General features: G+C 40.3%; 3 protein-coding genes across 8 annotated transcripts; 2 read left to right on the forward strand and 1 right to left on the reverse strand.

Annotated features, from left to right (window-relative positions):
• The first annotated feature begins 11126 nt into the window (after positions 1 to 11126).
• Positions 11127 to 48905, forward strand: itgb2 (integrin, beta 2). 2 transcript variants are annotated; one of them, XM_047371432.1, is made up of 16 exons: positions 11127 to 11231; positions 12110 to 12161; positions 12605 to 12702; positions 17153 to 17354; positions 17578 to 17748; positions 18854 to 19095; positions 26847 to 27005; positions 27206 to 27301; positions 27396 to 27485; positions 27601 to 27738; positions 40741 to 40931; positions 42029 to 42261; positions 43601 to 43820; positions 43900 to 44114; positions 47239 to 47405; positions 47924 to 48905. In XM_047371432.1, exons 2-16 carry the CDS (start codon positions 12113 to 12115, stop codon positions 47987 to 47989), a joined length of 2337 nt encoding a protein of 778 aa, XP_047227388.1. In that variant the 5' UTR covers positions 11127 to 11231; positions 12110 to 12112; the 3' UTR covers positions 47990 to 48905. The 2 variants fall into 2 exon arrangements, with proteins under 2 accessions (XP_047227388.1, XP_047227389.1); XM_047371433.1 differs by having other exon boundaries at positions 11195 to 11210.
• On the reverse strand, positions 48906 to 84957 carry ubxn4 (UBX domain protein 4). Of its 2 annotated transcripts, none has more exons than XM_047371434.1 (13): positions 84781 to 84956; positions 81571 to 81673; positions 79105 to 79133; positions 78896 to 79014; positions 74549 to 74714; positions 71501 to 71621; positions 67970 to 68024; positions 60792 to 60956; positions 60572 to 60699; positions 57158 to 57260; positions 54840 to 54971; positions 51563 to 51768; positions 48906 to 49662 (listed from the first exon to the last, which is right to left on the reverse strand). In XM_047371434.1, the coding sequence occupies exons 1-13, from the start codon at positions 84896 to 84898 to the stop codon at positions 49521 to 49523; spliced, it is 1587 nt and encodes a 528-aa protein (XP_047227390.1). In that variant the 5' UTR covers positions 84899 to 84956; the 3' UTR covers positions 48906 to 49520. The 2 variants fall into 2 exon arrangements, with proteins under 2 accessions (XP_047227390.1, XP_047227391.1); XM_047371435.1 differs by having other exon boundaries at positions 49526 to 49662; positions 51563 to 51635; positions 84781 to 84957.
• Positions 84958 to 113266: 28309 nt separating this feature from the next.
• c7h2orf76 (chromosome 7 C2orf76 homolog) lies at positions 113267 to 142117 on the forward strand. 4 transcript variants are annotated; one of them, XM_047371505.1, is made up of 6 exons: positions 113267 to 113336; positions 113436 to 113629; positions 114210 to 114260; positions 118290 to 118327; positions 126016 to 126097; positions 141808 to 142117. In XM_047371505.1, the coding sequence occupies exons 2-6, from the start codon at positions 113500 to 113502 to the stop codon at positions 141882 to 141884; spliced, it is 378 nt and encodes a 125-aa protein (XP_047227461.1). In that variant the 5' UTR covers positions 113267 to 113336; positions 113436 to 113499; the 3' UTR covers positions 141885 to 142117. The 4 variants fall into 4 exon arrangements, with proteins under 4 accessions (XP_047227461.1, XP_047227462.1, XP_047227460.1 ...); XM_047371506.1 differs by having other exon boundaries at positions 113331 to 113358; XM_047371504.1 differs by lacking the exon at positions 113267 to 113336 and having other exon boundaries at positions 113365 to 113629.
• The last annotated feature ends 2062 nt before the right edge of the window (positions 142118 to 144179 follow it).

Consider the following 144179-nt stretch of genomic DNA (forward strand, 5'->3'; position numbering starts at 1 on the left):
CTGATTACATCACAGCGCGGCGCGTAAGGTCTGTCAGATGCTGCCGACAAATGTGTCCTTCTTTTGCCCGATTTGAAGGATGCGTTGTGTGTATCCTTCGAGGTCCATCTTTTCCCATGATTCATTGCGGATCGAAGCGGTTTGGTCAAACAGGGGCAGCCATGGCGGACCACAGTGGCAAAAGCTGTGAGTAAACTGAAAAATTACACTTTTTGTGACACAAATGAACTTTTACAATGTTTTTAGTGCGGGAATATAACTGTGTAGACGTGAAAAATCTGCTTGATTTATCTAGACATCGCTTAATTTCAAACGTGCTCCGACATGTTCGGAGTTTTCCGCTCCCACCGTAGTAACTGCCGGCTTGCTTCACCAGCCCTACCGGCAGTGAGGCGAGCTAGACCCGGTAGAGATCTGACCGGACTATCGGCACTGAGCTCCTGCTGCCAGTCATCACAGTGAACGTTAAACACAAGTGATTTCTAACAGTTTATGTTAGTATTATTTTAATTTATTGTGTCATTTGTTCATGTAAGTCGATTTGACATTACAGGTGATATTAAAGTTAACCTGAATGAATGGACGATTTTATGTAATCTTACTGTATCGCTGGAGAGTGTGATTGAGAATAAATAAGCTTTTAAATATTCATTTTTGATGAAGAAATGTGCTATATGTGTTTTTAAAAGTATATTTATAATTCAGCTAGCATTATAATTCATGATTCCAGGTACAGCTGAAGAGAAATACACTTTCAAATGCAAGCAAATCTCAGTAAAGAAGTGAAAAGTTTGAAAGAGCTTGTTTTAGACATTTGCATAGAAATATTTTAATATGTTCTGCAAATTAAGACAAATGTAAAATTAAAAAAGGCTTTTTTTACACTGATATTAAGCAAGATGGTTTTTTGTTGTTTAGGTACAAAGAAGCAGTCGGGTCAGTTTATTAAGCTCAGGGGTGAGAACCACCACCTTTTTACTGGAGCTAAAAACTCAGCCACCGTGGCTTAGAGGTACAATAACAACATTCTTTGCAGTCAATTTCTGTCCAGTTTTAATAACTCCTATCTTTCTAACTTTCATAAATATCCATCCAGTGATTAACATACTTCTTTTGGTTTTCCCTCTTTCCTTTTGCTTGTTTAGGACAATTCTGGAGAAGATGGGCCAACAGGGGAAGGTCACCCCCTTGTAGGCCCAAAACAAAAAGTGGGACAATATTAAAAAGAAATATAAAGTATGTTCAGAAGTTCTCATGTCACACAAATAAAAACCATTTCTAAAAGTCTTTTTGGTTTCTCTGTTTAGTCAACTCTTCTTTTCTTCCTTCTAACTTTAGGATTGTAAGTATCCAGGGTCAGGAGAAGGAGTCAGTGAAAAGCCCACTGCTGCTACTTGGCCCTGGTTTGTCCTTATGGATGAGGTGTTGGGTCAGAGGTCTTCCACAACACCTCCTGTCCTAATTGCCTCCATCCCTGAGAACACTCCAGGGCCAAGCAGAGCGGTGGTCAACCAGATGGAGAAGGAAGACAGTGAGCCAGCAGGAAGGGGTCAGAAAAGAAAGAGGGACATATATGAGGAGATTGGATTTGATCAGGGAGGACATGAGGCTACAGAGAATGGACAGACTGTTTTCCAAAGAATGGCAGCAAAATAAGGTGCTACATAAGAAATAAATGTATATATATATATATATATAATAAATAGAATCCCAGTGCCAATGCCCACAGTTTTCAGCGGAGATCCAATCTCCTATATTGAATGGAAGGCTTCATTCACCTCATTTGTAGACTGCAAAGGCATATCATCTGCTGATAAACTTCACCTATTGAAAAAGTACGTCGCAGGCCCAGCAAAAGGATGTCTTGAGGGCACATTTTATTGCAGTGATGACGAGGCATATAAGGATGCATGGCAAAAGCTTGATCAACGTCATGGACAACCCGTTGTTGTCCAAAGAGATTTCAGAGACAAATTGTCTAAATGGCCTAAAATAAGCTCAAAGGATGCTGAAGGTTTAAGGACATTTTCAGATTTCTTAAATGCATGTCTTCAAGCCACACCACATGTAAAAGGCTTAGAGATACTAAGTGACTGCGAGGAGAATCAAAAATTGTTGCAAAAGGTTCCAGATTGGTTGGCTGCCCATTGGAATTGCCAGGTCACAATCACTCATGGACGGCAAGGACTTTCCCCCTTTCAAGAATTTTGCACAATTTGTGGCAGTGGAGGCAGAGATTGCATGCAACCCAGTAACTTCTTCATATGCTCTTCACTCATGTGGCTCATCCTATGAGAAACGGTCAAAAGAAGTTAAATCAAACAGATCCACTCAAGTCTTTACAACTCAAACCACTGTGCAAAACAACAAGGTAAGGACAGACAGCACGACATTAAAGATACCTTGCATGTTTTGCAAAGATGAGAAACACCAGCTGTCAAAATGCTCAGACTTTTCAGCTAAGCCCTTAGAAGAAAAGCGCACATATGTTAAGGATAATAAACTGTGTTTTGAATGCTTAATAGTGGGCCATAATGCTAGAGACTGTCGCCATCGCCACACCTGTGACATTTGTAAAGGAAGGCATCCCAGCTGTCTACACAATGAAAATCACAACATGAAAGAAAGATCTCCAAGCCTTATTGACACAGCTCCAGGCTTTCCAAATGAAACTACAGCAGCTACGGCTCTCAATGTGACTAGGGTAGGTCAATCAAGTAACGCATCAATGATTGTTCCTGTATGGGTGTCCACGGTTCAGAGCCCCTCTAAAGAGCAATTAGTGTATGCACTATTAGACACACAAAGTGACAGCACATTTGTCAGTGAAGAAGTAAGCAACCAGTTAAAATCAGATACACATCCTGTAAAGCTAAAGCTAACAACCATGCTTGGTGTAAACTCTACTATCAAGAGTCACAGAGTATCAGGATTGTGTGTGAGAGGTTATAACTCAGGTATTCGCATTAACCTTCCACCTTCATACACTAAGGAATGCATACCAGTTAACTATGACAATATACCCACCAGTGACACAGCAAAACAATGGCCCCACTTGATGGAAATTGCTGATGAGATACCACCTCTCCTGAGCTGTGATGTAGGACTGACTGCTCATTGGATTTAACTGTCCCAGAACTTTAGCACCAAGACAAGTGGTACTAGGACGAGATTATGAGCCATATGCAATCCTCACATATCTAGGGTGGAGTGTCGTTGGAGGCTCAACACCACCTTTCAGTGTAACAGAATCAAGTTTGTGTCATAGAGTCACAGTAAAGGAATTGCCTCCTGTGACTCCCATGGATGTGATTAATATGCTAGAGTCAGATTTTAAGGATACTAAAGTAAGTGACAAAATGGTCTCACAAGAGGATCTCATTTTTTTGGACATGCTTAAGGAAGGAATAAGGAAAACTGAACAAGGTCATCTTGAGATTCCTCTACCATTCAAAATAAGGCCACACTTACCTGACAAGAGAAGGGTTGCTGAAATCAGACTTGAACACTTAAAATGGAAGTTCAACATGGACGAAAACTACAAAAGAGACTATATAACTTACATGAAAGACATTATTGAAAGAGGTGATGTCGAGCAGGTACACAATGAGAGAAAGCAAGGGGAACAATGGTACATCCCTCACCATAGGATTTATCACCCCAAAAAGCCCACTAAACTACGTGTTGTGTTTAATTGCTCTGTCAAATATGAAGGCACAAGCCTAAATGATCATCTTCTCCAAGGACTAGACCTAATCAATAATCTAACAGGCATCCTCCTGCGGTTCAGGCAACATCCCATTGCTCTAATGTGTGATATAGAGAAGATGTACCACCAGTTTGATGTCCAGCCGTGCGACCGAGATTACCTGCGTTTTCTGTGGTGGAAAAATGGCAACACAGAGACTCAGCCGCAAGTCTACAGGATGAAGGTACATCTTTTTGGGGCGGCATCATCCCCAGGGTGTGCAAATTATGGACTAAAGTACTTAGCAAAGGAGCATTGTCAGTCACACCTTGCGGGATCAGAGTTTATGGAGAGGAACATTTATGTGGACGATGGAGTCACAAGCACAGACACTGTTAAAAAGGCAATACAGCTTGCACAAGAGGCCGCAGAGATTTGCAGGCAAGGAGGGATCCGCCTGCACAAATTTGTCTCAAATAGTCATGCTGTTCTACAAAGCATCCCACCATCGGAATGTGCAATGGACACAACAACAAAAGACTTAACATTTGAAAACACTCTACAAGAAAGGGCTTTAGGCATTCAATTGAATATTAAAAGAGACTGTTTTATATTTGATAACACCTTAAAGGAGCAACCATCAACACGCCGAGGCATCTTGTCTGCTGTTGCAGCCATCTATGAGCCCCTGGGCTTCCTGGCGCCATATGTGCTAAAAGGAAAAGGAATCCTACAGGAAATGTGCCACCAGGGTATCAACTGGGATGACCCCCTGCCGGAAGCACTAAAGCCAAGGTGGGAAAGCTGGCAACGTGATTTTGCCAACTTAGACAAGGTAAACATAACCCGCTGTTACATTCCAGCTAGTTTTGGGGAGCCTAAGGAAATAGCATTGCATCATTTTTCTGATGCAAGTACTAGTGGTTATGCACCTATGTAAGAGCAATAAACGTAAAAGATGAAATCCACTGTTCATTAGTAATGGCCAAAGTTCGGGTTTCTCCTATCAAGCTGACTGCAATACCTAGACTCGAGCTAACAGCAGCTGTGGTCTCAGTCACAGTTAGTAACATGCTAAGAGAGGAACTAGGTTATGCTAATGTCAAAGAGTATTACTGGACTGATTCAAAGGTAGTTTTGGGCTACATAAACAACGATGCACGTCGTTTCCATATCTTTGTAGCAAATAGAGTCCAAAAGATTCGCCAGAGTACCAGCCCTCAGCAATGGCTTTATGTGCCATCAGAAGAGAACCCAGCTGATAGTGCATCTAGGGGAAGATCTGTCTCTGAGCTTCTCTCATCTGACTGGTTCACTGGTCCCTCTTTTCTCTGGAAAAAATACCTGCCCACAACACAGAGGGTAGAGCAGGATCTGTCTATTGGAGATCCAGAAGTCAGAAAGACCCAAACAATGTTAACCAATGTCACAGAGACATTCAACCTTGCAGAACGTTTGTCAAAGTTCTCGTCATGGTCCAACTCAGTCAAAGCTGTAGCCCGTCTCATAAGGTGGGCTAAGAAAGTCAAATCCGTTGCACCTGCTACAGTGAGTGAACAAGAAACGGCAGTAACCCTCATCATTCAGAATTTACAAAGACAAATGTATGGAAAGGAGATTAAATTATTGAACAAAGGCAGCCAGCTACCACATCACAACAAACTTCATCACCTGGACGTTTTCATGAACACGGATGGTCTTCTCAAGGTGGGAGGGAGACTTTCATCTGTCAAAGACTCTTTCAAACACCCTATTGTTATTCCAAAGGAGCATCATGTGACCAAGCTCATAATAGCTCACTGTCATGACAAAGTGAAACATCAAGGAAAGGGCTTCACAATAAATGAAATAAGATCAAGTGGCTACTGGATCCCTGGGATGAGCAGAACTGTTGCTTCATTCATCCGGCAATGTGTCATTTGTCGCAGACTACGCAGAGCTCCAGAGGGCCAGAGAATGAGCGATCTACCTGCTGAACGTTTAGAGCCACCCCTTCACATTCTGCGGTATGGACTGCTTTGGCCCCTATGTTACTACAGAGGGAAGAAAACAACATAAACGCTATGGACTTTTATTCACTTGCTTTTGCTCTTGTGCCATTCATTTGGAGCTTTTAGAGGACTTATCCACTGACACATTAATTAACGCATTAAGGTGTTTTATTGCTATCAGAGGTGCAGTCCGCCAAATTCATTGTGATCAAGGGACAAACTTTGTTGGCGCACAAAATTAGTTTAAAGATGCTTTAAACAAATTAGACACCCAGAGACTGAGCATTTATCTGTCCCAAAAACAGTGTGACTTTTTGATGAATGCACCTCACTCCAGTCATGCAGGCGGAGTGTGGGAACGTCAAATAAAGACAGAAGTGTGTTAAATACTACTCTGTCACTTGCACATGGCAGACTTAATGATGCTTCATTAAGAACTTTACTCTACGAAGCTATGACCATAGTCAATAGTCGCCCTTTGACTGTGGACAACCTTAACAACCCTGACAGCTTAGAACCACTTACCCCTAACCACTTGCTCCACATGAAATCCAGCCCTTCACTGCCTCCACCTGGTGTCTTTCTGAAGGAGGACCTCTATGGAACAAAGAGATGGCGTCGTCTGCAGTTTTTGGCGGAGCAGTTCTGGTGCAGGTGGAGGCGGGAGTATCTGCACAATCTTATTGCCAGGCAGCACTGGCACTCACCCAAAAGAAATATTAAAGTAGGTGATGTTGTGTTGGACATTGATGAACCTTTACCCAGATGTGAGTGGAGACTTGCCAGAGTCCTGGAGACTGTTGTTAGCAAGGACGGACTCGTAAGAAGAGTAAAAATCTCTTTTGGAGATAAGAGACTGAATAACAAAGGTCAGAGCTCTAGTAGGCGTTCCATTGTGGAGCGTCCATTGCAAAAGCTTATTTTGATACTAGAATATGTATAAGCAAATGATAAGAAGTGGTTATTTCTTGGTGAAAATTGTTTTGTTGTCCTGATGAACACAAACACTCATAATTTGGTGGGAGTGTAAATAACCATAAGCTTATTTGGGAAAGCAAATTAGAAAGTGTTCCATTTTTTGTTTGCAGTTTCTGAATGAGGTCGTTGACTTCCTGTTTTTGAACTGCATGCTTTTATTTTGAATTTACACTTCCTGTGTAACGTAGTTGTACGGAAGGTAGCATGTGTTCCACAAGTATGGCATAAGTTTTTACATGGAGCCACAGTGAATATTATTTTATACTGGCAGCCCTCTGAAGAGGCAAAAGGTGTGTTGATTTAAGCATTTAAAATTCATTAGTAGTTGTCTGTTGATATGTTTGCATAAATTGAAGACAGCATGTAAAATGGAATGATGTAAACTTAGTTACACATATCTATATGTGTTGCAGCTGTGGAAATATAAATGTATTATCATTAGTAGCTAAAGCTAAGATATATTTGGGATTTGCTGCTTATAGATTGATTATTATTAGGAGTTTTTAGTTATGCTTTTGAGAGATAGAAAAATCCTTAAACAGTAGCTTCTAGTGTGATCACACAATGAGTGTTTATTATTCAAGGTTAAAGCTTGCAGGTGTTTTCTGTCTGTATCGTGAGAAGCCGGCAGTGGATTAGGGAGGCATGGTACTCCTGAGGACATGTGGGAAACAATTCTTTAATTAAATGATGAAATGTATCTCTGTTTATTTGACACTGTTGCTGGGGAGACATCCACAGACAGAATGATTGTGTATGTGTACTGCTTTGCAGCGTGGGGTATAAAATGTAATGTAACGCAGCCCCCAGTGAGACAACACACAGACGTTTTCAGGTAGCAGTGTAAGTGTGTGTCCCATCTCTGAATTCAAATTGGTTTTAATAAATGTGTGGAAACTACAACTGATCTCTGACTGAGGATTGTCCTTTGGGGTGCCAAATTAAAAGAGTCAGGGAGAGGTGAGAAGTAATGTACGGCCAGTAAAGTTTTCCTACCTCAACACAGCTCTTACGGTGGTGTTATGGTGATTATCAGAATGGAACAAGGTATAAGGAAAGGAAAGGAATAAAATCTCACAAAACCATCAGTAAAGTCTCATCCTTGTGCGAGAGGGCATGCTACAGAGTCTGTCCTGTCTTCATCCATCTCAGTGTGGTTTGGATCATCCACAAAACAGGACAGGTCCAGACTGTAACGAATAATCAGGACTGCAGAGAGAATAATCAGGGCTGACCTTCCCTCCTTCCCTCCATCCAGGACATATACAGGTCTAGGGTCAGAAAAAGAGCTGCTGACCCCACACACCCTGCACATAAACTGCTTAGAGTTTTACCTTCAGGCTACCTGGTTAGACACAGAACCCTTCAGTCTCACAAACTGTGGTCTGTTTGTCAGGTAGTCTTTGATCCAGGAGATTGTTGAGGCCTCCACCTGAGTCTTCTGGAGATTCTGACAAAGCAAATCAGGTTGGATTGTATTAAATGCACTGGAGAAATCAAAGAACATGATCCTCACAGTGCTGCTGGCTTTGTCCAGATGACAGTGGGTTTGTTGAAGCAGGTGTATGATGGCATCTTCAACTCCAACTCCACAGTGATAAGCAAACAAATGGGGGTACTGATAGTTTACTGTTTGCTTACTAATGTAGGCCAACAGGAATCAACAGGAGCAATTTATACAGACTGGTGTGAGGCACATCCAGCAGGTGGTTGGACTACAGTTTTCAGTGTGTCCTCATGAAGGGATAAACCCACTAGCCTTACAGAACGAAGCATATGCAAAATACAACAAGAAACATTGAGAATGTAATATGTGAAAAGCAATTTGAAACAAACGCAAAACTCTTAAAGTTGTCTGTAAAACCACAATATCTTTTATTGTGTCAGGTTTGCTATTTTCTTTGTTAAAAAAAAAAAGTCCTCTTACTTTTGAGACATACTCAAGTTTTTGGTGTATTTATTTTTTATTACTGAAATTATTTAATGACGTAATATAGTACAGGAAGCAAAATAAATATAGCTTTTTAATGCATAATTTAAACCATATATTTCTTTCAAATTTTAATTAGATTCTCCAATTTAAATACATAATTGAGTAATAAATAGAGACGATTAAAATAGATTATTAAAATAGATATTTATTTGATATTACAATTTTATTAAATTATCAAATGCAGTGCACTTGTATAGTGCTCTATCAAGTCTGAAAACCCCAAAGCGCTTTACAATGCAATTAGTCATTCACTCATTCATACACTGATAATGGTAGACTACATTGTAGCCACTGCTGACAGAAAGAAGCATATAGTTGGTGCCACCGGGCCCTCTGACCACCATCAGCAGGCAAGGCAGGTGAAGTGTCTTTCCCAAAGACAAAACTAATATGACTGACAGAGCAGGGGTTCAAACTGGCAACCCACTGGTTACAGGACAAACTCTTATAACCTGAGCCAAAGTCACCAAATATACTTCAGGCCTTTATGGGAATAATATCTAGATCCTGCACCAAGGCAGAAAACTAAAATATTTAAAGTATGGCATGGGAGGGTATTGGATGGGTGCAAAAACTTGTTATCACTCATGTAAAAACCTTGGGTTGCAAGGCACCTGCACTATGCCTTCCTCCCTGTGTGTGTGAGATTATTGTTATCTCTGTGTGAACCAGCCTCCTTTCCGTCTCACACACACACACACCCTGTCTGAACTGTCTGTTGAACTGTACATATAAATAAAGAGATAGGGTGTCAAAAACTTTGTAGTTTCACTGCAAAGTGGGCTACCCTTGTCACAAGTAACTCTGACTGTATCGTTCTTACCTCTGAGTTGACTAAATAATACCTAACAGAGGGTGAAGAGGAGAGTAAGGGAGGAGATAGAAGAAGTTAGAATGCAGTATCAATTATGTATTGAAATGGTAAATATTACTTAATTTTCTACTAGTTACAGAATGCCATCTAAGATTATCTTGTCTGGGCCCAGACTGTCAGCTGGCCTGGTTGTGATTGTGTGTCACAGTAATCACACCCCCAAAAATATATATGCTGCTCTAAATAGGTCTCTTCAGGACACAAATGACATAAATAACTGGGATTTTTATCACTAAACTGCACATAGTAACTGCGTTTAATCATATTTTCAAATGCAATATGCATTGATGCTCTCATTAAACATACAGTGCAGAAAATAGTAAAAATAACTGTTTCAACAATGCTGGGAAATTTTGGTGTTTCAAGCCTTATTAATTTGAATTAATTTTTGTCACAATAAATCCAATTTTGTAAGAAAACTTTCATGTTAACAATAAACAATCCATGGAGAGATAAAAAATAAAATCCTTATCAGACTTTGTTGAGGTGGTCTCAAAAAAATCTGTTGTATAATTATTATTCTGTGTTCAGTGTTTCATTGGTGACTTTTGTAGAAACCAGGTTTGAACACTTCAGGACTCCCTTCTTTGCTCAAGAGTGGAGATAAAATTCTGCCTATGGTAAAGTATTCTTTATTATTGTGACGGAGCAGTTCTGTTCCTTCCGGTGATAGAACGCACACACCTGTTCACACCCACACATTGCAATGCATGTACCTACACACCCATTCAATTACATGTCCCTCGCAGTATATGACAGCTACCGCCAGATCGCTTTACACATTCATCTTTCCTTCTTGTAGTCCATGGTGACCAAGGGAGCACACTTGGAGGCGCACGTAGAAATCGGTACTCATACATTCACATTTAAACATAATGATATAAGTTTGTAGTCACTCATGTAGCGTTGTCCGGGTGCCTGTGGCAGCTTGAGTAAAAGTGGGCGTAACGCTTTGTACTCTTCTGCCAGAACATTTAATGGTAGATAATTTTTAACTAAAGAAAACCAAGAGTTTCATAATAAAAGCAAGAAGTTAATATTGATTGTTTTTGGGGTCATTAATGTTTTGGTTTTTCTACGTAGTAAAATAAATGATTAATTTTTGGCTGATCTGATTGTGGGGTGGGGCTTAGGGTTTATAAGAAGAGTTTCAGTCTGGCCTGGTTACAGAGGAGGTCATGTTGATGGGCAGCACTAAGAGAAAGATAAGGAGTTGTAAATATCATGTATATATCAAGTTTTTCCTCTCATCTTTTCTGCTACTCTGCACTTCAGTTTTTGGGAGGTGTGTAAATAAAAACCTCAACCTTCAGATGCTGACATGCCCTCCGTGATTTTTTCCACTTTTTGGAGTCAACTTGATGGTGTCCAGACCCACCACATGGGCAACTAGAAGGAACCCATGACAATTATCCCCTCATGACTAAGAGGTTTCTTACAGATAATCAGCCCATGCTATTTATGACTATATTAAAAAAAACTAATGAATACATACTCTTAATATAATACGGTAACTTTTACTTTCTCAGAGGCATGTTTTACATTAACAGTAACAGTTTGAGGAAAATGAGGAACTTAAGGTCTTAGTTCTGCTAAACGTCCTGCCTTGTGGGCAGTGCTTCCCCAGCTAAATGTAGCTCAGCGCCACTGTCAGCCTCCACGCAGAAAAGCACCATCTGGTTTGCAGTAAGTTTGCTTTCAAAAGCTGTAAGTAACTGCTTTTATTGTCCCATTTGATGCTTCATTTTCAATGCTGATAGTTTTCTCTGTTTCTACATGAAATTCTGGTAATGTAGATATTATTAGATACATTAGAGAAGAACAGCAAGTGAAGAGAGTGACATATGATGAAAAAACTATATATGTTTTCAAACTAATTTACCATACAGAATAAGTCAGTGCTCTGCCATGTAACTTTATCAAAATTATAAAAGGTTTAATGTGCTACAGCAAACATAATGCCAAATGAAGAAGCTGAGTTAACTATGACACAAAAATATAGAACTGTGCTTTTTATTTTGGTTTCTGAATCTCAAAGGGTGTATCATGAGAGCTTCATTTGAAAGTTAAAAATATTTTCACTTTTTAATGTTGTCTTAATTGAAATCTTCAAGTGTGGAAACAGGAAAATAAATATACCGGATGTCACACGGGATGAACGTTCAATCACCCAAGAACAAAAGTTATCAACCTAAAGATTCAAAGTTTTACAAAAAAACTGTATCAGTCAAATAAAATGTTCATATGTAATAATTCTAAAGCAAATGCATTTTACAGAAGATATGTGTATTTTGCTGATAAAGGAGCAATTTGTTGGGCTGAATTAGAAAAAGGAAGTACACCGACGAGCTGACACTACTGTTAGCTTTTTCCTTTTATGGTGTGAAGTGTTAACTACTTGCAACATGATCTCTCTGAGTTTCTTATATGTCAGTTTTACAGAGACCTTTGATGTAATGTTGTTGCAAGAACCATTATATTTTACACAAACATTGTAGCTTTAGTTTTTCTGTTGTTTAAGTAATTTTACAGGTTTGTTAAGTATACTGTTTTTGAATTAAGTTTAGTCTGTTTTCTGCCATCAGAGTATGGATTGGTGCGTGCTTTCACTTCTGCTCCTTATGCTGGGCAAAGACGGTAAGCTTGAACAAAATTAAAAAATAACTGCATGAATAACATTTAAATGAAACTTTTCCAGCAAGAGAAATTAATTAATTTAAAAGTAGAAAGATCTCAGTGTGAAAAATTGTTTTTTATTGTTATAACAGCAACCGATATAATTTAGTTTTGCTTGCAATAGGGCAGGAAGCTTCATTGTTTGCAAAAGATATGAAGTGTTGTCTCCAAATACAAAACATGCTACTTATAAATAATACTAATAAGAAAGTAAAAATGAAATACCTTGTATTCTATGGGAATTCACCTGCATTTCACCACTAGGTATAGTGAATGGCTCTAGGAGGAAGGAACCAAACTATTAAAAGCACATTTGAAGTGTTTTGGGAACAACAGCGCTTTATTTTTCTCATGGTAAACCCTTTCTGAGAATGTCTTGCATTTACTTTGTGGTTTCTTCGCAGGGTTGTGTCAGCAAGAGGAAGTTTGCTCTAAGTCAGTGATCAACTCCTGTGATGACTGCATCAGATCTGGGCCATACTGTGCATGGTGTCAGCAACTGGTGAGAAACAAAGTTTTTGTATCATTACTTAAAGTATATAGATGGATAAACACTACTGATATGCATTTTGGATTCATCTATATACTGAAAATGCAATCAGTACTACATGAGTCATTCTATATTTCATTATTCATCAGTGTCTAAATATATAAATGAGTTCCTGACATATTGACTTTCGAATGACATTTACCCCAGTATCCAGTACCTATACCAGTTGTGATATAAATATTTATAACTATATTTTTGTAAATTTTTAAAAGGTAGCGCAAAACGGCTTTTTTGTTTTTAACGCCTCCTGTCGCTATGTTTCAGACATACAATATGGTAACATGCATAAGCCTCTGCAGTTTTACTCTACAAAAAGGATATCTCAAGCCAGTATCCTAATTGTGTGATTAATTTAACTAATTCCAGATTCAATCCAGCATCAAAGTAGACAGGCCACATTAATGTTATAGAAATCTTTGTATGATTTTCGACCATTTTGAGCAATCGTGTCTTGGTGCGTGGGTGTGTGTATGTGTTTGTGGGTAGGTGATAAAATATGTAGAAATAAGTGTGTATGTGCTGAGTGGGTGTGTGTGAGTACAAGTTTGTCACCTGGAAATGTACATTTGTGAATGTGGCAAGAACGAAAGAAGGCCTGTAATCTACAGCACCAGCAAAATGACCCGGCTCTGGAAGGCCACAGCTAGTCATAAAGCCTCGCCCCAGGGCAGCCATATGCCCAGCACAGAAGTATGTCACCAGCAAGCCACCGGAGTAGCAAACGTGAGGCCAAAGAGGCACAGAGAGAGAGACAGGACACCAAGCACCGCCCAAATCAGCTACACCGCTAACCCCAGCTTCACACACCAGGCCAGGGAACTGGTCCTCCTAGGACTCCAGGGCTCACACCAACGTCCGGCACCAAGGCCACCCAGCACCAAGCAGGGGAGATCCTCCAGAGCCCCCAACACAGGCAAGTACAAGCTCCCCACAGCAGTCGGAACCTGGAGGGATCAAGGTAGGAAAGGGCACATTGTATTTCATCCTGGGGAACCAGTCGCTGAGAGGTCTAGAGGGAGGATACCCACCAGAACCCTGCACAGACCCTCAACCAGCCCAATACACATTCAGGAGCCATAGGCCACCAGACTCTCTGACATTGCCTGGGCACTCACAGAAACGTGTGGCACTGTCAGAGACCTCTGGGTGCTGTCAGAGATCCCCAAGCCATCCCCACACCCTTGGTTTCTTCCGAAATGGCACAGACTCCATGGTGGGAGACACCCTCCCAGATCCCCCTCCAGGGTTTTTGTGTGTGTCTGTGGTAATGTGAAGTGTTGTGATAAATGCAAATGTGTATGTCTAAAGTGCATCAAAAACTGGGGTTGTGGCTGGGGTGTACGAGACCCCACTGCTTGTTGACAACAAATCCCCCACACGCCAACCCCTAAGCCTAAAGTGTCTCATTAAAGTCAAGATGAAGGATGGGGCCAAATATAACAGAGTGGGGACACTGCATAACACTCCCCCCCAAGCATAAATCCCCCAGCTACCCAACTGGCGCCCTCTAATCCCACCAGAACCCACACCAGCCCAGCGCCGACCAAGGTTTGAGATACTCCTGAGATCCCCAAAGACACCATGAGAGAGCCCCCACAGAGCAGCCACCCCTCCCAGCGGAAGCCGTCAGGGAGAACCTGCGCCAGCCAAGAGAAGCAAGCCCCCCACTGGCAGCCCAGGACCTAGAGATCCACCAGACCAGCATGGATCGCAGGCACCACACAGGTCCTAGCAGGTGCTCCAAACCTCCAGACCCCTACTTTTTAGCGCATAACTGATTCAGAGCAACCCTTCCAAGGTTTTAAAATACCATACATTTAGTTTGTGAGCACCACAGAAGTTTCCATATGTCATAACGCTCCACTCATCAACACATAAAAATTGCCATTTGCAAAGGAAGTTACATGTTTTACTGGCGAATGTCCCGCTTTAGTTTTAAATATATCAACTTCAAACTGAGTCACATAAGAAGTTGATGTTGCCTAATCTTAGAGAACAAGAACTCTATTTTAGATTGTCTTCATCACCAATTCTTCGTCACCAAACAGAAGATTGGTGCAACTCTCAAAGGCGAGGCCTGATATTACCCAACCTTTTTCCTGTTTCACAATAGACCATGGTTTAATGCAACTGCCTGTAATCTTCTAAGGCTTCCTGCGCCACTATGCACAAAAGGGCCAGCATTACAGTGACAGTATTGTAGTGGTAGTGCTCAGATCCTCTAGTTATTTATCCAGGTTGGACACCACTAAATTACATATTTTTGACACAGAAAGCTAGGTACTTAACCTTATTTTCCTAAACGGATGATTCTATTAGTTACTTGTTCTTCTGTAATTTGTTTAATTATTCATAATGTCAAAAACATTTGGGGTAATATACATTGATACTTTGCTCACATAACAAAATAATTACATTGAATAACATCAACCAAAAATATGCATTTACTAAAAGTTTAAATTAATTTTCACGTTATTGAGCAAAAAAAGTATTTGATTCTTTCATAAAACATGACAGAGCTTTAAGGAAAAACCTTTGCTGTCCAGGGGGAAAGTAGTTTTAAATTCTTGCCGGTACCTAGGGGCGGAGCTAGAGGTGGGGCTGGGGAGGCACTGGGGGCATATATGCATGCATATATATATATATATATATAATTTGTCTGTGTGATAATTGTTACTCTCATCGGTGCCCCCCTCGAGATCTCTCTCAGCAAAGTCCAAACTCAAACTAATTAAAATGTATCAATACTTTATTTTAGTGAAGGCTGTCTGTATAAGGCAGAAATTAGAATCACTCGACAATATGAAACAATGATAAACCCTTTTCTGATGCATAACTTTTCTTTAGTTTCCGTCTTTTCTTTTGAACAAAGAAGTTATTGTTCTCTGCATTGTGGTCAAGTTTTGATTCCATTTAAGTTAAAAATTTGACAGTTCAGTTGTTTTCGAGGAGGTTTTTTTTTTAAGTCCGTAGATTGTTAGTCCTGTCATAATGCAAGCGGCGTTTTTTTATGTCTGTGCACCACCTGTGTAAAATCTCCCAGTCCATTAAATCAAACACACCAATCTCCTTGGCAATCGTTCTGTTTTGGAAGTAAGCGCGCATGTGCTCTCGTGTAATGTATGTGAAATCTCTGGTTATAAGCGGTGTTTTCGAGCTGTACTGTGTTGTAATTCAGCTAAATAAGATGAAACGCAACTAGTTTCTCTCCCTTTGCTTTTAACTGGGGTATTTAGCTGCGAGCGGACAGACATTAAACGTAGCGGTGCTCGTTTTAACGGCTGGCCATTCACAAAAACCTTGAGCTCCGAGGGGAAAGAAGCAAAGCAAGAGCATTGAGACTCCAGCATAGCAGAACAGTTCAGAAACTATTTGGAATGAGGGGAAAATAACTATATTTATAAACAGATTAAGTCGTGTTTTAGACTGCCTATTGGTAGCGGATCTGATCTTTGTGTGCTCATGAGTTTTTGCAGCCAGAACTGGTTCTGGATGACGGCTTCATAACACACAGCCGTTGTTCCCTCTTCCCGGTACTGCGTAACGGCGCAGAATCTTTTAGTGGTACGCAGTACCGGACCGTACCGGCTCACTTTCAGCCCCTGCCTATATATATATATATATATATAGTCAGTCAGTCAGTCATTTTCTACCGCTTATTCCATAGTGGGTCACGGGGGAGCTGGTGCCTATCTCCAGCAGTCTATGGGCGAGAGGCGGGGTACACCCTGGACAGGTCGCCAGTCCATCGCAGGGCAACACACAAACAACCATGCACACATTCATTCATACACCTAAGGGCAATTTAGATTGACCAATTAACCTAACAGGCATGTTTTTGGACTGTGGGAGGAAGCCGGAGTACCTGGTGAGAACCCACGCATGCACGGGGAGAACATGCAGACTCCATGCAGAAAGACCCCAGGCTGGGAATTGAACCCAGGACCTTCTTGCTGCAAGGCAACATTACTACCAACTGTTCCACCGTGCATATACAGATATATATATATATCTGTATATATATATATATATATATATATATCTGTATATATATATATATATATATATATATATATATACAAATATATATATATATATATATCTGTATATATATATATATATATATATATCTGTATATATATCTGTATATATGTATATCTGTATATATATATATATACAGATATACAGATATCTGTATATCTGTATATATATATATAAATATATATATATATATATATATATATATTTATATATATATATACAGATATACAGATATCTGTATATATATATATTTATATATATATACAGATATACAGATGGTAAAAACAACCCCCCAAAAAACAAAGCTAAAACATCTACAAATTGTGACATAATTTTTTGTTTCTTCTTTGCTTTCATATAGAATTTTACCAAAACTGGTGAGCAGGAAGCCGTCCGCTGTGACACTCAAGCAAAGCTGATAGCAAGAGGCTGCGAGACAATAGACATAATTTCCCCCCAAAACATGGAGATGATTACCCAGCAAGACCCTCTGTCCAGCTCATTTGACACTGAAGAACCTGTCCAAATGAGTCCTCAAAAAATCAAGCTGAAACTGAGACCTGGTCAGTACAACCCTAGTCTAGTATACTGTCTATTACCAAATATAATTTATTTACTTTCTATATTCTAGCAAATTTATAAAATGTTTCTTGTAAAATACACAATTTTCTTTTATTTTACAGGTTGCACTAATTGTCACTGTACAGTATTTTGGAATTTATTTGTAATGGGTCCATGCATATAATAGCGCTGTAGTATAACAGATTTCATCCTGTCTGTTTACAGGGCTTCCACACAAATTCACTGTTTCCTTTAAGAGGGCTGAAGGTTACCCAGTGGATCTGTACTACCTGATGGATCTCTCTTACTCCATGAAGGATGATCTGGAAAATGTCAAAGGCCTGGGAAAAGATCTTTTTGCTGCTTTGAATAAAATTACTAAACATGCTAAAATAGGTAATGACACTAGAATTAAAATCTAAATATTCTGGTTGATATAGAATGCAAATTATATTCTTAGAGCATTTCAGAACATACACTAAAATGATTTTGCTTGTCAGTACCAGTAAGCAAAGTCACAAACCAATGAGTAGGATTTTAGGTGTATAATTTATCTACTGAATTTAATCTTGTAGAATTATCAGGTGACAATCAAATAGCATATTTAGAAAACAATGACAATAGTTTTTTTAGGAAATACAGAGACAAGAAAGATTACCTCAATAATTTACATCTAGAAGAGGAAATTCAGTGAGTGTAATACATGCAATGTAATATAGAAACTTATTGCTGAATTCCGCATTTAAAAATATATGAAAATGCTCTGCAGCAGCCTTTTACCTTATGTTACCCTAAATAATCTCTGAAACTGATCTACTGATCCAGTACCAGGGGATTCTGGTTGTTTTTATTTTGGGCCACAGATTTTTACTGTAAATTCTGTGGCACATTTAATCATTTAATATACATCAAGCTTTCTGCTGCTCTCTGTAGCCACAGAATGTTGAATGTAGAAGTGAATTTTAGCATGAGTCACTGAAAATGTATTACTGTTGCTCTTTTCAACAGTTTAGATTGATCTAGGCTTTAGACTGTAACTAATGTGAAAGAATATAAAAATGACTTACTTGTTAGTAAACAATACCTGTTGTTCCTTTTAAAGTTGGTCTTTTATAAAAGTGAACAAAATTCACACTTAACTGAAGATTGAAATAAAATAATAATAATAAAATAAAAACTTTCACAAAGGTTTGATAAAATGCCATGCAATAAAATGAAATTATGTTTTATGTGAAATCATGAAAACATCAAAACTGTCAATCTGTTCCTGTCAGAAGTATGTGTCCTTCAATATGACATGCACATACAAAGATTTACAAATTCACAAGCTGAAATGAAACTAGAACCACAACAGGATCTTGTGTTGCTCTTCTTCTTTGCTTCAAATAACATTCTTTCTGAAGCTTCTTGCAAGTTTGGCTGATAAATTGCTCAAGACAGCAGGTTGTTTTTAGAAATAAGTTTGGTTTTGTTCGTTTTTTTAACATCTGTGTAATTACAGGGTTTGGTGCCTTTGTTGATAAAACAGTCCTTCCTTACACCAACACCAACAAGGAGAAACTGGAGAAGCCATGTGATGAAAATGATCAGTTTTGTCAGGCTGCCTTTGGCTACAGACATGTGCTTAATATGACATCAAGCCAGGACGAGTTCCAAAAAAAGGTGGCCGGACAGTTTATTTCTGGGAACTTGGACTCTCCTGAAGGAAGTCTTGATGCTATGATGCAGGCTGCTGTATGTGGGGTAAGGACTCTACCAAATAGATGCCTTTTAGCAACAATCTGAAAATCAATGAAACTGTGTAGGTAAAATGGTTGAGATTTGGTTCCATGTAAGTGAAAATACTTAGAGATTCAAATATAATGTGGTAGCACCTCTACAAGATTTAAGCCAGAAAGTTTTGAAGATCCGAAAATATTGTTTTCAGTGTTATATTTTCTTTCCATGGGCTGCACGGTACCACAGTTGGTAGCACTGCTGGCTGCCCTTTCTGCATGGAGTTTGCTTGTTCTTCCCGTCCGTGCTTTAGTTATGTCCGGGTACTCTGGTTTCGTCCCACAGTCCAGAAAGATTATTCTAAATTGCCCTTAGGTATAGGTATATGTATGTGTGTGCAGGCTATTTTTGTCCTGTGTGCCATTGGGTTGGGCTGTGATGGACTGCCAATCTGTCCAGGATGTACCCTGTCTCTTGTTCAATGACTGCTGGAGATAGGCACCAAACAACCCTGCACTGACAAGCAGGTGTAGACAATTAATGAATGAATATATTTCTTATCGCTTAAAGGAGCAATGTCTTTTTGGTCCAAACGTCTTTAGAGCATTTTATAATGTACGTGTCATAATAGCAGCAACAATCATAGTGGTAAGGTGCATTCGTCACTTCCTGTTTTCACTGTTGCAGTCAGTGGATCGTTTGGTGTGTGAAGCTCTCTCGTTTGATCTGATTTCTCTCTACTGTGATATCTCTTACTTGTTCTAATACAGGTCCTTCTCAAAATATTAGCATATTGTGATAAAGTTCATTATTTTCCATAATGTCATGATGAAAATTTAACATTCATATATTTTAGATTCATTGCACACTAACTGAAATATTTCAGGTCTTTTATTGTCTTAATATGGATGATTTTGGCATACAGCTCATGAAAACCCAAAATTCCTATCTCACAAAATTAGCATATCATTAAAAGGGTCTCTAAACGAGCTATGAACCTAATCATCTGAATCAACGAGTTAACTCTAAACACCTGCAAAAGATTCCTGAAGCCTTTAAAACTCCCAGCCTGGTTCATCACTCAAAACCCCAATCATGGGTAAGACTGCCGACCTGACTGCTGTCCAGAAGGCCACTATTGACACCCTCAAGCAAGAGGGTAAGACACAGAAATACATTTCTGAACGAATAGGCTGTTCCCAGAGTGCTGTATCAAGGCACCTCAGTGGGAAGTCTGTGGGAAGGAAAAAGTGTGTCAGAAAACGCTGCACAACGAGAAGAGGTGACCGGACCCTGAGGAAGATTGTGGAGAAGGGCCAATTCCAGACCTTGGGGGACCTGCGGAAGCAGTGGACTGAGTCTGGAGTAGAAACATCCAGAGCCACCGTGCACAGGCGTGTGCAGGAAATGGGCTACAGGTGCCGCATTCCCCAGGTCAAGCCACTTTTGAAGCAGAAACAGCGGCAGAAGCGCCTGACCTGGGTTACAGAGAAGCAGCACTGGACTGTTGCTCAGTGGTCCAAAGTACTTTTTTCTGATGAAAGCAAATTCTGCATGTCATTCAGAAATCAAGGTGCCAGAGTCTGGAGGAAGACTGGGGAGAAGGAAATGCCAAAATGCCAGAAGTCCAGTGTCAAGTACCCACAGTCAGTGATGGTCTGGGGTGCCGTGTCAGCTGCTGGTGTTGGTCCACTGTGTTTTATCAAGGGCAGGGTCAATGCAGCTAGCTATCAGGAGATTTTGGAGCACTTCATGCTTCCATCTGCTGAAAAGCTTTATGGAGTTGAAGATTTCATTTTTCAGCACGACCTGGCACCTGCTCACAGTGCCAAAACCACTGGTAAATGGTTTACTGACCATGGTATCACTGTGCTCAATTGGCCTGCCAACTCTCCTGACCTGAACCCCATAGAGAATCTGTGGGATATTGTGAAGAGAACGTTGAGAGACTCAAGACCCAACACTCTGGATGAGCTAAAGGCCGCTATTGAAGCATCCTGGGCCTCCATAAGACCTCAGCAGTGTCACAGGCTGATTGCCTCCATGCCACGCCGCATTGAAGCAGTCATTTCTGCAAAAGGATTCCCGACCAAGTATTGAGTGCATAACTGTACATGATTATTTGAAGGTTGACGTTTTTTGTATTAAAAACACTTTTCTTTTATTGGTTGGATGAAATATGCTAATTTTGTGAGATAGGAATTTTGGGTTTTCATGAGCTGTATGCCAAAATCATCCGTATTAAGACAATAAAAGACCTGAAATATTTAATTCAGTGTGCAATGAATCTAAAATATATGAATGTTAAATTTTCATCATTACATTATGGAAAATAAGGAACTTTATCACAATATGCTAATATTTTGAGAAGGACCTGTACATAAGCACGTTAAAACACATATTTTCTGTTGCTGCATTTAACGTTTGGGGACTCTCCGTGTTTTACATGATTTTTCTAGTAGTGGTAAGGGTAGGGTTGCCAACTCCTTGATAAATAAATAAGGGACACCTCCTGGTAGGACTATCCAACCCCCCTGACTGCACCTCTACCGGCCTGGTGATTTTTTTCACCCTTTTTTTTTGTGTGAAATAACTTTGGAAACATTGGACTCGAACCCAAGTTTAATTCGATGCATGTTTTTGACTGATGCAAATATCCATGGAAAAAAAATAATTCAGCAATTTATAAAATAATTTATTCTTTTTGCAAAATAAAATTACTAGACCAAAACAAATATTCTTCTAAAATAAATAAACCACTATTGAAAAGACCTCCGTCCTGCTTAACTTAAAACAATATAAAAAAGCCTAACAGTATAATGCAAAACATTTTTGTAATAGTGCATTTAGTGCAAACAAAAAGTCTGTAGAAAAGTTGTAAACATAAATACTTGTACCTTAAAGGCCATGACTGTACAGGTGTAGTGAAAAAAATATTGAACTAGTGAACTAAAAACTGCAGTGCTGAATTATGTGGAAACAACCTATTTTTTCCATTTATATTTTATTTGAGCTCTTTCTGCTGCAAGGAGTTGTTTGCTTTTCAAGACTACCGAGTAAAACTCTGAGTAGGACATTTCATTAATTAGACTGACAATTAGCTCCCTTCTCATTAATTCTGTAGAACATTTGTTCCTCACATCAGTCCACTTATTTTTCATGATGGAGAAAATATTTTCCACAAACCCACTAGAAGAAGGGATGCTGAGGACAAAGGGTACAATAGCCTGGATGTTGGGGATGTCAGCTGCTGAAGAACTTGCATCCACCTCTCTGCTGTTCCACTGGACTGACACTTCGCCTTTTCCCGAGAGACTGTAGTGAGGCACTCTATCTATCTATCTATCTATCTATCTATCTATCTATCTATCTATCTATCTATCTATCTATCTATCTATCTATCTATCTATCTATCTATCTATCTATCTATCTATCTATCTATCTATCTATCTATCTATCTATCTATCTATCTATCTATCTATCTATCTATCTATCTATCTATCTATCTATCTATCTATCTATCTATCTATCTATCTATCTATCTATCTATCTATCTATCTATCTATCTATCTATCTATCTATCTATCTATCTATCTATCTATCTATCTATCTATCTATCTATCTGTCTATCTATCTATCTATCTATCTATCTATCTATCTATCTATCTATCTATCTATCTATCTATCTATCTATCTATCTATCTATTCCGTTTTTCAAGGGACGGTTGGCAACTCTAGGTAAGGGGTCGTTAGCTTAGCTTTAGCTCCACCATGACTACCCGTTCTGCTGTTTCTCTCTCTGAGTCTTCTCCTCTCTCCTGCTGTCTGTGTCAGATGTTCAGTTAGTTCTCTGCCTCCTTTAGTGATAATGGGACGTGTAATAAATGTAACCTTTTTATAGTTTTGGAGACGAGGGTGTCGGAATTGGAGGCCCGGCTCCACACTGTTGAAAAACCAGCAGATAGCTAAGGCCCCTTAGTCAGCGCGGAGCCACCGAGGGTAGCTCCCCGTAGCAGTCGTTCAGCAGAGCCCGCGCAGCCGGGGCCTCAGGCCGGCTGGGTGACGGTACGTAGAAAGCATAGTCCTAGATCCCAGCCCACAGGTCACCACCAACCCGTCTGCGTTTCTAACAGATTTTCCCCGCTCAGTGACACACCTGCTGAGAAGCCAACTCTGGTAACTGGCAGCTCCATAGTCAGAAACCTGGCACTAGAGACACCAGTGACCATAGTCAAATGTCTGCCAGGGGCCATAACGGGCAACATCAAATCATACCTGAAACTGCTCACTAAGGATCAGCGTAAATACAGTAAGATTGTTATTCACGCTGGCGGTAATGACACTCGGTTACGTCAATCGGAGGTCACCAAAATTAGTGTTGCTTCAGTGTGTAAGTTTGCCAAAACAATGTCGGACTTTGTAATTTTCTCTGGTCCCCTCCCTGATCTGACCAGTGACAACATGTTTAGCCGCATGCTGTCATTCAACCGCTGGCTGTCTAGGTGGTGTCCAGAAAACAATGTGGGCTACATTGATAACTGGCGAACATTTTGAGGAAAACTTGGTCTGATCCAGAGAGACGGCATCCATCCCACTTTGGATGGAGCAGCTCTTCTTTCTAGGAATCTGGCCGAATTTATTAGTTCTCCAAAACTCTGACAACCCAGGGTTCAGACCAGGAAGCAGGGTCGTAGTTTAACACTCCTCTCTGCAGCTTCTGTACTGCTACCCACCCATTACCCTATTAAGACAGTGTCTCACCCACGGCCAAAATTGAATAGATTAAAAAATAATCTAAAAGGAGGAAATCAGGAAAATCTAATAAAAATAAATACATCACAGACTAAAAAGAAAAATAAAACAATTAAATGTGGCTTACCGAACATAAGATCTCTCTCTTCAAAGACTTTGCTAGTTAGTGACCTGATTTGTGACAATCAGATTGATTTATTTTGCCTCACAGAAACCTGGCTGCAGCAAGAGGATTATGTTACTATAAATGAGTCAACTACTACTTATTTAAATTTTCACATTCCTCGAAATACCAGGCGAGGAGGAGGAGTAGAAACCATCTTTCAGTCCAATTTATTGATTAGTCCCAGACCAATCAATAGCTACAACTCTTTTGAATATTTAATCCTTAGTTTTCCTCATCCAAATTGCAAAGCACTAAAACCTCTTCTGTTTGCTGTTTTGTATCATCCACCAGGCCCTTACTCTCAATTTTTAGATCAGTTTTCAGACCTTTTATCTGATTTAGTTTTAAATACAGATAAAGTTATTATAGTGGGGGGTTTTAACATTCATGTTGACACTGAAAGTGATAGCTTAAAAATAGCGTTTAATGCTATCTTAGACTCAATCGGCTTTGCTCAAAACATTAACAAACCTACCCACCTTTGTCTTCATTCTCTGGACCTTGTGCTGACATATGGCATTGAGTGTAAAGACATAACAATATTCTCTCATAACCCTGTCCTGTCTGACCATTTCTTAATAACCTTTGAGTTTAATTTAACCGAGTACTCCACACCTGAAAGAAAATTTCATTATAGTAAATCATTATCAGACAATGCTGTAACAACCTTTAAAGAATCTGTTCCACGTCTGATTTCCTCATTATCACTGAAAAACACAGTGGAGGGCAATAATTTAGTTTCTTCCCTTTCACAAATTGATTCTTTTGTTCATAGTGTTACTTCAGACAATGCAGCCCCCTTGAAAAAGAAGGTAATTATTCATAGGAGGCTAGCTCCCTGGTTTAATTCAGAGCTGCGTACCTTAAAGCCCAATGTTAGAAAATTGGAGAGAAAATGGCGCTCTACACACCTAGAGGATTCCTACTTAATCTGGAAAAATAGCCTACTGTTGTATAAAAAGACACTTCACCAAGCTAGAGCAGCTTATTTCTCATCATTAATAAAAGAGAACAAGAATAATCCTAAGTTTCTCTTTAGTACAGTTGCTAAACTTACACAGAGTCATAGCTCTGTTGAGCCATCCATTCCCTTAGCTCTTAGCAGCCATGACTTTATGGGATTCTTCTTAAATAAAATTGATTCTATTAAAAATAAAATCTTTGACATACTCCCAAAGATGATTACTTCATCCTCAGCAAGTGAGACAACATACTCCTCACATATAAAGCCCTTAATGATTTAGCTCCATCATCCATCAGAGATCTGATTGGTCCATATGTTCCTAACAGAGCACTTTGTTCTCAGACTGCAGGTTTACTGGTGGTTCCTGGAGTCTCTAGAAGTAGAATGGGAGGCAGGTCCTTTAGTTATTGAGCTCCTCCCCTGTGGAACCAGCTCCCAGTTTTAGTCTGTGAGGCAGACACCCTGTCTACTTTTAAGGCTAGGCTTAAAACTTTCCTTTTTGATAAAGCTTATAGTTAGAGTGGCTTAGGTTATCAGGGAGGGAGCCTTCCTCCCTCCCTGTTGGATGGAGTAAGGGGGAGTCGGGTTTAGCCTAAACCGGCTCAGTTATGGTTGAGGTGCAAACACACCCTCCATTTCTGCTACCTGTATGACCCCTTCTCTTTTCCAATGGTTATAATCAGTCTGACTGAGAGAGGTATCCCAATCGTTGTGGTTTTTAGTATAACAATAACCATCAGTGGTCTCTAGATGGACAAACTGTGTACTTTTAAGGCTAGGCTTAAAACTTTCCTTTTTAGTAAAGCTTATAGTTAGAGTGGCTTAGGTTATCCTGAGCTATCTCTGTAGTTATGCTGCTATAGGCTTAGGCTGCTGGAGGACCTAATGACCACTTTCACCCTCTTCGCTACATTCTCACACTACTCTCCAATTTTGCATTATTTGCTGTTATTTCAGCTTTTAACTTTATGTTCTCTCTTTTTTCTTCCTAGAAGCTACACCTGGCCTGACTCTGTGTCTACCTGTGACACCTTTCTGGAGGGGGGCATCGTCCAAGCTTCTGCTACCAACAACTTAATGCTCACCTTCTACTGATGATCCACATGGCCCTGTCTTTTAGTGTTTAACCCTTTCTCTCTCCAAGACATGGCTACTGACTGAGCTTGTACTGTAACTAATTCTATGTGCTCTCTTTCAGACTCTAATCTTGAAAACTGGCTCAGAGTTTATCTGTTCTTTCTTTCTAGGTGAAATGACTAAAGGAGCTACATCCATTAACATTTACTTTTCCTTCCCATAGAAAGTACTCCTGGATCAGTGCTTCTTTGTTCTCTTTGTGTCTCTGCTCTGTTCTCTCAAACCTCCAGTCGGTCGTGGCAGAGGGCCGCTCACACTGAGCCTGGTTCTGCTGGAGGTTTCTTCCTGTTAAAAGGGAGTTTTTCCTCTCCACTGTCGCTACATGCATGCTCAGTGTGAGGGATTGCTGCAAAGTCAATGCCAGTGACTGTCCACTGTCTCTACATGCTCATACAGGAGGAGTGAATGCTGCAAGTCACTGACTGGATGCAATCTGCTGGGTTTCCTTAGATAGAAAAACGTTTTACCCAATTTTAATAAATAACTTAATCTGACTGAACTGTTCAATGGTTAGGATTAATTGGAATGCATAAACCTGACTTTTGTGAAGTGCCTTGAGACGACATGTGTTGTGAATTGGCGCTATAGAAATAAACTGAATTGAATTGAATTGGTTCACTAACTGATGGCATCATTAGTTGCATTCAGTTTTATTGAATGTGTACTATGGACTGTAGTTTTAAAATTTCCAATAAAGATGGATGTTTATGTTTGTGAGGAAATCTGACCTTTTACACCTTTCGGACACACACTTCACAGGATAAAATAGGCTGGAGGAACAGCAGCACTCGGTTAATTGTGCTGGCCACGGATGATGGATTCCACATGGCTGGGGATGGAAAACTGGCTGGAATTCTAGAACCCAATGATGAACTCTGCCACATGGAAAACAACCTTTATGTCAAAAGTAGTGAGTTGGTATGTATAGATTTGTGTTTCTTTTACTGGCAACAATTTGAGACAGAGCTTGACAAGTGAGTTTAAACATTTTATTAAGAGAAGCCTGACATAATCCAAGTGTTTGTAACTGGGTTAATGACAAAAATCAAATAGTAAAATACCTGCTTTTGAAATTTTTTCTTACAATCTTAAAAGATTGCTCCATGTATTCTGTGCAGGACTACCCATCTGTTGGACAATTAGCTTTGCAGCTGGAACAAAACAATATTCAGCCAATATTTGCAGTAACAGAAAACATGAAGGACGTTTACATGGTAAACATAAACATTTCATTTAATGCTACTAGCTTTAATAATATCGGAAAAATGTAAAAGGAATCTAAAATCAGTTAATTTCATGCTTTTGTAGGAACTCACCAAAATGATTCCAAAGTCAGAGGTGGGAGTTTTGTCATCAGATTCCAAAAATGTTGTTCAGCTGATTGAAGGGGCGTACAATGTAAGTCTGCTGTTTATTATCTTGTACTGTTCTGTTGAATGTGCTCATTTCAAAAAGAGATTGTATGTTGGATTTGTACACATTTTCCAAAATGCTAATTAGTATATTGTTACAGAAATTATCATCTAAAGTGACAGTGACTCATGACATTCTTCCTGACAACGTAAGAGTTGAGTACATGCCAGTGTGTGCTCATCCAAAACAAGAGGGCCCCAATAAAGGGGTCTGTGATGAAGTGCAAGTGGGACATGAGGTAAGTGTTTTGAGTTTATTTTTTAATCCATCCCTTATTCTGTCGTAATCAAGTAAAAATTATGCTTTTCAGATCTTTGAATTAGGTAAATGGCATGTCAGATATAATAACACTTGGTAAATCTAATAAAATTTATGCCAGTAGCCTACTTTGCTACAAAAAATCACATGAGTGTATTAGGAGTCATCATGTTGCTCTATGTTGGATGGGTGCAAAAAATTGTTATCACTCATGTAAAAACCTTGGGTTGCAAGGCACCTGCACTATGCCTTCCTCCCTGTGTGTGTGAGATCATTGTTATCTCTGTGTGAACCAGCCTCCTTTCCGTCTCACACACACACACCCTGTCTGAACTGTCTGTTGAATTGTGTATATAAATAAAGAGGTAGGGTGTCAAAACTTTGTAGTTTCACTGCAAAGTGGGCTACCCTTGTCACAAGTAACTCTGACTGTATCGTTCTTACCTCTGAGTTGACTAAATAATACCTAACATTTATGTCCCTCCTTTTATCACAAGTAAAAACATTTAATATAAAAACGAGTAAGAAAAATACTCTGTATGAGCGAAAACCCACGGACGGTAAACAGATTATATTTTGTGGGAAATACTCATACGGCCCCGCCGCCCTCGGCGACCATGAAAAGTTAAATGTTGATTAATACTTGAAATCATAAAAATAAAAGAATAATACTTGAAATCATTAAAATAAAAGAATAATACTTGAAATAAAAGAATAATACTTGAAATCATAAAAATAAAAGAATAATACTTGAAATCATAAAAATAAAAGAATAATACTTGAAATCATAAAAATAAAAGAATAATACTTGAAATCATAAAAACAAAAGAATAATACTTGAAATAAAAATAAAAGAATAATACTTGAAATCATAAAAACAAAAGAATAATACTTAATTAATGAAAACAGTGAAACATAATAAAGGAATTTAAAAATCTGCCCTGTTTATGTCATCATTGTACTTTTTCTCATTTCACTTAAGCAACAACTTCTTTCGATTTTCTGCTGTAAGGTCATTTTATGAAATACAATGTATGAGTACATTCAGGCTTTTGATGTGATTTATTTACAACATGTCATCATAATCGTCCCCTTCATTTTCGTGCATTTCTACCTGGTTCAGTGTTGCATATGCCACCATGACTGACTGAGTTACTATTCTTTGTACCATGCATTTGCAACATGGGATAATACATATTGACAGGAGACACAGAAGGCCCATGCATGCTATTACTGCAACTAAGAGAACCTTAAACAGATTTATCCATCCCCCTGTGAGCATCCAATCTAACCAAGAAGAGGTAGGATCTGGGAGGTCATGTGTCATGACATTTTGCAGATTCTGTAGGTTGTTTAATGCTCCCGTTATGTTTGCAGAGTGTATATTATCTGGGATATATGTGCAACAGGTGTTATTCAATAGAACACAAACGCCCCCGTTGATGCTGTTAGAATATCCAAAGCCATGCGGTTCTGAATTATCATGGCTCGCATAGCGCTCATTTCTGTGTTTTGACCCTCTTCTACTATTATGGAGTTATTTAGAAACAATCCAAATCGATAACTTAAAGTTTCCACGCGCAGCATTAATTTGCCCACACCTAACCAGGGTAAGAGAGATAATAATGTTTTATCATCTTTAGACCAAAGTTTAAATTCATCTGGGACATTTGTTCCCCAAATGGGGTCATGTGGTTTAACATCTATCTCCCTTTTTGATCTCCTATGTGGTATAACTATAGTCTGCTTACTAAGTACCACAGTGTGATCTGATGTAAAAACTGGGGCACATACACCATACCAGCTGGGTGGAAGTACATAAGCGTTATTATCACATAACCATGCCACCCCTTCTATCCAGTATGTGCCGTTTCCGGGATTATTCCTGTAAGTGTAGAAGTAGTTACATTTTGTAGTATTCCCTACAAAATGAGTATGATTCCCTGTAATATTTTGTCTTATTCAGTGTCGATGGTTTCCGGGGTCTGTTACATATGCTTTGAATGGTTCTGATTTCCCTGTAATGTTGAGAGGTTGCCATTGTTTTCTGTCGCAAGTGCAGTTTTCTGGGTCACAGCTATAATTTAATCTCTGGTCACTGCGCAGTGTATAATTCACAACGATCTGATTTTTATCTGTCCACATTCCAGAAGTGTTAAATATGAAAGATTGGTTTGGCATAAGAAAGAACTGTTTATCTGTGTATCCTATCAGGCCCATTGATATGGCGCAACTTGTCTCGGTGAGGTTCATAGCTTTGACATATATGGTGGGGCCTTGGGAATGCACGGGCATTATAGAACACACAAAACAATCAGTTTTATTTTGAGTTTTGGCTGTGTCATACACATAACGATACCAGTAATTTTGCAGAAATGGGTGTGTGTCATGTCCTTCCGTCAGTGGTCTGAGATGGGTCCCGTCTGATGTCCATCTCTTCTGGTTCGGTATCCCCTCCTGTGGATCCTGCTTTAGATAGAGAAAGAGTCCTGCTACCAGAATTAAGCTCAGGCTTATCAGTCCTGTCCACATGTTACAGAGAGCCATTTTATAATTGGGCGCAGATCAGCTGTTTTCTTCACCGGTTTGAGACGCTGGGCCATATGGGTCCTCCAACCCCTTTGAATCCGGACTTCCTTCTGCTTACCCCGTCGGTTGGTTTGGCTCCTGTAACGGCAAAACTGGCTTACAGTGGCTTTTATGGATCCAGGAAGGCCTCTCTGCTATTTTCAGAGCTGTGGGCGTTGTCAGGAGTACTTGAAACGGCCCTTTCCAGCAGGGGGTGCTCCAATCCTTCCTGTGGAGTGTCTTAATCAGGACCAGGTCTCCAGGCCTCAGGTCGTTCTGTGGAATAGGAGCAGAGATTATCGGCAGACCACTGGACATTTGTGCTTCTTTTGTCTGCAACATTTTGTTCATCCACTCAGCTAATGAAGTTTCCTGCTGTGCTTTCTCTATTTCATTCATATCAGAAGGCAGAGGAAACGGTCTGCCATGTACTATTTCAAATGGAGTGAGCCCAGATTGATTTGGAGTTATTCTCATCCATAGTTTGACCAGAGACAGACAGTCTGGCCACGGTCTGCCTGTCTCCTCAACTGTTTTTCTCAGTCTGTTTTTTATTGTCCCATTTGTTCGTTCAACCAGCCCAGCAGATTGTGGGTGGTAAGAACAATGATTTTTTAACTGAAACCCTAATGCTTTAGAGCACAGTTCTATTACATTATTTACAAAATGAGTCCCATTATCTGATCTTATGATTTTTGGGATACCATATGTAGGGAAGAAATGTGTCACTAAACTTTTTGCCACCGTGAGCGCATCACAGTGTTTCGCAGGATACATCTCAACCCACTTTGAAAATGCATCTATAACCACTAAACAATATTTCTTTCCCCCTGACCATGATAACTCTATGAAATCCATGTGTATCGTGTGAAAGGGATGGATTGCTGCTGGGAACTGGCCTCTTTTGGGTCTCATGTTCCCCTGTGGATTATGTTTGCAGCAGATAATACATGATCTACAAAAATTCTTTGCATAGTCAGAAAAATTTAAAGCATAGAATTGATGTTTCACCAGATGTGACATATTTCTCTGTGACACGTGGCATTTACCATGAGTCACCACCGCCGCCGTTTTATATAGATTTTTTGGTAAAACGGGTTTGTTTTCTATGTGGTATATATCATCTTTTTTCTCAGCTCTTCTTTTCAGCCAGGCCTTTATTTCAGTACTGGTTGCTGTCTGTTGCGCATCTTTCAGTACTGACATGTCTATAAATAGCAGGTCAGTCATTTTTAGTGTTAGGGGTTCTGTTGCAGCTTTCTTTGCAGTTATGTCAGCAAAAGTATTCCCCTTTGTTTCCATGCTAGAATCTGTTTGGTGAGCCTTACATTTACAGAGTGCTATTTTACCAGGTAGCTGTATTGCTGATAATAATCTTTTCAAAAGATTAAAATGTGTTAACTCTGTTCCTGATGATGTTTTAAAACCTCTATTCTGCCAGATTTTAGCATGGTGGTGTACTGATCCAAAAACGTATTGGCTGTCTGTGTATATAGTAAGTATCTGTCCCTCATGTAGTTCACATGCTCTCACTACAGCATACAACTCTGCAGTCTGGGCTGAGCATGTTTTGGGCAAGGATTTAGCTTCTATTATGCTGTCAATGGTTGTCACTGCGTAACCAACTCTATTTTTCCCATATTCATCTTTTGATGCTGACCCATCTACAAACACAGTTTGTGAGTTAGGCAGTGGCGTTTGGGAAATGTCCTGTCTGGGTTTGGTGTCCTCTTCTACTTTTGCTTTACATGAATGTGGCTGTCCGTCCTCTGCCGTAGGTATTAAGGTACTTGGATTTAACGGGCCACGTCTTTGCAAGGTAATATTTGGTTGTGAGAGTAGTAGAGAAGTTAATGCAATATGTCTTGCATGTGTCAAAAAAGGAAGTGAGGTCTGTAGTAAAACAAGTGAAACAGAATGGGGAACTTTTAACGTCAGCGGGTGGCATAGAACTATTTCAGCTGTTTGCTTCACTGCTTCAGCGGCAGCTGAGCATGCTTGCAAACACGCAGGAAAACCCCCGGCCACCGCGTCAAGTTTCTTTGAGTAAAAGGCTAGGGGTCTATCTTTAGACCCAAAGGGTTGTGTCAGTACAGCTTTCATATAGCCCTGACATGAGTCCACGCACAGCGTGAATGGTTGGCTGTAGTCTGGTAAGGCTAATGTAACTGTGGTTTGCAGTAAGTTCTTTAAGTTAATAAATGCTTTTTCCCCCTCTTCTGTCCAAATAATTTTGTCCCTTAATGTCATGTTTGTTCCATAAATCATAGATTGTAATGGTTGCACTATGGCTGCATAGTCGGGCAGCCACTCTCTGCAGAAATTACAAAGTCTTAAAAAGGACATCATTTGCTGCTTTGTTATTGGTTTTGGGGCTTCATGTATGGCTGTTTTTCTGCTATTCAGCAGGGAGCGTCCATTCTGTGACAGTGTGTGCCCTAAATAAACTACTTCATTTTTACAAAACTGCAGCTTATCTCTTGACGCCTTGTGGCCTGTTTGGTGTAGGTGCTTTAACACAGTAATTGTGGCCTCTTCACAGTGTTTTTCTGTGTCTGATGCTACTAAAATGTCATCCACATATAGCAGAACTTGACTGTGTTCTGGTATTATGCAGGTGCTCATTGAGTACCTTAATGCTTGTGTATATACATGTGGGCTTTCACTGAAACCTTGTGGAAGCCTAGTATAGGTGTATTTCTTTCCTTTAAACTGAAAACCAAACAAATGCTGTGATTCTTCATGCAGTGGTACTGTGAAGAAAGCATTACTAAGATCTATTACTGAGAAATACTTTTTATCTGGGGTCAGTGAATGCAGCAATGTGTGCAGATTTGAAACATCTGGAGCTGCATGCTGTACAATATCATTTATTTGTCGGAGATCTTGAACCATTCTCCACTTTCCTGTGCTGGCTTTCTGCACTGGAAAAATAGGTGTGTTACACGTAGCTTCAGGGGCTTCTCTTAATATTCCTGATTTTAGCATGTCCTGTATTACTGGCTTAATACCTTCCTCGGCTTCTGGCTTTAAGGGGTATTGACGGACTAATGGCCTTTTTTCAGATATTAGTTTAACCTTGTATGGTGGGAACCCCTTTATTAGTCCTACATCAGTTGATGATTGGGACCACAGTTCAGGTGGGACAGCTTTCAAGGCAGAGTGTTTTAGATTTTGTTTTTCTTCAGCCAGACACTGTAGCTTTCAGTCAGCTTCATCCATATGCGTTTTTGGATGTACTTTGATCACCCACCCTAGAGTGAGTCTCCAGATCCCTATATTATGATCTATTTTCCAGTCAGAGTTTGTTTATGCCTCATATCTCCCTCTCTCAGCTCTTTGTAGAAAATGTTCTGAATTCTTCCATTGACCCCCTACAGGTTTAGTCAGTGATAGATGAGGGGTGTGGTCTTTAAACAGTTGTAGTTGTTTTTCCGACAGTAGGACTGAGGCAGAGGATTTCCCTGTTTTGGGGTCAACATACAGATGCTGTATGGTAACGGTTTGATTATTCTCTCTATGAAAAACAGTGTCATATTGATAATCTGGCCCTGCAGTGTTTTTGTATCTCATAGTCACATGGAGTTCACTGTCTGGCATGTACTGAGTTTGTTGAAAAATTTGTTTTTCTCTTGTTTTTCTTAGCAGCTCTCTAGCTGTTGGAGATGGTCCTAGATCTAGAGACCAGTAATAGTGTGGTTGTGAGGACCCGTGTACGACTAGGGCTCCCTCCTCAACAATAGCTTTCATGCCTGTTTCTGTAGACACGATGTTTATGTGTAACTTCTGCATAATGTCTCTCCCTAGCAGATTTACTGGACATTTCTGACTAATTAGAACGGGAGCCTGGCATGTGGATCCTGTTTCAGGCTCTTTTATGATCACCGGTGTGCTTAGATAATGGACCTCTGATGTACCGGCTGCAGATCTAACATGTACTGCAGTGTTAGAATATTTTACTCCAGGTGGGGGTTCAGTTAATACTGTCCTACATGCCCCCGTGTCACACAAGCAGTTGTACACTTTTTCATTTATTATTATGTTCTTGTAGAATAAATCTTGTGATTTGCTTAACGCTATCAGTTCTAAGGCTGCTTGTATGTCAACTTCCTCCATATCAGAGTTATCTTCTTCCCCTGCAGAGGGCTGAGGCGGTAATTGTCAATTTTGGTTGGAGTTGGGGTTGTATACCGGTTTCTCCTGACAATCTCTTGCAAAATGTCCTTGCTTGTTGCAAAGCCAACAGTTCTCATCTCTTGCTCTGGAGCTTTGTAAGTTTACTTTGCATCCTCTTGCGTAATGCCCTGTTTTGCCACACCTCCGACACACAATGCTTTGTGTGTTTTTGAATTCTCCCCCTCCTCTGCTCCCACCGCCTCTAAATCTTCCCCTCCCCCTTGATGAGTGTGCTGACACTTGTTGCAATGTTATTAAACCATCTTGCATTGTGAATGTGTCTGTTTTCCTGTGTTGGTGCGTTTTGTGTGCATGTTCTGCATATTCCAACGCCTGGGTGACAGTGCCTGTATTCTGGTGTACCCAATGTTTATCTATGTACCGTCTGAGCTCAGGTTTTAATCCTTGCAAAAACGCTCTCTTCAGCTGCTGTTGATATGCCCCGCCTTCTACCTCATTGTATGGTATAGCAGAGTTTGCTCTGAAAACACGTCTCATTCTATCCAAAAAATCTTGTGGGTCTTCCTCATCTTTCTGTTTACATTGTGAGATTTTGCCGTAATCTGCTGTCTGTGTGTATTCTGTTCTGATTCGATCATAAAGGATGCGTAAGGCATCTCTTAAATCAGCTGAATTGTGCGCCATTGAATTTCCCTGGGCATCATTTCCAGTGAAATCTCCGGCTACTCTACACCAGCGATGGCCAAAGAGCTGAGAAAGACACTGGTGCATTTCTCTGCCATTAAGATGGAAACTTCCTCTGAGTTCTGTGATAGCTGCTAAAAATTCCGGTACACCTTCCTGTATGTTTGGGATACCTTTTAAAGCAGCAGTTCTGTCTTCCTGCGTCCATGGCCTATATACTAGAATGGTTGGCGGCTGTGGATTATCAGCGTTACCTATGTTTGGATTGGCCACTTCTACAAGAAGAAATGTGTCTTCCTCTATTATTATTATTTTTTTTTCAGATGGATGAAATTTCTGTTCGTGAGCCTTTGAGGCTTCATTTGGGTATAAGCCGGGGTCAGTAGTGGTTTTTTTTTTACTCCTAGTTTGTACGCCTGTGCTCCCCCAGAAATTAGGAGACCAGGACCTCTGTTCTTCTGTTTTAAGAGGGTTGCTTGATTTATCTGGCTTTTGGTCGGGGGTTTGAGGAGGTGCTGCGGCTGCGCCTTCTTCCTCCTCCTCACGCTGTACCACTGCCTGTGTAGCAGGCGGCTGCGCTCCTGGAGGCTGCCGCTTTTGCTGTCTGAAAGCAGCTGTAGTCTCCTCCTCTTGCCGCACCATAACTGCGTCTGTTAACTTTTCTTTTCGCTTCTCCCTCTTATCCTGCCTCTGTATGTCTCTCAGCTTGCTCTGTTCCAACCATTTTTCTGACAGTTTATATTCAACCTTCAATTGTCCTGTCTTTTGTCTCTTTTTAGTTTTCATTATTTCAAATTTTAGATCCCCTTGTAATTTTAAGACAGCCTTTGTTTCTAATTTGCCCAAAAACCCATGTTTTTTATTCCACCTAGGGCAGATCATGCCTGCTCCTTCCACATAATTCTCCATAAATTTTACATCTCCCTCCAAAGTATTTTTCTGTTTACTTTGTTTTTTCCCCATTATGTTTTATGTTAGTTTAATTGTAGTATGAATGTCCCAGATAAAAGGTCACTGGCATGAGACTTTAAGGAGAGGACATTAACACGGCCTTCTACTGCGACTAATTCGCAGCAGTGTTAATTTTCTGGAATGAAATCCGACCTGAATCTCCAAAGTCACCAGTACGTAGTTTTAATCTCGGCAAAAGAAAACACAGGACTAGCAGAATCCTGCTGATTCTATTAAAATGCTTAGTCCTCCATACACATACAACACAGTCACACAGTTAGTTTCAGGTACCTTGTAATTTTTTCTAAGTTAACTTGGTGTTATTTTATGAGCTCAATTTACTCCGTTCTTTTTACTTTTATAGCGCTTATGCTATTCCCTCGCAGAGGAATAACCCTTAGTCGTTTTATTTGGCCCCCTTCTTGGCGGGGCCCTACCTTAATTTGTCACTATTCCTTTCACGGTGGAATAAAACCATTCGAATGCAGCGTCCTTACCGGCGACACACTACCAACAACCTTTAAGTACTTTTCTTCTTTTATTTATATAGCGCTTACTCTATTCCCTCACAGGGGAATAATCCTCAGTCATTTTCTTTAATCTCCTTCACGGCGGAATTGTACCAAATTTGTCACTATTCCTTTCACGGTGGAATAAAACCATCCCAATGCAGCGTCCTTACCAGCGACACACTACCAACAACCTTTAAGTACTTTTCTTCTTTTATTTATATAGCGCTTACTCTATTCCCTCACAGGGGAATAATCCTCAGTCATTTTCTTTAATCTCCTTCACGGCGGAATTGTACCAAATTTGTCACTATTCCTTTCATGGTGGAATAAAACCATCCGAATGCAGCGTCCTTACCGGCGACGCACTACCAACGACTGTTAAGTACTTTTCCTATGAACTGTATTTTAAAACTGTCTCACCTCGGAGTTGACTTCTTGGTGACTCTCTGGACCCTGTGAGAGTCACCCCGCGCAGAGGAAGGCGATAACCCACTGGCCAGGTGTGAATTCACACACACCGGGACTTTCAGCCACTCCGGCTAAAGGAGGCTGTGCAGCGGTGCTTCGCTCGACGTCAGGATTCCCCCACGGATCCCAGAGTCACTGTTAAAGCAAAGAGAAATAAGGTTGTTGAATTAATCCAGCTTCGAAGGACCAATAAATGTTAGGTATTATTTAGTCAACTCAGAGGTAAGAACGATACAGTCGGAGTTACTTGTGACAAGGGTAGCCCACTTTTCAGTGAAACTACAAAGTTTTAACACCCTATCTCTTTATTTATATACACAGTTCAACAGACAGTTCAGACAGGGTGTATGTGTGTGAGACAGAAAGGAGGCTGGTTCACACAGAGATAACAATGATCTCACACACACAGGGAGGAAGGCATAGTGCAGGTGCCTTGCAACACAAGGTTTTTACATGAGTGATAACAAGTTTTTGCACCCATCCAACACTCTATCTAATAATGTCATCATGAACAAGGCAAACATAATCTGTTCAAAGCTCTTCTCTATTTTCTTTCCCATTTTATCAAGCCCAACAATATTCACATCAAATATGATCCCATGGTACTTTACAGAACAAAACAATCCAATTTATATTCAGAAATCCATAATCAGTTTAATCTAATCATATAGATGGTTTCAAGATTCAGCAAAATTTAAGTTTGTTTAAAATGAAGTTTGGGATTAATAAAGTATTTTTGAATTAAATACACTTCAATTCGATCCTAGTTATAAAGTAATGCTGTCAAATTCAATTTATTGTCCCAATCTAGCCGACTGCATGAGGGAAGGACTCCATAACCTATCCCATGTTAAACCCGGCGGTAAAAACAATCATTTATACTAAATATAGAAATGATGTTGCAAAATCACAAAACCTTTGTTTATGTAGTGTAATGTGTGGAGGGGTTGTATTTTTTCATTACCATCTACAAAAGCTGTGTTTATTTGGTGGCTGGTTTATTTTTATCCAAATATTCCAAAGTGTTGTGTTGGCGTGTTTTGTGGGAACACTAAAAGATGTGAGTTTACATGAACCAAGCAGTATCTGTCACATCTACTGATGCCACCGCTCCCTTTTTGTGTCCATTCTGGCTTTAGCTCAGAGATGTTTCACAATTTCATGTTACACAGATATACATGCTGCAAGTACACTTACTGTTGTTGCAAACAGTCATCCTGTGATCCCTATTACGTAGAACGGGATAAAATGGTAGTGTTAGATATGAAATGGTCATATACACAAAGCTGGGCTGTAGCCCTTAAGCTGCACCTGGCTAATTTCCAAGGGTTGTAAACTGGTTTGGGATTGTTCCTCAGCATATAAGGCAGGGTTGCATCATAGGACGCATGTGAAGCAGTTAAATATTTCTCTGCTTTTTGGTTGTAAATCAAAACAACATTTTCTAATAAATAGGATAATGATTAAAACTCTTTTGCAGTTAATTGCCTACTGCGAAAAATCAGAAACCAAGAACTTACAAACAAAGATTTGTTAGAATACAATGCCAATTTTTTTCTCTTCAGATTTGTTCTCAGTGAAAGTTTCTCTCATCTGAACAATGCTGAAGTTGGCATCAGGATCATAGGTTGTGTAAAGGCCTATTTTAGCTTTTAATAAATCATCTCAAAACAATTCAATACAGTTTATTTATATAGCACCAATTCACAACACATGTCGTCTCAAGGCACTTCACAAAGGGTTTGGAATGGTGTGGGTTGTTGGGGAAGTTAGATTAAACTACTGAGTGTTAGAGTTTGGCTATTTTAGAACGGGCTATGTGTAGGGGTACAAAATAAAATAATACAATGATAAAGTTTGTCCATCTAGAGACCACTGATGGTCATTGTTATACTAAAAACCACAAGGATTGGGATACATCCCTCTGTCAGACTGATTATAACCATTGAAAAAGAGAAGGGGTCGTACAGGTAGCAGAAATGGAGGGTGTGTTTGCACCTCAACCATAACTGAGCCGGTTTAGGCTAAACCCGACTTCCCCTTACTCCATCCAACAGGCAGGGTGGAAGGCTCCCTCCCTGATAAACTAAGCCACTCTAACTATAAGCTTTATCAAAAAGGAAAGTTTTAAGCCTAGCCTTAAAAGTAGACAGGGTGTCTGCCTCACAGACTAAAACTGGGAGCTGGTTCCACAGGAGAGGAGCCTGATAACTAAAGGATCTGCCTCCCATTCTACTTCTAGAGACTCTAGGAACCACCAGTAAACCTGCAGTCTGAGAACAAAGTGCTCTGTTAGGAACATATGGACCAATCAGATGTCTGATGTATGATAGAATTTTAAATTCTATTCTGGATTTAACAGGGAGCCAATGAAGGGAAGCTAAAATAGGAGAAATATGATCTCTCTTTTTAATTTTCATCAGAACTCTTGCTGCATCATTTTGAATCAGCTGAAGGCTTTTAACTGCATTTTTTGGAAATCCACAAATGTTTTTTTTTTTTTTTTAAAGACTCCGGTCCAAAGACAACAACTTCTGTCTTGTCTGAATTTAGAAGCAAAAAATGTAAAGTCATCCAAGTTTTTATGTCTTTAAGACATGCTTGTAGTCTATCTAACTGGTTGGGCTAATAATTTGTCAATCTGTCAAACCTTTTATATACGTGAATGTCTGTCATAATCTTTAAACTTGTTTTTGTTTTTAAACAGAAAACAAGTTTTACAAGTCATAAAACGCATTTTAAAGAAGCAACGTTTAGTTTGGATAGGTTTCCAATTATTCTTACCTCTCCCTTCCTCCCTGCCTGTTGGTTGGAATAAGGGGGAGTCAGGTTTAGCCTAAATCGGCTCAGTTATGGTTGAGGTGCAAACACACCCTCCATTTCTGCTACCTGTATGACCCCTTCTCTTTTCCAATGGTTATAATCAGTCTGACAGAGAGAGGTATCCCAATCCTTGTGGTTTTTAGTATAACAATGACCATCAGTGGTCTCTAGATGGACAAACTTTATCATTGTATTATTTTACTTTGTACCCCTACACGTTCTAAAATGGCCAAACTCTAACACTCAGTAGTTTAATCTAACTTCCCCAACTACCCACACCATTCCAAACCCTTTCTGAAGTGCTTTGAAATGACATGTGCTGTGAATTGGTGCTATATAAATAAACTGTATTGAATTAAATAATCTTACTTTTCAGTTCCATTTTGACCAGTATACAAAAACAGACACAGGTAAATGTTTCCAGGCTATAAATCTATGATGCATGATCTTCCCGACTGGCCTCTCTCTGCTGAAATGGAATTCTGACAAAAGTTCTTTTAATCATGCTATTTTGTACGAATGATCACAAAGTTGATTTAATGTTTGAAATTAAGAAATAATTAAAACAACTTTACTCGTAGCCCCCTGACTGCTGGAGCAGGATTAGGTGGAGATTGATTGGATAGATTAAACATTTAACAGTTTCTTGAATATTATATTTTATTAGGATAAATTTTAAAATTCTTTTAAAGACACATTGATATTTGAATTGGAGGTGTTTTATGGGAAAAAGTGGCTTAGTTAGAGGTTCGTAGCTCTGTTGGATCTGCAGTAAAGTTTAACCAGGTTTGTGGTTTTAATATTTTTGAAGATATCTGATCCCTTTGCTCTCTTTACAGATATCTTTCGAGATTACTGTGACAGTAGACAAATGTATGGAGGAAAGGTCCTTCACTATCAGCCCACTGGGAATTAAAGACAAACTGACAGTAACAATTTCTACCAACTGTGAGTGCCAATGTCATGACTCTGTTGGCAGCTATCACTCACACTGTAATAATAGAGGGAGCGTCAAATGTGGCATTTGCAGGTAATTTTTTAAATCTAAATTGTTTAAATCAAAAATCAACATTTTATAACCATGCATTGATGCTGCAAAATCTTTTTCAGTTTTTAGTAACATATGTGTGTGTTGGGTTCCTTCAGTATTGCCACAGGAGATCTGTAGAGAGAGATCCAGATGGTAAGATGTAGTTAAAGGCCAAAACTGAAAATATAACTCAGCAATAAGGAGTTTCACCTTCCAGCCTATAGAAAGCCACCCAATAATATGAGCAATCTGTGACAGCTTTGGCCTTTAATGGCTATCCCAAAGAGGTTTACTTGGATGACTTGTCAAACTTAAGTAAATCTCACTGGTCTCTCATGGATACTGAAGAATTGTTTCAAGAGGTAAGTATGTTGAACAAGCAGAGCACAAGACTCTGCCTTGATGTCTTTCAGGTAGAGGTCCTGGAGTTGGAGGCAACTAAATGACCATGAGTATTTGTGCAGTTATTACGACAATGCAAATCCAGCAGATTCAGTTTAAAAAGACTAGGCACTAGAGGCCTTTATTTTTCAATTTTTCTGACAATAGGCAGACGGGTAATAGGGGAAGACATTCGGCAAAGGTCTCCGGGATGGCCACATCATTGACTAAAGCCTCTTGTACATGGGTCGCGTGCTTAAACCCCTACACCTTCAGCCAAGATTTTTAAATGTATTGGCTAAATGAGGATTGTCCAACTCCAGTCCTCAGGGGCCATTGTCCTACAGGCTTTAAATGTGCCTGTACTCCAACACACCTGATTGAGATGTTTGAAGAAGATCCTCTAAATATCAAGTTCTGCCAAGGCTTGGCAATGACCCATCATTTGAATGAGTTGTGTTGAAGCAGGGAAAGATGTAAAACATTTAGAATATCCTTAAAACTACTATCTGGTACTTTGCTGCAAGATTCTCCACCTTAGCCCCTCCAGAACCCTTAACAGATTTAGCTGCATAAGGCAAATGGATAAATGTAATAAATGTATATTTTTATGAAACAGGGAGGGATTATGCTTAAACCAAAGACAACTTAAATTAATTATAACTCTACATTTAATTTGGTTGGTGAATTGTTATATATATTATTTTATCATGCAGGTGCAATGAAAGTTATGTGGGTCAGTTCTGCAACTGTGATATTGGTAATAAAGATGAACACTCTCTGCGAGCATCATGTCAGAGGCAGAATGGCACAGAGTGTGAGGGTCGAGGAGACTGTGTATGTGGCAGATGCCAGTGCCACACTACTGAGGAAAGAAGCTTTTACCATGGAGACTACTGCGAGTGTGATGATGAACACTGTGAAAAATTCCAGAATAAACTGTGTGCAGGTAGAGTTGATTTATTTTAAACTGTTGTTCTGATAATTACTAATATTTTTACGTCAAAAATTATTTCTTAAACACCTTTTATATACACATAAATTCAAAGTGGCATCTATTAAGGTTGTTCATAAATCACCAAACAAAGCAGACATGAAGTGGAAGTCAGCAGGGTCAAAGTAGAGCATTAAGCAGTAGTTATGTTTGAACACTGGTACTTTTATGTGCCAATTCTGGTATCAAAATGCCTTTAAAGGCTCGGGTATACTGTTGCAAACTGCTTCTGTCAACAGCATGAACATTGTTGCCATCTATACTGAATACTTGTAGTTCCAGAAAACATTTACTACAATACTCATTTTAAACAGACCCTGCAGCAAAGAAAATATGCTGGCATTTAAATTGGTTAAAACAGTCTCTTCAGAAAAAGTAAATTTCATATATACAACTTTAACCTTATAGGTGTAACTATTAGGCATTCTGTAAAGTTTATGTAACATTTCACAAAACTTATTCCTTTTGTGTTTCTTAACAACCATGTAATAAACATGCTCTTAGGCTCTACGCTGTTGCTCTTCCTGCTTGGTGAATGTCATCCAAACCAAGCCCAAACAACAAATCACATTCCCTCTCAATAGGATCTGTGCTGTTGTTTCTGTTGCTAGGTGCTATTTGTGAGGCCAGAGATGAGAGGCATGTCAATTAGGCATTACAGGTATTTGTTGCCTTTACAGAAAACACACACAGGGGAAAGGTGTCTATGATTCAGCTTGAAGTGTTTTCTGACAGAACCTTTTGATCGAATGGAGAAGTTCAAGTATCTTTTGCTGTCTTATTCATGAGTGATGAATAAGGAAATGAATAGATGGATATGCATCTTCTCTGCAGTAATGTGCATGATGTTCAGATCTGTTGTGATGAAGAAAGAGCTGAGCAAAAACAGAAAGGCTTCCATCTCACGTCTAGTCATGAGATATGGATCAAGAATGACATCCCAGAGATTTTGAGCTTCGTGTGTACCTACACTGAGCTAAAAAGTTCCATCATACAGGGGCAGGTTGGAGAAGAGCCACTCCTTCTCTGCATCGATAACACTCAGTTAAGAGGGTTTGGGCTACGTCCACAGAAGCTCCTGGGTGGCGATTACCACTGGAAGGACACCCCAAGGCAGAGCCACAACCCATTGTAGGGCTTATATATTGACTGTGGCCTTGGGATCCCCAAGAAACGATACAGTGTGTGGCTGGGGAGACTGATGTCAGACTTCAATAATTAATGTAACGGAAAATTAAAGTGAAAACAAACATATGACAACATTTTAACATTCAACAATACTCTTTACTTTCAGGAAATGGAGATTGCCACTGTGGAAAGTGCAGATGCCACCCAGGTTATGAGGGCACTGCTTGTCAGTGCCCAGTTTCTGAGGAGGGCTGTCGTACGCCAAACAACACTGTTTGCTATCACCGAGGGAACTGCAAATGTAACCTTTGTGAATGCAAAGAGGGATATCAGCGCCCACACTGCCAGTATTGCCTTGGCTGCCCTGAACCATGCCAGATCAAACTGTAAGAAGATTAAAGCAGCTGTTACTTTTAAAATGTTACTGGTGCTTTTATTTTAATCTGTTTTTTTGTATTTTCTCAGGAGTTGCATTGAATGCCTTGGCTTTGACTCGGGTCCTTTGAAAAAGAACTGCTACACTGTTTGCAGTAAAAGCATTTCCTTTGTGCTTGTTGAGAAATTCAGCTTACATACCAAAGAATGCCAACAGAAGGACAGTCAGGGATGTTGGATCAAATTTAAGCTGGAGCAGTTAGTTGGAGAGGATAACTACAAGGCTGAAATACTGAATAAGAAAGGTAAGTTACTGATTGCCAGTCAGTTTTTTACAAACTTAAATATTGAACTCAGCTTGACTATATTATTTAATGTCTAAGACTAAATTGGAAATTTAAATCTGTCTGTGTGATTGGATTGAACTGACTTCTTGTTTGTTCTAAGTGACTTAGAAACAGAATGGAAATAGAAGAACAAAAATCTTCTTTATTGTCCCGCAGTGGGGAAATTCTGACTTTATATGATACTTGTGAATTTTCGCTATATTAACCAAATTAAATAGAATTTAAAGAATCACACATCAATTCAAATAAATTCAAGATAACTATTAATCCCAAAGAGGGATTAAATGTAATGACTGAAATTATAGAACTCTTTTTCAAAGAGTCATTATAGCCAGTGTTAGCTGAGGCCAGGAAGGATCTCCTGTAGCCATCTGTGTTACAGCAGATCTAAAGAAGCCTCTGACTGAAGACTCATGAAGTGGATGCTCCCAGTCGCTATTATGTTCCCATTTAATGAACAGTCCCCAAAACAGCGTCATCCTTATTTATCAGCTTTTTTAAGGTGCTGGCCCTGATGCTGCCACACCAAGAGCACAATGTTGCAAGATCTGCAGCATCTTGCTGCAAACACTGAAGATCTAATGCTTCTTGTCCATCTCTAATACATCCCACGACTGCAGCGTCATCTAAATATTTTTGCAGATGACAGGAGCGTGTCTTGTACTGGACGTTTGAGGTGTGCAAGCCAGATTGAGTGAAAAGGAATGGTGAAAGTTAAGTCTCCTGTGGTGCTCCTGGCCACCTGGTTAGACACGCAACCTTTCAGCCTCCTGTGGTCTGTTTGTCAGGTAGTCTTTGATCCAGGAGATTGTTGAGGCCTCCACCTGAGTCTTCTGGAGTTTCTGACAAAGCAAATCAGGTTGAATTGTGTTAAATACACTGGAGAAATCAAAGAACATGATCCTCACAGTGCTGCTGGTTTTGTCCAGATGACAGTGGGTTTGTTGAAGCAGGTGTATGATGGCATCTTCAACTCCAACTCCACAGCGATAAACAAACTGAAGGGGGTCTTGATGGTTTACTGTTTGGTGGGAGAACAGGAGTCTCTCTAGGACCTTCATGGTGTAGGATGTCAGAGCAACAGGTCTATAGGCGTTGAGGACTGATGGACGAGTTTTCTTGGGTAATGGAAGGAAGAATGTCTTCCACAACACTGGAACCTTCTCTTGGGCCAGGGTAAGGTTGAAGAGGTGCTCTAGAATCCCATAGGGCGGCCTTTAGGACTCTGGGACTGACATGATCTAGGCCTTCCTCTGGTCTGATCCCTCTAATTGTCTCTGACTGAGCAGCGGGATCCATGGCTGAGGTGGAAGATAAAACATCTGAGGTATGACAGGAAAGCTGTGGGTCAAAGGAAGGTGGGATGTCTGTTTGGCTGTGAGCAGGAGAGGAGGATGCTGAGCTTGTTTCTGAACTGAACTTATTGAAGAATGTGTTCAGTTCATTGGCTCTATCCAGACCTCCATCGGTGTGATCTTCCTTCTGCTTGAAGCCTGTGATCTTCTTCATCCCTGTCCACACATCTCTGATATTGTTTTGCTGGAGCTTGCTCTCCAGCTTCTTCTTGTACACCTCCTTGCCGTCTCTTATCTTGACTTTAAGTTGCTTCTGTATAATCCTCAATAATTCTCTGTCTCCCTCTCTGAAGGCTCGTTTTTTCTTGTTAACCAGGTCCTTCAGGTCACTGGTGATCCAAGATTTGTTATTGGGGAAGCATCTCATCTTTCTGGTGGGGATGATGTTATCCACACAGAAGTTTATATAGTTGGTTACACACTCAGTCATGGCATTGATGTCCATCAAGCTTCTTCAGCTTCTTGTGTGTAAAGCGCCTTGAGATGACCTTTGTTTTGAATTGACACTATCTAAATGAACTGAACTGAGTTGTGATGTACCCTAGAGTATGTAGTGACAAAGACACAGGTGTATCATACTGACTGTCCCTTTAATTTGATTCTAAAACCAACTAGTTCACACAGTAAATGCACAGTGAAAACATGGCACTTTATAATCAACAGGAAACAACATCATGTGAATTTGCAGGTGTTCCCTTTGATTACTTCTGCAATGTCTGTTGACCCCTTTATTCAACTAGCTCCAGGAAGGGATGACAGAAACCATTCCGAATGTTATTACAATAATTACCTCTGACAGAGTCAAGTACGATCAAAACGTGGTTATAAAATTAATAAAACGATATTTAAGTCAGAATATATGAATAAATATGAACATTTATTCAATTTGCTGGTGTGCAGCAAGTACAATATATCACTGTATATTAATACTTTTGTCCCGTCTGTTGTCAGTTTTGACAAATAATCCACGGAAAAGCCTGAATGTGGAGGAAGTCCTTCTATGGTCATGTAAAACTCCAGTGGAAAAAATTCCAAGTATTGATGCATTGATCTAAATGGTGGGAGTTTAATACATGGGTGGGCCGCCTTTTCCTTGTCCCAAAATAACATCATTTCACATTCAAGAAAAAATGGCTTAGCCTGTCAGATAGTAAACCAATCCAGAATGAGACACAGAAATAGAGTTCAAGAGAGGGCTTTTCATTTTTTTGTCTTTCAGCCTTCTGGCATGATTTAGGATTTGTAAATAGTAAAATTATATTTAGTATATGAATTCAGTAGTTTGACTTTTAGAAGTGAACTACTGAAATTAATGAACCTTTTATTTGTATTCTAATTTATTGTGACACCACTGGCACAGCATGACATGACCAAATGCTCCCAGGAAATACTTGAATCCTTGCTGACACCTACAGTCTTCCCCTCCCCACAGGAACCGGTAAAACAATATTCTCTTTCTGGAAAGACTAGGACATCTAATCTCATCTGTAACTCATGAAGACCTTACCATATGTTTAATATTCCTGAAAAAGACATCATTGGATATTTACAAGTGAGAAACATGGATGGTAATTTCCTTACTGATCTACTTAGAGTTAGCTCAGTAAAAACACAATATGTCTTTATATTTTATGTCAAGCTGTCAGGGTTTGGGGACTCCTGGACCATGCTGTGGTCAACATTATGAATTGTATGATATCATTCATAGTTTGATTCTAATCTTACAGACTGCCCGGAACCGCCCAGTGTCATAGCTATCATAGCAGGTTCCATTGCAGCTGTGGCCTTTATTGGGATTCTGCTGCTGATGCTGGTCAAGTTACTGATCCACATGAAGGACCTCAAAGAGTTCAAGAAATTTGAAAATGAAAAGAAGAAATCCAAGTGGGCAAATGTAAGTTTTTTTAAAATCAGATAAACATTTAGACCATATTTCAAGATTTACATCACTATACACTAACATTCAATAAGTTAGAATATACATTCTGATGAGGCTCATTTGTCAGATTAAAAGTACCTTTTGAAATATCCTTTTAATTTAACCCACATGTCTGTTTAAAACTGTTTTCTTATTAATCTGATGTAATATTCTAATCTTAATTGTTGTGTTTGTCCATAATTTGGAGCCTCATCTAGTCAATGTTTATTCCAAACTGAACTAAAAAAAACTATTTAGACACAACCGATACAGTAAAATTTGTTTTAGTAGAGGTGAAAGGTTAAAAAGATTACTCTGGGGGAAAAAGTATTTTTACAAGCTTCAGGTTAAACTAAATATAACTACATTCCAAGCTCTTACTTGATGTCTCATTTTTAAATTCTCATCCATAAAATGTGAAGTTTTGACAAGATTGAAGCAAAGACCATGATTGTACAGAAACATAGCTAATGGAAAACTTTCTTTACTACCAGGCTGACAATCCATTGTTCCAGAATCCCACCACTACTGTGGCCAACCCACTGTTTACAGGAGAGTGAAGACCCCCTGCTGCAGCTCTTATATCGACGTTTATTCCGTTTTTATTGGACCAGAAAGTGCTTGCAATACTCATATTCATTTGATTTTAATGTTTTGAAATCTACTTAACTTGTGCATAAAATGATTATAATTATTGTGGATGGAGTAAAGTTAGTTTGCTGAGCTCATATTGGCTAATATAACTTCTGTCAGTTTAAAATGGCTGTCTTTTCTGCTGATAGACACTGTACAGTTTAAAGATCTATAGTGACATTCAAACGTTTGTAGAACTGAGCTATTTATTTTGATGAAACTGTAAATTATCAGTACAAATATACACTTCAACCATAGGAATATGACCAGAAACCTTTTGATCTTGTTAATGTACCTCTTAACCGATGGTGCTTTTGAGGTCTGTTGAAAATCTCAGCTTTTTGGGATGTTCTGTGAGCCATTATGGTTCTGGCAAAAAGGACCAATAATAACATTTCTACTAATTACATTTCTGACAAATTGCTAAGGTGGAAGGGGCCTAATAATATTTTGCTGGTAAGTGCAAAAATAGTTTAAATGAATAACTTCAATTTTTCTGATTTCCAATAATTGAATTTCTGTTCCTATATTCTGACGTATTTGCATATGTACCATATTTCTCAACATTAATTTTAACAAAACAAAGATACAAAATTCCCAGCACATTTATGTGTTCAGGATGAAGTGGTGGGTGTGGAGAGAATAAAATGGAAAAAGTAAACTCAACGATATTCTGAAGCAGACAAAAAAGAAGCAATTAACCTCAAAATGTTTGAATCAACAAGGAAGCTGAATGTTACACGAGCAAAGGTCCAACTGTCAGTCTTGCTACATGGGAAGCCACATAAATTTCTTCATGTATATTAATTAGTACATATCAAGTCAAATAAATAATCAAGTCAGTTTGGTCTTAAAATGTTTTATTTTTAAATGAGGAAAAACTACAACTTTTCATATTTTAGATAATTAAGACATACGGTCATACCAAACCAAGCCTCTTTCAGCAGCTAGCTGATACATTTTTGATTTGTTATAGCCAAATGAATAATGGTTTCATTATTGTCTAAGGTGACAACCAAAGGTAAAGGAGGTCTCCACTTCCAGTGACATATTGTACATCCAGGCTCATGGGCTTTTAGGACTGCAAATTTGGTCTTTTAAAGAATTTGGTGCCAGACAGTTAAGTAACCAATGACTGGTGAAAATATTTGTTTATTATATTGACCAAATCAGTGATGACGGTAAAACAATGAAATGGTAGCAAAATGACTGGCCTCACACAATCAAGATATGTACTATTAAACCATTTTATATTTCTGACTTTTTTTACTCACCTTAAGCTCAAATAGGACTAAATTTACAATTTTTAGGTTTACATGCAGTCAAAGTGCAGGGCCATAAGTACTGAAAATGAAGAAAGAAGAGCAAGAAAAAAAAGAGGAAATAAATCAAAATTTAAAGCCAGGGCAGAGGTAAGGGAAGAGCAGCAGCAGCAGCAGCTTGATGCCACCCAGTGAACTACATTTGTTGGGTGGAGTTCCCATTCCAGGTATTGTTATCTTCATCATCGTTGTCCTCTTCTGTCCGAAGTCTGCAGATTTTACCTTCTTTCTTGAAATCTTTAGGACGGACCTCCAGATTTTGCTTGGAGGGAATTTCTCTGAACAGATGCACAGAAGCAAAAGTTTGGAACATTGCAATAACATACAGTGTCAAATAAAATGACAACTTTTGTATTCCAATATAAAACGTGTGACAATAGTTTTTTCAAACCAGGATTAATATATAAATTGCCTTATTACACACAGATTTCTGTTCTCCAAAACTCTGATTGTTATAGATTTATGGAAGAGCAAGGCATTTACATCCTGGAGAAACCCCCAGTACCCCGGTTCGAATCCCACAGCCTGCCACTCTGGGTCCCTGAACAAGACACCTAGTCCCTAAATGGTCCCCGAGCGCCGCACAATGGCAGCCCACTGCTTCCTGAGGGATGGGCTAAATGCAGAGGACAATGTCTCCATTGTGAGATCAACAAAGTTTAAATTATTATACTTATTAAAGATAAGAGAAAAACACTTTGCAATTAAATGTGCAATTTCTGCCTATTGCAGCTGATTGTGAGATAAAACAAAAACTCCTTTATTTTCCACAATTATTTTAAGGCCAATAAAAAAGTTGTTCTTTGTAGAAAACATACAAATAAAAGCAAGGTGTAAATCTGTTCTTTAGATCTGGATTGTTTAATTAGTATTTAGAAGCTATTTGTATTTGTATAGATTCCCTGTTTATTTTGAGGCAGTTGGATGTCAAATGTAGCAGTTTTATTTCAGTTCCTTTTAAATGTTATATTTTCATGGAAGACAGAAAAGTTCTCATTTAGAAGATCCTAAACTGGTTGGGCAAGGAGACCTTTGAGGGGCACACCTGCAGCCCCAGTCAGTAACCCAGCGCACCAGCAGTTTCTTTGTTTCATGTATACATCCCACTCACTGTAGCATCAAAATTAGTTCTAATTTTAGTTCCTGGTTTAGGGGTTTAACACGCGACCACATATAGAGGCTATAGTTCTCGAAGCGGTTGTCCCGGGTTCAGGTCCCGGACCCGGCGACCTTTGCCGAATGTCTCCCCGTCTCTTTGCCCCTCCTTCCTGTCTACCTACTATCAAAATAAAGGCCTCCAGTGCCGAAACAATTCAACAACAAAAATTGTACCTTAACTTTTGTATATTTAGTTATGTTCTGTTTAGTTATTTGAGTTGATTTTTAAACTGTGAGCCATGTCCTTTTTTTTTGTTACATTAGTACGTAGATGTTCGCCTTCCCCACTCCTATGTGTCAGTCTGGTCTGATCAGCCAGTAGTTAAGCCCTCTTTGTTTGTTGTGTGTTAGGTCAGTTTATTTTGTTTGAATAGTTTGGGTTGTATTATGTTATGGATTGAGTTTAGTTTGACCTCTTTTAAGGGCCCTTCATTATTTGTTTCAGTTTTGTTACTTTGGGGAAATAAAACCCCACTTGAAACCTTACTGGAAAATTACTACTGTGTCCTCGTGGTTAACCAGTTCAGGCCCTTACAAGAACATTAATCAGACAAGAAGCACATGGTAACTGTGGAGGAGCTGCAGAGATCCACTGCTCAGAAAGAATATGTTAAAAGGACAATTGTTAGTCCTGCACTTCACAAATCTGGCAGTTATATTGCAAGGAGAAGATCACACAAAGTTCTGTTTGGCACATGCCATGTAGGGGAGCTGAACAGAATGATTGATGTGGAGGTTAAATTACACAAACATGTGACACTATTTACCAACAAGGTCATTCCTGAAGGCAACTGGTTGCACTGGATTTCTCGTAGGTGTACCAGAATAAAGGGGACTGAATGCAAAGGATAAAAACTAAATCAATTGTTAACTTTATTCTTTTTATCTCTATTGAAATTTGACAGCAAACCTTCACCCAAATATTGTTACTACAGGGGCTGAAAATAGGCCAAAGCTGAGAAGTGTCTGGCTGACTGAATACTTTGTTCCAATAAATGAAACTGATACCTTGTTTCTCACCTCTTAGCTTGACTTGAGGAGTTTAAGCTGGTGTCAGGGCTGTTATGCTCTGCATGGCCTCTGGATGCCGATGCTGAATGAGGCACAGCAAAGAGAAAGGAGCTGAGAAACCTCCATACAGCAAGCAGGGGGTAGAGGAGTGTACCCAGAACTACCCAAATGCCAAGTCCAGAGGACTGGGTCACTGTGTTGGCAGGCCTTCGAGACTGATGGGAAAGATGAAGTCCAATTAATGCAGATACACAGAGCATATTTCAGACATCAATCAATCTGTTTTCCTTTGCTTAAAAAATAGCTATCTAAAATTCCAGACAAAACATACATGAAAATGATATTAACTTTAGGCTTTTAATGATTTATTCAAATAATTCTTTTTCTATGGTGGAGAAACATTTCCAGATTAAGAGGAATTAAAACAAGCAGTTTTATATTCAAATTAATTCATAAACACTTCATTCATCCCAAAGGGAAATTAGATGTTGTTATAGCTCTTATTATGAAGGTTTCTTCAAAGAGTCGTTGTAGATGCTGATGGCTGTGGGCAGGAAGGATCTCCTGTAGCGCTCCGTCTTACAGCAGATCTGAAGAAGCCTCTGACTGAAGACACTGTTGTTGTAGGACAGTCTCATGAAGAGGATGATCAGGGTTCTCCATAATGTTCTTCATTATATGAAGAATCCTTCTTTGCACAATGATCTCCAGAGGTTCCAGAGGAGTCTCCAGAACAGAACCAGCCTTTTTTATCAGCTTGTTGAGCTTTTTAAAGTCCCTGGTTCTGATGCTGCTTCCCCAGCAGATGATGGTAGAAGAGATCACACTCTCCACAAGACTCTATATACACAACAGAAGAAATGCAGCATGGTGCTGCACACAGGCCAGTTCCTAATTACACAAGAAGCAAACCACACCAGAGTCCGTTTGGAAGTAGACCGAGACCACCTCAAAAAGTGGGTCTCGGTCCGGACCAGGGTTCGCTTGTGTGTATTTAAACCTGCGCAAAAGGTTCTGACCAAGGAGAGAAACAAACTCTGGTCCGATAAAAGCAGACCAAACCTGGTACATGAGAATATATCTATACATTTTAGATCTATTAGTATGGGTCAAATCAAGAATTCATGTTTGAGGGAATCTTGAACCTGTAAAGGACATGTTTATGTGTAGTTTTAATCTGACAGTGGGTTTAGGGGGTCTGGAACATTGATGCAATATTGAGAAACGGTTGTTTTTTTTTAAGGGTGGAACATTTTGCTAAATCCATGATTCGGTTCAGTTTGGTTTGGTTCGTTCTCCATAAATACCATACACCAGCTTTTACTGTCACAAGAACAAGCACAAGTCTGTTTCTCATCGCATTTACTCAGACATCTGCTAGTCTTTGAGGGGCCTGTGGGAATCTATTGGCTGTTATATCAAATGGTCAGATTCAGATCAGATTACCTTGATTTATTTCTTATGCCAGGAAAATAAAACAGTCCAGGAGAAAAACAGTGGTGTTCAGAAAGTAAAAATACATTTTTGTTATTTTAATGGTCACTGTCCTTTTCATTCGTACATGCCAAGAAACCCCAGAAAATATGGAATGAAAATATGGGTTGCTTGTGGTGCATGTTGCAGTTATGCTTGGAATATGCACGTATACACTTGAAAGCCAGCTGGTGGTGGAGCCCCAGAGAGAAACAAGGCATGCATGTTGTCTTGGAAATGACAGAAGGGCTAAGAAGACACAATGTGACAACTTCTTCACTTGTCTTGAGCTTGGTCAGGTGATCGTGAGGAAGAAGCTGAGCTGCCCCATCTCTGACTACAACGAGGGGGACAGAAGTCTTCTCTTCTAAGTTTGCTTTCACTCAGCAACTACAGTTGTCTCAAGAATGCAAACGAAGAACAAGAATCTCATCCTTATGAGCACACTACATAAGGATGCAGAAGTGAGTACTTGGCTGGACAGAAACCAGTCATAATTCTGGACTACAATGCCAATAAAAAGGAGTAGACAATCTCGACACTGAAACATTACATAGTATCAATGACATATCCACCTACAATGTCTCCATCATATGGAGTGAGCTGAGCCCTATGTACAGAGCAAGTAGGAGGAGCTTGGAAAGTCCCTTCTGACTCCCTGCATGAGAAAGCAACAAAGCAACACTGCAGCCTCAGGCGAACTGGTAAGGGCAGTGCAGCAACCTGAGTCTTGCCCAGATCAAGACCTCATTCAAGCCTACACAGAAGTGATACAGACAGAAAAGGAAGTGATGCAGCTTATGCCCTATAAGGAAGGACTGTAAAACAGGTAGAACGTGCTGCAAGTGTGGAAAACATGTAAAGTTCCACACTAATGTTTTCTACCATTGCCTTGAATGTGGAGAGTAGTAAATAAATTGTGTTACATATGACTCAAATTAATACAATACATTTAAATCTTTATGGCTGGCATTTATGTAAAAAAGGAAGTAACAGAGCCACTCCAACCTGCTGCCACCTTGAGCAGCACAATTCTAGAAAGTATGAAAGGGTTAAAAGCAGCTTGAGATTAAATTTTAGCAATCAGTTTAGTGAATCTGATTATAACCTCTATGCAATCTGTGGCTTCAGCTAAAAAATGTAAAGGCCTACTTGGACAACCTTACATTTGTATAAAGGATCAAAATGTCCCCAATGGGCTAAAGCATGTCTGGGGAAAATCTACAAAATTACATATACACCATGGCACACACATCATCATCATCATCAACAACTAGAGAAAATATTCAACAGCAGTAACATTCCAAAAACCAGATCTAGGAGTGGGGAATATGAAACAATACTGACCAATTTCCCTTCATAAAAGCGTAGAACTTAAAGAAAAAACTAAAATGCACCGTAACTTCAGTTTTGCCAACTTGTGTCAAACACAATTAACTTTTACATATATTTTGCCACTTTCCGTGTTTCAAACTGCTTTATCCACCTCAAAATGTGTGATTTCAAAACCACACAACACTAGAAAGTTAACTCTTGCTACCTAAAATATATGTAACAGTATGACACTTTTATATCATGATTACTGTGTAAAAATGTATCAGTTATGAGAGTAACTTATCATTGGTAGAAGTTGTGATATGTTTCATTATTTCATCACACTCACCCACACACAGAAAGACCCCAGGCCGGGAATCGAACCCAGGACCTTCTTGCTGCAAGGCAACAGTGCTACCAACTGCGCCACCGTGCAGCCCACAATGTTGAAGTACGATACAAAATAGAAGAGGTGTGGAGTGGACTCTGGACTACTTACTGGTAGGAGAACAATGGAAGCACTTGGAACCAATTCCAGCTCCAGCAGAGTCTTGTTTAGGTCTTCACTAGTGAACTCTCGCCGAGGATACATGGTGGCTAATGAGAAGTTACCATACAGATTCCCAATTTCCTGAAACAGAAGCAAAGAAAATATTTTACACTGCTATTGGATGCACTGGTTAAGTCATGTCTTAGATAATAAAGGTTGACAGCATGTAAAGGTAAATGCAACGCCTAAAGTCACTCGATTGCAGATTGCATCGAGTCAGAAACTCGATGCAATCTGCTGGGTTTCCTTAGATAGAAAAAGTTTTAACCAACTTGAATAATAAACTGAATCCAACTGCACTGTTTGATAGTTAGGAATAATTGGAATGTATGTACTTGACTTGAAATCTGTAGTATTTGACTGAATTGACTTTGTAAAGTGCCTTGAGACGACATACGTTGTGAATTGGTGCTATGTAAATAAAATTGAATAAATTCCTTCCTTCCTTCCTTACTTACTTAGTACTTTAACACTGAAATGACTAATTTCCTGTCAGAAACAAACCTCTTGGTTGACTCAAAATTATTTTTATTATTTTAAATCTTATATCTATTTATCTCTATGGAGCTAGATCCATTATCAGACAGACAGATTACAAAACAACAGCAGCAATAGAAAGCATTAAGATGTTTGCTATGGATATGAGCATGTACTGTATGAGTATATTAATATAATGGGGAGAACAAGTACTTAAAACGCTGCCAGTTTTGCTGGTTTGTCTACTTGCAAAGCATGTACAAGTCTTTAATTTTTATCATAGCTACTCTTCAACTGTGAGTGACAGAATCTAAAACAAAATTCCAGAAAATCACATTGTGTGATTTTTAAGTAATTAATTAGCGTTTTATTGCATGACACAATTATTTGATACATCAGAAAAACAAAACTTAATATTTGGTACAGAAACCTTTGTTTGCAATTACAGATATCAGATGTTTCCTGTAGTTCTTGATGAGGTTTGCACACACTGCAGCAGGGATTCTGGACCACTCCTCCAAACAGATCTTCTCCAGATCCTTCAGGTTTCGGGGCTGTCGCTGGGCAATGCGGACTTTCAGCTCCCTCCAAAGATTTTCGATTGGGTTCAGGTCTGGAGTCTGGCTAGGACACTCCAGGACCTTAAGATGCTTCTTACGGAGCCACTCCTTAGCTGCCCTGGCTGTGTGGTTCGAGTCATTGTCATACTGGAAGACACAGCCACGAGCCATCTTCAATGCCCTCACTGAGGGAAGGAGGTTGTTGGCTAAGATACATGGTCCCATCCATCCTCCCCTCAATACGATGCAGTTTCCTGTTCCCTTTGCAGAAAAGCATCTCCAAAGAATGATGTTTCCAACTCCTTGCCTTACAGTAGGGATGATGTTCTTGGAGTTGTATGATCCTTCCTCCAAACATGGTGAGTGGGGTTTGGACCAAAAAGCTCCATTTTTGTCTCATCAGACGACATGACATTTACCCATTCCTCCTCTGGATTATCCAGATGGTCATTGGCAAACTTCAGACAGGCCTGGACATGCGCTGGCTTGAGCAGGGGGACCTTGTGTGTGCTCTACAGGATTTTAATCCATGGTGGCGTAGTGTGTTACTAATGGTCTTCGTTGAGACTGTGGTCCCAGCTCTCTTCAGATCATTGACTAGGTCCTGCCGTGTAGCTCCGGGCTGATCCCTCACCTTCCTCATGATCATTGATGCCCCACGAGGTGAGATCTTGCATGGAGCCCCAGACCGAGGGAGATTGACCATCATCTTGACCGTCTTCCATTTTCTTATAATTGCTCCAACAGTTGTTGCCTTCTCACCGAGCTGCTTGGCTATTTCCTGTAGCCAGTCCCAACCTTGTGCTGGTCTACTATTTTATCACTGATGTCCTTACACAACTCTCTGTTGTTGGCCAATGTGGAGAGGTTGGAGTTTGTTTGACTGAGTGTGTGGACAGGTGACTTTTATACAGATAACGAGTTCAAACAGTTGCACTTAATACAGGTAATGAGTGGAGAACAGGAGGGCAAGAAGAACTAACAGCACTGTGAGAGCCGAGATTCTTACTGGTTGTTAGGTGATCAAATACTGATGTCATGTGATAAAATGCTAAATAATTACTTAAGAATTACACAATGTGATTTTCTGGATTTTTGCTTTAGATCCCATCACTCACAGTTAAAGAGTACACCTTTAATAAATGACTTCTATATGCTTTGCAAGTGAGAAAACTTGTAAAATCTGCAGTGCATCAAATACTTGTTCTCCTCACTACATGTCAGACAAACCTCAAAAGCAAAGTTCCAAGCCTCCTGCAGTCTGGTCTGCGATGGAAACTGGTTGGTAAAGGATGAACCATTGGGAAGTCGAAACTGTATCCTTGAAATAGTGCTGATTACACACACACACACACACACACACACACACACTTAAGATACACAGAAGAACTGCGAAGGAACACTTACAACTTACAATAAGAGTAACATTTACAATAAGAACCAAAATCAAATATAATTTATGGAAATTTAGACATATTTGAAATAACCTGACAGCAAACGCTTCAAAATTATACCTAAGCTCCACAGTTCTCTCAGATAGAAATTATTGCATGATGAGCTGGACCAAAATGAGTAGGACCACAATACAGCCAATAGAAAGACTTATAAGCAGACCTCAAAGAACCCTGAATAAAAAATCTAATTCATATTATTACTGTGAAATATTAAGTAAAAATAAGTTTCTGAATGGGAAAATATTATTATTTATTTCAAATATCATACTTTTGTAATCTGATTCCTTAGATGGTCCAGGTACTTGCAGGACCTTTTATAAGAGCCTGAAACTTTTATTGAAAAAGTTTCAATTTTTTTCTCAACAGTCCACAGAATATTAACCAAACATTTTTGGTATCATAAAGTGTGGCAAGTGTAAGATGGGCCTCTGTGTTATTTTAGCTCAGCTGTGGTTTTCACACTGGAACTCTTCAAGGAAGAGTCTCTGGCTGGTCTCTTTCTTATTGATGACTTATTACAACAGCACAGGAGGAGAAACTTTGTTGTCATACCATGTATAAAGTTGTAAATGAATCCCACCGTGGAGCGTGATTAACTACAACCATCAGCTGTTTAAAAGGTCCCAAATGTATTAACTTTATGTGACATCCAGAACCACGTTTTTTTACCAGTTACAGAAGGCTGACCACAGAGCTCATATATGAATATACATGCCTTACAATTGAAATGTTATTAAATCTAATTTTATGTGGCAGGTTTGTACAAAATAGTCATATATATATATATATATATATATACACACACACACATATATAAAGAATATTAAAAAAAGAAAAAATTTAAAATTGGCATGTGCATATGTTTCCCCCCCTCTTGCTATGAATCAATCATCTTCAGAACAAAACAAAAAAAAACCCATGGTACCACAACAAACCTGCCAATAAGGGGCCACCCACCAGAACTCACAGACTGGACAAGGAGGATATTAATCACAGAGGCAGCACAGAGACCAAAGGTAACCCTGAAGGAGTTGCAGAGTTCCACAGCAGGGACTTAGAGTATCTGTCCATAGGACCACAATAAGCCCTACCCTATATATAATAAGAGGGCACACTTATAGAGTTTGCCAAAAACCACGTGGGCGACTCCCAAATGTATAAAGGAAGGTGCTCTGGTCAGATGAGGCAAAAATGTAACGACTCGTCCGCCAAGGTCAGGAACAAACCCAACACATCACATTTGCCTTGAGGAATGGGCAAAAGTGCCAGTACAAGACATGGTAAGCTCATAGAGACTTATTCAAAGCAACTTGCAGCTATAATTGCAACAAAAGGTGTTTCTACAAAGTACTGACTTTATGCACACTAAGGTTTCTTGTTATTTTGTCCTATTGGTTGTTTGTATCACGGGTTGCGTTTTTTTGGGCTTGCTTTTGAACGTGAAGTTGCTTATTTGGGCTTGGCTTTCTTTCTGAGTAAAACTCCTTGATAATCTCCTAGCGTCCCACAACAAAGCAAAACACAAGTGGTTTGCTTGTCCTTTCCACACCCGTTTTTAGATTATTGCACCCGCCCAAGTTGACTCAGCACACGGGTAACACACTCATGCGAGAGACCAAAGTGACAGGTGGATGAATGATGAGACTGTGTGAGAATGAGTTCCATTATGTGAGGAAAATATGGGAACAATTTAAATGTCTTTTGTTTTAAAAAGAGTTTAAAGAAAGTTTTTGTTGACTGTGTTTACTGTCATATTGCTGTTACATATGCCAAATCACTTTTCTTCTGATTTCTTTGCGTTCAAAAGTATTGAAGGTCTTAAAAAAATGTAAGTTATGAAAAATGTGCATGGTGAAAGCAATTAGCATGACTTTAATGCCATAATAAATGCACACATTTCTAGTGTTTACAAGCAGCTGCTGTTTTACATAGAAGTGGGTTGCCCGTTGTGCTTTTTTTGGGCTTGTTTTCTTTGCGAGATCTGGAAACACTGCTTTCTAGACCTATTTACGAAGCTAAAAGCAAAACAGTTCATTTTGTACAAGACTTCATTGAATTCCTTCATTGGGACTGGAACCTCTGGAGATCATTGTGGAAAGACGGATTCTTCATAAAATGAAGAACATTATGGAGAACTCTGAGCATCCTCTTCATGAGACTGTCCTACAACAACAGAGTGTCTTCAGTCAGAGGCTTCTTCAGATCTGCTGTAAGACGGAGCGCTACAGGAGATCCTTCCTGCCCACAGCCATCAGCATCTACAACGACTCTTTGAAGAAACCTTCATAATGAGCTACAACATTTAATTTCCCTTTGGGATTAATAAAGTATTTTTGAATTGAACTGAATAGAACACTAAATGTACTTTGGCAGAGTCATTTTTAGAATTGACTCTAGAATAAATGATACAAGTTATGAAATTACATATTCATTTTTCAGGACCCTGCAGAGTCTGTGAAGAAAAACGGTTATGCTGTGCAATATAATATATGACATGTTATGATATTATTTGACTATAACTTAAGGAAATAAATTCCCAGGTCACATGTTATATGTTTACCAAGTTATACACAAAAAGCACGTGTACCTGCTATTTCAGATAAACACGAGTTACAACAATATTTAGTAATACTTTCACCAAATTGTAAAAAAAAAAGTCCTCTTGAATATTAGACTTGCTTTTTTTAAAATGGATTTTCTCTTTATGAGCGTCACCTTCCTTTCAGATTGTATTGTTGTGCATTACAGGTCAGGTTTTCACACTTCTTTGAATTGATGTTTCTTAAAAGTCTGATGTTCATTTTTATTGAGTTCCGTTCCAAATGATCCAGTTAAAATGAAGCTATTCCTTATTTAAAAATTAAGTTCTTTAAAGAAACATATCTTAAGAGGCATTTATAATTAATCTCTATTAAAACTGCATTCTTAATAAACCTGCGGGTCATTGCATAGACCCGCAGGTTTGTGTAGATTCCAAGCAACAATATTGTACCTTTATTGGATCTGATTCATTATTAAAGAATAATTGATACTAGATTATTGTGCTGAGCTCTTTGTTTTATTTTTAACATTTGAACACTTTTAGGGGGGGAAGAACGCTATGGAAGGTTATGATGTTGAATACTGATTATGTAGGTTACAGATACATACATTTAAATAATTTGGCATGAATAAGAGGATGTGTATTTACCTCCTCTCTCTGAGTAGCGCCTCCTTCCTTGCTTCCTGGTCTGCCTGTTTAGCCTGTAGAAGGTTCTGCTTGGCAACCTTCTCATCCTGACACATCTTGGCATAACTGGCAGCTCTTTCTGCTCGGTCCTGAAATAACAATAAATTCATTAAGTCAGCAGCAGGCATTTTATACAGTGACAACAATGTTCAAATTTCAGAGGAGATAAACAGAAGATTACCATGGCAATCTGCTGCTTAACACGTTCTCTGGCAGCCTTCTCTTCTGCCTTTTCTCTGTTCCTTTCTTCCAAGAGTTGTTTGGTTTTCTGTTTATCCTGTTTTCTCTTAAATTCTTGACTTTTCTTCCCCATCTTCCTGCGCTCAATTTCGTTTCTGATGTCATTCTGAAAAATATTCAAGTACAATTGCCATGACTAAGATGCCAACTGGGTTTAAAAAAAAGAAACTTTGTGTTTCAAAAAGATTCAGACCATGGGTAAAAGAAGCTTATAGTGTACTCCCACATACTCAGTTAATGAGATCCTGGTGATCTGTACTGCCCTTCATGATTCTTCATGGCAGCAAATTGCTGTATACTAATTTTTAATTTTTCCTGTCCTGGCGAGTAGCACTCAGTATTGTTGAGTGCCAAGAAGAAGTCCAACAAAGTTACTTTCACAAGTCGAGTATTACGCTTTAGCTATAATGCTTCACTTGATATGTACACTAACTGGTCAAAAGATATGCTTTCTCACTTAATTGGTCTCTTTATTTTCATGACTATTTACATTGTAGATTTTAACCAAAGGTAACCAAACTATGAATGAACACACATGGAACTATATACTAAACAAAAAGTGCGAAATAACTCTAAACCTTTTTATATTTTAGATTCTTTAAAACAGCCACTGTTTGCTTTGATTACTGCTTTGCTCTCTTGGTATTCTCTCCATGAGCTTCATGAGATGGTCACTTAAAATAGTTTTCCAAAGAGTCTAGAAAGAAATTCCCTGAGGTTCATTGAGAGACGGCCAAAGGTTATTATTTCACTCATCACAGCAAAGTGGGTCTACTTTAAGGAATCTAAAATATGAAACATATTTAAAGTTATTTTACATTTTTTTGTTTTCTACATAATTCCATATTCAATTCAAATTCTAAAATACTTTATTAATCCCATATTATGCAGGTTTCTTCAAACAGTCGTTGTAGATGCTGATGGCAGGAAGGATCTCCTGTAGCGCTCCGTCTTACAGCAGATCTGAAGAAGCCTCTGACTGAAGACACTCTTTTGTTGTAGGACAGTCTCATGAAGAGGATGCTCAGGGTTCTTCATAATGTTCCAGAATCCTTCTTTATACAATGATCTCCCCAGCCTTCTTTATTAGCTTGTTGAGATTATTTACCTACCTGGCTCTGATGCTGCTACCCCAGCAGACGATGTCAGAAGAGAGTACAGTCTGTTCTGTCGCTTCACAGATTCACAGTTGCATCTCCACTCTAGTCTGTTGTCCAGGTGAACACCGAGGTATTTATACTCTTCCACCACCTCCACTTCTTCTCCCATGATGGAAATAGTGTTTGACCTATTCTTGTTTCTCTTAAAATTTACAATCATCTCCTTTGTTTTATTCACGTTCAAAATGAGATGATTGTTTTCACACCATGCCACAAAGTGGTCCACCACCTTCCTGTACTCAGCTTCTTGTCCATCTCTGACTGCAGAATCATCTGAGTATTTCTGCAGATGACAGGAGTCCGTCTTGTACTGGAAGTCTGAGATGTACAGAGTGAAAATGAATGGTGAGAGTACAGTCCCCTGTGGTGCTCCTGTGCTGCTGACTACCTGGTTAGACTCACAACCCTTCAGTCTCACAAACTGTGGTCTGTTTGTCAGGTAGTCTTTGATCCAGGAGATTGTTGAGGCCTCCACCTGAGTCTTCTTGAGTTTCTGACAAAGCAAATCAGGTTGAATTGTGTTAAATACACTGGAGAAATCAAAGAACATGATCCTCACAGTGCTGCTGGCTTTATCCAGATGACAGTGGGTTGGTTGAAGCAGGTGTATGATGGCATCTTCAACTCCAGCTCCACAGCGATAAGCAAACTGAAGGAGGTCCTGATGGTTTACTGTTTGCTTACTCAGGTGGGCCAACAGGAGTCTCTCTAGGACCTTCATGATGTGAGATGTCAGGACAACAGGTCTATAGTCATTGAAGACTGATGGGTGAGTTTTCTTTGGTACTGGAACAAGACAGGAGGTCTTCCACAACACCGGAACCTTCTTCTGGGCCAGGCTAAGGTTGAAGAGGTGCTGCAGAATCCCACAGAGCTGCTCTGCACAGGCCTTCAGGACTCTAGGGCTGACATGATCTGGACCTGCAGCCTTATTCCTATTCAGTCTCTCCAGTTGCATCTTCAACTGACTTCTTCAGAATCAGAATCAGAAAAGCTTTATTGCCAAGTACGTTTTTGGACATACAAGGAATTTGTTTTGGCGTAGTCTGTGCAATACAATACAAATTAAACAGTATAAACATATCTACAATATAATATAAATATATGTGCACAGTTTTAAGTGAGTGAGAGTAAATATAGAGCAGTATAAGATGCAAGAGCAATACATCAGTGCAGGTGATCATTGTGCAAGTATGGCAGGAGTCCAAGCTGAGCGTTAATGTAACGCATAGAGTTACAGGTTACAAGTGTCCTGTCAGCAAAAAAAAAAAAAAAAAAAAAAGAAAAAGGGGGGGGAGTGTCAGTGTGGTTTCCGGGCTTTGTTAACAAGGCTGGTGGCAGATGGGAAAAAACTGTTCTTGTGGCGTGAGGTTTTGGTCCGGATGGACCGCAGCCTCCTGCCAGAGGGGAGAGTCTCAAAGAGTCTGTGACCGGGGTGGGAGGGATCAGCCAGAATCTTCCCTGCCCGCTTCAGGGTCCTGGAGGTGTACAGTTCCTGGAGCGACAGTAGACTGCAGCCAATCACCTTCTCAGCAGACCGAATGACACGCTGCAGCCTGCCCTTATCCTTGGCTGTAGCAACGGCGTACCAGATGGTGATGGAGGAGGTGAGGATGGACTCAATGATGGATGTGTAGAAGTGCACCATCATAGTCTTTGGCAGGTTGAATTTCTTCAGCTGCCGCAGGAAGAACATCCTCTGCTGGGCTTTCTTGATGAGGGAGCTGATGTTTGGCTCCCACTTGAGATCCTGGGAGATGATGGTTCCCAGGAAGCGGAAAGATTCCATAGTGTCAATTGTGGAGTCACAGAGGGTGATGGGGGCAGGTGGGGCTGGGTTCTGCCTGAAGTCCACAACCATCTCCACTGCCTTTAGAGCGTTGAGCTCAAGGTTGTTCTGGCTGCACCAGTCCAACAGATGGTCCACCTCCCATCTGTACGCGGACTCGTCACCATCAGAGATGAGTCCGATCAGGGTGGTGTCGTCCGCAAACTTCAGAAGCTTGACAGACTGGTGACTGGAGGTGCAGCTGTTGGTGTACAGGGAGAAGAGCAGAGGAGAGAGAACACAGCCTTGGGGGGAACCAGTGCTGATGGTCAGGGAGTCAGAGACGTGCTTCCCCAGCCTCACGCGCTGCTTCCTGTTGGACAGGAAGTCAGTTATCCACCTACAGGTGGAGTCGGGCACACTCAGCTGGGAGAGTTTCTCCTGGAGCAGAGCTAGGACGATGGTGTTGAAGGCAGAGCTGAAATCCACAAACAGGATCCTGGCATAGGTTGACTGCATCATCTACAGACCTGTTGGCTCTGTAGGCAAACTGCAGGGGGTCCAGGAGGGGGTCGGTGATGTCTTTTAGGTGTGAGAGCACAAGGCGCTCAAAGGACTTCATCACCACAGAGGTCAGGGCGACGGGTCTGAAGTCATTAAGCCCTGTGGTCCTTGGCTTCTTGGGAACAGGGACGATGGTGGAGGACTTGAAGCAGGCTGGCACATGACATGTCTCCAGTGAGGTGTTAAAAATGTCTGTGAAGACTGGAGACAGCTGATCAGCGCAGTGCTTCAGGCTGGCTGGTGAGACAGAATCTGGACCAGCAGCTTTCCAGGGGTTCTGTCTCCTGAAGAGTTTGTTGACGTCCCTCTCCTGGATGGAAAGAGCCGTCCTCGGCGTGGGTAGGGGGTTGGTGGGGGGGAACTTCAGGGTGGGGGTTGGAGGTGCCAAGGCCCCTCTTGAGGTTGAAGAGATGGGGGTGGTGGATTGTGGCTGCAGCTGTTGGGGGGCGTCGTGGGGGATGGTTGCAGGACTGTCCCTTTGTCTTTCAAAGCGGCAGTAGAACTCGTTCAGGTCGTTGGCGAGGCGTCGGTCGTTGATGGAGTGGGGGGCTTTCGGCTTGTAGTTGGTGATTTGCTTGAGCCCTTTCCAGACAGACGCAGAGTCGTTGGCTGAGAACTGGTTTTGGAGCTTCTCAGAGTACAGTCGTTTGGCCTCTTTCACTGCCTTGCCAAACTTGTACTTTGCCTCTCTGTATTTGTCTTTGTCCCCACTCCTGAAGGCCTCTTCCTTATCCAGTCTTAACCTTCTGAGTTTGGCTGTGAACCAGGGTTTGTTGTTGTTGTAACTCACCCTGGTGCATGATGGTACACAGCTGTCCTCACAGAAGCTGATGTAGGAAGTCACAGCCTCTGTGTACTCGTCCAGATTGTTGGTAGTAGTCCTGAACACATCCCAGTCTGTACAGCCTAAACACGCCTGGAGATTCTCCACAGCCTCACTGCTCCACTTCCTTGACGTCCTCACAACAGGTTTGCAGAGCTTTAGTTTCTGCCTGTATGCAGGAATCAGGTGGACCATGATGTGGTCGGATTGGCCCAGTGCAGCACGTGGGACGGCGTGATAAGCGTCTCTGATGGTGGTGTAACAATGATCCAGAATGTTGTCCTCTCTGGTCGGACATTTTATAAACTGTCTATATTTGGGGAGTTCGTGGGTCAGATTACCTTTGTTAAAGTCGCCAACGACGATAACTAAGGAGTCCGGGTTGGTCCGCTCCACACTCAGTATCTGGTCGGCGAGCATGCGCTGTGCGACCTGCACGTTAGCTTGTGGCGGGATGTAAACACCGACCAGGATGAACGAAGCGAACTCACGGGGGGGGGGGGGGGGGAATAGAAAGGCTTACAGTTTAAGATGAAGGCTTCCAGGTCTGGAGAACAGTGCTGCTGAATCACTGTCATGTCGTTGCACCAACCACTGTTGAGGTAGAAACAGATTCCTCCACCTTTCGCTTTGCCGGAGAGTTCCGTGTCTCTGTCCGCTCTGTAGAGCTGGAATCCTGCCAGCTGCAGCGCAGAGTCTGGTATTAATCCACACAGCCACGTCTCCGTGAAGCACAAAACTGCCGATGAATAAAAGTCCCTGTTTTTACCCAACAGCTGTTGTAGTTCCTCCATTTTGTTGGGAAGTGAGCGCACGTTAGAGAGAAATATTCCAGGTAACGGTGTTCGTAGTCCACGCTGGTGAAGTCGTACCAGCACCCCAGCCCGTTTCCCTCTCTTCTGGCGTTTCACCGCGTGAACAAAGGTGAGCGCACCTTTGACCAGAATGTCCAAAAATTCCAGAGCAGTAGGCAGAGAAGTTGGAAATAACTCCTCTGGTGTAGTAGCCCTGATGTTCATGAGTTCTTCTCTGGTGAGAGAGCTCCGGGTACCATCACAGAAGACCTTTTTAAAGCAAAAAACAAGACAAAACAATGCGCACCAACACGCCGAGGCGACCATCTGCGGCGCCATCTTGGATTCTTGAGACACACAGGTGGAAGGGGGAAGCAAAGGAAGCATCAGCATCTTCTGATATGGTTGATGGCAAACATGTAGAAGGGTCTATGGCTGAGGTGGAAGATAAATAATTTGAGGTGTTACTGGACAACTGTGGGTCCTGTGGGTCAAAGGAAGGTTGGATGTCTGTTTGGCTGTGAGCAGGAGAGGAGGATGCGAAGCTGGTTTCTGAACTGAACTTATTGAAGAATGTGTTCAGTTCATTGGCTCTGTCCAGACCTCCATCGGTGTGATCTTCCTTCTGCTTGAAGCCCGTGATCTTCTTCATCCCTGTCCACAAATCTCTGATATTGTTTTGCTGGAGCTTGCTCTCCAGCTTCTTCTTGTACACCTCCTTGCTGTCTCTTATCTTGACTTTAAGTTGCTTCTGTATAATCCTCAATAATTCTGTCTCCCTCTCTGAAGGCTCGTTTTTTCTTGTTAACCAGGTCCTTCAGGTCACTGGTGATCCAAGGTTTGTTATTGGGGAAGCATCTCACTGTTCTGGAGGGGATGATGTTATCCACACAGAAGTTTATATAGTCGGTTACACACTCAGTCATGGCATTGATGTCCTCTCCATGTGGCTGGTACAGTGCGTCCCAGTCTGTAACCTCAAAGCAACCTTGCAGAGCTTCTTCAGCTTCCTGTGACCATTTTCTCACAGTCCTCTTTATTACAGGTTGCCTCTGAACAAGGGGCTTATATTTTGAGCACAAATATTTTCGCCACACACAAAACACACAAAAAAAGGGAGGGGTCTACACTGTCCAAATGAGCTAGCCAACCAGAGCTGCTCCAGGATGAGACAGTCCAATCTCAACCCCATGAAGCTCCCACCTTCCATGAACCCCCAACATGAATTTGCAGACACAGATATTGAACACATGCTCCTGCACATAAATGTCATGAATCCCCTCCCCACAGGGGAAGACACATCCACACAGCGTGTTTTACTTTTATTCTTTCTTCCTTACATAAGCACCAGTTGAATTTTTGTAAATTAACTTTGAAAATTAACTTTGATTAATTCACATTAAATCCATATGGAGTATAATTGAAAAAGGTTGAGTAGTAAGGTATTGGGTAAATGAAAAAGGAACAGAAGAGTCAGAGGCTGGCACTTTCAGACCAGCAGTACCGCCTCTCTTGCTGTCTCCACAGCAGGCTGGGCAAGCAACGTCTGCTGAAAGGAACAAGCACAGAACATAGAGACGGTTGTGCACACGTATCCATGTTCCATGACAGTAGTCTGGATGCAGCTATACAGTTGGAGGGGATGAGGTTGTTCTGAGCGGACACAACTGCTTGCAGCTTGGGCGGAAACTGTGGATAGGGTCTTAGCACCTATACCACAAAGACTGATGTGTAATGGCTATACCCCCCCCCTCCCCCCCCGCTGAACACAGTAACCTTAAAGGGTTACAGGGAACAACAGACACATGTAGCAGGGGGCCCTTTCCCCCTCAGACAAGCTCCAAAGTCTCCACTGTTATCACTTCTGTTTTAAGATTTTAATCTGACATTAGGCATTAGAATTTCTTGTAGTAGATGCAGTACTTTGTGATTTGGACGAAAGTTAACTGTGTCATAATTACATTTCCTGGATCCCGAGAAAGCAATGTTTAGTCAGTTTTATCTCCTTACTTCCTTTTGTTCGTTTTTCCTTTGCTCGTGTCTCTCTTCCAGTTTCTTGGACAATCTGTACAAAATAAAAAAAGAAGAGGGAGAAGAAAAATAAAACACTTTATTATTAGAATGATGCTTATGAGTTAAAAAAGACTGTTTTCTTCTCATGCCTGTAAGCTTAGTTAAAGTTGAGTTTAAAAGTCAATGGTGGATCATTGCACAGAACCAAAAAGTAAAAGTTCCGTTTGCTGCTATTCACTGGAAATTATCAATACCATGCAAATAAATCCAACACACATTACTCGTGCAGTAATGCTCCTTTTCCATTAGTACCTATTCTACTCGACTCGCGTCGGGTCAGGACAGCTTTACACTGGTTTGTTTTCCATTACAATTAAATACTTTTTCAGTGTAGGTGGGCTCATGTAATATGATTTGTAGTTACACAAACACAACAGCCTTGACTGTTGCTCAGTGTATGGGTGTTTTCAGAAAGAGAGGAAAAGCCATAGAGCGGAATCAGACTGAGGGGTACAAGCTAGAGGATGTGTGAGGGTAAGATAACGCTAACTAATGTTGGGATTATGATTATTGATTAATTAATATTTATCAATAATTATAATTAAAAATCAGAATTTGAGAAAATTAATTTCTTAACCAAAAATCCTCATTTATGAATCAAAGACCAGGGATTTCTTCTGGTGTTGTAATTGTGGCTCAACGCCTTTGATTATTACAACCGTTAAATACTCAGTAATAATTTATAACTATTACCAGAGATGTCACTGTTTAATCAACCGTTTCTGCCGAAACGTGTGGAACTTTTAACCTTATTTTGACTGACTAATCACTCTTACACAAAATAAACATAAACGACTTCTCTTTATCTACGTGAATCTTTATTGAATCAAACGCCTGATCCACCTCGCTATTCCGATTTAATAATCTTCACCTAATCAAACATGCAAAGTTCTACACAAAAGGGTAAAATATCTAACTAAACAAAATAAAACAAAACAAAACAGCAGTGGGTGTGTATGGAATCAACCAGTAGTTATGGCAAAAGTGATGACAAGGGAATATGGTGTTGAACGAAGCTTTGGGAGCGCAGCCCACCAGAAAGTGTAGCTCAGTGAGATGCATTTCAGGTGACTACCTCTTGAAGCTCATCAACAGAATACCAAGAGTGTGTGGAGCAGTAATCAAAGCAAAAGGTGGCTACTTTGAAGAACCTAGAATATAAGACATATTTTCAGTTGTTTCACACTTTTTTGTTCAGTATATAATTCCACATGTGTTAATTCATAGTTTTGATGCCTTCAGTGTGAAGCTACAATATTCATATTCATGAAAATAAAGAAAACTCTTTGAATGAGAAGGTGTGTCCAAACTTTTGGTCTGTACTGTAGCTAAGAAAAAATGTGAAGTACTGAAGGATTTCATTCGTTTGCTGAATATTGTTGGAGGTCTCAATATCAAGGTGTTTCTCAGCAAACCCTTTGCACCAATTTTCTGTGAAGATGAGATTTTTTTCGAGACTTCTGATTACTAAATGGCTGGAAAAAGCATGTGCTACTTCTTTGACAACTTTTAATATTTTCTGGGGGGAAAAAAAGACACCTTTTCAAGCAAGATGTTTTCTGTTTGAACAAGCCAGGAGCCAGACGTCTCACATCTAATCTCTTCTATTCAGTAAATAATCTGCCAGCAGCCTCAGCCTTCAGCAGAGAACATGATCATAAATGATCATTTCCAGGAAAAACGTGGGCTCCTGATGGTAGAAAGCAGTAAAATCTCTTTGCTTATACAGGTCCTTCTCAAAATATTAGCATATTGTGATAAAGTTCATTACTTTCCATAATGTCATGATGAAAATTTAACATTCATATATTTTAGATTCATTGCACATTAACTGAAATATTTCAGGTCTTTTATTGTCTTAATACAGATGATTTTGGCATACAGCTCATGAAAACCCAAAATTCCTATCTCACAAAATTAGCATATCATTAAAAGGGTCTCTAAACGAGCTATGAACCTCATCATCTGAATCAACGAGTTAACTCTAAACACCTGCAAAAGATTCCTGAGGCCTTTAAAACTCCCAGCCTGGTTCATCACTCAAAACCCCAATCATGGGTAAGACTGCCGACCTGACTGCTGTCCAGAAGGCCACTATTGACACCCTCAAGCAAGAGGGTAAGACACAGAAAGACATTTCTGAACGAATAGGCTGTTCCCAGAGTGCTGTATCAAGGCACCTCAGTGGGAAGTCTGTGGGAAGGAAAAAGTGTGGCAGAAAACGCTGCACAACAAGAAGAGGTGACCGGACCCTGAGGAAGATTGTGGAGAAGGGCCGATTCCAGACCTTGGGGGACCTGCGGAAGCAGTGGACTGAGTCTGGAGTAGAAACATCCAGAGCCACCGTGCACAGGCGTGTGCAGGAAATGGGCTACAGGTGCCGCATTCCCCAGGTCAAGCCACTTTTGAACCAGAAACAGCGGCAGAAGCGCCTGACCTGGGCTACAGAGAAGCAGCACTGGACTGTTGCTCAGTGGTCCAAAGTACTTTTTTCGGATGAAAGCAAATTCTGCATGTCATTTGGAAATCAAGGTGCCAGAGTCTGGAGGAAGACTGGGGAGAAGGAAATGCCAAAATGCCAGAAGTCCAGTGTCAAGTACCCACAGTCAGTGATGGTCTGGGGTGCCGTGTCAGCTGCTGGTGTTGGTCCACTGTGTTTTATCAAGGGCAGGGTCAATGCAGCTAATTATCAGGAGATTTTGGAGCACTTCATGCTTCCATCTGCTGAAAAGCTTTATGGAGTTGAAGATTTCATTTTTCAGCATGACCTGGCACCTGCTCACAGTGCCAAAACCACTGGTAAATGGTTTACTGACCATGGTATCACTGTGCTCAATTGGCCTGCCAACTCTCCTGACCTGAACCCCATAGAGAATCTGTGGGATATTGTGAAGAGAACGTTGAGAGACTCAAGACCCAACACTCTGGATGAGCTAAAGGCCGCTATCGAAGCATCCTGGGCCTCCATAAGACCTCAGCAGTGCCACAGGCTGATTGCCTCCATGCCACGCCGCATTGAAGCAGTCATTTCTGCAAAAGGATTCCTGACCAAGTATTGAGTGCATAACTGTACATGATTATTTGAAGGTGGACGTTTTTTGTATTAAAAACACTTTTCTTTTATTGGTCGGATGAAATATGCTAATTTTGTGAGATAGGAATTTTGGGTTTTCATGAACTGTATGCCAAAATCATCCGTATTAAGACAATAAAAGACCTGAAATATTTCAGTTAGTGTGCAATGAATCTAAAATATATGAATGTTAAATTTTCATCATTACATTATGGAAAATAATGAATTTTATTACAATATGCTAATATTTTGAGAAGGACCTGTACGTGACAGAAAGAACAAAGCTAAAATGATAAGAGACAATAATAAACCATCAAACGTAAAAGCCATAAACTGTCAGGTACAACCAGACACAGAGTTGGCTTGCTGTATGTCACAAACCCATTTGCTCCTACCTTTCAACCTTGGAATCAAGGTTTTCACTTTCAGAACAAGTAGCCTGACATAAAGGTGAATTCTCCATAGAAGGCTTTGCACTTAAAACACCGTCTTCATCCACTGAACTTGAAAGGGATTCTATATTGAAAAAGACCACAGAATAAAAAGGTTGAGTTATTTATTATTTAACACAATACTAGAATAAATTTAATAAACTGTAAATGCAGGCTAAGCAAATTTTGAAAATACATAATTTAGGGTCTCTGGCTAGCAAATAATCGGTCCTAGCTTACACACAGGTAGTTGTAATTATGTTTATGTAAATGAGCTCGTGATTTTACATGGCAAATATTCTCAACAGACTAGAGGACATGGTTCTAAAAATCCAAGCTCTGTCTCAAAGCCATTTGAAAACTGTAATCTGGCTTTTATTTCTCTTTTGGAGCAATGGTTTCTGTCTGATTATGTGATCCATTAGGCACAGAATTAGTTTAACTGTATAAAATGACACCATAACATATATACACACACACATACTCCCACTGGGAGGAGGGCCAAGTGACGGCCCAGGACACGCTGGAGGGACTATGTCTCTCGGCTGGCCTGGGAACGCCTTGGGCTCCCCCTGGAGGAGCTGGAGGAGGTTGGAGGAGGTGTCTGGGGAGACACCGCAACCCGCTTTTTCTGCAACTGCGTTGCAGTGTCTCCATCAGCCAGAAAGCATAGGTACTGAGGTACTGGTCCCCACCTGCAGAACCACTCCTCTATTGAGTGAGTCTTGCTAATCGCCCAAGATTTCCCCCTGTTGTCTATTCCATTTGCACAACAGCTGTGAAATTGATTGTCAATCAGTGTTGCTTCCTAAGTGGACAGTTTGATTTACTTGGAGATATATTGTGTTGTTTAAATCTTCCCTTTATTTTTTCGAACAGTGTATATATACACACACACACACTCTCACAAGCCACTTTATTAGGTACACCTGTCGAACTGCTCGTTAATGCAAATTTCTAATCAGCTAATCACCTGGTAGCAACTCAAAGCACAGGTGCCGCATTCCCCAGGTCAAGCCACTTTTGAACCAGAAACAGTGGCAGAAGCGCCTGACCTGGGCTACAGAGAAGCAGCACTGGACTGTTGCTCAGTGGTCCAAAGTACTTTTTTCGGATGAAAGCAAATTCTGCATGTCATTTGGAAATCAAGGTGCCAGAGTCTGGAGGAAGACTGGGGAGAAGGAAATGCCAAAATGCCAGAAGTCCAGTGTCAAGTACCCACAGTCAGTGATGGTCTGGGGTGCCGTGTCAGCTGCTGGTGTTGGTCCACTGTGTTTTATCAAGGGCAGGGTCAATGCAGCTAGCTATCAGGAGATGTTGGAGCACTTCATGCTTCCATCTGCTGAAAAGCTTTATGGAGATGAACATTTCATTTTTCAGCACGACCTGGCACCTGCTCACAGTGCCAAAACCACTGGTAAATGGTTTACTGACCATGGTATCACTGTGCTCAATTGGCCTGCCAACTCTCCTGACCTGAACCCCATAGAGAATCTGTGGGATATTGTGAAGAGAACGTTGAGAGACTCAAGACCCAACACTCTGGATGAGCTAAAGGCCGCTATCGAAGCATCCTGGGCCTCCATAAGACCTCAGCAGTGCCACAGGCTGATTGCCTCCATGCCACGCCGCATTGAAGCAGTCATTTCTGCAAAAGGATTCCCGACCAAGTATTGAGTGCATAACTGTACATGATTATTTGAAGGTTGATGTTTTTTGTATTAAAAACACTTTTCTTTTATTGGTCGGATGAAATATGCTAATTTTGTGAGATAGGAATTTTGGGTTTTCATGAGCTGTATGCCAAAATCATCCGTATTAAGACAATAAAAGACCTGAAATATTTCAGTTAGTGTGCAATGAATCTAAAATATATGAATGTTAAATTTTCATCATTACATTATGGAAAATAATGAACTTTATCACAATATGCTAATATTTTGAGAAGGACCTGTATATAGGCCCACTGACTGATTACAAGAGTGTAGACACCTGTGATGCTAATTAATGGACACACCTTAATGTAACATTCCCTTCGGTCACATTATTTTCAAGGGTACCATCGTTTTTGTCCAGGCCTGTTTCAGGAGTTTATTTTTTTTATAGTTCTGTTGAAGCATGTTTGAAAAGCAATGTCTGACTTTCATTTGTTCATTTTCATAGAATTTTTATTCCTTATTACCTTTGTCAGATTCAAGTCATTTCTGTGACCATTGTGGGTTTTTCTTTCATTGACTGAAGGGTACCAACAATTTTATCCATGTGTGTGTGTGTACACACACACACTCTCTCACACATATAAATATATATATACATATTATTCTAGAAGTTTATGTGCCAATATATTCCACCGTTTAGGGGGTGGATCCCTACATGGTCGAGCCAGTAGCGTTTTATTAAATCATTGTATATATATATATATATCTCCTTTCTCTCTATCTTTTCACCATCTTCTCTGCTTAAGACACACTTAGGCTCACTAAAGGTCCTCCTCACTACTCATCTTAGGAGCTCTCTTTAGGCTTAAGGTCCTTCGTAAATAACTTTTATCTTACCAAGGTCAAATTCTAAGACAATCTTAGAATTCAAGAATTACCAAGATAGAATAACATCGCTAGAAGCTACTTTTAGTCTTAGAGGTTTGAATACAAGCCCTGATTACTAACAGAGCACTTCGTTCTGAGACTGCATGTGTATCGGTGGTTCCAAGAGTTTTTAAATGTAATTAACAAAGTAACAAAGCAATTTCCTTTAAAGGACAAATAAAGTTCTATTCTAAAGTAGGATGGGAAGCAGATCTTTTATCAAGGTCCTCTACTGTAAAACCAACTCCCAGTTTTAGTCTGTGAGGCTGACACTCTGTCTACTTTTAAAGCTTAACAATAGCAAATGTGCCCACAAGAAAGCTCTTACATTTTTATCATTATTAGCCCATTATTATTATTTTTATTTTCAGTCTTGAGATTTTGAAAATCTAAACTAAAACAAACATTACTAAGCAATCATAGACACCTTTTGTTGCAGCTGCTGCTTCACCAAGTTCATCGTTCACCATTTCCAAACCAACAGACACTTCTGGAATGAAGGTAGGCTCTGTAGCTGTATTGTCAGGTGGGCTGGTCTCCATAAAATCCTGTACTTCTGTTGCAGCAGTACCTCCTATTCCTTCACTGTGCATCTACAGGAAAATGAGAAAATACATTAAGAAAAAAACAACACATAGATCTGGTGTTTCTGAAGGCTATAAATTAAAGACAGAAGAACTAAGCTGCTCATGTTTTCAGATTCTAAGTTTCTCCTTACAATTCCACGGCAATCTAAACTACATAATGAACTCCATTGTGAAGTTAGTTTAGCCATTCTTAGGTGGCATGGATATATATACACCATTGTTGGCTGACCCCAATTTCTTTTGCTAAAAATGCATCATATACAAGGATGGGGAACAAACTGACAACCACAGACAGGCAAAGTGAATGACATTTATCAAGTGAAATCTTTTGCTCAGATTACCAGGGGCCTCATGTAAGAAGCTTTTTCATGAGTTTGAGCGTTTATGGTTTAAAACAAAGTGTTGAAACTGAATCGCATTTAGTCTCATACAATAACATAACCCAAATTAGAAAATGATGGAAACTATGGAACGCCAAAATTAAGAATTTTAACATAATATCTTTACCTAATAAATGAAATTATTGTTGAGGCCATTTTCATGTAATTTCAGTTTTTTTTATTTCAAAATGTCATTTATTAAAAGTCAGCTTTCATTTCAAAAAGCCAACTTTTATTTTATAAGGGTGATTTTTTTCCCCATGGCCTATTTATTTCATAATGCCGCTTTACAACTGAATGACTGTGGGGCCAATCAGCATCAACGGGCTGGACCTTCACCCTCATTGGTTGAGCATACATAGAGATTAGTTTCCTGGGTACCTGCTCCCTGAGCAGCTACTGCGCCAGCTCAATGTTTAGGAAGGATGGTGGAGTTTTTGACTTCATTCAGCTTCGATTACCTTAGCAGATCAAACTGAGGGGAATAATTTATCATATGAGGCCATTTTGAGTTGTTTAGATGACATCTTTCAAATGATCAGGATGATAATTGCTCTCCAGAATGTTAGCATCGACGACGCCATTGAGCACCGTGTTCGCATGGAAAATGCAGAGCACTCAAGACTTTAGTGGTGTCTGGCATAACCATCAGGGTTGTTGGAGTTACGTTTTCTGTGTCACCCAGCACAGTTCACTGTGGACATTAGCTCTCCTTTTAAAGATTAGCTTCACACATACAACGTGCATTATGGTAATAGAGCAGACCAGACCCTTATCTGGGCAACAGTTGAGAAATTAAGAGGAAAACAGAAAAGTAACCTTAAGAATATTTGCAATAGGAGCGGCCGATTTACATGGAGGGTCCCCGCGAGACAGGAGCTCCATTCTGACCTGATCTCTCAAATCTGTAGTAGATTGGACAGAGTAGCAGTTGATCTGTTCGTGACATGGGAGAACATACAGTATGGTTCTCACTGAGCCCACGGGAGGATCCACCAATAGGAGTGGATGCCTTTTTCACAGTGTGTGGCCACAAATGCTCCTTTATGCTTTCCCTCGGTCCCATTGATCCTGGATGGGTGAGGGAGGAAGAGCTTTTCAATCATTCTTATAGCCCCCTAGCGCACAGGCGCTCCGTGGTTTCCGAATCTGCAGTACCCACCGTTAGGTCGCCCATGGCAGCTACTGCGGAGAGAGGATGCACTCCTCCAAGCAGGGGGGCGGTCAAGAGCCACCCAGAGATAGGCCAGCGTCTCTGGGTCTGGCCGCTGAACGTGAGTGCTTAGAGAAGCTCAGCCTCCTTTGGGAATTCGTGTGCACAATTCAGGGCGCACGGGCTGCTTCTACTACAGCTTCAATGACATTTCTGTCATTTAAAACAGCTCTGCTGTTGGCTGTGACATCTGCAGAGAGTGAGTGATTATCTCAGAATATCCTGTCTCAAAATACGGGGCAACAGCAGCTCAGCCGTGCTACGTCCTAATCATGCCACATAACATGAGAGCGAATGCACCGCATCCAGCGTCTGTTTGTGCATTACAGACAGAACTCTGCAGGACAACTGCTTTCTCCTGAGTGCCTTTCACAAGGTTATGTGAGGCTGTCTCAGATGCTTATACTTTTTCTGGATTGGACCCTCCAGCGAAGCTCAGAGCCCACTCCACCAGGGGATTCCATCCTGCACAGCTCTGCATGGAGGAATGTCAGAAGAGGACAGCAGCTTACTGGTCATCTCCGTGCTGATTAATTCATTTTAAGCTGGATGTTTCCTCTTTATCCATGTCAGTTCTCATTCTGTTCTCAGAGTTCTGACAGAATGATTATTATTTCACAGAGCTTTTATATCAGCGAACTCTTTCCCCTGCAGGCACAGAGTGATATAATTATCTTCCAGCCCTGGTGTGTGACCTGTTTTTATTGTTACTACGGTTGTGTTACCATTAGGCATCCCTGTTTTAGAAATGATTCCCTCTGCTGTTGGGCTCATGGGATGCTGGGGTTGTTGGGCTGCACCATCATGCATGATTTAGGAGCTGATTGGTTTCCTCCTCCACCTGAGGAATTGTTAAACTGCCACGTATTGACAACTTGTCATCACTATTCACAGCAGCAGGTCCGTCATCTCAGCCTCCGCTCTAAACAACGCTTATTGTTTATGATTGTGGTTCGGGTGGACCCAGTGAGACATAGACCACATCCTGCTTCACCTTTAACCCACTAGCGATAGCCTTAAAAAGGCGAAGCCTATACGAAACAGAACATTGGTAACGTAACCCCAAATTCTATGAGTATAGGCGCAGCCCTTTAAGCTCACTGGTTACTCATGGCTAAAAAAATGCTATTCGGGAGCCAATTACCTGGTCTGAGAGAGATTTCTACAGACCCAGAGAGGCCCACCCAGAATTGACACTTTTAGGCAGGTGTTCTAAACAAAGCACCCGAAGGACTTGTCCTTGAAGTGCTTAATGCTTCATATTTCCACAAAAAATAAAATGTAACCAGGCACTTCGAAGAAGTTCTGATGCTGGGGTACGGAGTAATGAACTGCGTGTGTTAATACATCCAACAACCGAACATTTAGACTTATCCACTTGCAGCTTCAGAGCTTGGACTACAAAATCGCAGTAAGAAAATTGCAGATACCCGGAATTGGTTAGCTGGAAGTCCATAACCTTGTTTAGCTGTTCCGCAGCAAATACTGTGAAGTAACAGTTCAAATAACGTAACCGAGAATAGAGAAAACTGCACTGATTGAAAAATACAACCCAAACAGAATATCTCTGCAACACCTGGAGAGACTAAATTCAACTTTTCTGCATTTCACAAGTACACAACATAATGTATTTAAAAGGCAAAAAAATTTTTTATTTTGTATGATATGTCCCGTCACCGTCATACCCCGACAGGGGTAAAGCATGTGAACCCATGTACAGAGGCATTAGTCCTTGACGCAAACGTCACCGGTTCCAATCCCAGCCCGTTGACCTTTGCATGTTTTTCCCCTCTCTCACTCTCCACCCCATTTGCTGTCAGCTCACTTTCAAAAAATAAGAAAAATAAAGTCCACTGCTGCTGCAAAAAACATGAAAAAAAGACAAAGGTTTCTAAGTAAACATACTGTTCAAATGTCTTGATAACATAAAAGCACTGGATGGCTTTGAACCATTTCCATTTTAACGATGCAAAAACAGAAGCGATGGTTTTTGGTGGCTCATCTGAGACCTCCACCATAGATCTTAGTTATTTGGCACAGTATGTTAGACTGATCATCACTAACCTGGAAGTTACAATGGATGCAGATCTTATACTTGAAAGCTGATTAGGACTGTTATAAGATCTTAACAGCAGTTGTAAAAAAGCCAAAATAAATTCTATCAAGGCAGCTTTTTGAAACAGTAATCCATTCCTTTGTTACATCTAGGCTGGATTACTGTAACACGCTCTTATTTCGGGGTAACTGATGCATCCATTAGACTTCTGCAGGTTGTCCAAAAGCCAGCAGCATGTCTTTTAACCTTCACAAGAAAGTTTGAGCACATTATCCCCATTTTAACTTCACTTCACTGGCTACCAATAAACAACTTGTCATCAATGATGACACCAAGACATTTCTGTTCATATACTCTTTCAGTTTCTTCATTTTCTTTAACAATTTTAAGTTTTGTGCTGAATTTCCAGCTCCAAAATATTATATATTTGGTTTAAATAATTGATAATTTATTGTATTTCTGGCCATCTCTTTAATGGGATGTGTTGAAAATATTCTGCTCTCTTAAAAAAATGACAGTATTTACAAGCTAAATTTACCTTTTTTACTTTGTTGATTCTTTTCATCAGTTCATCAGGGGACACACTTCCAGCAATGACCTCCAGAGGAATTCCACTCACTCCAATGAAAAAGCTAGAGGGAATGCATACTACGGGATCTTTAGCAAGCTGATAAAGGAACACAAGTTGTAACAAAGGCCTGTACTTACACAACTGCATAGCAATACATTTACAGCACCAAAGGATACAGATCTGTGAAAACTGGACACAGGTGTCACTGGGAAGAGAAAATGATTTCAGAATTCATAAGGTGTGATTTTTACATAAGGGCCTTCTGAAAATGTGTGGATAGTATCAACACTGTGAGTCTGAGTACACTTGCATTCAGTTGGCAAGGGGTGAAGGCAGAGATGAGATAAAATAGCATTTCACACCAAGTTAGATAAGCTAAGTGTTAAGGAAGTTGGGGGCAGGTTAACAACATGGCCAGTTCAGGTCATTTTGTTTTGCAAAATACAATGAAAGACCTGAAAGTTGAAATCACAGTGGTGACTGAAAAGTGTGAAGCCATGGAGTCAAATGAGGAAATGCAACATGAGGATCTTGGATGTTCCCAAACCTACTGACTCCAGTTCCACTGCTGCAGCTGAAAAAGGAGCCATTGATTGGTTCTTGCCTGGAGGACCTGGTGGCAAACTCTGGGCTATTGTAGAGAAGCTGCATTATTACCAGAAGTGTGTGAAAAGTCCTACAATGCAAATTCTTCTCCACATTTCTAGACTTCAAAGTAAACATCGCCAAGCCCAAGGCAGCACCGTTGTGATCAACAAAGTGTGCGGTGCAGAGAATATGTTTAGAAATCTCAAGCTGTCACAAGTCACATGAAGAAGAATATGAGCCCAACCATAAATCCTGGCATTAGCTGTAAGATTTGAACATATATCATCCTTCATCATTATATTATCATTATATTACGGTCTTTAATGGTGCCCTTTGAACACAATTATGATCCAGAGGTTTTTTAGTGCATTAACTGAACATCTACAACAGAAAACCATCACAAGATGCTGCTCAAACAGAGAGGCTCACCTGTTTTACGGTGGATATCTACAGCCCCGAATCACCAGTCAACTTTGATTTATTTTCATAGAAACCTTTTGGTGTCTGCAGCACAATGGTTTTTATTTTATTTGGTGATTTTAAAACAGTTTATTAGTAGGACTTATGTTAGAAAAGGGAGTCATATCGGTAATGTAACTACTAACACTAGAAGTATGGATTTGGTCAAGTAGGAGAGCTCACTTACTTTTTCCAGTATTTGAAGGGGAAATATTTCACAATCTTATTTAGTTTTTATTCTACTGAAATTTGTATCCCTGCTTTGGTATATTTAGTTTTTGCTGTAAGAACTAACTTTGGGATTTGCGTTTGTATAGGACGACTAATGACATGTAAAACCTCCCATTGAAGTTATACTGCAACATGGCTGATGTACCTAATAATAATAATAATAAAGAAAGGTAAAGTGGATGCACTGTTATTTATGTGCATGAACTGGAAAATGAATCCACTCAACATCCCAGTGAAGTTTAGCAGAATATGACCTTTTATTACAACAAGCCTATATATTTAGCTGATAGAAAACAACTCCCTAAAAATGGCCACGCCCAACATTTCTATTAAAATGTTTACCTAATCCAAGAAAGGTGACTAATAATATTAAAAAAACAAACAACACAGACTAACCTCTGTGGGAGGTTAGTCTGTAAAGTGGGAGATACAACACTGCTGCTTCAATGTTTCTTTATTATTTAAAGCCTCCCTGTTTTTATTGATTTATTTTTTGACAGCGTGATTTAGATGGGGAGTGACTGATAATCCACCTCAAATACCGGTTTACTTTCTCTTATTATCCGTAACTTTTTAATATCTTGTACAGATCTAATATACAAAATGTGTTCTTATACCAAGAAGCACAAAAATCTCCTAAAAGACTTGTTTTTGTAAAACAATCTAAAAAGAGCATATCTCAGTGGTCATGCCTAAACATAACTTTAGTGTGAATCAATTCAATCTAAATGATCATTCTTCAGTTTTGTCTTTGCTTCTGTAATTTCCTTTTTTTCTCCAAAAATATTTTTTTCCACCCAAGATTGTATAATCTAACATTTGGACAGGCTAACACATAGCAACAGTGGCAAGGTGTACCTTATAAAGTGGCCAGTGATTATCATACACTAGAGTAAGCATACAGGGGTTTCATCTTGGTGTAGCTTAAGATGAAAATGTTTGACACTGATGCTCTGGACCTGTTCATTAAGAAGCATCAGAGCAGCTAGTGAATAAAACCTTAGTATGGAGGAGTTATTTCCATCTTTTTGTGTTTCAATTGATTATATTGTTACTTTTGATCAAAACTTGCAGTATTTTATTTAGTATAAATAATCACGTTTACTTTTTTGTAATGTGAAAAGCCTAGAGAACTGGAGATAAAGCGCAAAGAAATAAGTAAAGAAAAGGTTTCTCCTGCAAGTGGTCACAACATTAAAGCTGGTGAAGGGAAACGTCTTTAGGCTGTGTTATCCATAAACATTCTCCATATTCTACAATCCAATTGCTTTAATATGTCATACTTTAGTTATTAGGTTAAAATGAGAGTTTTGCCTAACTAACTGAGGCCTGTATTATTCAGAGTATTTAACACCAATCAGTACCTCTTGGCATCAACTTTAATGGCCACACAGCAGTTCTGGGCTTCCTCTGAGACACAGTCATCTTCCCAGCTGGACATCAACTGTTTAGACTGTTCATCCTTCCCTAAGAGAATAAAACACAGAGATGACAGATTTTATGGCTTTAGTTGAAAAAAACCAAGAGTTTATAAAACTGATAAAAACAATTATAATCAAAATCAGATACCTAATAACTTGACATGTGAACTGTACTCTCTGTATCATAGGGTACTTCTTGTCAAAGTTATTAAATAAACACGAAAACTAAGTACACCATTTGATACAACAGCTGGTAGAGTCAGCAATAGCAGCAGTACCCTTAGAAAGTCCTTTCCTGCATGGCTTTATCGTTTGTCAGTTGAGGATAGGTGTTGGCTCACCCTGTACTTAACTTTACATTGCTTCAGTAGGGTGAGGTTTGTGGGCTTTCATGGTCCAACTATAACATTTCATCCACACTGAGATCCGACTGGGGTATTGTTTTATCATATTTTTCAACCATTCCTTTTGTTTGTGTTTAGGATCAAGGTCCTATTCAACTGATGTCCTCACATTGTCGTCTGGTGGAATGGCTGAAAAGAGTTACATAACCCTAAGATTTTATGATTTCCCTCTGGGATTAATAAAGCATTAATAAATTAAACTTTAATAAATTAACTTTTTTGAACATTTTTGTCCCAGTTGAGGAATTGGTTGCCAATGGGAAGATGGATGGAGCTAAAACAGAGCAATCCTGTTAGAGGCTGCAAACAAATCCAAACATACAGCCAGAGCTTCATACAATGGTTCAAAAAAGATAAAAAAAAAAAAATTAAAAAAAACATGTATCATTTTTCTTCAACTTCACAGTTATGCTCTACTTTGTGTTGGCCTATCAAAAAAAAAAAATCAAGGAAAATACATTGAAGCTTGTCGGTTTAACGTGACAAAATGTGCAGAATGTGAGGCTTTGTGTTTACTGATCAAACCTGGACAAAAGTGTCTGCTTAAAGATTGTTTCAACACAAGTATGATTTGTTAAACCTTCACAAGGGTGTGAGCTGGATTTTTGCTCCATCAATATTTAACACACATACCTGTATGTTCCATGCCGGTACATTACCCAGACACTAATGATGATGATCATTACATTCTCATCAAGCACAAAGCTACCTCTCCTGAGACAGAAAGAACAACATTTTTTCTGACCATAACATTCTCAAAATATGAAGCAGAGAACTGGAGGAAAGTCCTCACTAGGTCCCTCCCCAAGGAGTTCTTCTCAGTAGGTATAATAACCAGGCCAATTTTACATTTCTCATCAATCACACAGTACAGGGGTTGGACAATGAAACTGAAACACCTGGTTTTAGACCACAATAATTTATTAGTATGGTGTAGGGCCTCCTTTTGCGGCCAATACAACGTCAATTCGTCTTGGGAATGACATATACAAGTCCTGCACAGTGGTCAGAGGGATTTTAAGCCATTCTTCTTGTAGGATAGAGGCCAGGTCACTACGTGATACTGGTGGAGGAAAACGTTTCCTGACTTGCTCCTCCAAAACACCCCAAAGTGGCTCAATAATATTTAGATCTGGTGACTGTGCAGGCCATGGGAGATGTTCAACTTCACTTTCATGTTCATCAAACCAATCTTTCACCAGTCTTGCTGTGTGTATTGGTGCATTGTCATCCTGATACACGGCACCACCTTCAGGATACAATGTTTGAAACATTGGATGCACATTGTCCTCAAGAATGGTTCGGTAGTCCTTGACAGTGATGCGCCCATCTAGCACAAGTATTGGGCCAAGGGAATGCCATGATATGGCAACCCAAACCATCACTGATCCACCCCCATGCTTCACTCTGGTCATGCAACAGTCTGGGTGGTATGCTTCTTTGGGGCTTCTCCACACCGTAACTCTCCTGGATGTGGGGAAAACAGTAAAGGTGGACTCATCAGAGAACAATGCATGTTTCACATTGTCCACAAGATTTGCGCTCCTTGCACCATTGAAACCGACGTTTGGCTTTGGCATGAGTGACCAGAGGTTTGGCTATAGCAGCCCGGCCGTGTATATTGACCTGTGGAGATCCTGACGGACAGTTCTGGTGGAAACAGAAGAGTTGAGGTGCACATTTAATTCTGCCGTGATTTGGGCAGCCGTGGTTTTATGTTTTTTGGATAAAATCCGGGTTAACACCCGAACATCCCTTTCAGACAGCTTCCTCTTGCGTCCACAGTTAATCCTGTTGGATGTGGTTGGTCCTTCTTGGTGGTATGCTGACATTAACCTGGATACCGTGGCTCTTGATACATCACAAAGACTTGCTGTCTTGGTCACAGATGCGCCAGCAAGACGTGCCCCAACAATTTCTCCTCTTTTGAACTCTGGTATGTCAACCATAATGTTGTGTGCATTTCAATATTTTGAGCAAAACTGCTCTTACCCTGGTAATTGAACCTTCACACTCTGCTCTTAATGGTGCAATGTGCAATCAATGAAGACTGGCTACCGGGCTGGTCCAATTTAGCCCCTGTAGCTGTCAAACAACACAAGAAAAAAAGCTCTGCCAAGAATGTGGAATTAAAATGAATCTTTTTTCAAATATAATTTTTTAATTGATCTTATGTAATATTGTAATTTTCTGAGGCAGTGAAGTTTGGGTTTTTATTATCTGTATGCCTCAATCATCACAATTAAGGCTTGAAATATTTCCCTCTGTGTAATAAATCTATATAGGAGTTTCAGTTTCTGAACTGAGGGACAAAAACATTGAACCTTTTCACGACATTCTCTCATTTTTGAGCCGTTTGTGTTTAGCACTTCATATATTATTATTTGTTGTATTAAGACCCTCATAGAACTCGAAAACTTCTGTCAGGGAGTCTTTCACGGCGCTTGAAAGATGACGTTCTGGAGGCTACATGGTTTGCGGCTTGTGTAATAACTGGTAGCCATGTAAAAAAAACAAAGCCCAACTGGTTTGCCGATCTGCTGCTTCAACACGATTAAGTTGGGAATGACGTCATCCTTATGACCGAGTTGTGACTTACGAGGTGAACGAAAAGCAGCATTAAAACTATCCACTTCTAAGAGGACAGAGAACCCTTAGAATGGGTTAATCCAACAACGGCAAGAGGTAGCTTGCTAATGTCTAAAAGCTCTCACGACCAACCTGCGTCTACAATCATTTGAACAGTTACCTGCGATGACAACGACAAAGACCAAACTGCGTTGTTTAGCGGCGTTTATGGCCTCAGGAATCGATCCCTCAAACCAAAGCATTGCTGAATACTTTTTTCCGTATCTCAATGTACACATCAGCTAATGTGACATCAGCAGTATAACAGCAGTTTTGTCGCTGCTTCTTCTATTTATTGGCAGTTGGTAAAACGTCATCTGAAAGGCGTATACCGCCACCTACTGGACTACGAGGTGGACATTGGGAAAAACAAGATGGGATGCCTTAATTGTCCTTTTTGTTGACATGCAGTAACAATCAGCCTATAGGTACAGTTTGGCTCAGTCATGTAAAATATGTTTAAAATAAAACCGTTAATTTTAAGATAAATCAAGATAATAAACTACAGTATTTCTAGTAGTCCTCAAAAATGACTCATATTATTAAGGTATATCAAGCTGTGTTATTTATTTCCCAATATTCATGCTAAAAAATTATTTATGTAATTGGTAATGACTGATTTTCAAGGGGCCCCAACTCAGTTGGAATTACTTTTTCACATGGGGTAATGTTGGTTTAGACTACTTCAAAAGTAAAATCATAATTTGCCATGTGATTTTTGTTTTTAATATGTTTTGAAATGAAATTTATTTTTTGATGGTCTGAAATATTTCAGTGTGACAAAACAGCAAAAACAGTGTTTTTATGGATCCCTGCCTCGTGGAAGAGAGCTTTTATTGATATGAGATATGAAAGTATTTTAAACTCATATCAAAGCAAATGTTGGAGATTTTTCTCCAACTCTCAGACAGTCTTACATTTAATGTGGCTGCAATTGTGTGAATTATAATCAAAATTTCTCATTTAAAATCAATAATATTTTCTGAACACATAACACAGACATAGCACAGACATGCTAACACATCAAAGCCCTTTTGGTGCATCAAGTTGTGTTTTCATGCGATAGGAGCTTCCTTTATAAATTGATGCAAAAGATTTTTTAAGGCAGCAGTTTGTCCAGCAGTGAGAAACATTTTTAGATTGAATGCCTCTGGCCCCTCATAATGCGAGTTTCATTGGAGCAGTGGAGCAAACTTATGAAGGTAAACTTGGGCAAAACTATATGTGCATTGTAACTGTGAATTTGAACTCAAATTCTATAGGAGTTTTGTAATTGTAGATTTCTTTAGTCTTTCACAAATAAAAAAAAGCAACAGTTACACCGCTTCAGATTAAAAACAAGTTCACACATTGTTTTCTTTGACATACACATCAAAAAAACTCTTATGTTCAGTTTTGCTCCAATTGTTCCAACACTAATGGTGCAAAACTATTCGTGCACTGTAACTGTGGAGTTTTGTCATTGTAGAATGTTTTCTGTCCTTGACAAATACAAAAAAATCAGTTCTACAAATTCTTAAGCATAAGTGGAAAAATTGTATTGTTTGAGTTACACATGAAAAACGTCTTACATTCCCAGTCTTGCTCCAGTTGTTCCAAAACTAATGGTGCAAAATAAATTCACACACCTGTATTAACACCTTCTCACAAACAGTATTTTTCATCTTTTTTTCTCTTTAACACAAACACAAATCAGTGAATACAACTGCACGAATCTGCTGCTGTGAGTCAACAAGTTACATCCCGTTCTTGGTGCCCTTTCACTTTTGCATCATTCATAATGCTGATGGTGGAGCAAAACAATCTATGACTCGTGAGTAATTGGCTTGCCGGTACACCAGAGGGCGCGTCCTGCTCCAGACTCAGTAGGTTCCAACCGGAAATACAAGTACCGCGATGTTGAGGACTATGGAGACTCAGGGGCTGCATCCTTTGCAGACGGCATTTGTAGGTTGATGACATCACATGATTCATTGTTGGTTCAAAAGGAAGTAGCAATGGCGGAGGAGAGAGAAAAGCTGTGAATAAAATTGTATATATTAAATTGTCTGTAAAACAAAATCAACCTTTGCAATGTTTTTAAGTGAGAATGTAGCTATGCAAATCTGAAGTATATATTCGGCCTATCCAGATAGCACTTGATTGCAAAAGTGCTCTGATATGTTCGGACATGTCTGCTCGTGTTGCGCCAACAGCCTGCTCGCGTCGCAGCTGACCGGGTGATCGAAGCGCACTAAACCCAGAGAGACTATGGCAAGCCAACAGTGTCACAAATGGGACTTTTACCATGCGTCTGGTTAAAACGTTATGCAAAAAATGGCGCTTTATAAATCAGGACGCCGTAAAATACGGCAAAAATCCCATTAAGGCACAGTTTAATGTGACGTTTTAAGAGCACCCGCTGAATTGAACGGCGATCATTGAACGGCGCTTTTTACGCCCAACGGCGTTCAATGTCCTGACACAACACCCTCTTTTTCACAGCTTTGTGGCATTTTTTACGCTGTCTAAGGCCACAGGTAGCAGGTTTTTAAAAAAAAAACAATATTTCCCCAACAAGAATCCCTCATGAAGAAAAAAATATCGAGGCACGTGACGTCGCCCGGTACGGCGGAGCCGGGGTCCCACCCTGGAGCCAGGCCTGGGGTCGGGACTCGTCGGAGAGCGCCTGGTGGCCGGCTTGCTCCTCGCGGGACCCGGCCGGGCCAAGCCCGAACGAGAGACGCGAGGACATCCCCCAGTGGGCCCACCACCTGCAGGGGGAACCGTGAGGGGCCGGTGCAAAGAGGATTGGGTGGCGGATGAAGGTGGAGACCTCAGCGGCCCGATCCCCGGATGCTTAGGCTGGCTCTAGGGACGTGGAATGTCACCTCGCTGGGGGGGAAGGAGCCTGAGCTTGTGCGAGAGGTCGAGAGATATCGACTAGAGATAGTCGGGCTTGCCTCCACGCACAGCGTGGGCTCTGGAACCCATCTCCTTGAGAGGGGTTGGACTCTGTTCTACTCTGGAGTGGCCCACGGGGAGAGGCGGCGGGCTGGAGTGGGTTTGCTTGTTGCCCCCCAGCTCAGCCGTCTCGTGTTGGGGTTTATCCCAGTGGATGAGAGGGTCGTATCCCTGCGCCTTCAGGTTGGGGAGAGGTCTCTGACTATCATTTCAGCCTACAGGCCGAGTGGCAGTGCAGAGTACCCGGCCTTCTTGGCGTCCCTGTCAGGGGTGCTGGATACTGCCCCTCCCGGGGACTCCATTATTCTGCTGGGGGACTTCAACGCCCACGTGGGGAACGACAGTGACACCTGGAGAGGCGTGATCGGGAGGAATGGCCTCCCCGATCTGAATCCGAGTGGTGTTTTGTTATTGGACTTCTGTGCTAGTCACGGATTGTCCATAACGAACACCATGTTCAAACATAAGGGTGTCCATCAGTGGACTTGGCACCAGGACACCCTAGGCAGGAGGTCGATGATCGACTTTGTTGTCGTATCATCAGATCTTCGGCCGCATGTTTTGGACACTCGGGTGAAGAGAGGGGCTGAGCTGTCCACTGATCATCACCTGGTGGTGAGTTGGATCCGCTGGAGGAGGAGAAAGCCAGTCAGACTTGGCAGGCCCAAGCGCATAGTGAGGGTCTGCTGGGAACGTCTGGCGGAGCCCTCGGCCAGGGATGTATTCAACTCCCACCTCCGGGAGAGCTTCGACCAAATCCCGGGGGATGTTGGAGACATAGAGTCCGAGTGGACCATGTTCTCCGCATCTATTGTCGATGCTGCTGCCCGTAGCTGCGGCCGTAAGGTCTGCGGTGCCTGTCGCGGCGGCAATCCCAGAACCCGGTGGTGGACACCGGCAGTAAGGGATGCTGTTAAGCTGAAGAAGGAGTCCTATCGGCTGTGGTTGGCTTGTGGGACTCCTGAGGCGTCTGACGGGTACCGTGAGGCCAAGCGTGCTGCAGCCCGGGCTGTGGCAGAGGCAAAAACACAGGCCTGGGAGGAGTTTGGTGAGGCCATGGAGAAGGACTACCGGTTGGCCTCGAAGCGATTCTGGAAAACCGTCCGTCGCCTCAGGAGGGTGAAGCAGTGCTTCGCCAACACTTGTTTATAGTGGGGGCGGGAGACTGCTGACCTCGACTGAGGACATTATCAGGCGGTGGAAGGAGTACTTCGAGGATCTCCTCAATCCTGCCAGTTCAGATTATTTAGTTAAACGGCGCTTATTTACAACAATGTCATCTCAAGGCACCCCACAAAGGGTCCCACTGATGGTCATTGTTATACTAAAAACCACAATGGTTGGGATACCTCCCTTTGTCAGACTGATTATAACCATTGGAAAAGAGAAGGGGTCATACAGGTAGCAGAAATGGAGGGTGTGTTTGCACCTCAAGTGCTCTGTTAGGAACATATGGACCAATCAGATCTCTGATGTATGATGGAGCTAGATCATTAAGGGCTTTATATGTGAGGAGGAGAATTTAAATTCTATTCTGGATTTAACAGGGAGCCAATGAAGGGAAGCTAAAATAGGAGAAATATGATCTCTCTTTTTAATTTTCATCAGAACTCTTGCTGCAGCATTTTGAATCAGCTGAAGGCTTTTAACTGCATTTTGTGGACATCCTGATAGTAACGAATTACAATAGTCCAGCCTTGAAGTAACAAATGCATGGACTAGTTTTTCAGCGTCACTCCTAGATAGGATATTTCTAATTTTGGCAATGTTCCGGAGATGAAAGAAGGAAATCCTAGAAACCTGTTTAATATGGGATTTAAATGACATGTCCTGGTCAAAAATAACACCAAGGTTTTTTACTTTATTATCAGAGGTCAATTTAATGCCATCCAGGTTAAGTGATTGACTAAGCAGTTTCTTTTTTAAAGACTCCGGTTCAAAGACGACAACTTCTGTCTTGTCTGAATTTAGAAGCAAAAAATTTAACGTCATCCAAGTTTTTATATCTTCAAGACATGCTTGTAGTCTATCTAACTGGTTGGGCTCATCAGGATTTATGGATAAGTAAAGCTGAGTATCATCAGCGTAACAATGAAAATGTATCCCATGCTTCCTAATAATTTGACCTATTGGAAGCATATATATAGTAAAGAGAATTGTCCCAAGTACTGAGCCCTGTGGTACTCCACAATTAACCCTGGAGTTTAAAGATGATTTATCATTTACATGAACAAACTGGAATCTGTCAGACAGATAAGATTTAAACCAGCCTAGCGCTGTTCCCCTGATCGCTACAGCATATTCCAGCCTTTCTAAGAGAATTTTGTGATCAACTGTATCAAATGCAGCACTGAGATCTAACAGAACCAGAACAGACACAAGTCCATTATCTGAGGCCATAAGAATATCATTAGTGACTTTCAGCAGAGCTGTTTCAGTGCTATGATGAGCTCTGAAACCTGACTGAAACTCTTCAAACAGGTCATTGCTGTATAAATGCTCACACATTTGATTAGCAACAATTTTCTCAAGAATTTTAGATAAGAATGGAAGATTGGATATAAGTCTGTAATTTTTCCAGTCATCTCGATCAAGTGAAGGTTTCTTAAGTAAAGGTTTAATTACAGCTAACTTAAAAGCCTGTGGTACATATCCATTTACTAAAGATAGATTAATCATATCTAAAATGGGGCTGGTAATCAGAGGGAACACTTCCTTAAATAATTTGGTTGGGATTGGGTCTAACATACAAGTTGAAGGTTTAGATGAAGCTAATATTTCTGATAACTCAGGAAGCTTCACAGGATCAAAACAGTCCAAACACAAATCAGGTTCTGCAGTTATTTCCAATGTTGTCTCACTTGCTGAGGATGAAGTAATCATCTTCCGGAGTATGTCAAAGATTTTCTTTTTAATAGAATAAATTTTATTTAAGAAGAATCCCATAAAGTCATGGCTGCTAAGAGCTAAGGAAATAGATGGCTCAACAGAGCTATGACTCTGTGTAAGTTTAGCAACTGTACTAAAGAGAAACCTAGGATTATTCTTGTTCTCTTCTATTAATGATGAGAAATAAGCTGTTCTAGCTTGGTGAAGTGTCTTTTTATACAACAGTAGGCTATTTTTCCAGATTAAGTAGGAATCCTCTAGGTGTGTAGAGCGCCATTTTCTCTCCAATTTTCTAACATTGTGCTTTAAAGTACGCAGCTCTGAATTAAACCAAGGAGCTAACCTCCTATTAGTGATTACCTTCTTTTTCAAGGGGGCTTCATTGTCTAATGCATCACGCAATGATGAAGAAACACTTTGAACAAAATAATCAATTTGTGAAGGGGCAGAAACAGAATTATTGCCCTCCACTGTGGTTTTCAGTGATAATGAGGAAATTAAAAGTGGAACAGATTCTTTAAAGGTTGTTACAGCATCGCCTGATAATGATCTACTATAATGAAATTTTCTTTCAGGTGTGGAGTACTTGGTTAAATTAAACTCAAAGGTTATTAAGAAATGGTCAGACAGGACAGGGTTATGAGAGAATATTGTTATGTCTTTACACTCAATGCCATATGTCAGCACAAGGTCCAGAGAATGAAGACAAAGGTGGGTAGGTTTGTTAATGTTTTGATCAAAGCCAATTGAGTCTAAGATAGCATTAAACGCTATTTTTAAGCTATCACTTTCAGTGTCAGCATGAATGTTAAAACCCCCCACTATAATAACTTTATCTGTATTTAACACTAAATCAGATAAAAGGTCTGAAAACTGATCTAAAAATTGAGAGTAAGGGCCTGGTGGACGGTACAAAACAACAAACAGAAGAGGTTTTAGTGCTTTGCAATTTGGATAAGGAAAACTAAGGATTAAATATTCAAAAGAGTTGTAGCTATTGATTGGTCTGGGCCTAATCAATAAATCAGACTGAAAGATGGTTGCTACTCCTCCTCCTCGCCCAGTCTTTCGAGGAATGTGAAAATTTAAATAATTAGTAGGAGTTGACTCATTTATAGTAACATAATCCTCTTGCTGCAGCCAGGTTTCAGTGAGGCAAAGTAAATCAATCTGATTGTCACAAATCAGGTCACTAACTAGCAATGTCTTTGAAGAGAGAGATCTTATGTTCAGTAAGCCACATTTAATTGTTTTATTTTTCTTTTCGGTCTGAGTTGTGTTTATTTTTATTAGATTTTCCTGATTTCCTCCTTTTAGATAATTTTTTAATCTATTCAATTTTGGCCGTGGGCAAGACACTGTTTTAATAAGGTAATGGGTGGGTAGCAGTCCAGAAGCTGCAGAGAGGAGTGTTAAACTACGACCCTGCTTCCCGGTCTGAACCCTTATCGGCAAACGGGATGTCATTGTTGTTATAGCCTGTTACCTTTAAATAATGATTTCATTATTGATTATTATTTAATAAACAGCTTTAGAACCATAACATAAGGTGATTGTATTTACTTGACATGGAAAATAAATAGCACTATGTGTATGTGTGACGTGTTGAAAGGATGACGAAGATTTATTGCACAAACAGCCGGTTTATTATAGAGCACGGGTGGCTATTCTGAATTGTCACTCACAGAAAATTATAAATAAATGCTTAAAAACACGCTGGATGTCCCAGGCCATAAGGCTGCCACAAGGGTGCCACAGCCTGCCACCGGAACTGCCAGTTCTGCCTGCCACTGCCACAAATTGAGCTCGGCCCTGCTGCAATTCAATCAATTTCTCGGCACATTTGCAATGTAATGCAATGCAGACGTGCACAACGCCCCCTACCGAACAAGATGGGTAGCTCGGTCAGCAGGGAGCTGAGGAAGAGCGGCTGCTGTCGTCACTCTGCTGCGCCCGCCGCTCGGAATGCTTTTTCGTTTTCGAGTTCTGGGCAGTACTTTGCGGGCAGACCACGAAAACGAAAAAGCAATGTCTGCTTTGTTTTCTTTTTGATTATGGCATAAAATGTGCAGTCATGAAGAAGAAAATGCAAATGCAAATAGGATGATTGATTACTAATTTTATTTATGGGTCAAATAATGCAGCCACATTCTTAAAATGAAAAAGCATTTCTGGAAATGCTTTTTCATTTTCAAATTTTACATTTCAAATTAAATTTTGGTATCTGTTTGCTGGGGTACATCTTGAAAAATAAATCTCAAATGTCTTTTTCTTTTTCATTTTAATTAAGTGAAAGATGAGCAGTCTTGAAGAAGAAAATTAAAATGCAAATAGGATTATTGATTACTAATTTCATTTATGAGTCAAACAATGCAGCCACATTCTTAAAATGAAAAAGCATTTCTGTAAATGCTTTTTCAATAAGGAAATATGGTAACGATTTGCTTCCATAGTTTTCATCCGCACCACATGCAGAAATACACTACTGCGCATCGTTTTAAACACTCCAGAGGGGGCAGTGTATTACAAAAGTGAAACCTATGTCAGCCAATCAGAATCTTTCAAAACAATCACGACTTCCTTTAGGTATAAAACATGGCGCCAGGAGGTTAATTTGTGTGGACAGTAAAGTGTTGCAGCAGCAGGGCTTGTAAAACACAACATACCAAAAGTATCTGAACCAGTGTATTCAGCACCTCTCTGACAGCATTCATTTTTACTCCGCTGTATGGCAGAGTCTATAAACGAAAAGCTTAATTTATTGCCCGCCATTGTATTGTTTTGATTACGGTCTAAGATGCACTTAATAACTAAAATTTGTTAATTCTAATTAATAATTTATAATTATTAACCAAACTACGCATATTTTCACTGTTTAATCAGCTGCACCACCGATCGGTGGGGGAACTTTGGCTGTATTTTGACAGATAAATCACTCTTGCTCGAAATAAACAGAAACGCTTTTCTTTATATAGCTGAACATTTATTGACCACATAGCGATACAATTACTATTCTGGTCCAAAAATCTTCACCTAACTAAATATGCACTATTCTACAGAAGGGAGCAAAATGACTGATCTAAAAATAATAATAAAAAGAAAATATATGTGCATATGGCGATCAAACCAGGATGTTTTATGGACAAAATGTTCAATTTGGGTAACTTGGAAAGTGGGTGCAGAACCACTGTACAGGGCAGCCTTCTTGGTGCGCTGATGCGGCGATCAGTGGTAACATTTTTTTTTTACTTGTATTCATCTTTGTATGTTTGATTAAGAAATAGAAATAAAGGAAAAAAAACGAATAAATTGTCTCCTCCGGTTTGATCCCATCATTAAATATCGAGTGTTTGTAAGAGAAAGAATTGCTAAACATGGCATTATGAAAATGTGTATTGTAACTCTTCTCATCCCGGTAGTTTTGGAGGAGTCAAAAGACTGTGAAAGACTTTGCAGGGAGAAACAGGGCAAAATATCGGCGTTGCTGAATTAAAATATTTTTTATCAGGACAGGATGCGTACACCATTAACCGGCAAGGTTACATTTTCCAAGAAACAGAGTTTTTGTCTCTGGACCTTTAAACCAATTTCAAGCCGATCTGTACGACATGCAATCCTTAGCAGACCAAAATGATGGATACAATTATTTCCTCTGGATCTTTTCCCCCAGGAGCGACCCAAATGACTCTAGAGCAGGACTAAACTTTTAACACTTTTAATCTAAACAGGGTAGAGAAATGAGAGATTTGGCTAGGCGCCCATCAATTAAACTCGAAGTCCCGCCCACATTCCAAAGTGACAGGTGACCACGGCCGTAACCCCGCCCTTCCGCCTCAACATTGTCTAAAAATGTCTGAAATTCCCCCGAGAAAGGTGCTACGGGTGTGGAATAATTCAATTCAATTCAATTCAATTTATATAGCGCCAATTCACGTCACATGTAGTCTCAAGGCACTTCACAAAGTCAGATACATACATTCCAATTAATCTGTTAAGGCTTTGAGCAACGGGACCCCAGAATGCAGACGAGCAGGCAGCGTGATGGTAAGTGGAAAAAGGATTTAATGACAAAAAAACACAAAAACTCACTCACAGCAGGAGGCAAGAACAAAACAAACGGGCAGGCGAGACAGGCATGGCATGATCAGAAAACAAGAAATGAGCATGATTTGAAAATGATTCCGCCATGAATAACTGAACAGGTGTGTATGGAGCGTGACCAGGTGAAACAAGAAAACAGATTAATAGGTGGATAAAAAAGCTTTTCTATCTAAGGAAACCCAGCAGATTGCATCGAGTCAGCAGTCACTCCTCCCGGATGAGCATGTAGGGACAGTGGACAGTCACTGGCGTTGACTTTGCAGCAATCCCTCATACTGAGCATGCATGTAGCGACAGTGGAGAGGAAAAACTCCCTTTTAACAGGAAGAAACCTCCAGCAGAACCAGAACCAGGCTCAGTGTGAGCGGCCATCTGCCACGACCGACTGGGGGTTTGAGAGAACAGAGCAGAGACACAAAGAGAACAAAGAAGCACTGATCCAGGAGTACTTTCTATGGGAAGGAAAAGTAAATGTTAATGGATGTAGCTCCTTTAGTCGTTTCATCTAGAAAGAAAGAACAGATAAACTCTGAGCCAGTTTTCAAGGTTAAAGTCTGAAAGAGAGCACATAGAGTTAGTCACAGTAAAAGCTCAGTCAATCACCATGTCTAGGAGAGAGAAAGGGTTAAAAACTGAAAGACAGGGCCATGTGGATCATCGGTAGAGGGTGAGCATTAAGTTGTTGCCAGCAGAAGCTTGGACGATTCCCCTCTCCAGAAAGGTGTCACAGGTAGACACAGAGTCAGGCCAGGTGTAGCTTCTAGGAAGAGAAAAGAGGGAGAACATAAAGTTAGAAATTGAAATAACAGCAAATAATGCAGAATTAGTGAGTAGTATGAGAATGTAGCAAAGAGGGTGAAAGTGGTCATTATGTCCTCCAGCAGCCTAAGCCTATAGCAGCAGAACTACAGAGATAGCTCAGGATAAACTGAGACACTCTAACTATAAGCTTTATTAAAAAGGAAAGTTTTAAGCCTAGCCTTAAAAGTAGACAGGGTGTCTGCCTCATGGACCAAAACTGGGTGCTGGTTCCACAGGAGAGGAGCCTGATAACTAAAGGATCTGCCTCCCATTCTACTTCTAGAGACTTTAGGAACCACCAGTAAACCTGCAGTCTGAGAACAAAGTGCTCTGTTAGGAACATATGGACCAATCAGATCTCTGATGTATGATGGAGCTAGATCATTAAGGGCTTTATATGTGAGGAGGAGAATTTTAAATTCTATTCTGGATTTAACAGGGAGCCAATGAAGGGAAGCAAAAATAGGAGAAAAATTATCTCTCTTTTTAATTTTCATCAGAACTCTTGCGGTGGCAATTTTTATTAAGCTGAAGGCTTTTAACTGCATTACTTGAATTGTAATCTTAAATTTAATATTAAATTACTATTTACACAAAATAAGGTTTAACAGCAAAATAAATACTTTAACCTCCTGAGACCCAGCAATTCATTGTTGTACACTGTGGTACACATTCATTTTTTCTTAATTCCTCACATGCTTTACATGTGACTCTATAGAGTCCTGATGTTCCTTAAAGAGGACAACCATAGCTTTCCAGTGATATATCATGTGTGCAGGTGTGGCCATGCCAAGTAGTCTTTTTCTGTCTTTGAAAAATGGGTGCCATCATTTGGGTGCCAGCACATTTTATGGAACAAGGAAAGGTGAGGAAGATTTTCATATCTAATATGTTTTTCAGTGTTATATTTTGATTGTTTTTAGTGAGTAAACATCTAAGGAACATTTTGAGTGAGTTTCCGTGGCTCAGCTTATTTATTTTCATGGGCAAAATGGCTAATTTATTCATGTTCACTGCAGTGCACATCAGGACTTACTTCATGTTTGTTTCATATTAATTTAGTAGAGAGATCTATGACAGAGTATGAGAGGATTATCAATAGAATCTTTGAGGAAGACTCAGACATATAGACCCAGCAGAAGAATCAGAATCAGCTTTATTACCAAGTTTGTGCACACAGCAAACAAGGAATTTGACTTCAGTAAACTTTGCTCTCAGTGAAGATTTCTATTTTTTTTAATATAAGACATTATGTGAAATCAGTTGATTCTGGGAATATGACAATCAAGTGTTCATCAGAGCAACAGCCTGGGGAAAGAAACTGTCTCTGTGGCAGCTGGCAGCAGTGCTCAGTAGCGCAGACTTTACAGTAAACGTTTGTTTGCAGGGTGTGTTGGGTCTGCAGAGACTTTGGCAGCCTTTTCCTTGATGCTAGACCTGTATAAGTCCTGGACGGAGGGATGGTCAGCCCTGACGATCCTCTCTTTAGACGACCTGATTGTTTGTTCCAGTCTTGACCTGTCCTTTTTTGTTGATGAGCCAAATCACACTGAGATGGTGGAAGACAGGACAGACTGAATTATGGCAGTGTAGAAGATGACCAGCGGCTCCAAGGAAAGGTTGTACTATCTAAGTTGTCTCAGAAACTCAGGAACACTGGTGTGGTCAGAACAGTGGTTCTGACCACACCAGTGTACCATCCGGTCTACCTCCTGTCTGTATGCAGAGTCATCGATGTTCTGGATAAGTCCAATAACAATGGTGCGTGAAGTGCCAAAAGTTAATTTGTATCACGAAGAAATCACATTGCTTTATCCAATACCTTCAGTGAGGAAACCTGAGGACACCCACACCCAATATTGCATCATCATTTTGGAGCGTTCAATTAAGCTGTTGGAGCTGTTAGATGCCATTTTGTGCAACTTGTTAATACATGTGAGATTTCAGTGGAGCTTTCCATAGCTGGCTTTATTTGGTTAACGTCCAATGCTCGACATCAGTGAAGTCCTGTTGTGCCTCATAGTGCACATGTTGTAAAATGTTATTAAAATTAATAAAAAACAAATATATCTTTGCAATGTGTTCTTTACCACCTCAACACTTAGTTTATTTAGGAAAAATCAAATATACAAAACTTTTTTTTTTCCTGGGTCTCAGGAGGATATATAAACTTACTTAACTTGGCTCCCACAATAGAAATAAACACTGGGAAATAAAAAAAGGGTAAAACAAAAAAACTATTTCTAATGTTGTTCATAGAAAAATAACAACACAACCTACATTTCTTTTCCTGTATTTAACCAGATTATAAGCACCAAATACAGAATAGGCCTACTTAATTTACAAGTGAGAGAATACATGTGTAGATTAAAAGATGTACTGTACTATACTCTATTGTATTTTGTATTGGGTGGCTGGAGTTTTAAATTAATTGGATAAGAAGAGTGGGGGCAGGGCCCTGCTTAATTTGAGGAAGCACTTCAACTATGAGAGACAAAATGAGAAAAAAAATAACAAAATCCAGAAAATCACATTGTAGGGTTTTTCTTTTCTTACTTTCATAGATGGAGCAGTGTAGATCTCGGTGACCCTAGCAGGACTTGGAACAGAGTTAACATGCAATCACAGGTAAGGGTCTATCACCTTTAATACCAATTTATAATCTTAATAACTAAACACAATGCTTCTGACAAAAAAATCTATAAAAGTTATACTCACTAAGTTCTAAACATTTTCATATTACAAGCTTGTTTGTCATTGAAATAAATGCAACTGTCTTCATTTTCTTAATTGTAAGTTAATTTCAAAGCTCTCTCTCTTAAAAAGGGAAACTAAGAGATAGGTCATTAACAGATTTTGCTCACACTTAATTGCAAATATATTTTAGTCGTGTGTTGTGATGGTGAAACATCTTAAACATCTTGGGGAAGGAGTTGCCAGGATTAAGAAACTGAATATAGTGAGTCCACTTGTTTTTTTGTTTTTTTTACTCGGTTATGTTTGTGCCTGCAGGAACAAGTGCAAGAGGAACTCCTACAGAGGATTCAAACAAGATTTAGCTTGATTCTTAGAAATGAAGCACTCGATTTGAATTACCTTTGAAGCATCCTGGGCCTCCATAAGACCTCAGCAGTGCCACAGGCTGATTGCCTCCATGCCACGCTGCATTGAAGCAGTCATTTCTGCAAAAGGATTCCCGACCAAGTATTGAGTGCATAACTGTACATGATTATTTGAAGGTTGACGTTTTTTGTATTAAAAACACTTTTCTTTTATTGGTCGGATGAAATATGCAAATTTTGTGAGATAGGAATTTTGGGTTTTCATGAGCTGTATGCCACAATCATCCATATTAAGACAATAAAAGACCTGAAATATTTCAGTTAGTGTACAATGAATCTAAAATATATGAATGTTAAATTTTCATCATTACATTATGGAAAATAATGAACTTTATCACAATGTGCTAATATTTTGAGAAGGACCTGTATGTGTTAGTTTTTCTTTATTTCTTAAAAGAACGTTATGTTTTTCCAGAATTGAGAGGTTGTGGTGTGACATGTGGTCAGCTGTCACCTGTAAATACTATGATGTGCTACACACAATGGAAGAAGAGCAACTGATTGATCTGTCAGACAAGATGCACCTCTTCTGTGTCCATTATGTGTTCTTCCATGACTGAAGTCAGACTTGCAGTGCTTCCTGCGCTGCTGGAACTTCCACCCAATCAGATCTGAAGGAAACCTTTCTCCAGCACAGCTAAGGCACATTGGGATGCTCCAAATACCTGTAGAGCCACGTGCAGAGGTGAACTTGACTTTATTTGCCATAAACTGTACTCTTGTAGTTCTATTTTCAAGTTTCCATGTTGTCAAACATGGTCGGCATCAGCGCTTTATCTAAAATTGATAGTTCTCAGCTTTCAAGATGTTTAGGAACTTTGTAAAGAGCCACGAAAAGCACTGAGATTTTTTTGTTGCCTAATTTTTTTCATCCATCATAACATCCTTTTGGTCAAAGCCTTGGTTCATCACAAGTTTATAATGGGAACTAACTTGCAGGGTTTTTGCTGTTAAGCAGGTGGTATCTACACAGAAAGTTGTCATATCTCAGGAATTGTATCATAAAAAAATGACTCGGGAACTAAAGGCTTTGTCTTGTCAATTGTCCATATTAATTCCAGAGGGAAAATATTTACATTTAAATTAGTATTATTTTACAAGGAATTTTTGCATCCAGATGCACTGATAGGCCTTTCTTGACTAAAAAAAAAAAAAGCCCTAAAGTGGCAAAGAACTTTATATTCAAACACTTCACCTTGGACAAATATTGAACCTGTCACGGAGTGGTTTTGGGTTGGACCAAAGCGCACACAAGAGCTTGGTAGCAGCATTGTGAAAGATCCAGGGCTTTATTCAAGTTCACAGATGTAACAAAAACACACAGGTACTGACCAGGGTCGTGATCCAAACGCTAACAAAACCGACTCTGCAGGAACATGGAAACACTTGGCATGGACGAGGGTAGAGGAGTTGAAACGCAAGGAACCCACCAAACATAATGAAACAAACCAGCTAATATGCAGAGAGAGAACAAAGGCAGGTAATCAAAGGAACTAAGGACAGGTGAGGCAGGAAGGCAGAGGGAACAGGTGAACCTAATACAACTAATTAACAAGACAATGAGTAGACCTAAAACAAAACTATAAACAAAGATAAATAAAACATAAGAATCAAGAATAAACATGAACTAAAGGAAACTGAGAAATTTGAGGGAACACAACAACCTAAGGCCTAAACACTTAACAAAATAGGAACCAAAAGGGAACCCTAACTAAAAAGTAAACAAACCTAAACAAACACTGACTGAACCAAACCGAAGATGAAGCCGAGGAAACGAGGACTACAATAAAAGTAAACAATAACTAAAGCTAACCTATAAAGGAGGAACTAGAGAACAAAGATAAACTAGTGGAACAAGCCTAAGGGGGACCGGAGAACTAATAATAATAATAATGAAACCATTCTAAGAACAGGAAAGCAACGCCAAGGGAACAAAGGGTGAGAGGAGAACACACTGGGAGGCAGAAGAAAACCAGAACTGTAGCAAAAACAGAAAACATGAATACAAAGCCATAAACAAGAAACCTCTAGTAAACAGTAAACAAAACAAAATGCAAAGTCCAAAATGTCACATCCTGACAAAACCAGTAATCTTGTATATCTTTGTCCAGATTCTACAAAAATGCAAAGTAGTGAAAAGTACAGTAAATGCATATTGATATTGTGTGCTGTAGTAACTCATCTGTTTAAAATTAAAACAGATTACTGATTGTATAGTGAATGAAAAATGCAATAAAAAAATTAAACTCTCATTGTTTATCTTTTTCAGGTAGAAAAAGGAACACCTTACAAAGTCACTAAGATCTTTTAAATTTTTACCATGGATTGTCCATTTTTCAACTACAACTGCATTTTTTTCTTTGGGGACTATAAAAGCTTAATCAGCATACTGTGCTCTTGTGCAGAACACTTGTGTCCAAAGTTAACTTTTTGGGATGATAGTGGTACCTAAACAGCCATTTCCTTGGCCCAGTCTTCTCACAGGATTATATGTGATTTGAAACCTGCTCTATGAATTATAAAAGTATATTATTTTCCTTAGTAATTGGTCCAGTGTAGCCATAGCTGATGATCTGCTTGATGAAAGATGACAAATCTGCCACTTCCTCAACCTGAAATTGAGAGCGGTACTTAATGCAACGACTTTGTTGTCGTATCATCAGACCTTCGGCCGCATGTTTTGGACACTCGGGTGAAGAGAGGGGCTGAGCTGTCCACTGATCACCACCTGGTGGTGAGTTGGATCCGCTGCGGGAGGAGAAAGCCGGACAGACTTGGCAGGCCCAAGCGCATAGTGAGGGTCTGCTGGGAACGTGTGGCGGACCCCTTGGCCAGGGATGTATTCAACTCTCACCTCCGGGAGAGGTTTGACCAGATTCCGAGGGATGTTGGAGACATAGAGTCTGGACCATGTTCTCCGCATCTATTGTCGATGCTGCCGCCCATAGCTGTGGCCGTAAGGTCTTCGGTGCCTGTCGCGGCGGTGTTGTGGAATTTTCTTATCAAAATGGGTAGAAGTTGACTCACAAGAGGAGAAAATCCGGACTTTGTCTTTATAAGTTTTATTCAAAAGCATTCAGCGTTTGAATGACTGTGTCACCGAGCAAGTCAGTTAAGCAGAGCCCCAATCAACAGTTACACACAGTATTTATACCAAACATAACAGTGTTATCTCAACTTCAAAGAGTCTGTGTTTTATGACCCCAGACCCTTCTTGGGTTCAGAGGTGACAAAGTTATCTAGGAACAAACCATCAGCTCTTCCCGACACATACCCCTAAAGCATGAGTTTTAACCATTAAACTTCTGATAATGGCTTTACAGCTTCCTCCTCTAACACAGATGTTCTGAGGAGTGAGGTAACCTAAAGGTCATACACTATGGAACACTTAGTGCAAGAATTTCCATCACAGCGGCAATCCCTGAACCCGGTGGTGGACACCGGCAGTAAGCTGAAGAAGGAGTCCTATCGGCTGTGGTTGGCTTGTGGGACTCCTGAGGCGGCTGATGGGTACCGAGGGGCCAAGCGTGCTGCGGCCTGGGCGGTGGCAGAGGCAAAAATTCGGATCTGGGAGGAGTTCGGTGAGGCCATGGAGAAGGACTACCGGTTGGCCCCGAAGCAATTCTGGCAAACCGTCCGGCGCCTCAGGAGGGGGAAGCAGTGCTTCGCCAACACTGCTTACAGTGTGGGTGGGGAGCTGCTGACCTCGACTGGGGACATTATCGGGCGGTGGAAGGAGTACTTCGAGGATCTCCTCAATCCTGCCATCACACATTCACTGGTGGAAACAGACGCTGGGGACTCAGGGTTGGACTCTTTCATGACCCGGGCTGAAGTCACCGAGGTGGTTAAAAAGCTCCGTGGTGGCAGGGCTTCAAAGTTTACGAGCAAATGGGCAAGAATTTAAAGGATTCATTAAAAACCTTAGCAAAAAACCAGATATACCAGGCTGAGAGTTTTAAAGGCCTCAGGAATCTTTTGCAGGTGTTTAGAGTTAACTCGTTGATTCAGATGATTAGGTTCATAGCTCGTTTAGAGACCCTTTTAATGATCTGCTAATTTTGTGAGATAGGAATTTTGGGTTTTCATGAGCTGTATGCCAAAATCATCCGTATTAAGACAATAAAAGACCTGAAATATTTCAGTTAGTGTGCAATGAATCTAAAATATATGAATGTTAAATTTTCATCATGACATTATGGAAAATAATGAACTTTATCACAATATGCTAATTTTTTGAGAAGGACCTGTAGCTGCATCGTGACCTTGAAGTGGAATGTCCTTTCTTCTGGTACTGAAAGCAAACAGTTTTTTTTCAAAGAAAACAAATTATAAACACAACTTAAAAAACAAAAAATCCTGCTGACTCCTGAGTGGCTTCAAGCTGTCCTGTTACCAGTCTGGTACAGGTGGGCGGTCGTAGGAAGCTCCTCTAGAAATATATTTAGAAAACAGGAACTCTAACCTGCTGGAAGTTAGGCTTCCATAGTCCAACTAAACAATGGTGGAAATGAACACATTCAAATTTGTAATAATACCATAATGATAAATATCAAGCAATAAACATAAAAGTTAGATAAAAGCATCCGAGATATCCTCCTCAGAGTCAGTCTCGCTGTCAAAGTGGGAGGAAAGAATCTCTCACTGTGGTGTGTGTGCAGTGAGGCAAATGACCTTATGATTTCTAACTTTCAGGCAATGCGATGGCCTTAAGTAGATTCTGAAATAACGTTGCACTGCCCAAGGGATTATTGTGCCCTTGTAAGAACAGTGTTCTTCAACCACCTGTTCAATCACTCGCCAGTGATCAGCTTACAGTTCTTTGTCTTGTGGTGGTCCGATGTCCTCACACCTTTCAGCCGTGGATGATCCAGTTAGAAGATGACTTGTGTCCCGGAAGCCAGATGAAGCTGGAGGAGCTGGAGCTTTCCTGCAGCTTTCCTGGGTGTCTAGTAGGATCTGATATGGGCCATTCCAGCGCCTGGACTTCCTGTGTTTTCTCCTAGATTCTCTGACCAGAATCCAGTCCCCAGGAATAAAGGACTGGAGGGTGGAAGTGGCTGTTTCTGGTAATGCAGCCTTCACCGTCTGTGAAACGTGAGAAAACACAGTGGACAGGTTTTGACAGTAAAACAACATCCTATCTTCACACAAAGATGTGGAAGAAAATTATCTTGGCAATATCTGCATGTCCAAATTAGGAGACCTGCCACTCAGCACTTCAAAAGGACTGAGATTTGCCTGTGTCCTTTGTCTCAATCTTATATAAGTGAGAACAGGGCCTTCACAACACTTGGCTAATTTTCAATTCAAAGTCCCATTCTCAAACCTAAGTGCTTAACTACATGAACGTCATCAAAACATCCAACAAAATCCAAAGAATTGATCTTCTGACTTCACCTGATATACTAGCAATGACCATCAGCTAAATATTCTGAATATCAAAAATGTGACATAATGTTTGAGGAAGGCCTGATTACAGGTCAATATTTCATAGTTTCAGAATACCCAAAAAGAATTTCAAAAATGGTCTAATCTGTGGAGATATAAAATTTCACAAAAAATCAACACCGTAATTTCAGAGAGGTTTTCAGAATGTGGTCTTAGGGAGCTATGCACCATTTATATAAACAAAGTACAACGTCTCTCTCGCATTGTCACTAAGTCCTCACTGGAGGTCTGAGCTACCCTTTTTCCCATGAGTGCTAAAACTTTTGGAACCCCATGTTACTTTATTCTGACATTCCCCTCTTCTGGCGCAGGGTCCGACCCATGCGACAATCCAGCAAACACTCCACAGAGGAAGAGACAGAGGTAAGTAATTTGTTTAACAATACACTGGAAAACAATTCACTCCAAAGATTAGTCTACTTGTAGTAATACTGGTATTTTATCCATTTGTTATGTTTGTTTACCAGGACAGGTCATCATCAGTACCAGCTGAGAAGAAGCTGCCTAAAACACCCGCAAACTAAGAATAAAATACTCCAATCTCTTTCACAGTGTAATTTGTTCTTTCAACAATATTCAAAACAGCATTTTAAGTGTACCAGCATACATAATGAAGCTCTTCATTACATTTCCTCCCCCCTCTTTTTAATAACAGTACTTTAACCTTCAGGAATCCTAGACAGTTAGCTACAGTGTTGGTCTTTCCCGCCTTGTAGTGGACTGTGAAGTTATACGGTTGCAGGGCAAGGTACCATCCAGGAATCTGTGCGTTTGCGTCCTTCATCCGATGCAACCACTGGAGGGCCCGGTGATCGGTTTCCATAAAGAAATGCCTTCCCAGCAGGTAGTACCTCAATGATTCAATTGCCCACTTCATTGCTAGACATTCTTTCTCCACTGTTGAATATCTGGTCTCCCGGTCCAGAAGTTTGCGGCTCAGAAACACTAGCGGCTTCATCTATCCATCATTCTCCTGCAATAAGACTGCACCCATACCCACTCCAGAAGCATCTATTTACAGTGTAAAGGATTCCTGAAAATCCGGGGTGTGCAAAACAGACTCTATGTAGATGACATTTTTAAGATCCTTAAATGCTCTGTCACATTCAGCCATCCATTGAATCTTATTTGGTGACTTGCTCTTGGTGAGGTTGTTTAACACAAAGCTGTACACTGTGCAAATTTAGGAATAAACTTCCTGTACCATCCTACAAGGCCCAAGAAGCTTTTCACCTTCCTCTTGGTAGTAGGTACAGGAAAAGAATGAACAGCCTCCACCTTCCCCACCTGTAGTCTAATCTTGCCAAAACCAATGACATAGCCTAAATAGGTCACCTCTTTCTGGGCAATGGCAAATTTCTGGGGATTAATGTTCAGTCCAGCTTTTCTGATGCACCCCAACACTTGTTGTAAATGGAGCATGTGATCCTTCCAGGTTTGGCTAAACACAACCACATCATTCAAGTAGGCTGCTGAAAAATCTGACACATCTCTCAAAACACGATCCATAAGTCTTTGAAAAGAGGCAGGTGCTCCCTGAAGACCAAATGGCATCACTTTGAAGTGGTACATACCAAATGGTGTCCTGAATGCCGTCAGCTTGCGTGCCTCTGGTGCTAATGCCACCTGCCAGTATCCTTTACTCAAGTCCAGTGTAATGATATACTTGGCTCCTCCCACTCTCTCCAACAGATTGTCAACTCTGGGCATAGGATATGGATCAAACTGAGACAAAGAATTCAAATAGCGAAAGTCAATGCAAAATCTAAGTGAACCATCTTTTTTTGGTACAAGAACCACTGGACTACACCATTCACTTGTTGATATTTCAATGATACCAAGTTCCAAAATAAAGTTGATCTCTTTCCTTAGTTCTGGCATCAACCGCTCTGGAATCTGGTAGTTCTTCTGCCGCGCTGGAGCATCCTTCTTGAGGTAGATTTCATGTTGCACCAGGTCTGTAAAACCTGGTGTGTCTGTAAACAGTTCTGTACCCAACAGAGATGAAACCTCCTCCTGTTGGGATGCTAAGAGATGAGACAGATCAACCCCACTGACCTGTGGGTCATTAGAGGCCCAAAACGTCTCATCCACCTCCTCATCATTGACATCACAAACCAAGAGGTGGTGCGGTGCACTGGCCTCTGATGCCCCTGGAATTCTTTCAGCAAATTCACATGAAATGTCTGATGTTTTTTCACTCTGTCAGGCATAAACAGTTTATATGTGACCTTACCCACTTGTCGAGTCACTTCATATGGGCCATGCCACTTAGCAAGCAGCTTGTTATCTGATGTTGGTAGCAGCAATAGGACTTGTTGGCCTGGTTTCAGGAGCCTTTCTCTGGATGTCTGGTCATACCATCTTTTCTGGGTCTGTTGTGCTGTTCTCATACACTCCTGTGCCAGAGCTGTCATCTCCTCCAACCTCTGCCGCATCTTGACCACATATGCCACAATGTTTTCTTCTGCAGATTCAGGATTTTTCCAGTAGTCTTTTAGGACGTCTAATGGTCCTCTTACTTGCCATCCATACAGCAGTTCAAAGTGTGAAAATCCTGTCGAAGCCTGCGGGACTTCTCTGTAGGCAAACAGCAAATAGGGCAACCACTGGTCCCAATCTGCTCCTGTAGTGGAAACAAACTTGCACAGCATGTTCTTTAGAGTCTGATTGTATCTCTCAACAAGCCCATCCGTCTGGGGATGATATGGGGTAGTCTTAATTCCCTTCACTCCTAACAATTTATAGACTTGTTGCAAATATTTAGACATAAAGTTTGTTCCACAATCTGTCAAAACTTCTTTTGGTATTCCTACTCTTGAGAACAGTTGTATCAGACAGTTTGCAACATTGCTGTCTTTTACACAGTTCAGGGGAAAAGCTTCAGGGTACCGAGTCGCATAGTCGCATTTCACTAAGATGTACTTGTTACCCGTTGAGCTTCTCTCTAGGGGACCCACTACATCCATCCCTATTATCTAAAAAGGGGTACCAATAATCGGTACACTTTGAGCCCTTGTGGTTACCATGCTGTACGCTGTACAGGTCCTTCTCAAAATATTAGCATATTGTGATAAAGTTCATTATTTTCCATAATGTCATGATGAAAATTTAACATTCATATATTTTAGATTCATTGCACACTAACTGAAATATTTCAGGTCTTTTATTGTCTTAATACGGATGATTTTGGCATACAGCTCATGAAAACCCAAAATTCCTATCTCACAAAATTAGCATATCATTAAAAGGGTTTCTAAACGAGCTATGAACCTAATCATCTGAATCAACGAGTTAACTCTAAACACCTGCAAAAGATTCCTGGGGCCTTTAAAACTCCCAGCCTGGTTCATCACTCAAAACCCCAATCATGGGTAAGACTGCCGACCTGACTGCTGTCCAGAAGGCCACTATTGACACCCTCAAGCAAGAGGGTAAGACACAGAAATAAATTTCTGTATGAATAGGCTGTTCCCAGAGTGCTGTATCAAGGCACCTCAGTGGGAAGTCTGTGGGAAGGAAAGAGTGTGGCAGAAAACGCTGCACAACGAGAAGAGGTGACCAGACCCTGAGGAAGATTGTGGAGAAGGGCCGATTCCAGACCTTGGGGGACCTGCGGAAGCAGTGGACTGAGTCTGGAGTAGAAACATCCAGAGCCACCGTGCACAGGTGTGTGCAGGAAATGGGCTACAGGTGCCACATTCCCCAGACCTGGGCTACAGAGAAGCAGCACTGGACTGTTGCTCAGTGGTCCAAAGTACTTTATTCGGATGGAAGCAAATTCTGCATGTCATTCGGAAATTAAGGTGCCAGAGTCTGGAGGAAGACTGGGGAGAAGGAAATGCCAAAATGCCAGAAGTCCAGTGTCAAGTACCCACAATCAGTGATGGTCCGGGGTGCCGTGTCAGCTGCTGGTGTTGGTCCACTGTGTTTTATCAAGGGCAGGGTCAATGCAGCTAGCTATCAGGAGATTTTGGAGCACTTCATGCTTCCATCTGCTGAAAAGCTTTATGGAGATGAAGATTTCATTTTTCAGCACGACCTGGCACCTGCTCACAGTGCCAAAACCACTGGTAAATGGTTTACTGACCATGGTATCACTGTGCTCAATTGGCCTGCCAACTCTCCTGACCTGAACCCCACAGAGAATCTGTGGGATATTGTGAAGAGAACGTTGAGAAACTCAAGACCCAATACTCTGGATGAGCTAAAGGCCGCTATCGAAGCATCCTGGGCCTCCATAAGACCTCAGCAGTGCCACAGGCTGATTGCCTCCATGCCACGCCGCATTGAAGCAGTAATTTCTGCCAAAGGATTCCCGACCAAGTATTGAGTGCATAACTGTACATGATTATTTGAAGGTTGACGTTTTTTGTATTAAAAACACTTTTCTTTTATTGGTTGGATGAAATATGCTAATTTTGTGAGATAGGAATTTTGGGTTTTCATGAGCTGTATGCCAAAATCATCCTTATTAAGACAACGAAAGACCTGAAATATTTCAGTTAGTGTGCAATGAATCTAAAATATATGAATGTTAAATTTTCATCATGACATTATGGAAAATAATGAACTTTATCACAATATGCTAATATTTTGAGAAGGACCTGTAGATGTTGCTTTAAGCTGGGACTCTATAGGTTGTGCTAACAGGGCATCTCTCCCTTCTGGTGGGGCCACATTTCCTGGGCTTGCTACTGACTGTTCTCTGTGAGGGTGTAGTTCTGCTTGCTGGGTGAGATCTGCAGTAATGGGGACATCATTACTCAGAATAACTGCATATGGCAACTTTGAGGCAAGGGCTACTGACATGAAAAATGTGTGCCCTCCCGCAGTCAAATATACATCAGCCATTGGATATGCATGCTTATCGTATGCAACTTATGTGAGATTTCTCCTCAGTCCACTTCCCTCTAGGTACTAAGGAAGACAAAACCACGGTCTGAAATCCCCCCGTATCTAGCAAGGCCGTCTCACGCTGACCATTAACCAAAACTGGTGCAGTGTGAGCAGCATCCCGAAAAGCATGTTTCGTCGGCCTGGGGACAGTGCAAAACAGGGATGGCTTAGAGTGATTAGTAAGGGGGCAAGAGTACAGTCCCCGTCCATCCCCAGAGGACTTAGTTTTGTGGGCAAAGTTGATGTCCCGGGCAAAAATACTGTGTTTTGTCCCTCATCTTGCTGCTGTGAAGACCTCTGCGAATTGTGCCGCATTCTCTGGTGTCTTTGGGTCATGCTCACGAAGCCACACTTCCAGCTCAGGGTTGACCATCCGCAGAAACTGTTCCAGGATTATTGTCTCTGAAATTTCTTTCACGGTTGCCTTATTTGGTTTAACCCACTCGGAAAACATGTCTTTGAGGTGCACATAAAGCTCTTGTGGAGTCTCCCCAGGAAAGATGTCCAAAGAACGGAAACGTCAACGATAGGTTTCAGCTGTAATCTCACATTTTTGCAATATGGCTGCCATCACCTTTTCATAATCTTCTGAGTCTACAATATCCATTAAGTCATAAGCACTTCGTGCCTTACCAGTCAGTAGGGGAATAAGCCCATTCATCTCTTGGCCATCGACAGACTTGAGCCATTCTTTCAAAAGTAGTCAAAAAATGTTCAATATCATCATTAGGTAAAAGAAGATGCAATTTAGGTTCTCTGTGCATGCCGAGATCCCTCTCTGGCCTGACAGGATTGGTTGGTTGGCTTATCCCCTCACCTGGATCACCGTCATCTTGAGGCCGCCCTGTTCCAGACTCTCGCTGATTACCTCTAGGATCTTGCTGCATTTCATAAACTTGTTGCTGTATTTGCTGAAACTGGTGCTGCATACTTTTCCATTTTTGCTCTTGACAGGAGGCATCTTTTTCCATCTGCTGATCTCTTGCTGCCTGAGACCGAATGAGTGATTTAACCAAATCTGTCAGCTCCTCAGTCTTCTCCTCAGTGTTGCTAGCTGCTACGCCCCCCTGAGCAGTGGATGGCTTTACTCCATCATCAGGCTCCACCTGTTGGTCCTGCTTTTTCTTTTCTCTTTTTTTTGTCATCCTTAACTACACTCTGTGACTCCAATCCCACTCCTGACACCACTTATTAGAATGGCCCTTGGCAGGTGATTAAGGCAGGAGGCTTGAGGCAGAGAAAAGGTGCAGACCCACTGGGTGTTTATTTGCCAACACTGAAGACATACAAGTACGAGACCCTGTTACACAAGTCACCCATGGTCACAGCTACAGCCACACTCTGTTTGGTAACCAGCAGCCCTTTATAGCCCCTCCCATTAACAGACCTACCATGACTGGTGAAACAAACATATACACTAACATACATACAAAATAGCTAAAACATCACTTTATTTAACAAACATTATTATTAAACATCTCTAAAACAAGTCTGTACCTAGGCTTAACTCTTTAACTCTAAGGACTAAAATGCACACAGTTTACTCCTCCCCTTCAATTTATAATGGTCTCTTCCGGAACCTTTAAAAGGTGCTCAGGCCCCCAGGGAATCTTTTAGCCCGAACACTCCACAGAGGAAGAGACAGAGGTAAGTCATTTGTTTAACAATACACTGGAAAAGAATTAATTCCAAAGATTAGTCACAATACTGGTATTTTGGTACTGGTAATGAAGCTCTTCATTACAATGCACATTCAGAAAGTTTTAGACAAATGCAAGAAGGTATTAAATACAGGTCCTTCTCAAAATATTAGCATATTGTGATAAAATTAATTCTTTTCCATAATGTAATGATGAAAATTTAACATTCATATATTTTAGATTCATTCAACACTAACTGAAATATTTCAGGTCTTTTATTGTCTTAATACGGATGATTTTGGCATACAGCTCATGAAAACCCAAAATTCCTATCTCACAAAATTAGCATATTTCATCCGACCAATAAAAGAAAAGTGTTTTTAATACAAAAAACGTCAACCTTCAAATAATCATGTACAGTTATGCACTCAATACTTGGTCAGGAATCCTTTTGCAGAAATGACTGCTTCAATGCGGCGTGGCATGGAGGCAATCAGCCTGTGGCACTGCTGAGGTCTTATGGAGGCCCAGGATGCTTCAATAGCGGCCTTTAGCTCATCCAGAGTGTTGGGTCTTGAGTCTCTCAACGTTCTCTTCACAATATCCCACAGATTCTCTATGGGGTTCAGGTCAGGAGAGTTGGCAGGCCAATTGAGCACAGTGATACCATGGTCAGTAAACCATTTACCAGTGGTTTTGGCACTGTGAGCAGGTGCCAGGTCGTGCTGAAAAATGAAATCTTCATCTCCATAAAGCTTTTCAGCAGATGGAAGCATGAAGTGCTCCAAAATCTCCTGATAGCTAGCTGTATTGACCCTGCCCTTGATAAAACACAGTGGACCAACACCAGCAGCTGACACGGCACCCCAGACCATCACTGACTGTGGGTACTTGACACTGGACTTCTGGCATTTTGGCATTTCCTTCTCCCCAGTCTTCCTCCAGACTCTGGCACCTTGATTTCCGAATGACTTTGGACCACTGAGCAACAGTCCAGTGCTGCTTCTGTGTAGCGCAGGTCAGGCGCTTCTGCCACTGTTTCTGGTTCAAAAGTGGCTTGACCTGGGGAATGCGGCACCTGTAGCCTATTTCCTGCACACGCCTGTGCACGGTGGCTCTGGATGTTTCTACTGCAGACTCAGTCCACTGCTTCTGCAGGTCCCCCAAGGTCTGGAATCGGCCCTTCTCCACAATCTTCCTCAGGGTCCGGTCACCTATTCTCGTTGTGCAGCGTTTTCTGCCACACTTTTTCCTTCCCACAGACTTCCCACTGAGGTGCCTTGATACAGCACTCTGGGAACAGCCTATTCGTTCAGAAATGTCTTTCTGTGTCTTACCCTCTTGCTTGAGGGTGTCAATAGTGGCCTTCTGGACAGCAGTCAGGTCGGCAGTCTTACCCATGATTGGGGTTTTGAGTGATGAACCAGGCTGGGAGTTTTAAAGGCCTTAGGAATCTTTTGCAGGTGTTTAGAGTTAACTCGTTGATTCAGATGATTAGGTTCATAGCTCGTTTAGAGACCCTTTTAATGATATGCTAATTTTGTGAGATAGGAATTTTGGGTTTTCATGAGCTGTATGCCAAAATCATCCGTATTAAGACAATAAAAGACCTGAAATATTTCAGTTAGTGTGCAATGAATCTAAAATATATGAATGTTAAATTTTCATCATGACTTTATGGAAAATAATGAACTTTATCACAATATGCTAATATTTTGAGAAGGACCTGTATTATGAGGTGTTTAACTGGTAGTGATTTGGGGGCAGATAGGATAGTCCTTAAGGCTATATATACAGGATTGATTAGATCAGTACTAGATTATGGAAGCACCGTTTATAATTCAGCAGCAGGCAGAAATTTACAAAAATGTGATTGTATTCAATACCAAGCATTGAGAGTATGTACAGGAGCAATTAAATCTAACATTCAAACACATTCAATTACTTGGCTAATTTAAGAGGTCATAGACAGGATCATCCAATCCAAAAAACAATAAAACCTTGCTGGAGACAAAAGATACTAGACTTTTGGTTAGATTGTGAATAAGAAAATAACAAAATTCAAAATAGATCAAGTTAATATAAGTCAAACAGTTCCATTATCAGTGATACAGCCTTGCATAATTCCAGATGTTATGGTAGATTTTACTTTGTTGAAAAGGAGAAATGAGAATAAGGAATTCAGTTTACATTCACATATAGTACTGGACAATATCCATAAATATTATGGTTATGTTCAAATTTATACAGATGCTTTTAAAAATATATTAAAGTTGGAGTACCTTTCATAGTACCAGAGTTCAATGTTAAAATTAGGAAAAGAATAAATGATGGACTTCCAGTATATACAGGGGAAATGATTGCAAAATTATTAGCCATTAAATGGGTTGAGGAAATGAGACCATTAAGATCAGTAATTTGTTCAGATTCTAGTTAATCTTTTGTTAGTTTACAGTATAATCATTCAGAAATTAGGCCAGATATTTTAATAGAAATTTAACAGACATTATATAGAATAAATATGATGGGTTTAATGATAATGAATGATTATTTATGGATACCAGCGCATTATGGTGTTAAAGGAAATGAATTGGTGGATGGGGCAGCAAAGGAAGCTGTTAGAAATGTATCAGTAGATTTAGTTATTAATTTTAGTAAAACAGAAATAAAAATGTTAAACAGAAAATGAAGGATAAATGGCAAAAGGAATGGGAGAAGGAAAAGAAAGGATGTTGGTGTTTCTAAAATTCATAGGAAGGTGGCGGTAATGCTCAATTCTGTTGTTTGCCAACCAACCGCCAGTACAAAGCAAGAAGAAGAAAAAGGTGGAGGTGGGGTTTCTTTGATCTACTCGTAAGGTCTTAAGACTACTTTAAAATTGTCAGTTTTCTGCTATTTACAACAGCAGAGGTTTGCTTTTATACTTTCAGGCGCACATTTTCTAGGTGCTTTTCTGACAGTGTGGACGGTGAAAGACAATCATCTTCGAGGGGCATGGACGTTCCAGTTGTGGTCACGGTTCGGCTCATCAGGTCGTTTGAGCAAAGAAACTATAAGCCTGTGGTTTTCCAGCAGGTCAGCCTGGAGCAGACCACGCAGGACTTCATGCGCTGTGTGAAAGACGGTAGGTCAGGACAGAGTAGAAGAGGGACTACCTGACTCTGAATGCACCATTTTCAGGCTTAAAACAGACACACACACACACACACACACTTCCAACTCAAAATGAACAAAAAACATCTCAGGTAAAATGAAACACTTTTTTTGTCAACTATAACGGATGTATTTTACAATTTTTGAAATTTGTTTTGTTAAAAATATTTTTCCTGTTCTCAGAGCCAGAAATCATCTGCAGTAAAATGGATGTATTATAAATTGAAACCTATTATTAATTGTGCCTTAAGTACATATTGCCCAAAAAAGAATGCAGTTGGACCAAAATAACTAAGAAAAATAAATATTTTTTGCTTAGTTGTGTGTCAAATTTTTATATACAAGTTTTGAATTGTTTAAGGATTTTATTGTCTTCAAATTATATTTGTGGACCTTAATACTTCTTAGTTTTCCAACTCAGACTTTTTATTGGGAATATTTATTGGGAATAGATGGAAGCACCTGCTCTGTTTCTATAATATAACTGTAATATTTATGTTTTGACTTAAATAGGAAAAGGTAACTCTTGAATTAAACACTATTTCTTCCAGATATTGCAACAAGACCAGGACTTCCTCCTCCTTTCAGAGAGTATGGATATGGTATGATTGTTTTTTTGTTTTCACCATACATTGATTGTTGAAACGATGTGTCTTTGATTGCGAGTTAGAGTTCTGTGCTGTATTTGTTCAATCCGGTTTTATTGAAGTTTCTTAAAGTACTCAGAGCCTTATAGGCCTGGAAACAAAAGTTTTTCTTTCTAAAAGCTTCAGTGTCTAACAAGTCACAACTGTCTCAAAGCTGCACTTTTAGACACAATTAGTCTTTGCTCTCTAAATAAACTTTCTGCCAATCTGTTTACATCTGCTTTGCTTTTCTCAGATTATCTTTGAAGCATTGATTACAAATTCCTTAAATAATTTGGTAGGATTTGTATCTAACATATATGTTGAAAGTTAAGACAAAGCTTTTATTTTTTTGTTTATATTATTTTGATCTAAACAGTCCAAACACAGATCACGTTCTATAGTTACTTCTTGAGCTGCCTCACTTACTGAATAGCTTGTTGGCATGTTCTGAAGGATGCCAAAAATGTTACTTCTGATAGTCAATTTTATTTTTGTTTCTACTATATTTATTTACTAAATTTAAAAAAGGCAGAGTATACTTTTTCTCATCTTATAAGTCAAAATATAGTGTACTGTTGTTTCTTGTGCAACAATAGAATATTTTCCACTTTTAGTGGGTTTACTCTATAAATGATTTCACACTTATTCTTTCTTTACTCTTTCTTTCCTTTGATGTCATTTGAAGCCCTTTGGTTTGCCTTGAGTATAATTCAATTCACTTTTATCTGTAAAGTGGCAATTCACAACACATGTTGTCTCAAGGCACTTTACAAAGTTAATTCAATCGAATCATACAGATTTCAAGTCAGGTTTATACATTCCAATTAATCCTAACTATCAAACATTGCACTTGGATTTAGTTTATTATTCACATTAGTTTTCTATCTAAGGGAAACCCAGCAGATTTCATCCAGTCAGTGACTTGTAGCATTCACTCATAATGAGCATGCATGCAGCAACAGTGGAGAGGAAAGCTTCCTTTTAACAGGAAGAAACCTCCAGCAGAACCAGAACCAGGCTCAGTGTGAGCGGCCATCTGCCACAACCGACTGGAGGTTTGAGAGAACAGAGCAGAGACACAAAGAGAACAAAGAAGCACTGATCCAGGAGTACTTTCTATATGAAAAAGAAAATTGAAGCATTAGTGGTTATAGCTCCTTTTAGTAGATAAACTCTGAGCCAGTTTTCAAGTCTAGAGTATGAAAGAGAGCACATACAGTTATTCACAGTAGAAACTCAGCCAGTAGCTATGTCTAGGAGAGAAGGGGTTGACACCGAAAGACATGGCAAATCTGTATAAGGTGAGCATTAAGTTGTTGGCAGCAGCAGGTTGGCCAGTGTCCCCCTCCAGGAAGGTGCCACAGCTAAACTCAGAGCTTCCGTTGTAGCTTCTAGAAAGAGAAAAAAACAGAGAGACAATATACAGGTCCTTCTCAAAATATTAGCATATTGTGATAAAGTTCATTATTTTCCATAATGTAATGATGAAAATTTAATATTCATATATTTTAGATTCATTGCACACTAACTGAAATATTTCAGGTCTTTTATTGTCTTAATACGGATGATTTTGGCATACAGCTCATGAAAACCCAAAATTCCTATCTCACAAAATTAGCATATAATTAAAAGGGTCTCTAAACGAGCTATGAACCTAATCATCTGAATCAACGAGTTAACTCTAAACACCTGCAAAAGATTCCTGAGGCCTTTAAAACTCCCAGCCTGGTTCATCACTCAAAACCCCAATCATGGGTAAGACTGTCGACCTGACTGCTGTCCAGAAGGCCACTATTGACACCCTCAAGCAAGAGGGTAAGACACAGAAAGACATTTCTGAACAAATAGGCTGTTCCCAGAGTGCTGTATCAAGGCACCTCAGTGGGAAGTCTGTGGGAAGGAAAAAGTGTGGCAGAAAACGCTGCACAACGAGAAGAGGTGACCGGACCCTGAGGAAGATTGTGGAGAAGGGCCGATTCCAGACCTTGGGGGACCTGCGGAAGCAGTGGACTGAGTCTGGAGTAGAAACATCCAGAGCCACCGTGCACAGGCATGTGCAGGAAATGGGCTACAGGTGCCGCATTCCCCAGGTCAAGCCACTTTTGAACCAGAAACAGCGGCAGAAGCGCCTGACCTGGGCTACAGAGAAGCAGCACTGGACTGTTGCTCAGTGGTCCAAAGTACTTTTTTCGGATGAAAGCAAATTCTGCATGTCATTCGGAAATCAAGGTGCCAGAGTCTGGAGGAAGACTGGGGAGAAGGAAATGCCAAAATGCCAGAAGTCCAGTGTCAAGTACCCACAGTCAGTGATGGTCTGGGGTGCCGTGTCAGCTGCTGGTGTTGGTCCACTGTGTTTTATCAAGGGCAGGGTCAATGCAGCTAGCTATCAGGAGATTTTGGAGCACTTCATGCTTCCATCTGCTGAAAAGCTTTATGGAGATGAAGATTTGATTTTTCAGCACGACCTGGCACCTGCTCACAGTGCCAAAACCACTGGTAAATGGTTTACTGACCATGGTATCAGTGTGCTCAATTGGCCTGCCAACTCTCCTGACCTGAACCCCATAGAGAATCTGTGGGATATTGTGAAGAGAACGTCGAGAGACTCAAGACCCAACACTCTGGATGAGCTAAAGGCCGCTATCGAAGCATCCTGGGCCTCCATAAGACCTCAGCAGTGCCACAGGCTGATTGCCTCCATGCCACGCCGCATTGAAGCAGTCATTTCTGCAAAAGGATTCCCGACCAAGTATTGAGTGCATAACTGTACATGATTATTTGAAGGTTGACGTTTTTTGTATTAAAAACACTTTTCTTTTATTGGTCGGATGAAATATGCTAATTTTGTGAGATAGGAATATTGGGTTTTCATGAGCTGTATGCCAAAATCATCCGTATTAAGACAATAAAAGACCTGAAATATTTCAGTTAGTGTGCAATGAATCTAAATTATATGAATGTTAAATTTTTATCATGACATTATGGAAAATAATGAACTTTATCACAATATGCTAATATTTTGAGAAGGACCTGTAGAGTTAAAAGCTGAAATAACAGCAAATAACGCAAAATTGGAGAGTAGTGTGAGAATGCAGAGAGTAAAAATGGTCATTATGTCCTCCAGCAGCCTAAGCCTATAGTAGCATAACTACAGAGAAAGCTCAAGATAACTTAAGCCACTCTAACTATAAGCTTTATCAAAAAGGAAAGTTTTAAGCCTAGCCTTAAAAGTAGACAAGGTGTCTGCCTCACGGACTAAAACTGGGAGCTGGTTCCACAGGAGAGGAGCTCAATAACTAAAGAATCTGCCTCCCATTCTACTTCTAGAGACTCTAGGAACCACCAGTAAACCTGCAGTCTGAGAACGAAGTGTTCTGTTAGGGACATATGGACCAATCAGATCTCTGATGTATGATGGAGCTAGATCATTAAGGGCTTTATATGTGAGGAGGAGAATTTTAAATTCTATTCTGGATTTAACAGGGAGCCAATGAAGGGAAGCTAAAATAGGAGAAATATGATCTCTCTTTTTAATTTTCATCAGAACTCTGGCTGCAGTATTTTGGATCAGTTGGAAGACTTTTAACTGCATGTTGTGGACATCCTGATAGTAATAATTGAAGGAATTAATCAGGTGTATAACTCTAAAGCTGCTCATCTATTATTTCAGTTCAAATAAATACATTATTTAACTTTTAAACAGCATAAGGGAGTTATACCATCTGCTGGAATGAAGTTGTTTCCTTCACAACTTCCCCATATAATCTTAGGCTGATTTTAATATATGGTCTTTGGTGATGGAAAATAAAATACAAGATTTCCTGGGATTCTGATTACCCTGGTAAAACAAATCCTGGGGCTTTCGGTTGGAAAGGGGCTGTTGTTTTTGAGCACGTACACACACACACACACAAACACACACACACTTTTATAAAGTGGTCATTTATTTCCCTTTAAAGAAATAGACATATTCCATGTAATTGTGTTCTTTTGTATTTTCAGACACTATGAAGATTATTCACCAAGCTCACGGAGCAAAGGTATCTGATTAAAAAGCTAAACGCTGCAGCATCAAAATTGTTGTCTAAAGGCACTAGGTTTTATGTTTGGACACACCTTTTTTTCAAAGAGTTTTCTTTATTTTCATGACTATGAATATTGTAGTTTCACACTGAAGGCATCAAAACTATGAATTAACACATGTGGAATTATATACTGAACAAAAAAGTGTGAAACAACTGAAAATATGTCTTATATTCTAGGTTCTTCAAAGTAGCCACCTTTTGCTTTGATTACTGCTCCGCACACTCTTGGCATTCTGTTGATGAGCTTCAAGAGGTAGTCACCTGAAATGGTTTTCCAACAGTTTTGAAGGAGTTCCCAGAGATGCTTAGCACTTGTTGGCCCTTTTGCCTTCACTCTGCGGTCCAGCTCACCCCAAACCATCTCGATTGGGTTCAGGTCCGGTGACTGTGGAGGCCAGGTCATCTCTTCTTCTTGGTCAAATAGCCCTTACACAGCCTGGAGGTGTGTTTGGGGTCATTGTCCTGTTGAAAAATAAATGATGGTCCAACTAAACGCAAACCGGATGGAATAGCATGCTGCTGCAAGATGCTGTGGTAGCCATGCTGGTTCAGTATGTCTTCAATTTTGAATAAATCCCCAACAGTGTCACCAGCAAAGCAGCCCCACACCATCACACCTCCTCCTCCATGCTTCACGGTAGAGGGTGACACGGGAGTGGATTTTCTCTCCTGTCCCATCCCGATCCCACAGAAAAATGTCTTGTCCCATCCCAATCCCAGGCCAGCATAACGAAAAAAATCCTGTCCCGTCCCACTCCTTGTAAATTGACTCCCACTCCCATCCCGCTCCCATTCAGAACGACTCCCACTCCTGTGCCATTCCCATTTTTGTTTTCTTCATTTAGTCTTTTGGCAATTTCTTTCTTTGAAGGACCAGTTAGGTCCCTGTTTTTAGCTGTAGTAAAGGCCAGTTAAAGTAAAAAGAATAATAATGAAGAAATAATAAAATATCAAACAAGGAAACAGACCATGCCTATCTTAGTTGAATAAACAAAATGTACCTAGTTGTATTTTACTTATTTATTAAGTGATTGTTTCCTTTGAACAATGACATCACTTTTATGTTTCAAGTTGCTGGAACGAAAGAAAAATGCACCTAGTAAGAGAACTGTTCTTAATGTACAAAAGGACAAAAATGCATTACCTTCATAATTTAGAAACTGTACCTCAATGGTTCACAGCCCTGGTCCTCAGGGACCCCTTCCCTGCAAGTTTTAGATGTGTGTCTGCTCCAGCTCACCTGATTCAAATTCCGACATGACCTCCTATACAAGCATCAAGAATGGAGGGTCAAACTGGACAAAATTAATACAATAAAATCATCATTAAATAAATAAATGTTGTGAATGTCCCATAAGTGAAGTAAATGTAACATGAAAGAAATGTGCCATTAAATTAAAGGTACCATTTATTTATTTAATACATCATTAGAAACAATAAATGTACCATTATATCATGAAATGAACTATTATGCAATTAAATGTGCCACTGAATAATTAAGTATAATTTTAAAGACGACATGATGTAATTAGTGGTACACTTAATATTTAATGATGTATTAAATAAATTGTACATTTAATGGTACATTCAATTTTTTTCTATTTCACAACATATTTATTTAATATTTTCCCTTGATGAAGCCTTTCTATACGGAGTCCGTGAGGGGACATGGGGGATTTTTTTCTCTTTTTGCGTGCAATAGTCTTTGCGTTATTTCGCAATACTTTGTGGGATAGTTTCCAAACCAGATAATTTCAAAAATGAAACAAACACTACACCCGTTTTGAGATTTATTGAGTTTTATTTTGAAATCAGCCTTAAATAAAATTATCTTCAATCAGACTAAAAGACAGTTTTTATCCACAAGCTGTCAAACAAACTACTGAACAATAATACTGCACGAAACCACATCTGTGACACGTTGTTTGCTTATTACTGCTGCATGATGTGTACTTTTTTTTGTATGCCATTAGTGTTTTTGTTTTTATCGTGATTTGAACGGTTCTTCTTATCCTAAGCATTTCATCGCATTGTTTACTGCGTGTTAACCTGCATATGACAAATAAACCATATCAATGACATATCAGTGCTGTTTGTTTTATGAGCAGTTTGTCATTTGTGCGGCTGTTCCAAAATGCTGAACGCAAAAGTATGGCGTGGGGACGCAAAATAAATAAATTTCCCCATGTCCCCTCACGGGCTTCCGTACCTTACCTCTTAAATCTTTAGAGCACATGTAGCAGTTTTGTTGGTCAGATGAGACTTGACACATGATGGTACTTTTGGTTTGATGAATGAAGAGATGCAGGACTGATTTAATCCAGAATCTGTCTTACGACTAAACACGTTTTACAAGCAGCAGACTGCGTGTTAACACAGCTGCATTCAACTCTCCTGAAGTTCGGTAATATTTGCGACTTTCCTGTCAGCTCTATGAGTTTAATAGATAAGTCCTTATTTCTGACTTTACGTTACAAATCCAATTTTACCACGTCCACTTCTCCACCTGCGTTTGCTCCCTCCATTCTGAACGCAGGTGGAAAACATTGATCAGAAGCACTGTTGGCTTGTGGGTCCTGTAGTTCGTTTGACTCGCATTATAGTATAGGCTTCTTGGAAAAAAAACTACACAATGGCGGCGACGATTACATTTTTTTTTTTTTAAGTTTATAACAAAGTCTCAGTTTTACATTTCCAAACACAATTGATCCTAGTTTATTTTCCCTCCTTTTGGTTAGCTCCCGGTCCCATCTGCTCCCGTTCATTTTTTATCCTGTACCGTCCCAATCACGTGATCTTTACTGATGCTGTCTCCCGTCCCGCGGGATTCCTGTGGGAATCCCGTGACCCATGGGACTCCAGAAAAAATGTCAGCCTCTACTTCACGGTGGGAACCAGGCATGTAGAGTTCATCCGTTCACCTCTTCTGCGCCGCACAAAGACACGGTGGTTGGAACCAAAGATCTCAAACTTGGACTCATCAGACCAAAGCACAGATTTCCACTGGTCTAATGTCCATTCCTTGTGTTCTTTAGCCCAAACAAGTCTCTTCTGCTTGTTGCCTGTCCTCAGCAGTGGTTTCCTAGCAGCTATTTTACCATGAAGGCCTGATTCACACAGTCTCCTCTCAACAGTTCTAGAGATGTGTCTGCTGCTAGAAATCTGTGAGGCATTGACCTGTTCTCTAATCTGAGCTGCTGTTAACCTGCGATTTCTGAGGCTGGTGACTCGGATTAACTTATTGTCCGCAGCAGAGGTGACTCTTGGTCTTTCTTTCCTGGGGCGGTCCTCATGTGAGCCAGTTTCTTTGTAGCGCTTGATGGTTTTTGTGACTGCACTTGAGGACATTTTCAAAGTTTTCCCAATTGTTCGGACTGACTGACCTTAATTTCTTAAAGTAAAGATGGCCAGTCGTTTTTCTTTACCTAGCTACTTTTTTTCTTGCCATAATACAAATCCTAACAGTCTATTCAGTGGGACTGTCTGCTGTGTACTGTATCCACCTCCTGCACAACACAGCTGATGGTCCCAACCCCATTTATAAGGCTTGAAATCCCACTTATTAAACCCGACAGGGCACACCTGTGAAGTGAAAACCATTTCAGGTGACTACCTTTTGAAGCTCATCGACAGAATGCCAAGAGTGTGTGGAGCAGTAATCAAAGCAAAAGGTGGCTACTTTGAAGCACCTAGAATATAAGACATACTTTCAGTTGTTTCACACTTTTTTGTTCAGTATATAATTCCACATGTGTTAATTCATAGTTTTGATGCCTTCAGTGTGAAGCTATATATATATATATATATATAACTTAGTGCACACTATATACACACACATGTATATATATATATATATATATATATATATATATATATATATATATACACACACACACACACACATGCATACATACATACGGGTTGGACAATGAAACTGAAACACCTGTTGTGGGAGGTTTCATGGCTAAATTGGACCAGCCTGGTAGCCAGTCTTCATTGATTGCACATTGCACCAGTAAGAGCAGAGTGTGAAGGTTCAATTAGCTGGGTAAGAGCACAGTTTTGCTCAAAATATTGAAATGTACACAACATTATGGGTGACATACCAGAGTTCAAAAGAGGACAAATTGTTGGTGCACGTCTTGCTGGCGCTTCTGAGTCCAAGACAGCAAGTCTTTGTGATGTATCAAGAGCCACGGTATCCAGGGTAATGTCAGCATACCACCAAGAAGGACGAACCACATCCAACATCCTTTCCTTGGGCATGGTGGTGGGCAGTGTGGTGCATTGCGAGGTCTGCTTGACTGCCTTGCTGCCCGGGGGGTCTCGGCTCGATTGTCTGTGGGGCGTGCATGTGCCTATGCTGGTCTGGAGCTTGCATTTGGGTGGGCCTGCCATTTTGGGTCGGGTGTTTCTTGTTGGCGGCCTCAGTGTTTGTGTGGGGCATATTTTGTTGTTCTGCTTGCCTGGTTGTGGCTGGTGTCTGGTGCCGGGCATCGGGTACTGGGCGCTCTGTTGGCTCTGCCCCGTGGTTCGGGGGTGGTTGGGCATGTTGGTCTTGTGTCCTCCTTTGTGTGGCGTATTCTGGTTGCGGTGGTCCGGCTGTCCTGCTCTTTTTTCTGTGGTGGGGCTGCACTCTTGGTCAATGCTGCGCATGCTTCCGGCTGGCTCCTTTTTGTTGGGGGGGCGGTAGCTCCTTCGGGCATAGGATTGGGGGTCGGGGCTGAGAATTGGGGTTTGAGGGTTTGGATGGTTACGGAAGGGCTGGGGGTGTTGGTCCTGATTTTCGGTCAGTTCTCGGGGCCTGGTGCCTGCCCCTAGCCTTTCGCCCGATGGATGTGCCTCCCCGCCACACTACCTGCCGGTGTACTTGTGGTTCTCTGTATACGTGGCTGGGTGCTTTGGTGTGTGCTGGCTCACTCCTGGTGGCTGCTTGGCGGGGCCTGGACCCCTGGGCTCTGTCGGGCCTCTGCTCGGGGAGTGATGTGTCCCGGAGTCTTGGGTCTCTGGGTCCATGGCTGGATCTGCTCGGGCGTAGACGGCTGCCAGGAGGGGCCTGTCGGCTCGTCTCTGCAGCTCCCTGAGGCTTCTGCACTGTGGCTGATGGGTGGTTCTCCTGGCATTCTCTCCTGCTCCTCTGCTGGGGTTACGGTAGTTCCGGCGGTGGTTTTCCTGGGGTTCCTGTGCTGTGGAGGGCCTTTGGATGTCTGTGGCTTGGATCTCCTCCGTATCTGTCCCGGGTCCAGGGGGAGGGTCTGTGGGTCCTCACACTCACTATTGCATATTTTCATGGAGAAACCTTGAATACACAATCCAGTTAAAGCTGTTCCATTCTGAAACATAAATTTACTGATACACTGAGTTCTATGCTCTCAAGTAACAAGGCAGAGCCTAAAGTATATAATGATGTCTGTTCTCTGTTCGAGTTTCCACCTACTTTGTCTACGTGAGGAGAGGATTGGACCCGATACCGTGTTGTGCTATTTTTTTCTGCTTTAATTATATAAACTAATTGAAACTTACTTATGGAATTGTAATATTTTATTTATAGTTAAAAAGGGAAAGCAGAACTCTGCCTTGAATAAAGGAACTGGAGTAACTGCAGTAGAGCGGTAACAAGTAAAAAAACAACTATTTATTAAATGGCTTTATTAAATGGATAAAAATACAGAAAAGCAGACAATCACACTGAACACCGGACACTATCCACTCTGAACAATTAAATTACACAAAAACAGGTAAACCAAACTACAGGTCCTTCTCAAAAAATTAGCATATTGTGATAAAGTTCATTATTGTCTATAATGTAATGATGAAAATTTAACATTCATATATTTTAGATTCATTGCACACTAACTGAAATATTTCAGGTCTTTTATTGTCTTAATACGGATGATTTTGGCATACAGCTCATGAAAACCCAATATTCCTATCTCACAAAATTAGCATATTTCATCCGACCAATAAAAGAAAAGTGTTTTTAATACAAAAAAACGTCAACCTTCAAATAATCATGTACAGTTATGCACTCAATACTTGGTCGGGAATCCTTTTGCAGAAATGACTGCTTCAATGCGGCGTGGCATGGAGGCAATCAGCCTGTGGCACTGCTGAGGTCTTATGGAGGCCCAGGATGCTTCGATAGCGGCCTTTAGCTCATCCAGAGTGTTGGGTCTTGAGTCTCTCAACGTTCTCTTCACAATATCCCACAGATTCTCTATGGGGTTCAGGTCAGGGGAGTTGGCAGGCAAATTGAGCACAGTGATACCATGGTCAGTAAACCATTTACCAGTGGTTTTGGCACTGTGAGCAGGTGCCAGGTCGTGCTGAAAAATGAAATCTTCATCTCCATAAAGCTTTTCAGCAGATGGAAGCATGAAGTGCTCCAAAATCAGCAGCTGCTGACACGGCACCCCAGACCATCACTGACTGTGGGTACTTGACACTGGACGTCTGGCATTTTGGCATTTCCTTCTCCCCAGTCTTCCTCCAGACTCTGGCACCTTGATTTCCGAATGACATGCAGAATTTGCTTTCATCCGAAAAAAGTACTTTGGACCACTGAGCAACAGTCCAGTGCTGCTTCTCTGTAGCCCAGGACTGGGGAATGCGGCACCTGTAGCCCATTTCCTGCACACGCCTGTGCATGGTGGCTCTGGATGTTTCTACTCCAGACTCAGTCCACTGCTTCCGCAGGTCCCCCAAGGTCTGGAATCGGCCTTTCTCCACAATCTTCCTCAGGGTCCGGTCACCTCTTCTCATTGTGCAGCGTTTTCTGCCACACTTTTTCCTTCCCTCAGACTTCCCACTGAGGTGCCTTGATACAGCACTCTGGGAACAGCCTATTCGTTCAGAAATTTCTTTCTGTGTCTTACCCTCTTGCTTGAGGGTGTAAATAGTGGCCTTCTGGACAGCAGTCAGGTCGGCAGTCTTACCCATGATTGGGGTTTTGAGTGATGAACCAGGCTGGGAGTTTGAAAGGCCTCAGGAATCTTTTGCAGGTGTTTAGAGTTAACTCGTTGATTCAGATGATTAGGTTCATAGCTCGTTTAGAGACCCTTTTAATGATATGCTAATTTTGTGAGATAGGAATTTTGGGTTTTCATGAGCTGTATGCCAAAATCATCCCTATTAAGACAATAAAAGACCTGAAATATTTCAGTTAGTGTGCAATGAATCTAAAATATATGAATGTTAAATTTTCATCATTACATTATAGACAATAATGAACTTTATCACAATATGCTAATTTTTTGAGAAGGACCTGTATTTGCCGAGGCCACAATCTCCAGAGAAATCTGTTATAACTTATATTAGACACTCACACTTAGCTCCTAACGGGTGAGAACAAGTTTAAATCAATCCTTCTGGTATTTGTGCTGTTATCACTTGAGGAAGCACAGTGGCAGTATAAGGAATGGTAGATTTTAACCTTGTGACAAGCCTGTCAAAGTATAGCGTGTCTGTTCGTTTGATCTACCCAAAGATTTTCTTTATCGCAAAACAGTCTGAACATTTTGCATAAGACCTGCAAAAGATAAAATTTTGCCCAAAAACAGTTTCTTCAATCCAGCGATCTAACTGGAATTCTTTATTTCAAAAAGATACGTATTGATCGTAAGCATTTGTTTCTATTGTTTCAGACAAATGAGTTGGTAATGAGTTTGAATGACGACGAAAAGCTAATTTTACAAGATGATCAAACCCTCAGAGCTGCTGGAGTTGGTAAGAACTTGCAATTGTTATCCCTTTTGAATGCTCATTAATATTTTCTAACCTCAACACTAAGTTAAAGGTTTTACCAACTTGCTTTGTTGGAAAATGTAAAACAAACAGATTTCTCTTGCAATTGAGATTTTGGATCTAAATGAGACAATCTGTATGAATAAAGGGTGAATAAAAAAAATAAATAAATTTGTCCTCATCTTTCCTCCTACAGGTTATAGAGTTTAAAGGTCTACTAGAAACCACTTCTAATTTTTTTTATTTTTCACAAAAGAAATGCAATTTCCGCTTTGCCTACAGGAGTATAATGGCAATGAGTAAACGATGAGGTACAGCAAGGATTTCTTTCAGAGACGGACTGGGAGAGATTAAGAGGATGGTATGGTTTTCTGTGAAGATAGAGCTGCCTAGGCAGCCTTCTCCCGCTGACTAAGATCGGAATGTGTTGTCAATGGTAGTAATTTGGGTTATTTTGAGTTGAGTGTTTAGCAAATAAATTCATTTTCTGGGGTGTCATTATGTTTAACGACTTAGATCGTTTTACTGAAACATGCTAATGTTAGAGAAACAGCATAGTTGAGCAGTTTACAGCATGTTCCTAAACTCTGTCCTTTATGACTACAAATGTAACAGGGATTGGCCAAGAGATAATTGTCCTTCATAGTCTATAATAGAATAAATGAAGAGATTTTTAATTTACTCAATACCATAGTTGTTAGCCAGCCATTTGGTTTTGTTTTACCACAAATTTGGATCTAAATGTAGTGAATATTATAATTTTAGTTTCCCCTTTTCTTTAAAGGTCAGTCCAGGCTGTCAGCTTTCTTATGTGTAAGATTTTTTGCAGAAATATCTGTGCTTGATACAGTTTGTTTGACTTTTACACACTAGTTTGAGTACAAGCTAGTGCCAATATGTGCCAACATTTGAAGTGCCTTGTGAAATATATGTCCCTAACAATGTACATGGTAAGAAATTCCTGGAGGTCAGGATGATTTATAAAGCCGGATAACTCAATGAAAAAAGGAGAAGAGATTAGATGAAAAGAAGAACAAAGATGAATATAAGTACCCGAACAAATAAGTTGTTAGTTATTCTTCAAGCTATGGAAGATGACTGTGTCACAGTTATCTTAGTGGATAACGGTTATTGTTAGCTTTCACTATTTTTTTTATCTGTTAAACGTTGGCAAAGATAATACTTTACTTAGCAGAATATAGGTTAGCAAGCTATCTTTTTGGTTAGCTGTACCCACCACTGAACAAAATAGTCTACAATGTCACCTGGGTGGTCTGAGCAAGGCTAAGTTAACGGTAGCTAAGTTAGCTATAGCAAACAAGATGGTGGACAGAATTGGTGCATGAAGGATCAAGGACTGCTAGATTTTGCAACTAAGACAAAGGGACTGCCCCCTAGCAAGCTCCCTGAGGTTGTAGCATTTTGTATGTAAGTTTTTTAAGAGGAAACACAGACAAAAGAGAAGAAACTCAATATTTTAGGCCCAGCAGCGGAGGTTTTAAAACTACTTACAACTCAAAACAATAATATAAAAACACTTCTACTTGTGGAACAGTAAACAAAACAAAGATCAAAAGAACCAACAATATTTACAGTGTTATACTTGACACGAAGCCTCTTACTGTGATTACTCATTAGCAATTAAGGCATGCAGCTCCTTAGGAACAAGGTGGAGGTAGACTGACTGGAGCTTAATGGACATGGAAAGCAAAACCGTCTGTGATTACAGAGCCACCGTTTTCCCAGGTCAGCAGGGAAATGGGACCTTTACAGAGGAAGGGACAGTTTCTCCTTTGAAGATCTGGGTTACAATCTTCCTTCTGCAGGTAATTAACAAGAACACCGGCTACACAAACAGCTGGTGTCGGGTTCAAAGTTCTTCTTAAAGTAGGAAGTCTTTCACTTTACCAGAAAATTCAGGACAGTTATCTAAATGGGTTTCTGCAATGCAACTTTTTGCACTTACATGACAATCACCAGCATGCACCAGCATGACAATGCAGCATTGTCCTACATAGAAAAATCAGTCATCTTAAAAGATGCAGTTCATTTCCTGGACCATGTTTTGTAAAAACTGGCAGTAGGTTTGGGAGTTTGAGTCTTCAAACCAAAAAGGTCCTAATAGCTGATCTTTAATAATACTAGCCTAAACCAGAACCCCATCTTCACCTTGCAGTTGAGAAAAGAAAAAATACATATTGTGTCAAATGTGATTTATGGCCCCTATGAGATGATTTATGACCCCTGTCAGAAGATTAAAGGGTTTATTACAGTCATAAAAGTGTATGACTTCCTCTGGTAGAAAAATCAAAAGATCAAAGGGTTTAAGTTTTATGTTAAGCCAATATTAATTTATGACCCCCACCTTTCAGGACATCATAACGTATTCTTTTAGGCCAGGAGTTTTTAGTAGGTCAGTAAGGTTTATGGTAGGAAACCAGCTTTCTCTGCTGCAACATATGATTATCTGACCAGACTTTGTGGTACCTTTCCTACGCTATCTATCAGGACATCAAAGACTCTAATGTTGTGTATTTTGTTTCATTATGAATTAACGGCAGGACATATAGGTGTTAGCAAGACTTAGTTAGACTTTGGGACCAAAGATGTTTTGTTGTTATCATGTCAAATAAAGCTTCTATCTAACTCTCCTCCATGGGGCCATAAAAGCTCAGGACTGTTACAATAGGGAAATGGAGGATATTCTTCTGTAGTAAAAGGTGGCCAGGATTCATTTGGCTACTTTCATCAAAAAACATGGTTTTGGAGAAACAACGCTTGAGTAAATACTGGGACAATGAATGATGCTCAGTGAATATTTGTTTAGTGGGTAAGATGCATCTTGTGAGTTTACCACATTTTGAACTTATTCCCAGCACTCTCTAATTTTAATATCCTAAATTGTGCACAAGTGCAATAAAAATGTGTTTTGTTTGTAACCAGATATCTGCTTACAACCACATCCTACTTATTTCTTGCAACGTAAGTTGTGAATAAAAATGCAAACGTTGTCTTACCTCTGAGTCCCTCCCTTAGAAATCCTTGCGATGCTATTAAGAAAGGGAAAAACTTTTAGGATTAAACACCAATAATCTATTATATACTTTTAACATGTTAATTTGAAAGGATCAAAAATGTCGACTTTTTTACCTTATTTGGTGGACAACTTTCATGTTGTTTTGTGTCCTTATATGGAGTGACCTATAATGTATCATTCAGACTCCCCACCTAAAAAAAAACCCCACTCCTTTATCCTTACACCACTATACCTAACAAGTTACTTTTTCACAACACCGTCATTACGAACCATGTAGATAAGGTGGCCATTGGAATGGAGAGGGGTCTCACATTTTTATTTCCTTTCTTTCCTTCCCTTCCAAAGAAAGTTTTGAATTATTCAACTTGATGTAACTGTACACAATGAATTGAAGGATTTTATTTTTGTGACTAGTGATTATTGTATGTTCTACATCACATAAGTTAAAGTTTCTTAATAAATATATTTATTTTGAGTAGTGCTTCAGGCTAAGGGAGTTTTCACCTTGCTGTCCGTCCCCTGACTTTTCCCTGTAGTGTTTGAAAACAAGCAGATTCTGATGTTCAGTCAGATGCTATAAATCCATCAGTGATGGCTACATTCATCCCCCATCTTTAGACTGTAAACTGCAGTCATCAATTACAGTAGCTTACAAAACCTCTTTGGTAAATTCCTGGTAAATTTCTAGTGCCTGTCAAGCACTGAGTTCCTTGTGCCTACATGTCGAGACCTGATTTCACCACAGCCCACCCCATTCTACAAGATCTAATTCGAGCCTCACCAAAGACCTCTACGGGTTCAGTCCTTGTTAAAGTCAAAAACTGACAATCATGCAAAACATGCATGTTCAAAAATGTTCATGTTGAAACGCACAAATGTATCCTGAATTTAGTTTCCTGAGACCCTTCCTTGGTCCACCTGCCAAAGTCCATAACATTGTCAACATCTATTTACCGGGGACAGAAAAATCATCTACAGTAAAACAATGTTTGGATTCTAATATTTGTTAAGCATCCATTTTAACAAACTATTTCACCAGTTACATAGTTCCATATTAATAACAGTGTGAGTTTCCTGTGGGACATGCTTGTTCCTAATGTTGTATAAAGAATGAGGCTATAGTCCTCAGGGTCTCAATTCTTTTAATTTGTTAATCACAAAAACACATAAAGCACATGTCTGCTTGCCTCTGTTGCTTTGGTCCAGTTAATGGTAGCCAAAACATACCCCTTTGCATTTCTCCAATTTACCATACTGTGCATCTAAAACCTTTAAGGAAATGTGTTTCTAAGATTAAGGGGGAACTATAAATGTAGTTGTTCCATTTATATTTATTCATCTCACACTTTGGTTCCATTAAAAACAAAACTCCTTTAAGTCAAATATTTTTGTCTGTCCACTTGCAAAATATACCACTAATACAGAAGTTGGTAAAGTTTGTACCTATTGAAACACCAAATATCTTTTTATCACCTTACAAATGATACCCAAATCACATTTCTTACTCTTTCAACTATAAATTGTATGCAGAAAACACAGAATAAAAAAAAAACAACTAATGATGCACCTACCAACTGGCCTATAATCAATATTAGATTTTTTTTCTCCTGTTTGTTTTCATAGGTCTGTAAAAGCTCCACCAATCAGCACGGTATTTAATGTAATTTGTTTTAGAGTCTAGTTAAATAAAATTAAATGTCTAGAACATATGGCTTGATGCATACATGGGTAAAATCTTGTAAATTACAATTATTAGGCCCGAGCAGGAAAACTGCAAGGGCCTATTGTAATCGCAAGAATTCTTATTATTATTCCGTTGCCTCTTTGCGGGGCAATATGGGGACTTTGCCATTCACCAAAACGCGCAAGATTTTACCCAAAATTGTCCCCAGAGTGAAATTCTTGATCCTTAATGTTGTCGTCAGTGGGCGTGGCCCAACCACTTAGCCACGCCCCCAAACGTGAGATAGGCTGAACCGTAAGTCGTACAGATCTGAAATTCGGCACAATGCTAGAGCTCCTCAAACAAAGAAAAAAAGTATCTTGGGGGTATGCCCTTAAATGCACAGGAAGTCAGCCATTTTGGGTCAAATGCCGATTTTTGCCCGTTTTTCACTTTTACTCACCTCAAACTTTAACGAACTCCTCCTAGGGATTTTGAGCTATCGCCTTCATATTCGGCCTATATGCAGATAAGGCATGGGGGATTAAAAGTTATCAAAATCCTGAGTTTGCGGCCATGTTTAGGGGGCGTGGCCAGGACACGAACTTGGTCTTCGTGCTCAAAGTGAAAAAATTCAATAACTTTCCCAAAGAAACGACAAATCAAACCAAAGTTGGCATGAAGGAGGACCTTTCCGTTCCCGACAATCCTATGGGGTCATATGCTGACATCATCAAAGCCACGCCCCCTCAGAACAGGAAGTCACTTTTTTCACTTGGAAAGGTGCCTCTCTGACCCTCTTGACCCAATCAACTTGAAAGTGTGTCAGAAGACAGATAACTAGTGGGTCTAACTTCGTTTGAAGCACAGTGACTTTTCATAAAAGGGCGTGGCCGTGGTGGCGCCGCAAAGTCAGACGTCACTCCATGGCCATACGTTTGACTCTAATTTCCACATAGATCATCTGATCTGCACCAAATTCAATGTGATTGATCCTTGTCCAGTCCCCAACAAAGATCTGATGACATATTCGGTGGGCGTGGCCTAATTCGTCCACAGCAACCCCTAGAAAAATGAAAAAGATCAGCCCCAAGCAATACTTTGACCGAGGAATCTGAAATTTGGTACACATCTGTAACTTCTCAGGACCTACAAAAAAGTCTCTTGGAGCATTGGTCCAAACCCAACAGGAAGTCGGCCATTTTGGATTGAAGTTGCCATTTTGACCCTGTTTTGGGCGTTTCTAGCCCGCATATCTCAGCGAACTCCTCCTGCAGCTTTTGACTTAGAGACTTGAAAATCACTCAGTATACTCTTCAGGCATTGGGGATCAAAAGTTATCAAAAGCTTTTTCATACATGAAAGCATGTGGGCGTGGCCACACCTCAAAATATGACTTCTCGCCATAAAACACTAAATTGACAGCTCCTACAAGGAAAGTCACAGACACATCAAACCTTCTGGGATTGATCTGCCTCTAGGCCTGAAAAATATTCACTGGTCAGATGCTGACATCATCGAAGCCCCGCCCCTGAGACCAGGAAGTGCCCCGTTTTCCTTTACAGAATCAATGTTTGATGTTCTTCAGCTAATCAATGTAAAACTGTCCCAACTAACAGATGACATGATGATCTTAGACAGTCGACAGTACTTACTGCTTTAGCTGGAGGGTGTGAATATGATGGCGTGGCGAATTCTCATGTCACGCCACTGCCATACGTTTGCCTCTAAATTACACATGGATGGTCCCATTCACTCCAAAATAAATATGGTTGATCTTTGTCAGCCCCTAAAAACCTCTATTGGATTACATTGACATTTGGATCAATAGCACCCCCTAGGACACTTCAAGGGCTATATCTCCCTCATACATCATTGGATCCACTTGAAATGTTGTACACATGATCATGACTTAATGATGGACATGTTGACACAGTCAATTGATGATGTCATTGTAGCCCCGCCCACAAAAAAACAATCGAGTGCAGCTTCCATCTGGAAGGTCCAATTTACTCCAAATTTTCAAATTTTGAATGCTTTTTGCCAGACCGAAACTGCATGACCGAAGATCATATGACATGTGGCTCACAGTGCCACCTACTGGCGACGTGTTGAAGTGAAGCGGTGTCATCGTAGGAGGCGATGCCAGAATCCCGCGGTCGCTGCACAGGCCGAGTTGCGCTGAGGTGCGAGGGCCTTCAAGGCTGCTTGCAGATTTAATTTACTATTGGATTTGGATCTACCCTCTCTTTCAAGCAATCTGCAGCACATTTATTTTTAATAAATGTTCATTACATTAAATTTTTTTAAATTAAACAGTTTAAGCAAACTACTTGGTACATGTTTCAGTCCATAGCAAGAATATCTAGAAACTACTAATTGACATTTACCTGTAATGCCTATTTGGTGCATCAAAACGGATCAAAAGAACCCAGCATAAAACCTTTACCAAAAAATTTACCAAACCTTTTTGTCACTTATGAAATATGGATGACTATGGAATATTTGTTTGCATACAATATACATTTTAAAGACACAATGTCAGAGGTCTAAAAACTTATAAATAATAAATTAATTAACAATTTAAAGAATATGTACACTGTATGCTCCCTATCTATCCATTCTGGTGAGAAAAAAAATTCTGGCTTTTCTTTTGAAGTAGTCTTGAATGAAAGCAGGCTTTTTTATTTTTAAGCATCTATTAATGTATTATATTAATGAAGTATATTATTTTATCAATTATAGTGCAGTATAGTTTATTAATTGAATAATAATCATTACTATCACAAAACAACAATATTTTTCTATATATAGGTAATCAAATTAAATCTGCAAGCAGCCTTGAAGGCCCTCGCACCTCAGCGCAGCTCGGCCTGTGCAGCGACCGCGGGAGCCTGGCATCGCCTCCTACGATGACACCGCTTCACTTCAACACGTCGCCAGTAGGTGGCACTGTGAGCCACATGTCATATGATCTTCGGTCATGCAGTTTCGGTCTGGCAGAAAGCATTCAAAATTTGAAAATTTGGAGTAAATTGGACCTTCCAGATGGAAGCTGCACTCGATTGTTTTTTTGTGGGCGGGGCTAAAATGACATCATCAATTGACTGTGTCAACATGTCCATCATTAAGTCATGATCATGTGTACAACATTTCAAGTGGATCCGATGATGTATGAGGGAGATATAGTCCTTGAAGTGTCTTAGGGGGTGCTATTGATCCAAATGTCAATGTAATCCAATAGAGGTTTTTAGGGGCTGACAAAGATCAACCATATTTATTTTGGAGTGAATGGGACCATCCATGTGTAATTTAGAGGCAAACGTATGGCAGTGGCGTGACATGAGAATTCGCCACGCCATCATATTCACACCCTCCAGCTAAAGCAGTAAGTACTGTCGACTGTCTAAGATCATCATGTCATCTGTTAGTTGGGACAGTTTTACATTGATTAGCTGAAGAACATCAAACATTGATTCTGTAAAGGAAAACGGGGCACTTCCTGGTCTCAGGGGCGGGGCTTCGATGATGTCAGCATCTGACCAGTGAATATGTGTAATTTAGAGGCAAACATTTTTTCTATATATAGGTAATCAAATTAGCATTACTACATAATCTGATTGCAGATACATAATGTCATGGACAAAGACTGTACCTTTTCAAGTTAGTTTCATAAAGTCTCCCTTTGTGGTCAGCTTTGTTGCGGTGTCAGTCAGCTTCAATCTGGGTTGGATATGTCATACAGATCTGCAGCTTTGCCTACAAAGTACATATTTTACAGCAACCAGTTCAATATACTCACTGACTGACAGCGTCACAGTTTGGTTCTTGTTTGAAACATTTGAAAATGTTCTTCCCACTAATAAAGTGATCAGAGCAAATCTGCACCTTATTTGATGGCTAGTGTTTTCCTCTGGATGCTTAGTTGCAAAGTTTGCTCACCTTCACCTCTTCTGCTTCTTGGTATGTAATGAAAACTTCTCTTTACTTTTTTATCGCCTTAGTTTTTACACCCCCGAATCCAGCAATACACAACAATCGTGGTTGTCTTACGTGCGACCAAAAAAATTGGAAAGCTGTTCCGTACTATCACAATGGCGGCAGAGGACCGGATGTAGGACAAGTAACGTCATGTGGGAACTATCAATTATTTGCTGTGTAAAATATGAAGGCTTTTAGTGTGTGTTCAGGTCTGATGTTAAAGGACTGGTTTAGGTCCAATAGTAATGGGAGACTTACAGGGGTTGGACAATGAAACTGAAACTGAAACACCTGTAATTTTAGTGTGGGAGGTTTCATGGCTAAATTGGACCAGCCCGGTAGCCAGTCTTCATTGATTGCACATTGCACCAGTAAGAGCAGTGTGAAGGTTCAATTAGCAGGGTAAGAGCACAGTTTTGCTCTAAATATTGAAATGCACACAACATTATGGGTGACATACCAGAGTTCAAAAGAGGACAAATTGTTGGTGCACGTCTTGCTGGCGCATCTGTGACCAAGACAGCAAGTCTTTGTGATGCATCAAGAGCCACGGTATCCAGGGTAATGTCAGCATACCACCAAGAAGGACAAACCACATCCAACAGGATTAACTGTGGACGCAAGAGGAAGCTGTCTGAAAGGGATGTTCGGGTGCTAACCCGGATTGTATCCAAAAAACACAAAACCACGGCTGCCCAAATCACGGCAGAATTAAATGTGCACCTCAACTCTTCTGTTTCCACCAGAACTGTCCGTCGGGAGCTCCACGAGGTCTATATACACGGCCGGGCTGCAATAGCCAAACCTTTGGTCAATCGTGCCAATGCCAAACGTCGGTTTCAATGGTGCAAGGAGCGCAAATCTTGGGCTGTGGACAATGTGAAACATGTATTGTTCTCTGATGGGTCCACCTTTACTGTTTTCCCCACGTTATGGTATGGAGAAGCCCCAAAGAAGCGTACCACCCAGATTGTTGCATGCCCAGAGTGAAGCATGGGGGTGGATCAGTGGTGGTTTGGGCTGCCATATCATGGCATTCCCTTGGCCCAATACTTGTGCTAGATGTGCGCATCACTGCCAAGGACTACCGAACCATTCTTGAGGACCATGTGCACCCAATGGTTCAAACATTGTATCCTGAAGGCGGTGCCGTGTATCAGGATGACAATGCACCAATACACACAGCAAGACTGGTGAAAGATTGGTTTGATGTAAATGAAAGTGGAGTTGAACATCTCCCATGGCCTGCACAGTCACCAGATCTAAAAGATTATTGAGCCACTTTGGGGTGTTTTGGAGGAGCGAGTCAGGAAACGTTTTCCTCCACCAGTATCATGTAGTGACCTGGCCACTATCCTGCAAGAAGAATGGCTTAAAATCCCTCTGACTGTGCAGGACTTGTATATGTCATTCCCAAGACGAATTGACGTTGTATTGGCTGCAAACGGAGGCCCTACACCATACTAATAAATTATTGTGGTCTAAAACCAGGTGTTTCAGTTTCATTGTCCAACCCCTGTACTTGCTATTCTAAAATCAATGTGTATGTCAAAAAGCAATTTCGCCAAATGTAGTTTTCCTAGAGGGAATAATACAATCTCCCCTCACTGCACCTCTGGTTCTGCTTAGATGTTCGGATATTAACAAAGTAGTGAAGTGGGGGGGTGATAAACCATGAATAATTTTATAGGTAAGCCGGGTTCTCGCCAGTGCATTTCAGCAAAGTGGCCCGCTACGCTGAAAGATGTCATTGTTGCAATGAAATTAGGCCTCATTTTTTATGAGCGCATCTGCCCGATGACTGACATCTGTGCTCCCTCTCTGTGTGGTTTTTATGTTGGCTATTGCATCTGTGTTGTGTCAGTTCCCGCTTCCTTTCACCCTATGATCCTGTGCGACAGCTAACGGTAAAGCTTACTAAAATCATGTCGGCTACGAAGGGTGGGTATAAACGGCGTTGTCATATGCCGTTCTTCCCGGTAGCTGCTAAAGTCATGCCACTAATAGCAAGGAGCAAAATGGCGGGCCTGCAGCCAGTACTGGCACTGCATCAGTCACAGACAATGACCTCATTTCTGTTGATGGAGGGCTTAACAAGCAGAAGAAACGGAGCTCTGGCGTCGATCCAGCACAGAAAGAAGCCTTCCAATGGTTGGAAATAACCGCAGATGAAGCTGTTAGGCCTTCACATTGAGTTATTTGCGCTCACCTTTGAACCTTTGATTTAACTTTTGCACTAGCCTTGCTATTTTTGCCAACCACTTCCATGATTTCAGCCTAACATTGACACATTGATAGTTATTATCATCACTATTAGCCATTTATGATGTGGCAAGGTAACCCTTCCAAACACCTTAAAATCCAATTGCTTTTAATAGCTAACAAAGAATCGTTTCTCTCAGCATGGACATTTCTGCTGCCTGTTTGGACATCTGATGATGAATGTGTCTGACATTTCTGAGATTAAATTTGATGCGATTACAAACCCTTTTTGTGTGTGAATTAAATTACAAATTTTAATTAGTTACCACCCCCAGATATTTATATTCTGACAGAATCTGTGGTCTAACTCTGGAGACAAAACATCTGCGTTGACACTGAAATTACTTGTGAATTTAGTGAAAAACAGGTGTTCAGCTGCAGGCAAGAGAGTTTCAACCAAGCTGTGATATTAATAATTGAGTTTGTGACTTTCTCTGCCACCTGGGAGATATTACTACCATGAACATAAACTACAATGTCTTCAGCATACATTTGAACAGAAAGATAAACACAAACAGACAGCGGATCATTTATATACAGGTCCTTCTCAAAATATTAGCATATTGTGATAAAGTTTATTATTTTCCATAATGTCATGATGAAAATGTAACATTCATATATTTTAGATTCATTGCACACTAACGGAAATATTTCAGGTCTTTTATTGTCTTAATACGGATGATTTTGGCATACAGCTCATGAAAACCCAAAATTCCTATCTCACAAAATTAGCATATTTCATCCGACCAATAAAAGAAAAGTGTTTTTAATACAAAAAACGTCAACCTTCAAATAATCATGTACAGTTATGCACTCAATACTTGGTTGGGAATCCTTTTGCAGAAATGACTGCTTCAATGCGGCGTGGCATGGAGGCAATCAGCCTGTGGCACTGCTGAGGTCTTATGGAGGCCCAGGATGCTTCGATAGCGGCCTTTAGCTCATCCAGAGTGTTGGGTCTTGAGTCTCTCAACGTTCTTTTCACAATATCCCACAGATTCTCTATGGGGTTCAGGTCAGGAGAGTTGGCAGGCCAATTGAGCACAGTGATACCATGGTCAGTAAACCATTTACCAGTGGTTTTGGCACTGTGAGCAGGTGCCAGGTCGTGCTGAAAAATGAAATCTTCATCTCCATAAAGCTTTTCAGCAGATGGAAGCATGAAGTGCTCCAAAATCTCCTGATAGCTAGCTGCATTGACCCTGCCCTTGATAAAACACAGTGGACCAACACCAGCAGCTGACACGGCACCCCAGACCATCACTGACTGTGGGTACTTGACACTGGACTTCTGGCATTTTGGCATTTCCTTCTCCCCAGTCTTCCTCCAGACTCTGGCACCTTGATTTCCGAATGACATGCAGAATTTGCTTTCATCTGAAAAAAGTACTTTGGACCACTGAGCAACAGTCCAGTGCTGCTTCTGTGTAGCCCACGTCAGGCGCTTCTGCCGCTGTTTCTGGTTCAAAAGTGGCTTGACCTGGGGAATGCGGCACCTGTAGCCCATTTCCTGCACACGCCTGTGCACGGTGGCTCTGGATGTTTCTACTCCAGACTCAGTCCACTGTTTCCGCAGGTCCCCCAAGGTCTGGAATTGGCCCTTCTCCACAATCTTCCTCAGGGTCCGGTCACCTCTTCTCGTTGTGCAGCGTTTTCTGCCACACTTTTTCCTTCCCACAGACTTCCCACTGAGGTGCCTTGATACAGCACTCTGGGAACAGCCTATTCGTTCAGAAATTTCTTTCTGTGTCTTACCCTCTTGCTTGAGGGTGTCAATAGTGGCCTTCTGGACAGCAGTCAGGTCGGCAGTCTTACCCATGATTGGGGTTTTGAGTGATGAACCAGGCTGGGAGTTTTAAAGGCCTCAGGAATCTTTTGCAGGTGTTTAGAGTTAACTCGTTGATTCAGATGATTAGGTTCATAGCTCGTTTAGAGACCCTTTTAATGATATGCTAATTTTGTGAGATAGGAATTTTGGGTTTTCATGAGCTGTATGCCAAAATCATCCGTATTAAGACAATAAAAGACCTGAAATATTTCAGTTAGTGTGCAATGAATCTAAAATATATGAATGTTAAATTTTCATCATGACATTATGGAAAATAATGAACTTTATCACAATATGCTAATATTTTGAGAAGGACCTGTATGAAGTGAGAACAGTAAAGGTTCCAAGTTAGATCCTTGAGGAAGACCAGTGGAGAGAATAAGGGCTGCTGATTTAAATGACTGGACTATGACAACTTGTGACTCAATCCATTTAAGTGCAACTGGGTAAAAAATTAAACTTGATAAATTAGTCAGCAGAATTCTATGGTTGACAGTGTCAAAGGCCTTTTTCAGATCCAGAAACACAGCACCAACAACCCCACCTTGATCCAACAGAGCTCTCGGCCCATATTCACAAAGAATCATAAGACTAAAAGTAGCTCCTAGTTGATGTCATTCTAAGTTTAGAATTTCTCAAATTCTAAAATGTTTCTAAGATTTGTAACTTGTTGAAATAAATGTTATTCACAAAGCACCTTAGGCCTTAAGAGAGCTCCTAAGGTGAACAAATGTTAAGAGTAGTGAGGAGGACTTTTAGTGAGGATAAGAGTGTCTTAAGCTGGGAAGATGGTGGAAAGACTGAGCAAAGTAGAGATATTCTCTGTACAATGAACAACAGTAAATTAATAAAGCGCTTCGATCGTCAGGAGTACGCTGGTGTGCTGCTATCTCCTCTCTTGCGTCTGACTGCAGCAGGTACCAGAGTACCTGAGCTGCTCACATTCCAGGGTGGTACGGAAAGCAGAGGGAATGACGCATTGATCTGCTCGGGAATGCCTTTTTGTTGGCACCATGATCCCAGCAGGCTTTGCTCCTCTGTCCAGTTTGGTTTTCTCCACCTTTTTTTTCTACGGTTTGTTTTGGTCATTTCATCAAATCAAACCTCTTTATACAAGAAAGAGATAAGATTGTTTTATTTATGTATTAATCATTTCTAATATTACCTTAATAGAGGTGCATCTTTAATAAGTTCTGTTAATAATTGTATGATTGTTATATAAGTTTATGTGCTCATTTATTGACTTTTTAGGGTGTGGATCCCTGCATGTACCCTCTATGACTGAGCGTTTTCTTAATTCACTGTTGTTCATTGTATGGAGAATGAATAACCCTAGAGAAAAGATATAGAGTTTCTAATATTGCTCTTGTATTTTTGGCTGTTCATTGATAGTCACACTAACCTGTTACAGGTAGAAAAATACCAATTTTGGTGTGTTAAAAGTTCTGGAGTTAAATGGTGATTTGTTTAATGTCCAGTTGACCAATGTTTGCTTTAGCCAACATTCAATAATTGCAGGTGTGTGTTTTACTGTTCAACTTGCATGATAAAGAAATAATGGCCACCTTATCTACATGGTAAACTTATAAGTCTGTTCTTAAAACTCACCTCTTTCCTTCACATGGGAAACCTCATTTCTCTGCCTCCTCTTAGTACTGCTTTATCTAAGAAAAGACATTGGGGCTCTTTTGATTAAGAAAAGATTGGAAAATAAATGCAGATGTCTATAAAAGACTAGAAATGTGGGTTTTCCAAAATAAATAAATACATAAATAAGGGTGCAGGCTTTTAAAAATCTAACTTGTTGGTTATGATGGTGTTGTGAAAAAGTAACTTGTTAGGTATAGTGGTGTAAGGATAAAGGAGTGGTTTTTCTTTAGGTGGGGAGTCTGAATGATACATTATAGGTCACTCCATATAAGGACACAAAACAACATGAAAGTTGTCCACCAAATAAGGTAAAAAAGTCGACATTTTTGACCATTTCAAAGTAACATGTTAAAAGTATATAATAGATTATTGGTGTTTAATCCTAAACGTTTTGCCTTTCATAATAGCATCCCAAGGATTTCTAAGGAATCACACAAGTCCGGACCAAACCTGGAGGTAAGACAACACTTGCAATAAATTGGAATAAATGGGTAGGATGAGGTTGTAAGTAGATATTTGGTTGCAAACAAAACACGTTTGTATTGCACTTGTGTGTAATTAGAGTTCTGGAAAACTATTGCTTTAAATTGGTTTCCCTACCAATGCTACTTACAGTGCACGCACAGAACACTTGACTGTGGGAGCCTTTATTGATCCAGCCTTTGAGAACTGAATACTTTATGCTTCTGGGCTCTCCATGTTAGTTGCAATTCTGGAATATGAGACACTGGAGGTAAAACATCATGTTTCATTCTTCTCAAAGACACAGTTAATTTGCGCCTTTTATTCTTGACACGTTTCTTATGACCTTGTTGACTATTTGCAACACAATGAGTCAGTGTTCTGTGTTTACAACCAACTATCTTGGTATTTTAAGACTAACTTTTGACATTTGAGTTAAATCCCGTTTTGGAACATTTTGCCTGAGGAAGAGAAAGTACCTGATATGCACAGATTGGTTTAGGGTGTTGATCTACTGCCTTCATTACATTAAGCAGGTTTATAGCTTGGAGACTATATTCATACAATGATGATATGGTCAAAAAGCTTCCTTGCCCACTCATTGTGCACACGGTGTGCACAGACTGATCATTCAATGGAAAAGGAAAGGAATTTGTGTCAGATTGGTAAATAGAGAGGACACATAACACAAGTTCCTTAATAATTATACAGTAGTAAATTTTATATGGCATTAATAAATGGTCATGAAAAATAACTAATACAAGCATGTCAGGTTCATCTTAATATTTGACATTTCCTTTTCTCTTCAGCTAATGAAACAGAAGTGGGATTCTTCAGAAAAGATGATTATGTTTTTTATAAAGCCAACCCTAAAACTACATGGTGAGAACAGAGTGGAAGGTTACAGCTTGGTTCCTCTTCGAAGTGCTGCCAGAACAATAATGACCGGGACCATTATAAAGAAGAAATGTAGTTTTTGAAGCTGTTTTAGTTAAGGCATATATAACAGTATGACAATGTGTCCTTTAATGTTCTAAGCCTTAGATAAATGTAACCACTGAAATGTCTTTGTTGTGAATGTTATTTTTTACAAATATGTTAAATAAACTTTGAACAACAGTTTTTTTGTTATTGTGTGAAACTAATACACTACTAGCATGTGGTACGACTGTTTATGCAGGTATTAAACATGAAAATATGTTTTATAAGAGTAAAGCTCTATTGGTGTCTTCTTTGAGGTCCTGCTGAAGCATCACCCTCCAGCTCTAGCTGTTTGCCACCAGTGTGTGTCTGTGCATTTTGTTTTGTGTTTTTAGTAGTGTTGATAGAAATTGTTTTTGGATAGTAAGTGAGATTAACCCTTGAGGGTACCAAAAGTGTACTTTTTGCAACAAAGTGTACTTTCTGCTTATTTGGTGTTTTTAATTCTCAATATCTTAGTCAGCTTAAAAGTCTTTTGATTGCAATGAATGTAGAATAAGAGATATGCATTTTGCATACACTCTTTTCCTTCGGTACAGATTTGGTCCCATTGACTCCCATTTTAACCATATATGTGACTGGGTGGCAAAACCCGGGGTCCTTTTGAGTTATTTACAGAGCCTGAAGGACTAGAGTAAAAGCTTCCCGATGATGTCAAACTTGTTGAAATTGAAAAAGAATTGAAGACGATATGACCATTTGAATGTCCACACTGTCCAAAGTACTTTCAGAGGAAAACAGGGTTCAAAATTCTGTTAGAATCACCCTGGAAGCTGGGCGGTATCAAAAGCTGTTAATTTGAATAACCTTTGTATAGCTTGCAGCAACACTTCCCCCAATAATGTTTGTCAACAGAAGCCCCAATGATTGCACTGTCATTGAACTCAGCACTATTTTACTACATAAAGATAATTTACAGCACTGCATTACAATATTTGTGTGCATTTCACAAACATCTTTCAACTGTCCAAACAATTAAAACACCAAATTTAACGGTAACCCATACACAAGAAAAATTAAGTAAAAACACCTGACATTTACAAAATTGAGAAATGTCAACTGTTTTAAGTTTTTTTTCTTTCTGAATGTTGTTTGTGTCTGCAAATTGGTCTGAACTTACCATGTTGATACATTGTTAATTGCTCCTTTTGTTTTTTAAAGATACTTTTCAAATAAAGTGTTTTATGGGCCATTTTAAAATCCAACCAGTCACTCAATAGTTGGGACAATAAGAAAGCAGTTTTGGTGTTGGTGATCAATGGTAGTCATCAGAATGCAGGTATGAATAGAGCTACAGGGGTTGGACAATGAAAAGGAAACACCTGGTTTTCTCCTTTTGCGGCCAATACAGCTTCAATTCGTCTTGGGAATGACATATACAAGTCCTGCACAGTGGTCAGAGGGATTTTAAGCCATTCTTCTTGCAGGATAGTGGCCAGGTCACTACGTGATACTGGTGGAGGAAATCGTTTCCTGACTTGCTCCTCCAAAACACCCCAAAGTGGCTCAACAATATTTAGATCTGGTGACTGTGCAGGCCATGGGAGATGTTCAACTTCACTTTCATGTTCATCAAACCAATCTTTCACCAGTCTTGCTGTGTGTATTGGTGCATTGTCATCCTGATACACGGCACCGCCTTCAGGATACAATGTTTGAACCATTGGATATACATGGTCCTCAAGAATGGTTCGGTAGTCCTTGGCTGTGACGCACCCATCTAGCACAAGTATTCGGCCAAGGGAATGCCATGATATGACAGCCCAAACCATCACTGATCCACCCCCATGCTTCACTCTGGGCATGCAACAGTCTGGGTGGTACGCTTCTTTGGGGCTTCTCCCAAAGGTGGACTCATCAGAGAACAATACATGTTTCACATTGTCCACAAGATTTGTGCTCCTTCCACCATTGAAACCCACGTTTGGCATTGGCATGAGTGACCAAAGGTTTGGCTATAGCAGCCCGGCCGTGTATATTGACCCTGTGGAGCTCCCGACGGACAGTTCTGGTGGAAACAGGAGAGTTGAGGTGCACATTTAATTCTGCCATGATTTGGGCAGCCGTGGTTTTATATTTTTTGGATACAATCCAGGTTAAAACCCGAACATCCCTTTCAGACAGCTTCCTCTTGCGTCCACAGTTAATCCTGTTGGATGTGGTTCGTCCTTCTTGGTGGTATGCTGACATTACCCTGGAT

This window comes from Girardinichthys multiradiatus, chromosome 7 (assembly GCF_021462225.1).
Source record: "Girardinichthys multiradiatus isolate DD_20200921_A chromosome 7, DD_fGirMul_XY1, whole genome shotgun sequence".
Taxonomy (NCBI): Eukaryota; Metazoa; Chordata; class Actinopteri; order Cyprinodontiformes; family Goodeidae; genus Girardinichthys; species Girardinichthys multiradiatus.

Excerpts from the sequence above, each read along its gene's own strand:
- itgb2 (XM_047371432.1), top strand. The coding sequence starts at position 12,113 with ATGGATTGGTGCGTGCTTTCACTTCTGCTCCTTATGCTGGGCAAAGAC. Across the intron at positions 27,006-27,205 it reads ATGTCAAAAGTAGTGAGTTG|GACTACCCATCTGTTGGACA; the intron begins GTATGTATAGAT and ends TATTCTGTGCAG. Across the intron at positions 42,262-43,600 it reads CCAGAATAAACTGTGTGCAG|GAAATGGAGATTGCCACTGT; the intron begins GTAGAGTTGATT and ends CTTTACTTTCAG.
- ubxn4 (XM_047371434.1), bottom strand. The coding sequence starts at position 84,898 with ATGTGTACATTGAGATACGGAAAAAAGTATTCAGCAATGCTTTGGTTT. Across the intron at positions 54,972-57,157 it reads CTTGGAACTTTGCTTTTGAG|GAAATTGGGAATCTGTATGG; the intron begins GTTTGTCTGACA and ends CTTCTGTTTCAG. Across the intron at positions 51,769-54,839 it reads CTTCCATTGTTCTCCTACCA|TCTCGAAGGCCTGCCAACAC; the intron begins GTAAGTAGTCCA and ends CTTTCCCATCAG.
- c7h2orf76 (XM_047371505.1), top strand. The coding sequence starts at position 113,500 with ATGGACGTTCCAGTTGTGGTCACGGTTCGGCTCATCAGGTCGTTTGAG. Across the intron at positions 113,630-114,209 it reads CATGCGCTGTGTGAAAGACG|ATATTGCAACAAGACCAGGA; the intron begins GTAGGTCAGGAC and ends TATTTCTTCCAG. Across the intron at positions 118,328-126,015 it reads ACCAAGCTCACGGAGCAAAG|ACAAATGAGTTGGTAATGAG; the intron begins GTATCTGATTAA and ends CTATTGTTTCAG.